This window comes from Sciurus vulgaris (genome assembly GCF_902686455.1).
Source record: "Sciurus vulgaris genome assembly, chromosome: 4".
Lineage (NCBI taxonomy): Eukaryota > Metazoa > Chordata > Mammalia > Rodentia > Sciuridae > Sciurus > Sciurus vulgaris.
In genome coordinates, this window is record NC_136464.1 from 32936569 (window position 1) to 33058464 (window position 121896).

A 121896-nucleotide genomic window follows, 5' to 3' on the forward strand; every position below is an offset into this window, starting at 1 on the left:
TGTTGCTTCTCTGTTTGTACATGGCGTAAAGGCATACCATTTGTGTAATCTTAAATTTACATAATGTTGTTTGATTCATTCTGTTATTTTTTCCCTTCCCCCCACCCCTCCCACCCCTCTTTTCCCACTATACAGTGCTTCCTTCCTCCATACTTGCCCCCCTCCCTAACCATAACTCAAACCCTAACACTAACCCTTCCCTCCCCCCCATTATGTGTCATCCTCCACTTATTAGCGATATCATTCGTCCTTTGGCTTTTAGAGATTGGCTTCTCTCACTTAGCATAATATTCTCCAATTTCATCCATTTGCCTGCAAATGCCATAATTTTATCATTCTTTATGGCTGAGTAATATTCCATTGTATATATATACCACAGTTTCTTTATCCACTCATCAATTGAAGGGCATCTAGGTTGGTTCCACAGTCTGGCTATTGTGAATTGAGCAGCAATAAACATTGATAGTGGCTGTATTTCTGTACTATGCTGATTTTAAGTCCTTTGGGTATAGGCCAAGGAGTGGGATAGCTGGGTCAAATGGAGGGTCCATTCCAAGTTTTCTAAGGAATCTCCACACTGCTTTCCAGAGTGGCTGCATTAATTTGCAGCCCCACCAGCAGTGTATGAGTGTACCTTTTTCCCCACATCCTCGCCAACACCTGTTGTTGCTCGTATTCTTGATAATCGCCATTCTAATTGGGGTGAGATGGAATCTTAGGGTGGTTTTGATTTGCATTTCTCTTATTACTAGAGATGTTGAACATTTTTCCATATGTTTGTTGATTGCTTGTAGATCTTCTTCTGTGAAGTGTATTTTCATTTCCTTGGCCCATTTGTCAACTGGATTATTTGAATTCTTGGAGTAGAGTTTTTTGAGTTCTTTATAGATTCTGGGGATTAGTGCTCTATCTGAAGTATGATTGGCAAAGATATTCTCCCACTCTATAGGCTCTTTCTTCGCATTGCTGATAGTTTCCTTTGCTGAGAGAAAGCTTTTTAGTTTGAATCTATCCCAGTGGTTGATTCTAGCTTTTATTTCTTGTGCTATGGGAGTCCTGTTAAGGCAGTCTGATCCTAGTCCAACAAGGTGAAGATTTGGACCTACTTTTTCTTCTATAAGATGCAGGGTCTCTGGTCTGATTCCGAGGTCCTTAATCCATTTTGAGTTGAGTTTCGTGCATGGTGAGAGATATGGGTTTAGTTTCGTTCTGTTGCATATGGATTTCCAATTCTCCCAGCACCATTTGTTGAAGAGGCTATCTTTTCTCCATTGCATATTTTTGGCACCTTTGTCTAGTATGAGAAAATTGTATTTATTTGGGTTTGTGTCCGTGTCCTCTATTCTGTATCATTGATCTACCTTTCTATTTTGGTACCAGTACCATGCCGTTTTTGTTACTATTGCTTTGTAGTAGAGTTGAAGATCTGGTATTGCAATACCCCCGTTTCACTCTTCCTGCTAAGGATTGCTTTAGCTATTCTGGGTTTCCTATTCTTCCAGATGAATTTCATAATTGCTTGCTCTATTTCTGTAAGGTACGTCATTGGGATTTTAATTGGAATTGCATTGAATCTCTATAGCACTTTAGGTAGTATGGCCATTTTGATAATATTAATTCTTCCTATCCAAGAACATGGGAGATCTTTCCATCTTCTAAGGTGTTCTTTAATTTCTTTCTTTAGTGTACTGTAGTTCTCATTGTAGAGTTCTTTCACCTCTTTTGGGAGATTGATTCCCAAGTATTTTATTTTTTTCAAGGCTACTGTGAATGGGGTAGTTCTTCCTATTTATTCTTTCCAAAGATTCATCACTTATGTATAAAAATGCATTGGATTTATAAGCATTGATCTTGTAACCTGCTACTTTACTAAATTCACTTAGGAGTTCTAAGAGTTTTCTGGTGGAATTTCCAGGTTCCTCTAAATATATAATCATGTCATCAGCGAACAGGGATAGTTTGAGTTCTTCTTTTCCAATTTGTATCCCTTTAATTTCTTTGGTTTGTCTAATTGCTCTGGCTAGAGTCTCAAGAACGATGCTAAATAGAAGAGGTGAAAGAGGGCATCCCTGCCTTGTTCCAGTTTTTAGGGGAAATGTTTTCAGTTTTTCACCATTTAGAATGATATTAGCCATGGGCTTAGCATAAATGGCCTTTACAATGTTAAGGAATGTTCCCACTATCCCTATTTTTTCTAGTGTTTTGAGCATGAAGGGGTGCTGTATTTTATCAAATGCTTTTTCTGCATCTATTGAAATAATCATGTGATTCTTGACTTTAAGTCTATTAATGTGGTGAATTACGTTTATTGATTTCCTGATGTTGAACCAACCTTGCATCCCTGGGATGAAACCCACTTGGTCATGGTGCACTATCTTTTTAATATGTTTTTGTATGCGATTTGCTAAAATTTTGTTGAGAATTTTTGCATCGATGTTCATTAAGGATATTGGTCTGAAATTTTCTTTCCTTGATGAGTCTCTGTCTGGTTTAGGTATCAGGGTGATATTGGCTTCATCGAATGAGTTTGGGAGGGTTCCCTCCTCTTCTATCTTATGGAATACTTTGAGAAGTATTGGAATGAGCTCTTCTTTAAAGGTTTTGTAGAACTCGGCTGAGAACCCATCTGGTCCCGGACTTTTCTTTGTTGGTAGGCTTTTGATGACTTCTTCTATTTCAGTACTTGAAATTGGTCTATTTAAATTGTGTATGTCCTCCTCGTTCAGTTTAGGCAATTCATATGTCTCTAGAAACCTGTTGATGCCTTCGAAATTTTCTATTTTGTTGGAGTACAGATTTTCAAAATAGCTTCTAATTATGTTTTGTATTTCAATCCTGTCTGTTGTGATATTTCCTTGTTCATTCCGAATTTTAGTGATTTGGGTTTTCTCTCGTCTTCTCTTTGTTAGTGTGGCTAAAGGTTTATCAATTTTGTTTATTTTTTCGAAGAACCAACTATTTATTTTGTCAATTTTTTGTATTGTTTCTTTTGTTTCAATTTCATTGATTTCAGCTCTGAGTTTAACTATTTCCTGTCTTCTACTACTTTTGGTGCTGGTCTGTTCTTCTTTTTCTAGGGCTTTGAGCTGTAGTGTTAGGTCGTTTATTTGTTGAGTTTTACTTCTTTTATTAAATGCGCTCCATGAAATAAATTTCCCTCTAAGTACTGCTTTCATCGTGTCCCAGAGATTTTGATATGTTTCTTTGTTCTCATTTACCTCTAAGAATTTTTTAATTTCCTTCCTAATATCTTCTGTTATCCATTCATCATATAATAGCATATTGTTTAATCTCCAGATGTTGGAATAGTTTCTGTGTTTTACTCTTTCGTTTATTTCTAACTTCAATCCATTATGATCTGATAGAATACATGCTAGTGTCTCTATCTTCTTGTATTTGCTAACATTAGCTTTATGGCATAATATATGGTCTATTTTAGAGAAGGTTCCATGTGCTGCTGAGAAGAAAGTGTATTCGCTCTTGGTTGGATGGTATATTCTATAAATGTCCGTTAAGTCTAAATTATTGATTGTGTTATTGAGATCTATGGTGTCTTTGTTCAATTTTTGTCTGGAAGATCTGTCCAGTGGTGAGAGAGGCGTGTTAAAATCACCTAGTATTATTGTGTTATGGTCTATTTGGTTTCTGAAATTGAGAAGGATTTGTTTGACATACATGGATGAGCCACTGTTTGGGGCATAGATGTTTACGATTGTTATATCTTGCTGATTTATGCTTCCCTTAAGCAGTATGAAATGACCTTCTTTATCCCTTCTGACTAACTTTGGCTTGAAGTCCACATTGTCTGAAATGAGGATGGATACTCCAGCTTTTTTGCTGAGTCCATGTGCATGGTATGTTTTTCCCCATCCTTTCACCTTTAGTCTATGGGTATCTTTTTCTATGAGGTGAGTCTCTTGTAGGCAACATATTGTTGGATCTTTCTTTTTAATCCAATCTGCCAGTCTATGTCTTTTGATTGATGAATTCAGGCCATTAACGTTCAGGGTTATTATTGAGATATGATTTGGTTTCCCGGTCATTTGGTTCATTTTTTAAATTTTATTTATTTATTTGTTTGACACAACTTGGTTCCTCCTTTATTTGACAATTCCTTTAGCATAATTCCTTTGCTGATTTGCTTCTTTGTTTTTCATCTCTTCCTCATGGAATATTTTGCTGAGAATGTTCTGTAATGCTGGCTTTCTTTTTGTAAATTCTTTTAGCTTTTGTTTATCATGGAAGGATTTTATTTCATCGTCAAATTTGAAGGTAAGTTTTGCTGGGTATAAGATTCTTGGTTGGCATCCATTTTCTTTCAGGGCTTGAAAAATGTTGTTCCAGGACCTTCTAGCTTTTAGGGTCTGGATTGAAAAATCTGCTGATAGCCGTATTGGTTTCCCCCTGTATGTAGTTTGGTTCTTTTCTCTCACAGCCTTTAAAATTCTGTCTTTATTTTGTATGTTAGGTATTTTCATTGTGGTTTAACTCTTGAGTATAAAGAATAGTATAAACAAAAATTTCAAAGAAATGATATAATTTTTAGATGAGTATTTAAAACATATTCCTTATAGATGTGCTACAAAAATATTCTAAATGTACACAACCCAGAAGTCCTCTTTTTATGTCATCTAATAATTTTTATGTATACCACTTAGGTGAAAGCATAAGGAAGGTAATGGCTCTAGCAATTGAAAAACAAGGCAAAGAGGGAAAAAAGTAAAACAAGATATCCTAAAGGAAAGAACGGATAAGGTAGAAAGTTTGTTAAAGAGATGAAAGTTAAAAGGGAAGCCAGGAAAATAAGACCAGGAAAATAAGCCAGGAAAATAAGAGGTTGAGGGAAATGAGGAGTTATATAAGGAGAAAGTCGTGATATGATTTCCTCCAATTTAGAAGATGTTTTCTCTAGTTATAAAACATCGTTCTACACATATCTGGTTAGAGGCAGATTCTTACCTGAACCTAGTAAGGCTTATCTTGTTTTTCTTTAGAAAATTGTTCTTCTCTCATAACTTCTACCAACACTTCATCTGTGTTCCTTACTTTTTTTACTTCACAGAAATTTTGGCACACGTAAGTGCAAAGGCAGAAGTCAGAGGTAAGTATTGATTTTACTCTGGGACCATTTTTTTCACCCCTCAAAGACCATTAATGAGATATGAACTTGTTAGAAAACAAATGTTTCATGAATTCACACACATTCAGGATTTATATACTTCTGCCATGACATTTTGAAACAACTATCACTTTTTCTTTCTCCCATGTGGCTTAGAGTTGCAAAGTTTATTATCAAACTATATCTAGGTTTCATTAATCATCTGTACCTAGATTTCCAGTGACCAGCATCTGGTACCAGCTAAGCCAGAAATTTAAATACCTTTTCCCTTAAGATAACTTATAACATGATAACTTTCATGATTTATAAATCTGTACCTAACCTCAGCCCATTATCTTCCATTGGAGTAGATTTAGATTTAGGACAAAATTGGAGAGTAAAATCCCTTATTTCCCTTAGGAAATATTCTCTATTACTAATATTGGGTTGAGTTAGTAGCAGTATAGTATTCAAAAAAGGGCATGTAAAAGAAAACTACTTCTCTTGGTTTCCTATTTTCCCCGCTCCTGTCACTCAGTACCAAATGTGGGATCAGGATAACAATCATACTATATGAAAGAGTATAAATTTCTGTTTGATCTTATAACCAAGTTTAATTCCATACAGAATTGAAGAACTTTAAAATCAATTTCAGTTTTTGTTATAAATTACCTTTTTTTCTTACTTCCCTCAATTCTTCAGCTACCACACACAGGAATAAAATTACTCAAAGGTATTCTAATCAAGTGGACAGACCTAAAATAAAAGTTAAGAGGACAACGGGCAGAAGGAGGATGGAGGAGAAAGAGGAGCAGGAAAAGGAAGAGGGGCAGGAGGAGGGGGAAAACAAAAACAAAAAATCGTGCTCTGAGAAAAATCGAGGCATCTGAGAGCCCGTCCTCTTATAAAAGGCTTGAATAGGCTTATGTAACATAGCATATTAGAAATTTGGGTAAGAAAGAAACATCATTTGAAAAAGTAGAGTTTCTATAAACACTAAGAAACCTTAATATTTAAAACCTTGAATCATCCCATAAATGTATATTTCAGTAGAGTTTTATAAGGAGAGCTCATGCAAAAAGCAAAAGTTGCAATTTTACGTGGGCAATTCATTATCCTTGTCCATCTTCAATATCAAAGAAATGGTCTTTGTCTTTATATAATATGACCCATTGATTTGCTGTTAACACCAAAATGATTCTGTTACTCTCTCTAACTGGATCATTTAAGGAGGCAAACAGACCTGCCATGGTCCTGGTTCTCCCTGCAAGATGAAGAGGGACCTACAAAATATCTCCTACTTCCATTCTCTTCGGTCAGTAAAGTACATCCACTGGACTACATTCCTGTACTCCCTGTCTAGTTCACCATGGTGCAGCATGGAATGAGTCTGCCCACCTTCCCCATTCGACTGTCAGTAAAAGAATATAGGTACTCATTTCTTCATTTAGAACAGTGATCTTCATGAAATTTTAATTTTGTTCCATTTGAGATGATGCATAGCACTGATTTTTACAGGATTGGCAAAATGAGAATAATTCATGAAGCTCCACAGTAGGTACATGGATAAGAACAATATTCTCCTTTGTTTAATATTTGAAAGTTCTGACAAAAAAAACTTAAAAAGCAACTTGTTTACATTTTATCAATAGAGTGGCTTTTCCAGAAGAAAGTCAGTGAATACACTCTTCAAATGGACTTAGCTGCAGGGCACAGAGCAGACTGATGCCATATTCTTCACCTGAAGTCCCATCTTCATTGTATCCCAAGATGTTTCAGTTGACTCTTATAGAGCTAAAAATTCAATGGATATGGAACAGCACAAAAGGTCTGATTTTTAAGCTTTTCTTTAAAATTATGGTATGTTCGTATATTGCAGGGCTGAAGGAAAGAGCATTATAGTTTTACTACCAAAACAAAGACAGAATTAGCATTGAGTAGATAATTTTTAAACACAGCTTGTAATATTATAAAAGTAGTAATCCATATTGTCTTTCCTTCGAAACTATATAGTATACCTAACGAAGTTGACAAGGTGAAATACAAAAAGTTGTTGCCTTTCCAAAACTGGAAATCTATATGATTTGGTGAGACTCAGTCCTTAATTACATCATGAATTGCATTTCTCTCTCTTTTTTTTTTTTTTCCTGTGGTGCTGAGGATTGAACCCAAGGCCTTATGCTTACAAGGCAAGCACTCTACCCACTGAGCTATAACCCCAGCCCCATGAACTGCATTTCTCCTTGCAAACTGTAAATACCAATTTGCTGCTAAAGGAATAGATTTTTTGTCCTCATCACAAAAGAAAATTGATGGTTGGTGAGGTACTATATGAATTAATTTGATGGAATTTTTCTTCAGTGTAGAAGCAGATCAGAACATCACGTTGTATCCCATAAGTATATATAATATTTGTCCATTAAAATTTAAAAATAAAATATTCCATAAAATTAAAAAATAATTTCCTTATGATTTTTTTACTCGTTTTACAAATAATTATCATGTATATATAGCTTCTAATCAGCTGATTAAGGAAAAAAATCATAGTTTGTTAAGACTGAGCAGAACTAAATTTCTGAGAGTGACTAGTTCTTTCATCTCTAGTAGAGTGACCTGAGAAGGAATAATCTACCACAGACAGACAGGAAGAAGAAGAAACCAGCTAAGCTTTTAAACAACTTTTAAAGGTTGCATGTGGACTGGCATAATGTATTCCTGCCAACTCTTTGTCACCAGCCTCCAAGGATGAGTGGCAGGGAGCAGGGTGTAGGACGCTAAAGGGATCAGCCCAAAAGAGCTGGGAGTAATCCCTTGAAGGACACCAGGTCATCACTGAGCCTAAGGCAGTGGGTTCCCCAGGACACAGGACAAAGCAGGGAAGAATCTCCTGGGGCACAGGAAACCTGAAACACTTGGACTGTTGGGGAAGAGGGGTGAGCTTTACAAGGAGCCCTTAAGCTGGCCCATTGTGGGAAAAGCTGCTTATGAAGGACAGTAGTGAGGTACAGATAACCACATGTCTGAGAGGCAGTGAAAGAAACTCCCTGGAATGGTAAAGTGGTCTCTGTCTTTGATACCCAATGTCTGGTCCACGGACAACAGTATGAGCATTGTTTGAAATGTGGGACCTTGGCTCTCACCCTCGACCCCAATCATTATTAATCAATTGAAATTAATTAATGATATCAGTTTTTATTTCAACAAAACCCCTGGGTGACTTGCATACACATTAAACTTTGGTTAGTATGGTCTTTTAAGGTTCATTCTTATTTTTAAAATTCTACCTTAATAAAAAGTACAATCAGGTGCTGCACATTCTAAGCAGGAGAATCTCCATGTTGCTAGAAAAATCAAAGAAAACTTCATTGAGGAATCCAAAGTTGAGTTGGTCCTTAAGGACTGGAGGGGAGAGATGGTCATGTCAAGAGATAACATAAATGAAGGCAGTGAGGCAGACACAGTGATACTGAGCAGCCTATCAGGAACAGATGGTTTGGAGTTGGCCTGGTAGTGGGTAGGGAGGTTTGCTAGGGCTATTATTGTAAGTCCTGACTCTTACTTTTCCAAAAGAAATAGGTGACACATGTTGCTCCAAGGAACATAATCAGATGCTGGACAGAATGGTCCGAGTTCTGTAACAGAGGCTCAAGGGCAGTGTTGTGGTAGCAAAAGGAAGCATTCTCACTTGGAGGTTTGGAGAAGGCTTTGTGAAAGGAGTGGAATTAGAGCTGAGCTTTGAAGGTATAGTGGGACAAGGGTATTCCAAGTTGAGATGACAACTTGAATAGCATTGGGGAAGAATGAGTGCAGCTTGCTGGAACACAAGGAAAATCAGAAGAGTGAAATGGATGTGCACTTCGGAGAGCTGACAGCTTGGTAGATGAGGCAGTGATGGCATTAATAAAATATAGGGGGAGGATCAGGATTGGGGGTAAAGGTAGAGTTCAGTTTAAAACATCCCAAATATACCCCCTCCCCTGCCTAGCTCCCAAGACTCCCCTCCCCTCCCTTCATAGAACTTCACTATAAGGGTGAGGTTTATTAGATGAATATATCTCACTTGCCATTGCCACATCCATGGTCTCTGGTGCTGTGCATGCTATTCAACATACATACAAAAGGGATATACAAACCAAAAGTCAACTCCGGTGCTGATGAGAGTGATGCCATTATCGTGGCATTTAAATTTGAAAATTAATTTCTCTACTTCGAGAAATGCAAAAGCTATGGCAATGCCTTCATCCCACAAACAATCTGGAATGACTTACCAGTTATGCCTGTGAACAAACCCTGTGTTCAGTTATGTTAGTCTCAAGTGCAAATAAAATTGGATAATTAGCCATATATTGTCATGTGAAGTAAGAAAAATAAATAGACACATGGTCTCTTAGGCAATCTACCAGCTGAGAAGATAAGTCTAATTCCAAAACTCCAAAGTTGTGAGAGCATCCTGATGAAGGCTGCAGAAAGAAGCTGCAGACTGAAGCGGACAGGGAAGTAGTGGTTTTTGCAGGAGCCTATTCCTACACAAGTCCAGTAGTTTCTAATTTACAGGAAACCACCTCTACATTTCAGTAAAGGAGACACTGGCATATTGAATCATCACACCCAATGCCTCACTCCTTTCCTGTGTAGAATTAATCGTCCAGTCCTTTGCTGCACCACTTTGCCATTCCTCCAAGCATTTCTCTGACTTGCTGACAATGAGCTTGGTCAAATGGCTTCATTTTGTCAATGGGATGTAGAGGAAGTGACAATGGGTCTGTCCTGGCTGAGGCCTTAAGAGACATCCTAGTTTCACTCTTTCACTCTCATGAGCCTCTACATTCATCATGGGAATGTGTCCCAAGAAGCCACTGGGCAAGGAAAATAAGAGATACACGTGACGGGCCTGATCCAGACTCACCAACGGGAGTAGAGCTTCTCAGCTGACTTGCAGACCCCTAAACATGAAAACTGTGAGGTTGTGATGAAAAATCAAAGCTAATGCCAACTGAAAGAATCATATGGTTAGTGAGTTTAGCAAATTATGAGCAACTAGCATGCTCTAGCAAGATAAAATATACCAAAATTTGAATCAGAGGGGCCAGACCAATCTGGGTGAAATTCAGCTTATTGAGAGCAAATGGGAATAAATTTTAATAGTAATTTAATAGTAATTAATAGTATAATGTGAAAGCTGTTCTGTGAGCTATTAAAAAACTGATTTTTATTTTGACATTCATATTGCATTTTGAGGAATGCAAGCATTGTGAATTATCTCGTGTTATCTTTAAATCCAGGTGAAATTTTCCCAAGATTACTCATCAGGCATGGTAGACCAAATAACATGCATCTCTGTGTTCATAGGATAGCAGAGAAACATTAGGAATAAAGTAAAATTCTCAGTTAAGATCTGAAAAGCTCATTTAATAATAATAAAACCTTTGCATATAATAAATATAATAGTAAGAACGGTATAGCACCTATAGCTGTGTAACCACAACTATAGAAAGACGAGGGTTTATTACCCGACTTTTAATTAATTAATTAATTTGGTGCCAAGGATTGAATCCAGGGGTACTTATCTACTGAGAAACCTCCCCAGCCCTTTTTTCATATTTTATTTAGAGTCAGGGTCTTGCTAAGTTGCTTAGGGCCTCACTAAGTTGCTAAGGCTGGCCTTGAACTCAAAATCCTCCTGCCTCAGCCTCCTGAGCCACACAGATGAGAGGCATGCAACATGAGGCCTGGCATTAACTGTCTTTTTATCTCTTAAGTGTATTGTTAGTCATACACTGGCCAACTTGGTAACCCCTGGTTATGTATATACTCAGCATATTTATTACCAATTTAAGAATTATAATAGTTGGAACATTTCGCATGGCCCCCTCCCCCTGACTCCTCTGAAATACACACACACACAACCTAATTAAGTAGCTTCATTGTTTTCTCTACATAGGAAACCGCTTGTGCTTATTTCATTCCACTGTGGGTTCATAGAAAAAAATTCTCACATTATAAAGCAGCAGGTTTAATAGAACCAAGTTTTGAATCCTGGGTGAAAGTCCAGAGAAAAATAGTAATCAATTATAACCAGTGGCCAATCCAATATTAAAATTAGTTGAAAGAAATCCATTTATTTGGTCAGAGCCACCCAGAATGGCCCACAGCAAATCTTGGATCTACCTCAAAAACAGCAATAACAACAAAAAAATAAACAAACCTTTCCTCGAATAGAATTAAGATTAGATTGTACCTGCTATAATTGTCAGATTATCTCCCTGATTTTACTTGTACAAGTGGAATTTGGCTACCAAATACCTAAGAGGTGTTTTGTTTCATTTTTGGCAACAAAATAGAAACGGAATAAGATTTGTGTTGTCTGAAGGAAACTTGTAAATTCTAATTCTAACTCGCTGAGGGTAAGTATTTAGAGAAGAAAAAGCAATAGACCTGGGCAGTAGATGTGAGTTTGAGCTTAAGCGCCACCGTGGGCATTAGGACAGGCAATACCTACCTTCTTTGGGTCGCTGTGAGAATGAAATGAGAAATGTGCCTTTGGGCACAGAACACAGTACACCAGAAATTCAGTCAATAGCAGCCATGATAATAGAGGCAACTGCCACTGGAAAGAGTTTGAACTTGTTCCATTTGGGTCCCTGATTCCTAATCAAGATTCAGTAACTTTAATTGTGAGTGACAGAAAAGAAAGGTTCCTGTCCACAGCTTTATTAAATTTATATTTGCTTGTTATAAAAACGTCCCAGTTATTCAAAAGATTTAGGGACAGTTGGCTTCTTGTTTCTGGGAGAGCCTTTCTTCCTGCATCAGCTCAACAGTCAGTCCCCAATCCAGAGATGGGCAGTTAGTTTGGTAATAGGTGAGAATAAGACATCACCACTCAGTCCCACTCAACAATCCTTAAAGGAAGGAGGCACGGGGTCTCTTCATGTCTCCACGATAAGGCCCATAGCTACTTCTTTCACGAAATATTCCATGGAATAAGTACATGAAGCCCAAATTTGGGAGACAGGTGGTAACAACACTTTCTGCTGGGTTCCTGGTACGTTTTGATATGTAAATACTTTGACAGGGCAAAAGCATGCCACTCCATTCTGATACCACCCTATCTCAAAATGAGACCTCTAGACAATAACATTTGGCCTACCTTTAACGTTCCAGCAGTCCTCTTTGTGGTGCAGTTGGTTAACACATTGAGCTGCTGGCTGAGGGGTGTGTGGTTTGAGTCCACCCAGGGATGGTCTTGCCTCTGCAACTTCTTGGTGATGAAATGTTATTTAACTAATAGTGGTGGTAATTGCACAACATTGTAAATGTTCTGAATGCCACCGAACTGCACTGAGCTGAGTGTTAAGATGGTGAACCTTATGCTATATGTATTTTAACATAGTGAGCACAAACTCCAAAGATGCATTGGAGGGTGCACTTTCCTGACCCTGAGTTGTAACTGCATTTTTCTTCCTAGCATGTGTACACTACCTCATAGTTTGCCTTGATACATGAATGCCTATATGTACATCTGCTTTTTAAAAATCTCTCATGTGAGCATTCCCCTTGATAGCATTTGACATCATCCAGGAATATGTGACAAATTCACATCTCTATGTCAAGTGGATTGGGGATTGAGAATTTTATTAACTGCATGGGCACACAGATTCCCTTGAAAAACTCTTTGGTCTCAGCACGTATTTGCTTACTTTAGAAAATTCACCTGGCCCAAGGGGCAGACTGAGAATGGGATAAATGTCTGCTCTCCCCAAAGGCACTGTATGGCTTTCTTAATGATTGGGAAGCAGCGGGGAGAGAGGGATCCTTAAAAACTAGGACTGAACCAGTTCCTGAGAGTCTTCTTTTAGCCACTCCACTGCCCAGCACAGGACTCAGGACTCTCAGTTCTTCCAGACAAAGTCAATATTGTTCTTTCATAAAGCACAAATCACGAAAGGTGGCAGGTCTTAAAGACCTGCACAAGCACAGAGTACAAAGGAGGAATGGGGTGGGTGGGAAAGACTCACAAAAGATGGCATCTGTCGGGAAGTTCTCAAGGCAGAGGGTGGTGATTAGCTGCCAAGGAAATACCTCAGCAAAAGCCAAGGAAGCATCATGCTGGTCAAGACTCACCCTGGCAAGCACTGAAGGAGGAGGATGTACATCGTACACGGCTGCTTGGAGGAAAGTTCTCCTGGGGGAAGTTTTTTTCTGAGTTCACCAAGCAGATTTCAGGTTCTGCTGCTATACCATTTCTTTCCAGAAATATGAAGGTTTCTTAAAGAAAAACAAGGCTGTGATGATCGAGGCAGCTAAGATGAGGGAGAAGAGGACCATAAGGAATACGTATGTGGAGTGGGAGAGAGGTGGAGAGAATGGCTGCTCAGCTGGGATCATGTTGGTCAGGTTCAGCATGTAGCCCAATGTCCACCCGGCGTTGGCGCCCCGGATCTGCAACAGTGGGGAAAATATGTTGTTTATGGTCCAAGGAGATACTTTATAAGTTTCTTCAAACCCCATCCAGGACACTGCAGCCAACATGTTGACAGCACCCCATGTAATTTTCTAAATGGATTGATTTTATATTCTATTGGGAATACGGTTGTGGGGAAAGTAGAAGTAAAGGATTTGGAGCCTCACTACTGTAGCCCCATAGTTCAGAAAGGACGTTGATACATGACTGTCCAATTCTCCTGACTGGAAGAACTTAATTCCAACAGACTTTTGGAACTCTGCATTCTTATTCTCCTGCTTAAGTGAATGTATGGGGTGGAGAAGAGGGACAAGGGGAGATGAGAGGAAGCAGGCAAAAGAGTGGGAAAATAATGAATGTCTCTGGTCTTTTACAACCTTTTACAAACCAGGAAACATCTGCTAATAACCAGGCCTTGTACATGATTCACTTAGGGAAAAACTGAACTAATCTCAGTAAATCAACCTCACCAAGCATGAGAAAGGATTCAATGATAAAACATGTTCTGATTCTCTTGTATGCCTAGGAATAATATCCAGTCACCTCAGAACTTATTGGAATATAGGGGATCTTTCAATATTAATTGTGGAAATGTTTTTATTACATCAGCTGTGCATGGCCACAGTACAAGTGCAGGAGATACAGGTAGAAGGAAAGAAGACAATTAAACCACCCACACTTCACCACTCAGAAATTGCTACACATTTTGTGGCATAGCATTCCAGTTCTATCTGAGAATTTTTTAATTACAAAGAAGTGGAGTTAAATTATATGTAGAATAATTCATTTAACGATACCTTGAGAATTGTTTCCACATCATCGTCCCTCGCACGACCTGCCTTACACAGTCTTACTCACCTCACCCAATCATTTCTAAATCCTAAAAATGGAGTAGTTAGACTCCATGATGTGCCCATTTTTAAGGCTCTTAGCACATATTGTCATAAGAGTATGGGTCCCTTCTCCCCAAAACCCTTACTAATATTGGGAATTAATAATTTGTAAAACATCCACTTCCCTGTGGGAAATGGAAACCCCATCTGACTGCATGTGTCAAGGAAGGCTCTAGAGTTAGAGGAGTTATCACCCAGGCTTTAGAAACACCAGATCATGCAGTGGAGTTCTAAGAATATAAATCAGGGCCGTCCTGTGTGTCACTCAAAAATGTGAACTAGTTTCCAGATAAACCAAATAGACTGTGATGGGATGGAAGGAAGTCTGGGATATGAAATTAAGGAAAAGTTCTGAGTTTGAATTAGCAAGGTTCATACTGAAAAGAGTATATTCATACTAGCGTCTTTGGAGCTGCTACAGCCTCTGCTTTGATGCTTTGATTTGCGTGAAATCACTGTATTTTAAAGAGGGGTGAAATGTGTTTTCCCTTAGTGGACAGGTGTTTAAAACCTCCAGCAACACTGCTCTTGGTATTTTAACCAAGCACTACACACAACTGAGGTCAGTGTTTCTCTACTCCTGATTACCTGCAGGTGGCGCTATGGCAAAGCACAGCAGTGAGGTTGCCTTAAGGCTAGGCTAAGCCTGGCTTCTAAGCAACAGCCCCATTCCCAGCCTCTCAGTCCCTTTCCTCACACAGAGCTCTCAGAATGGTCAGCACTGAAGCATCAACCAACAAGGCCTCCATTCCTACAAGAAACCATGATCATCCTTTCCAGGTTTGTGGAAAGGGAGGGATTTTGAAGTTAGCACACACAATCACTGTGACTCCTGAAATGCTGTCACATTATCCTCTCATTTTTTGTTTTAGGAGAATTAGTCACTGTTCTGTGGGCAGACAGGTACAACTGAGAAGTTGAGGTGGAGTTCCTTAGGGAGATGCCTATAGGTGGCTGATATTCCCAGCAGGACTTGACCCAGTATGGCAGCTTGAGTTAGAGGTGAAATGGCAGAACAGAACATCAGGGTCAAAACAAATCAAGTTGACTCCCTCCATTTTCAAGGCCAAAGCTTCTTTAGTAGCTAACACCCAACTTCCCCTGGATCCAACACATAGCCATAACCAACACATAGCCAAATTACCTTGCCCATGAAATGAATGTTTTCCCAGGAATTGCTCGTGAAATGATAACCATGCAGAAGGAGGGAGAGGATGTAGGTACCAGAAAAGCAGTATTCACTCAGATACTTCTCCTTTATTCCAGGAAAAGATGTCCTCACCTAGAAATGAAGCAAAATAGATATATTGTCCAATGTCACCTATCCATGTCTCTCTTCCTTATTACTAGACCTGATGGAGCAAGGAGAAAGTCCCCACCCATGTGAGCCTGAGGCCAGGATCTCCCAGTGGCTTTGGGATTGGTGCTGCTCTCCTTTAGTGGGTGCAGGAATGTTTAGTTTAGGCTTTTTAAGGAGGCTTTCTATTCCTCCATAGGGTTACGTATAATATTAATAGATGCTCCAGAAAAATAGCAGTTTCTGTGATCTAGGAGGATCAGAATGAGTTAATTTTAGTATCTTTTCCTTTTCCCATAATCTGGAGTTTTGCAGTCACATTAGCATATTAATATCTGTATAAAATATTGCATGTAAAAAATCCATTAACTTTTGTTTAATTGGAGTGTCCTATATGCTCCTGAGCAGAGGCTCTTGCTCAGTGCCCCTGTAAGCATCTTAAGAACATAACATACAGGTGGGTGCAATGGCACATGCCTTTAATCCTAACGGCTTAGGAGGCTGAGGCAGGAGGATTGGGAGTCAAAAGCCAGCCTCAGCAACTTATGGAGGCCCTAAGGAACTCAGTGAGACCCTGTCTCAAATAAAATACAGAAAGGGACTGGGAATGTGGCTCAGTGATTAAGTGTCCCTGTGTTTAAAAAAAAAAAAAAAGATAGAACAAGATAAGAATTCCAAAAATCTCTCACCACTCAGCTTAGACCCTGAATTGACAGTGTCAGCATCCTCTCGGAGCCTGTGCCAGCAACTTACCTTATTCTGTCCTTATTTAATCTTTTTAAACACATCTGATTCACATAGAGCTCTCACTCATCTTGTTGAGTCCTTGCTTTTTAATCCCACTCTCTATGAAGATATTAAGAGCTTCCTGCCACTCTTCGCCCTTATCCATCTAGCTGTTGTGACTATATAGTCAGACCCACAGTCTGCTCTGCTCTTTCCTGCCTTAATTAGAGGACACCAGGTTAGGACATCTCTTGGTCAGCATAAAATTCTGTTCGCAGTCCTATTTCTTGGCCCTTAAGATGGGCATTCCCTCCTGGAAACCACAGACAGAGAAAGAATGAACGTTTTAAACGTATATCATGTACTCAGAAACATGCCAAGTATTTTATATGTAGTACCTCTCTTTCCTGTCTTTTCCCAAATTTCTTGCACCTTCTAAAAAACATGTCATGTGTAAATCCTATCTTTTGATTGGTGCTTCCAAAGATGCGGGAAAAGCATTCTATAAAATTCAATTTCCCTTCATGATAAAAATTCTCAACAAATTAGGTACAGAAGGAATCCCAAAACAATAAATGTTATTTAAGACAAGCCCATGGCCAACATCATACTGCATGGGAAATGATTGAAAGCATTTCCTCCTAAGATCTGGAGAAAGACAAGGTAGTTCATTTTCAGCACTAATACTCTAAGTAGTACTGGAATCCTTAGCAAGAACAAGTAGGGAAGAGAGATAAATAATTAGCATACAAATTGCAAAGTAATAAATCAAATTATCTCTGTTTGCAGACATGATTTTCTGCACAGCAAAACTACTCCATTAAAAGTCTGTCAGAACTAATAAATGAAGTAACAGAACAAATTTAATTAAACAAATTTAATGTTACAGAACACAAAATCAGCATATAAATAACAGTAGCATTTTATATTCCAACATTGAATTTGGCGAAAAAGAAATAAAGAGAGAAATGTCATTCAGAAGAGCTTTCAAAAAATAATAAAATATATAGGAATAAATTTAACGAAGGAAGTTGGTTAAGATTAGAAAATATTAATGAAAGAAATGCAAGAAGACAATCAGAAATGTAAAACAGACTATGTGCATGGATGGGAAAAATTAATATTGTTAAAATATATATGTTAATATATAATATTACCTAAAATAACTACAGATTCAATGCCATCCCCATCCAAAAACTAAGGGTCATCATTACAGAAATATGAAAAAAAAAACCTTGAAATTCATATGGAATTCTCCCCACCCCCCATATACAGAACAGCCAAGCAATAATGAGAAAAACAAACTATCACTACCAACAACAACAAAAAGTTGAAGTCCTCACAATACCTGACTTCAAAATATAACTATACAAAGCTACAGTAGCCCAAACTGCATGGTGCCGGATAGGATTATCTCAAAGAATCTTCTGCATAGCAAAGGAAGCCACTAACATTAAAAAGGAAACAATGGTGGACTAGGGGACGGCTGCCTTCCTTGTCGCTCCATAACTAGGGATTCAAGTAGAGGAAATACTGTTTCTCTGTGAGTCCTAGCTGCTCACCGATTCCCTGCTGTTTACCCCATTTGTCCATTGTAATCACCGCTGTCTGCCAGCAAATGGTCTACTTTTTGAGTGCAGATTGCTCACTGACTGCCACCTATCATCTGCCATTTCCCCATCTGCCCATGTCTTGCCTGACCATCACCCGCGCCTTTCACCTACCTATTGACCACTGCCCAATGTCCACCACCCAATTGTCCGCCCGCAGACCACCAGCAGATCACCTGCTGCCTGCTGTTGCCTGGAAGTCTATTGTCACAGTACCCACAGGTTTGGTTACACATGGCTGCTGCCATTTTGGGGCAACAATCAGGGCCTGCAGGTTTGCCACCTTGGTCTGGGGACTCAGGCCAGGGCCTGGGAGTTACATTGGGGAACCTGCAGGTCTGGTTGCACCTGAGGTCTTTCTGCTTGGTGTGGTAGTGGCTGCCATCTGGCTGCCTCTTTGCAGGGTCACCCCTTTGTGTGAGCACATGCCTGGTGGTCTCTCTTCAAGTTGAAATGGCATTGAGGTATTGGGACTGCAGCAAGACAGGGTCTGGGGAAGCTGAAGCCCAGGTCCATCAGATTACAGCTAAGTTTGCATGGGCCAGTCTGGGTCTGGCAAGCCTGTGGAAAGCCAGAGACTAGGGAAAGTTCCCTGGGGGAGAGCACAAGTTGAAAGAACTGGAAAGAACTGGGCTCTCTCCAGCTCAGTGAGTCCTGAAGTACATAGGGATGAAACAGATGGGGCCAGCTACAACAGGTGGGAAGACTGTAAGAGGGTATGAGGGCATCCTGCTATCAGCTCACCCACCCAACTGGTTCAGCATCCACTGGACTGGAGCTAACATCAAACTTCAGAAGACCCCACCTATAGGTGGAGAAGAGAAGCTGCGAACATTACTGAAAGCCAAGGGAAGCAGTCGTTCAGTTTTCCATTGAGACTTTCCTCTTTTTTTTTTTTTTTCTTTTTTGCCTTCTATCTCATATCTCTACCATCCTTGAATCCAAATATTTTTCATACATTAATTGGTAGAGGTATGGGATGTCTGAATAGTATATGACAGTTTTGTTGTATATTCCTACATTTTTATTTATTTTTTTAAATCTGTACATATTTTTTTCTCACCTCCCTATCTCCCTAGATTATCTGTCTCACTTCTCTCATACTAACAGCCATCCTCTATTAAATCCTCCCTCACTCTTATTATAAAATTTTACCTTTATCTTCTCTCCCTCTCCCTCATAAACATCACATCTTACACTATTTCTGTTCCCTCACTGTCCATCATTTAAAACGGTAAACCCTTTTAGCAAACAATGTTTATGTTGTAGACAATAACTGAACACTTCATTTCAGTCTATTGTGACAAAACTGTAGAAGCCTTAAGAGGAGTCATTTGGTTTAAGGTGGTATATCATTTGCATTGGGTACTGTTAATATTGGTCTCCCCCTTAAAGGTGAGGAACTGGAAGCCTTCAGGGACACTAAAAGACTACAGGGTAGAATCTCTACTGCCTCAGCTCCATACTGGCATATGAGAAGACCCACAAACAACATAAAAAAAACAAGGGAATGAAGTGCCTGAAACAAACCAACATATTCCAACAATAGAATCGATAGAAAACACAGTAGAAGAAATGTCAGAGAAGGAGTTTGGAAAATATATAGTTAGATTTATCTTTGAAATAAAGGATGGTATTGGAGAGAAAATACAGGAAGTGAAAAATCACTTCAATATAGAGGCAGAGATCATAAAAAGGAATCAAGCAGAAATCCTCAAAATGAAGGAAACAATAAATCAAATTAAAAAGTTAATGGAAAGTATTACCAGCAGACTAGACCACTTGGAAGACAGAACCTCAGACAATGAAGACAAAATATATACTCTTGAAAATAAAGTTGACCACACAGAGAAGATGGTAAGAAACCATGAACAGAATTTCCAAGAAATATGGGACAACATGAGAAGACCAAATTTAAGATTTATTGGAATAGATGAAGGCATGCAGCTACAAACCAAAGGAATGCACAATCTTTTCGATTATATAGTATCAGAAAACTTCCCAAATCTAAAGAATGAAATGGAAAATCAAATACAAGAGGCACACAGGACCCCAAACGTACAAAATTACAGCAGATCCACACCAAGACACATTATAATGAGAATGACAGACATATAGTATAAGAATAGAATTTTAAAGGTTGTGAGAGAAAAAAATCAAATTACATATAGGGTGAAACCAATTTGGATCTCAGCTGATTTCTCAACTAGACCCTCAATGCCAGGAGATCCTGGAATAACATATATCAAGCTCTGAAAGAAAATGGATGCCAACCGAGAATTTTATATCCAGCAAAATTAAGCTTCAGATTTGAAGATGAGATAAAAAATCTTCCATGATAAACAAATGTTAAAAGAATTCACAATTAGAAAGCCTGCACTAAAGAACATTCTCAGCAAAATATTCCATGAGGAGGGAATTTAAAAACCAAGGAAAACCAGCAAAGGGAGGAACTACACTAAAAGAAAGGTCAAAGGAGAAACTAAGTCAAGTTTTAAACCAAAATGACCAGGAATACAAATCATATCTCAATAATAACCCTGAATTGTTAATGACCTAAACTCATCAATCAAAAGACATAGACTGACAGACTGGGATTTTTAAAAAAAGACCCAATAATATGCTGTCTTCAAGAGACTTACCTAGGAAAAGACATCCACAGACTGAAGGGGAAAGGTTGGGGAAAAAAAAAAAAAAAACATATCACTTACATGGACTGTGTAAACAAGCAGGGGTTTCCATTCTCATATCAGACAAAGTGGACTTAAAATCAAAGTTAGAAGGGATGAAGAAGGACATTTCATATTGCTTAAGGGAATCATACGCCAACAAGATATAACAATCGAAAATATATATGCCCCAAACAATGGAGCATCTACATACATCAGACAAACCCTTCTCAATTCCAAGATGCAAATAGACCACAACACAATAATATTGAGTGACTTTAACACACCTCTCTCACCACTGGAAGACAGATCTTCCAAACAAAAACTAAACAAACTATTGAATTAAATGAGATAATCAATGATTTAGACTTAACAGACATGTTACATCCATCATCAAGCAAATACACTTTCTTCTCAGCAGCACATGGATCCTTCTCTAAAATAGACCATATGTTATGCCACAAAGCAACTCTCAACAAATACAAAAAAATAGAAATCCTACCCTGCATTCTATTCATAATGAAATTAAATTAGAAATCAATGATAAAATAATAAATAGAAGCTATTCCAATACCTGGAGACTAAATAGCATGCTACTGAATGATGAATGGATAAAAGAAGAAGTCAAGGAGGAAATAAAAATATACTTAGAGGTAAATGAGAATACTGATACACCATATCTAAATCTCTAGGATGCAAGGAAGGCAGTGCTAAGAGGAAAGTTCATTGCATTGGGCTTATACATTAAAAGAATAAAAATTCAACAAATAAATGACCTAACATTACATCTCAAAGCCCTAGAAAAAGAAGAAAAAATCAACATCCAAAGCAACAGACGACAGGAAATAATTAAAATCCAGAGCTGAAATCAATGAAATTGAAAGAAAACAAAAAAAATTTCAAAAAATTGACAAAATGAAAAGTTGGTTCTTTGAAAAAATAAATAAAATCAATAAACCCTTAGCCACACTAACAAAGAGAAAGAGAGAAAACTCAAATTACTAAAATTCATAATGAAAAAGGAAATACCACATGGATACTACTGAAATACAGAAGATATTAGAAACTATTTTGAAAATTTATGCTCCAATAAAATAGAAAATATTGAAGACAATGACAAATTTATGGAGACATATGATCTACCCAAACTGATTCAGGAGGACATTCAAAATTTAAACAAATTAATTTCAAACAAAGAAATAGAAGATGCGATCAAAATACCAGCCAGGAAAAGCCCAGGACCAGACAGATTCTCAGCTTAGTTCTACAAGACCTTCAAAGAAAAATTAACACCAGTACCCCTCAAATTATTCCATGAACTAGAAAAGGAGGAATCCCTTCCAAATTCATTGTATGAGAGACTAGTATCACCCTTATACCAAAACCAGACAAAGACACATCAAGGAAAGAAAACTTCAGACCAATATCCCTCATGAACATAGATGCAAAAATTCTCAATAAAATTCTGGCAAATCGCATACAAAAATATATTAAAAAGAGAATGCACCATGATCAAGTGGATTTCATCCCTGGAATGCAATGTTGTTTCAACATATGGAAATCAATAAACATAATATCACATCATAGACTTAAAGACAAGAATCATATGATTAGCTCCATAGACACAGAGAAAGAATTTGACAAAATACAGTACCTCTTCATGTCCAAAACACTAGAAAAACTAGGGATAATAGGAACATACCTCAACATTGTAAAAGCTATCTTTGCTCAGCCCATGGCCAACCTCATCCTAAACAGAGAAAAATTTAAAGTACTCCCCCTAAAAACTGGAACAAGAAAGGGATGCCCTCTTTCACCACTTCTATTCAACATTGTCCTTGAAACTTTAGCCAGAGTAATTAGACCAAAGAAATTAAAGGAATACAAATAGGAAAAGAAGGACTCAAACTATCACTATTTGCCAACTACATGATTCTATATTTAGAAGATCTGAAAAATTCCACCAGAAAACTTCTAGAACTCATAAATGAATTTGGCAGAGTAGCAGAATATAAAATCAATACCCATAAATCATATGCATTTCTATACATAAGTGATGAATCCACACTCATTGAAAGATCTCTACAATGAAAACTACAGAACACTAAAGAAAGAAATTAAAGATGACCTTAGAAGATGTAAAAATCCCTCACATTCTTGGATTGGCAGAATTGATATTGTCAAAATGGCCATACTACCAAAAGTGTTATACAGATTCAATGCAATTCCTATTAAAATCCCAATGACATTCTTCATAGAAATAGAAAAAGCAATCATGAAATTCATTTGGAGAAATAAGAGACCCAGAATAGCGAAGGCAATCCTTAGCAAGAGTGAAGCAGGAGGCAACATAATACCAGACCTCAAATTATATTACAGAGCAATAGTAACAAAAACAGCATGATATTGGCACCAAAATAGACATGTAGACCAATGGTACAAAATAGAAGACACAGAGACAAACCCACATAAATACGATTATCTCATACTAGACGAAGGTGCCAGAAACATGTTGCAGAAAAGATAGCCTATTCAACAAATGGTGCTGGGAAAACAGGAAATTCACATGTAACAAAATAAAATTAAACTGCTATCTCTCACCCTGCACAAAAATTAACTCAAAGCAGATCAAAGACTTAGGCACTAAAACAGAGACCCTGTGCCTAATAGAAGAAAAAGTAGGCCCAAATCTTCATCATATCAGCTTAGGACCTGACTTCCTTAACAAGACGCCTAAAGCACAAGTAAAATTAAGAATCACTAAATGGGATGGATTCAGACTAAAGCTTCTTGTCCGCAAAGGAAACAATCAACAATTTGAAAAGAGAGCCTACAGAATGGGAAAAAATCTTTACCACACTCATCTCAGATAGAGCACCAATCTCCAAGATATATAAAGAACTCAAAAAACTTAACACCAAAAAAAAAAAAAAAAACCCCAATCAATAAATGGGCTAAGTAACTGAACAAACACTTCACAGAAGAAGAAATACAAACTATCAACAAACATGAAAAAATGTTCATCATTTCTTGCAATTAGAGAAATGCAAATCAAAACTGCTCTAAGACTTCATCTCACTCCAGTTGGAATGGCAATTACCAAAATTACAAGCAATAATAAGTGTTGGCGAGGATGGGGGGAAAAAGGTACACTCATTCATTGTTGGTGGGACTGCAGATTGGTGCAACCACTTTGGAAAGCAGAACGGAGATTCCTAAGAAAACTTAGAATGGAACCACCATTTGACCCAGCTATCCCACTCCTCAGGACTTAAAATCAGCATACTACAGTGACACAGCCACATCAATGTTTATAGCAGCTCAACTCACAATAGCTGAACCATGGAACCAACCCTTCAACAGAAGAATCCATAAACAAAATGTGGTACATATACACAATGGAATATTACTTAGCCTTAAAGAAGAATGAAATTATGTTATTTGCAGGTAAATGGATGGAACTGGAGAAGATCATACTAAGTAAAATAAGCCAATCCCAAATAACCAAAGGCCAAATGTTTCCTCTGATAAGTGGATGCTGATCCACAGTGGGGGGGTGGGTAGAGAAGAATGAAGGAACTTTGAATTGTATGGAGGGGAGTGAGGGAGAGGTGAGGCAAGTGGGGATGGGAAGGATGGTACCCTATATGCATGTATGAAAAATTAAATAAATAAAGTCAGTAAGGCCCAGTAAAAAGAAAACAATAGTATAAATTATTTATAAATTATTAATCTGACAAGGGGTTAATATGCAGAATATACAAGGATCTCAAACAGCAAAAAGTCCCAAAAAAATCAATCTAAAAAATTAGTAAATGACCTGAATCCTTAAAGGAAAACATCGAAGGGCCAACATGTGTATGAAAAAATGCTCAATTTTCTAACAAGGGAAATGCAAATCAATACCACAATGAGATATCATTTCACTCCAGTTTTAATGACTATTATCAAAAAGACAAAAAATAAATAATGGTGAAGATGCAAAAGAAGGGGAAGTTTTATGGACTATTAGTGGAAATATAAATTAGTTCAGTTATTATGGAAAACAGTATGGAGTGTGTTTAGAAAATTAAAATTTGAATTATCATATGGTGTAGCAATATCACACCTGAGAAAATATCCACAGGGAATGAAATCATTACATCCAAGAGATACCTATAGTACTCCTATTTTTAAAAAATATTTTTTAGATGCAGATAAATGCAATATCTTTATTTACTTTTATGTGATGCTGATGATTTAACCCAGAGCCTCACATGTGCTAGGCAAGCATTCTATAACTGATCTACAGTCCAGCCCTGTAGTACTCCTATTATGGTTAGATATGAGGTGTCCCCCAAAAGCTCATGTATAAGACAATGCAAGAAAGTTTAGAGTCAAATGATTGAGTTATGAGAGTTTCAGCTTAATCAGTGCATTAATCACTGATATGAATTAACTGGGTAGTAACTACAGGCAGGTGGAGAGTGGTTGAGGGACGTGGATCACTGGGGGCATGCCTTTGGAACTTATATGTTGTCCCTGGTGAGTAGAGCTCTCTCTGCTTCTTGGTGCCACGTCCAGACCTACTTTTCTCCCCCATGCCCTCTGCCATGATGTTCTGCTTTGCCTTAGGCCAAAAGATATTGAGTCAAATAGCCCTGAACTGAACCTCTAATACCATGTGCCCCAAAATAAAATTTTCCTCCTTTATGTTGTTCTTGTCAGGTCTTTTGGTCTCAGCAACAGAGATGCTAACTAAAACAGAAATTGGTACTGGGAAGTGGGGTCATTGCTTTGACTATCCTGATCATTTCGTGCAGGGGTTTTTGGAACTCTTTGAAAAGTTTAGAGATGGAAGCTGGAAATGTGTTAGCTGTAAGTAAACTTGATGGGTGATTCTGGTGGGAGTTCAGAAGACCAAAATGCAAATGGACAGTAAAGACTGAGCTCATGAGATTTTAGAGGAGAAGTAGAACTTCATTGGAAATTGGACTGGAGGCCATTCATGTTACATTGTGGCAAAGATGTTCTCTACATTCTGCCCATATCCTGAGACTTTCCGGTGTCACTGAATTTAAATGTGAAGAGCTAATGACTCTGGTAGAGGAAATTTCAAAGGAGCACAGCATTCAGGCAGTGGCATGGATATTGCTAGAGGCTTTTAGTCAATTTTAACATGATAATCAGGAGCAGAAAGCAGAGCAGGAAGATTTGAAGATCTGCAGTTTGGTGAGAAAAAGGTGACTCAAACTCTGGCTAAGGAAGGTGTGGTTGTTAAAGAGATTTCAGCCACAAAAGAAAAGGTGAATATTTTAACCAGTGACATAGAAAAGATGGCTCGAGAGCATCTCAGACAATGGCAAGACCACACCCATCTCAGGGTGTAAAATTAAAAATTCCTTTGTGAAGAGACTGAGGCACCTTGTTTGCACAGGGGCACCTAGGAAGATGTTTCACTATATTCAGCAATGCAGGTACTCAGAGGCTGCTGTGGCCATGGTCCCAGTGTGATGGGTTGACAGATCTGGCTCCATGAGAATGTTACAGGCCAGACTCTAAGGGAAATGACTAAACAGACTCCATTGTGCTCTGAGACTCCATGTTATGTAGGAAATAATAATATTCCCATGGGAATACCCCGCCTCTGTACCCATCATCAGTTAAACATCAGTGTGACATGTTTAACAATACAGAATGATAATTCCTATGTGAAGAAAAATTGCTCTCTTTTGATCCCTATTGCTCCTAAACAATGTACCATGTGAACAGTGATTGTGCAGATGTTAGCAACCATTCTTTAGTTTGTACCTAGGTAAGGGTCATTTTGACCCACACACCCCTCTGTTGATGATCTCATGTTGTTAATGTGTAATTTTGAATCATAGCAACAGACATTTATGATTAATGTAATTTTTGGTATAAGAACCCCTACAACCCTGTGGTCAGGGCTGTTCTCCCAATAGCCATTTTTTGGGGCATTGTGTGAGACAGTCAGCCAGCCGGCTTAATAAAGACTCTCAAATTTGGACTTCTCAGTGGTGATTGGTCTGTTATGAAGTTGCACCCCATAACACCAGGAGGCATGGCTACTGTTTGAGATTGTAACAGTGCATCAACCACATGGTGTGAGTTCTGCAGAAGTGTAGGATGCTGGAGTTAGGGGTCATGAAGGCTTCCACTAAGATGTCAATGGATAGTTTGGGAAACCAGACAAAGCACAGCAGGGTCAGATTCCCTGTGGGTAACCTCTGAAAGGGCAATGAAGATACAAGATGGAAGCCAAAGCTGCATTCCAGACCCCCAAGAACATGGGAAGTCTGCCTAGTAAAACTATAGGAATTGAACAACGAACCAAGAAAGAAGCCATGCGGGCTGCAACCAGCAGGGCCATAGAGGTAGAGCTACACAATCTCTTTAGAGAGAATATCATAATGCAATGTACCTCATGCTGGACATGAAGATAAAGGACCTGTTTGCCCAGCTGGATTTTAGTCTTGCTTTGGTCCCATTCCTTCATTCTATGTGCCAACTTCTCTCTTGTGGAATGGAAATGTTTACTCTGCCTTAATATACTGGATATATGTAACTTACTTTTGACTTTTACAAATATCTAAGAGTTTACTTTAGTCTCAGAGGAGACTTTGAATATGAATTTTTGGACAATGCTGGAAATATTAAGACTATGGAGACTCTTGGAAATGAACTAAATGTATTTCACATTGTGAAATGGCCTTGAGGTTTGGAGTCCAGGGGTAAAACACTGTAGTTTAGATATGAGGTGTCCCCCCAAAGATCAAAGCTTAGGTGCCAGTGCAAGAAAGTTTAGAGGTAAAATGATTGGATTGTGACAGCCTTAACATAATCAGTGCCCTAATCCAGAATGGATTAACTGGGTGGTAACTGTAGACAGATAGATGTAGCTAGAGGAGGTAGGTCAGTGGGGTGTGACCTTGGGGTATATATTTTTTCCTGGTGAGCAGAACTCACTCTCTCTGCTTCTTTGAGGTCATGCCATTAGTTGCTTTCCCCTAACACACACTTCTACCATAATGTTCTATTTTACCTTGGGCCCAAAGCAATGGAGCCAGCTGTCTTTGGACTTTGATCTCTGACACTGTGAGCCCTGAATAAACTTTTCTCCCTCCAAATTGTTCTTGTCATGTCTTTTGGTCACAGCAACAAATAACCTGACTAAAACAACTCCCAAGTTTCTTGCAGGACTACTCACGATAGCCAGGATATGGAATCAACCAAAGCATCTATAAACTGATAAAAGGATAAAGAATATGTGATGTGATGTGTGTGTGTGTGTGTGTGTGTGTATACAATTGGATATTACTCAGTCAAAAAAAAAAAAGAATGAAATCCTATCACAGCAATATGGATGAAAATTGAAGATATTATGTAAAGAGAAATAAGTCAGGTAAAGAAAAACAAATACCACATGTTCTTACCCATTTGTGGAAATTAAAAAAAAAAAAAACTATCACATAGAAAAAGAGAATGGAATAGTAGTCCCTGGAGGCTGGAAATAGTAGGTGTAGGGTGGACAGAGAGAGCTTAGATTTGGGGCTTCAAAACAGATAGGAGCAATTAGTTCTGGTGTTCCATAGCTAATAGGGTAACTAGTTTAAAATAATGTATGAGACATTTCAAAATAACAAGAAAAAAATATAAAGGTTTCTGGCACATAGAAATGATTAATGTTTGAGGAGATGGAAATGCTTGTTACCCTGATTTGATCATTACACATTGTATACATTTATCATATTATCATACTATAGCACATGAGGAAGGTACTCTTACATCAGTTAAATCAGAATATCTGAGAGTGGAACATGGCACCAGTTAAAACAAAACAAACACAGTGAGATACCACTTCACTCTTCTTGGAATGACTATCATCAAAAAGACAAAAGTAGGCTGGAGCGCCATAGAGGAGGCCGGTCGGCACAGCGCTGGGACTCGGAACAGCCACTGGGGCTCCGGCGGCTGCCCGGGGGAGGAGTGGCGGGGAGAACTGTGTGGACTCAGGACACCGGGGCCTGCCCTGAGGAGGAGGAGAGGAGCGTGGCCACTTGGATTCAGAGAGACTGCGCCAGAGCTGCAGGCGGTTGCCAGAGGAGAAGCCGCGCGGCGAGCTGTTTGGAATCAGAACAACGCTTCTGAACCCCGGGGCCTGCCCTGAGGACGAGGAGGAAGAGGAGCAGCCGCTTGGATTCGGGCGACTATACGGGAACTACAGGCGGTTGCCAGAGAAGGGGCTGCGTGGCGAGCTGTTTGGACCCTGACCACTTCTGAACCCCGGGGCCTGCCCGGAGGAGTAGGAGAAGGAGGAGAAGGAGCGCGGCGGGTCCTTTGGACTCGCAGTGACTGCATTAGCGCTCCAGGCGGCTGCTCAGAGGAGAAGGCGAGTGGTGAGTTATTTGGTCTTAAAGTGACAGCTCCTGAACACAGGGGGGCTGCCTGGAGGAGAAGCGTGGTGGGACGCTTGGTCTTGAAGGACCACACCAGAGCTCCGGGCGGTGGCCCAGAGGACCCGTGCAGCGGGTCACGTGGATTCAGAGCCACTCAGAGGGACTGCTCCTGAACACCCGGGGGGTTATCTGGAGAAGGAGGAGGAACGGGCAGGGTCACTTCGACTCGGAGTGATTGATTGCCCCGGGCTACGGGTGGTTGGTGGGAGGAGGAGGCACGAAGTGAGTTTCTTGGACTCCTAGTGACCGCACCGGCATACTGGGCAGCTGTCTGGAGGAAGAGGCCTGTGGCGGGTCTCTGGGACTCAGAGCGATTGTTCGGGGCCACAGGTGGCTGCTCAGAGGAGGGGCCACGCAGCCAGGCGATTAGGTGCAGAACAGGGTCCCAGGATCTAGGAGGCTTCTGGGTGGAAGAGCCGCACAGAGACAGGCTTAGGGCGGAGCGAAGGTTCCAGGCCTATGGGCAAATTCTCTGAGGAGGGGCAGCCTAAGGAGATTCATCTGCGAAGGGTGAGGCTCCCAGGCCCAGGAGGTAGGGCCGGGCCCCTGGAAACTTTGCAGAGGAAGGCAGCCCAGCCCAGGCAGTAGATGTAAATTGAGGGGAACCTCTAGGAGGAAACTGACCAGCGAGACCTCCCCACCGGGTGAGTCTTCCCTGCTGGGTGAGGTTTCCCACAAGGACAGTAAAACCAGAGGCTCAGGCCCAAACAGGCCTTGCCTCAGCCCACAGCCTAGGTCCCCTTTGGATGACCATTGGTCAACAAGTGGAGGCACCTCTGCCCACTAGCAGGGAATATACCCCACCTGAAGGCCACTACTCCTAGAGAGGCAGCTTCCTTGTGGAGCACCGCATTATCAACCTCCTCCAAGACTTCAGCCTACTGAAGGCTAAGAGGGGATATATATAGAAATCTTTAGGGTCATTGTAAATCAACAGAGGAAATCTGCAATATCTCAGCGGTCCACTGATATCTGAACAACATGAGAAAACAAGGAAAGAAAATGCTGCAAACAAATCTAGATGTTACATCAATAAAACCCAATGACAGCATGGCAGAAGAAATGACAGAAAAAGAGTTCAGAATGTACATAATTAAAATGATCAGAGAAGCAAACGAGGAGATGAAAGAGCAAATGCAAGCATTGAATGATGAGATGAAAGAGCAAATGCAAGCATTGATTGATCGCACCAATCGACAGTTAAAAGAGCAAATACAGGAAGCAAAAGATCATTTCAATAAAGAGTTAGAGATATTGAAAAAAAACCAAACAGAAATCCTTGACATGAAGGAAACAATAAACCAAATTAAGAACTCCATAGAAAGCATATCCAATAGGATAGAACACCTGGAAGACAGAACCTCAGACATTGAAGACAAAATATTTAACCTTGAAAACAAAGCTGAACAAACAGAGAAGATGGTAAGAAATCATGAACAGAATCTACAAGAACTATGGGATATCATGAAAAGGCCAAATTTAAGAATTATTGGGATTGAGGAAGGCCTAGAGAAACAAGCCAAAGGAATGAACAACCTATTCAATGAAATAATATCAGAAAATTTCCCAAATCTGAAGAATGAAATGGAAAATCAAGTTCAAGAGGCTTACAGGACTCCAAATACACAAAATTACAACAGACCCACACCAAGGCACATTATAATGAAAATACCTAACATACAAAATAAAGACAGAATTTTAAAGGCTGTGAGAGAAAAGAACCAAATTACATTCAGGGGGAAACCAATACGCATATCAGCAGATTTTTCAATCCAGACCCTAAAAGCTAGAAGGTCCTGGAACAACATTTTTCAAGCCCTGAAAGAAAATGGATGCCAACCAAGAATCTTATACCCAGCAAAACTTACCTTCAAATTTGACGATGAAATAAAATCCTTCCATGATAAACAAAAGCTAAAAGAATTTACAAAAAGAAAGCCAGCATTACAGAACATTCTCAACAAAATATTCCATGAGGAAGAGATGAAAAACAAAGAAGCAAATCAGCAAAGGGAGGAATTATCCTAAAGGAATTGTCAAATAAAGGAGGAAACAAGTTGTGTCAAACAAATAAATAAACAAAAATTTTAAAAATGAACCAAATGACCGGGAAACCAAATCATTTCTCTATAATAACCCTGAACGTTAATGGCCTGAATTCATCAATCAAAAGACATAGACTGGCAGACTGGATTAAAAAGAAAGATCCAACAATATGTTGCCTGCAAGAGACTCACCTCATAGAAAAAGATACCCATAGATTAAAGGTGAAAGGATGGGGAAAAACATACCATGCACATGGACTCAGCAAAAAAGCTGGAGTATCCATCCTCATTTCCGATAATGTGGACTTCAAGCCAAAGTTAGTCAGAAGGGATAAAGAAGGTTATTTCATACTGCTTAAGGGAAGCATAAATCAGCAAGATATAACAATCATAAACATCTATGCCCCAAACAGTGGCTCATCTATGTATGTCAAACAAATCCTTCTCAATTTCAGAAACCAAATAGACCACAACACAATAATACTAGGTGATTTTAACACGCCGCTCTCACCACTGGACAGATCTTCCAGACAAAAATTGAGCAAAGAAACCATAGATCTCAACAACACAATCAATAATTTAGACTTAACGGACATTTATAGAATATTCCATCCAACCAAGAGTGAATACACTTTCTTCTCAGCAGCACATGGATCCTTCTCTAAAATAGACCATATATTATGCCACAAAGCTAATGTTAGCAAATACAAGAAGATAGAGACACTAGCATGTATTCTATCAGATCATAATGGATTGAAGTTAGAAATAAATGAAAGAGTAAAACACAGAAACTATTCCAACATCTGGAGGTTAAAACAATATGCTATTATATGATGAATGGATAACAGAAGATATTAAGAAGGAAATTAAAAAATTCTTAGAGGTAAATGAGAACAAAGAAACATCATATCAAAACCTCTGGGACACTATGAAAGCAGTACTTAGAGGGAAATTTATTTCATGGAGCGCATTTAATAAAAGAAGTAAAACTCAACAAATAAACAACCTAACACTACAGCTCAAAGCCTTAGAAAAAGAAGAACAGAACAGCACCAAAAGTAGTAGAAGACAGGAAATTGTTAAACTCAGAGCTGAAATCAATGAAATTGAAACAAAAGAAACAATACAAAAAATTGACAAAATAAATAGTTGGTTCTTCGAAAAAATAAACAAAATTGATAAACCTTTAGCCACACTAACAAAGAGAAGACGAGAGAAAACCCAAATCACTAAAATTCGGAATGAACAAGGAAATATCACTACAGACAGGATGGAAATACAAAACATAATTAGAAGCTATTTTGAAAATCTATACTCCAACAAAATAGAAAATTTCGAAGACATCAACAGGTTTCTAGAGACATATGAATTGCCTAAACTGAATGAGGAGGACATAAACAATTTAAATAGACCAATTTCAAGTACTGAAATAGAAGAAGTCATCAAAAGCCTACCAACAAAGAAAAGTCCGGGACCAGATGGGTTCTCAGCCGAGTTCTACAAAACCTTTAAGGAAGAGCTCATTCCAATACTTCTCAAAGTATTCCATAAAATAGAAGAGGAGGGAACCCTCCCAAACTCATTCTATGAAGCCAATATCACACTGATACCTAAACCAGACAGAGACTCATCAAGGAAAGAAAATTTCAGACCAATATCCTTAATGAACATCGACGCAAAAATTCTCAACAAAATGTTAGCAAATCGCATACAAAAACATATTAAAAAGATAGTGCACCATGATCAAGTGGGTTTCATCCAGGGATGCAAGGTTGGTTCAACATCAGGAAATCAATAAACGTAATTCACCATATTAATAGACTTAAAGTCAAGAATCACATGATTATTTCAATAGACGCAGAAAAAGCATTTGATAAAATTCAGCACCCCTTCATGCTCAAAACACTAGAACAAATAGGGATAGTGGGAACATTCCTTAATATTGTAAAGGCCATTTATGCTAAGCCCATGGCTAATATCATTCTAAATGGTGAAAAGCTGAAAGCATTCCCCCTAAAAACTGGAACAAGGCAGGGATGCCCTCTTTCACCACTTCTATTCAACATCGTTCTTGAGACTCTGGCCAGAGCAATTAGACAAACCAAAGAAATTAAAGGGATACGAATTGGAAAAGAAGAACTCAAACTATCCCTGTTCGCTGATGACATGATTATATATTTAGAGGAACCAGGAAATTCCACCAGAAAACTCTTAGAACTCATAAGTGATTTCAGTAAAGTAGCAGGTTACAAGATCAATGCCCATAAATCCAACGCATTTTTATACATAAGTGATGAATCTTCAGAAAGAGAAATTAGGAAAACTACCCCATTCACAATAGCCTCGAAAAAAATAAAATACTTGGGAATCAATCTCACAAAAGAGGTGAAAGACCTCTACAATGAGAACTATACAACACTAAAGAAAGAAATTAAAGAACACCTTAGAAGATGGAAAGATCTTCCATGTTCTTGGATAGGAAGAATTAATATTGTCAAAATGGCCATACTACCTAAAGTGCTATACAAATTCAATGCAATTCCAATTAAAATCCCAATGACGTACCTTACAGAAATAGAGCAGGCAATTATGAAATTCATCTGGAAGAATAAGAAACCCAGAATAGCTAAAGCAATCCTTAGCAGGAAGAGTGAAACAGGGGGTATTGCAATACCAGATCTTCAACTCTACTACAAAGCAATAGTAACAAAAACGGCATGGTATTGGTACCAAAATAGAAAGGTAGATCAATGGTACAGAATAGAGGACACGGACACAAACCCAAATAAATACAATTTTCTCATACTAGACAAAGGGGCCAAAAATATGCAATGGAGAAAAGATAGCCTCTTCAACAAATGGTGCTGGGAGAATTGGAAATCCATATGCAACAGAATGAAACTAAACCCATATCTCTCACCATGCACGAAACTAAACTCAAAATGGATTAAGGACCTCGGAATCAGACCAGAGACCCTGCAGATTATAGAAGAAAAAGTAGGTCCAAATCTTCATCTTGTTGGTCTAGGACCAGACTTCCTTAACAGGACTCCCATAGCACAAGAAATAAAAGCTAGAATCAACCACTGGGATAGATTCAAACTAAAAAGCTTTCTCTCAGCAAAGGAAACTATCAGCAATGCGAAGAAAAGAGCCTACAGAGTGGGAGAATATCTTTGCCAATCATACTTCAGATAGAGCACTAATCTCCAGAATCTATAAAGAACTCAAAAAACTCTACTCCAAGAATTCAAACAGTCCAGTCAACAAATGGGCTAAGGAAATGAATAGACACTTCACAGAAGAAGATCTACAAGCAATCAACAAACATATGGAAAAATGTTCAACATCTCTAGTAATAAGAGAAATGCAAATCAAAACCACCCTAAGGTTCCATCTCACCCCAATTAGAATGGCGATTATCAAGAATACGAGCAACAACAGGTGTTGGCGAGGATGTGGGGAGAAAGGTACACTCATACACTGCTGGTGGGGCTGCAAATTAGTGCAGCCGCTATGGAAAGCAGTGTGGAGATTCCTTAGAAAACTTGGAATGGAACCACCATTTGACCCAGCTATCCCACTCCTTGGCCTATACCCAAAGGACTTAAAATCTGCATACTACAGAAATACAGCCACATCAATGTTCATAGCTGCTCAATTCACAATAGCCAGACTGTGGAACCAACCTAGATGCCCTTCAATTGATGAGTGGATAAAGAAACTGTGGTATATATATACTATGGAATATTACTCAGCCATAAAGAATGATAAAATTATGGCATTTGCAGGCAAATGGATGAAATTGGAGAATATCATGCTAAGTGAGATAAGCCAATCTCAAAAAGCCAAAGGACGAATGATATCGCTAATAAGTGGAGGTTGACACATAATGGGGGGGAGGGAGGGGTTAGAGTTAGGGTTAGGGAGGGGGGCAAGTATAGAGGAAGGAACTACTGTATAGAGGGTAAAGAGGGGTGGGAGGGGTGGGGGGAAGGGAAAAAAATTAACAGAATGAATCAAACAACATTGCTCTATGTAAATTTATGATTACACAAATGGTATGCCTTTACGCCATGTACAAACAGAGAAACAACATGTATCCCATTTGTTTACAATAAAAAAAAAAAAAAAAAAAAAAAAAAAAAAAAAAAAAAAAAGACAAAAGTAAACTGGGTTGTAGTTCAAAAATAGAGTGCTTGCCTGGCATGCACAAGGCCCTGGGTGAGTCCCAGCACTGCCCACCCCCCCAAAAAAAAGATAACTAATATTGGCAAAGATGTGGATAAAAGTAACTCATACAAACTGTTGGTAATATAAATTTGTCACAGCAATTATGAAAAACAGAGATTCCTCAAAATATTAAAAACAGAAGTACTATCTGATACAGCAATTCTACTACTGAGTGTATATTCAAAGAAAATGAAATCAGTACATCAAAAAGATACCTTCACTCCCAGTGCTTATTGCAGTATTATTCACCACATCCAAGATAGGGAATCAACTTAAGTATTCATTAATGGATGAATGTATAAAGCAATGTGAGATATTTATATGAAATTGAGATATAAGCATGAAATTCTGTCATTGTGGACAATGTGGATGAATCTGGAGTATAGTATGTCAAGTTAAATAAATAAGACACAAAAAGAAAAATACTGCATAATCTCAATCCTATGTGAAATATAAAAAAATCAATCACACTGAGTTCAGGCAAAGAACAGTGGTTATCAGAGCCTGAGGGATGTAGTGGGCAGGGAGGGACAGGGAGAAGTTTGTAAATGGGTACCTTATTGCAGTTAGAAGGAATAAGTTCTGATGTGTTGTTGCTGTACACAGGTTACTACAGTTAAGAATAATGTAGTGTGTATTTCAAAAAAACCAGAAAAGAGTATTTTGAAAGTTCTCACCCCAGCAAGTGATAAAGTTTAAGGGGAAAGATACTCATTTTCCTGATCAGTGTACAATGTATATATGTTGCATACATATTGAAGTATCATATTGTACCTCATAAAGTGTATAGTTACAATCAATGAAAAATAAAACAATAATAGAAAAAATTTTAAAAATAAGGGAAAGACGGCTGAAGGCCTTCTGCAATAGCCTTTCTTTTACTGTGAAAAGGAACAGCTGCATCTGGTTCTACCTTCTTCTGAGCTTGAACAGAGATGCCATAGCAGCCACCCTGTGTCCATGAGGACATAGACATGACAACAGAACTGCAGGTGCAATGGTTGAGACATAGATAAACTGCTAACCCCATGCCTACAGCTGCTTGCTGCCAGACCTCACAGTAGGTGAGAAACATAAGACCTGACATAAGACATTGTATATCAAGTTATCAAGGAATGTTGGCAAATTTACTCCTGAGCCTACCATCTGGGCTCATCTGACACATTTTCTGGATCCTGGTCAAGCTGGCACAAGGCCAGGAGCAGACTCACATCCTCCAAGCTGCCGAGGGCACAGTGCAACCATGATGGCTACTGTCTCTAGTTACTTACCACTTTCCAAGACTGAGAGCAGAAGCTTTCTATTCTCCTGATCGCCTCTTCCTGAGAGACTTTTTCTGATGTCAAGTTTAAAAAGTCCATCACAAAGTAGAAAGCTGAAAATGCCTATAAGAGAAAATTGCAGTTTTAGGCTGTGCCGAACACATAGGAACACTCACTTAATCCCTTTGGGGCTCATTTTTGGTTCAGAGAAAAGCAAAGATACCCTCTACCAGGCAAATTCCTGCTGCAAACAAGCCATAAGCTTCAATTCCAGCTAAAATAAACCCAATAAACCCAACGGCAGTTTCCTAAGATGAATATTTTTAAAAATTCATACACATGTATAATATTCATCTAATTTAACCAAAATAACTGAGGGCATATTAACCCTTTTTAAGAATTCTCCTTTTCTTTTCCTTCTTTCTTTTTTTTAGTTTGATTTTGCTTCCCTTTCTAGTCTAAACAGTAGTCTACTAATGTAATAACATTCCACTGTTATCAGGTTTCCAGGGAAACAAAATGAGAACGTTAACACAAAGCCAAATTTGTCCATGAAAAAATAAAAAAAGGTTTTGTTAAATCATTTTCCAAGGATCAAATGAAAACATATTGAAAGTATTTTAAATATAAATTACATGATGCATTTTTAGTCAAAGAAAAACCAGAAACAGGCCTTACAATTTTATATCAAACCCTGTCCCAAACTATTTGCCATGTTCCCACTCCCTTCCTCATTCTAACTTGATTACTCACTCTTCACTTGCCTTCTCTAACAAATCAGAAAGTTAACAGAAAGCCAAATTTATCCACAAAGGAATAAAAGGGGTTTTGTTAAATCATTTTCCAAAGGTCAAATCAAAACATATTGACAGTATAACATATATGCTTGTATTACTGAGTAGGAGGTTGGCTCTGCCCTGGCAGGAATAATTTTAGAGGTAGGGGCAATATCAATTTCAGGTTATCTGACTCTCATATATGTGTATGAACCTGTCTTGCATACTTCTACACAGATTTGGCTCCTCGTATGGGTGAGAGCATTCACTCCCAGCCACAGTCTTCCTAAGACTCATAATTTTATTTTTTTAAAAGTTCTTTAAGTTGTCGATGGACCATTATTTTATTTATTTATTTATATGTGGTGCTGAGAATTGAACCCAGTGCCTCATACATGCTAGGCAAGTAAATACTCTACCAGTGAGCCACAACCCCAGCCCACAGTTTGATTTTAATATATATTTTCTATGTGGTTTTTTTAAAAATTTATTTCTATGTGGTTTTTGATGTATGTTAAGGGGTTATAAACAGGAAACCACCTGTTTTGAGATCTACCTCAAAAGATTAAGATGTATTTATTATTATTTTTATTTTTAATCTTTTCATACCAGGGTTTGAACCCAGGGGCACTTAACCACTGAGCCACATCCCCAACCAGGGTCTCACCAAGTTGCTTAGGGCCTTGCTAAGTTGCTGAAGATGGCTTTGAACTTATGTTCCTCCTGCCTTCGCCTCCCAGGCCACTATGATTACAAGTGTGAATCATCACACCCAGATTTTTTTATCTTTAAAGATGTATTTTAAATTATATTCAAAATTATTGGTCTACCTTTACATGTCTATTTTTCTGCTTAAAAGAGACAGCTTTCATCAGACAATTCTCAAAACAGTCCTGTGATCCCTTGAAGGGTTAAGAATGACTGGTATCTTGAAGACATTATGCTAAGTGAAAAAAGTCACAAATGTACAGATATTGCATGATTCCACTTACATGGTGGCACTTGGCATAGTGAAATTCATTCCAAAAGTAGAATGGTGGCAACAGCAGAGGCTGAGTGTAATGATGAAGGGGGAGTTAATGCTTTATTTAATGGGTGTAGAGCTTCAGTTTGAGAAGATGAAAAAGTTCTGGTGCTAGGTAGTGGAGATGATTGTACAATAATATGTAAGTGCTTAATGCCACAGAATTATACACTTAAAATAGTTAAAATGGTAAATGTTATGTCATGGATATTTCACCACACACACACACACACACACACACACACGCACATACACACACACACACACACACACACACACACACACACACACACAATGTAAAGGGGAAAAATGACTGTCCAGAGAGTCTCATTATTTTGCTTCTAGGTCCTGCCTTGGTTGTGCAGATTATAGAATCAAATGTGCAATATATAATCATATAATAATGCCATTATAAGGCAATAGAAAATACAATAAACATAGTCTCGTGACTACAAATACCTGAATCAAATTTAAACCAATGTTTAAATTGCTTCTTTCTATATATTTTTAAATGTTCTGTGATAATTATGTTACTTTTGTATTTCCCCCCCACAACCAATAAGGTATGGAACTAGACCATTTCTTGTAGTCACAGTAGAAATTCAGTCTTAGAATCAAGAGCAAATCCTATTGGTAAACTGGGATGTGTTCATTTAGGTAGTTGTGCAGCAGAACTTATTCTCTTCCTTTGCTCTGGGTGGGACCAATTTGTTTACATTCATGTTCATTTACTTTTTCATTCCATCTACCTGACAACCTTCACTGAAAAGTCTTCATGTGATGGGACCTAAATGGTATTTTTCTTTTTTGTATATGTTCTTCAGAAATACACTAGATCCTGCATTAATATCTAAGTCTTATCAATTCCTGGGAAAAGTATCTTCAATAATCAATTATTGCATATAAAAACATAAGTTGGCACTAATGCCTGCCCCCCCCCCCCCCCGAATAATGTGCTGATGGGATAGGATTGCAGGGTTTAGGGTACTTTTTCCTTCTTAAATGTATCTTGTATAATGAAAAATCAACCCGATCCTACTCTTAGGCTAAGACTTTGGGAACTCAAGCTAACATCTTTTGCCGGAATGGACTTAAAGCTAATTCTTGAAGGAACTGCTGCCTTATTTTTCTCATTTACTTCTAAGAGGCTTAACTATATACACACACAACATGTATACAGTTGACCCTTGAACAACATAAGTTTAAACTGCATCAATCCAATCATAAGTAAAATTTTTTGAGACAATTTGAAAACACCCATAAACTGCATCATCTAGATAAATTGAAAAATGTAAGGAAAAGTTAAGTATGTTATACATGAATAAAATTTATATAGATAATAGTGTGTTTTATAATTTACTACCATAAAATATATATAAATATACTATAAAAATGAAAATTTAACAAAACTTACACATACAAGCATAAGGCCCTGGGTTCAATCCCCAGAATAAAAAAAAAAGTTACACAGGGAAACTTGACTGCAAGGGGGAGACAGTGCCCCTAATCCCTGTACTGTTCAATGGTGAACTCTGCTGGTGTGTAGTGTGTGTGTGTGTGTGTGTGTGTGTGTGTGTGTGTGTGCACAGACATTTTAAATATTTTTTTTATTTCCAGTTCCCCACTGAATTTGATTTTATCTTTTCCTGTTTATACAAATGGCACCATATGATCTCAAAAGCATTTCCCCAATTACCTCAAAAGTAATTCCCAGAGATGTTCCCTCTTATTGATGTTTCTACTTTGCCTATCACATTGGATTCAAACTCGTGACAAGGCCACAGTGTAGGCAGACAGACCACTAACGGTTTTTAATACTGTATTTACAGACTAAGGTTAGATCATCAGGGCCTCATGCAATTGTAGCACAAACTCTCTCCCCCACAAATGCTGTGTGGCTTGAGAACACATAGGGTAACTGGTTTTGGGAATAATGGGAATGCAACTGGATTTTGTGTTTCAAAAAGTTATGCTTCAAGTTCCTGGTCTTGGGAATGGGAACTTTTTTTTTTTCCTTTTCATTATATATTAATTGGTTCATAATGGTTGTACATAAAATTAGGATACATTGACACTTTATAAATGCATGGAATATTTGTTCCAATTCAGTCCTCAGAGCTTCTAAAGAACTGACAGTGTGGAAAGAGGACCAGTAGGAGAAAGAAGTAAACTTTGTAAACGCCTACATGGTGCTAGGGCCTATTTGATGCTTGCTGCAGTAGTATGCTGGAGCTGACTGACACACTATGCGAGCTAAACATTAATATTTCAGGATTTTTGTGATGTAGTTGATGTCAACTGAATAGCTAAAATAGACTGTGGTGGGAATATATATACTCTGGAAATTGGGAAACACTAGAGATCAACTCCCCATCCCCAAAGAACTGGTTGATAGATATTTTCCAGTTCAATATAGCCACTTGTCCAGTATGTTCATTGATCATAATCAATTGCCAGTGAAATAGGTACTATAGTCCCTAATTTATAGGGAAAAAACAAGCAAAAAAATTATTTTCAGGTTTTGGGAAGAAATTACAAAGAACACCAAAAAAAAAAAAATCCTAAGTGGAAAAAATTTTAGAAAGCACGGGTGGTACCAGACAGTGACACTGAGGGATGTATCCAGAGAAGAAAGGTGCTATTCAGAGGGAGATGATGAGCTAATCTAAGGGGACTACCAAATTGAGGTTTAGAAGACTGAGAACAGTCTCAACAAGACTAAGAAAACAAACAGAAAAGTCGCTAGGGGGAGCTCAAGGCCCCACCACCTTTTCCAGCCATTACCTCTCCCTAACTTGGGTGCATGAATCACATTCAAAGGCAAGAAATTCACAAAGACAAGAAATCCCTCAAGGAGGAAGGGTTTGCTCTGTCTTGAAGGCAGGAATTAGGCCACGTTTCCCAGGAGGCAAAGCGTTCAGACAAATTAAAACGTCAACTCTTTAACAAGGGTATGTTCATTTTCATTCACATTTACTTCCTAGCAGTGACTGGAGTTACAAAGGTCCTCGGCTGTCTCCAGCTGCTGTGGCCACTTGCCTTCCTTTTGAGATGCCCTCCTTCCTCCTTTAGAAGTTTGATTCAGGGCAAGAAAGGACCCTGGCCCAAAAAAGCCCACAGTGGGAAATCAATGCAGCTCAGCTATGGAGTGTCCAAGTGAGGTTCTAGTTTGCTGGAATTTGGGGTTGGAGCCAAATAATGACCAAAGCTGTTACTCTGCCAGTGCTTGTCCTGTGATGTACTTTTCTCAGGAACCTTGAGGGGCACTACCTCCTGCTGCTTTCCCAGAGGCCAAAAGAATGAAGAGCTCATAAGATTCACAAGAAGCCAGAGTTAAGTCAGGTCTGAGTACTCTTGATCCTGTGCTGTCTACAGGAGCTCTTTCTGTGACACTTGCAAAAAAGTCCCTTGTTGGGTCCTTATGGGGAATTGAACCTCCCTTCTCACATGGTGATCTGTTTTCTGAAAGGGAGAAGGAGTAGTAAAGGCAGATAAAAGCCCTTGTTTCTTTGGATGGTACCTCAAATGAATAATGTGTACATAGTGCTTGGTCCATAACTGCCACTAAATAAATGATAGCTAATTTTGCAGTATACTTCTAAACTGTGATTGCAACAATACTTGGTCTCCAGGAACATGACATATAATCTCTTCTGCTTCTGCTCATTTTCTTCATGTTCTTCTGGAATAATTCAGAAAAGAAGGAATTTGGGATTTAAATGATCTCCCAACTCTTCAAAATGTAATCAAAATGATGGTACCTTCAACGCTTCCTTGGGATTTCCTGAGTTTCTACTTGTAAAATGTCTATATAAGAAAATCTTTCAGCCAACTCATCCAGCTGCTGCTTCTCCTTCTATAGACACTTGGGAGCCACTTGTAGCAGACTCTAGTGGGTTCCAGCCCCTTCTTCTTTGGTTATAGAATCCTAATATTATCCAGATAAAGGCATCAATATCCTCAGGAACGAGTCCCCAGGGAGTGAAGGATAATTAGTCTAAACCAGTCATGTTATTGATACATTTCTCTTTATTGCAGAGTGTTTTCATATATGCATTTCACCAAGTTCTGGCCAACACGATCTGAAAAGATGTCTGTAGGCACATATGCATAATGGGAGAGGGATATATACCAGAGGAACCTCTTAACTTCGATCCTGCTTTGGCTTTGATGTCATGCTTGGAGCACTAGCTGCTATCTTTGCACCACAAGAAGGTCAAGAAGATGGAGGAGAAATGGAACCCAAGTTCCTATGTGGTTGAGCCAAAAAACTAACCTTGATTTATCTCAAGACATTATTATGTGAAATAAAAAGAAATCCCATTATTTAAAATCTCTATAGACACATATTCTATAATCTTCAACCCAAATCATCCCAACCAATATATCTCATCATTTCACAAACTTACCCCAAAACTTCCTTGGAGTGGTGGCAAGAAAATGCCATTGAAGGCACACTGGGAGTAAGGGCAGTAACTGGTATTGAAGAGCTCAAGAATGCTTTGCTGGCATTGTTCATAGTTTCCAGTACCCTGGATTTTAAACTGATCAAATGGCAGAGTCCTCTCAAATCTCTTGGTGCACGGGGTCTTATAAAGGTCACTTACATTCACTATCTTCTCATACCCACTATGAAAGCATGGGTCACTGAGGATTCCATCACTTGACACCTGAATGGAAAAAAGCCCTTTAAGGAAAACTTGTGAATGTTCAAGTACCAAAGCCACAGTCTGACTTCATCATTGTGTAGACATAGTACAAAATGACAGCATGTAGCACTGGCATCATTATGTCCCTCCCTGACTTTTTCATCATTGGAAATAGGTCTACAAAACAGTTTCTACAACAGGCAGCAGAAGTGGTACCAGATATGAATGTACCGGGCTATTTACAGGATGCTGATATAGTTAAAGCTGGGCCTAAAAATGTCATTAGTTGGGAACATCCTCGTGTTCCTAAGCTTAAATCACACAGATTCACAAGGAAAAATCTCAAAGACTTTCAACAATTGGAGCCTGAGGCTCCCCACCTCCCCAAGCAGAGAATCAGAAACTCCAAGAGCTGGAACATGTATTAGGTCTTTTAAACCAGTAGAGCCCAGTGATTTTTAACCCTCAACCTCACAGAGAAGGAATGGAGTAGATGGGTATGCGAAATTTAGCAGAACTCTGAGGCTCAGTGGGCCACTCCAGCGGCACTTAACTCCATGATGGTCTTCTTATTGATAGTGGTTTTGAGAATCAAAGAGGGTGACTTGGGGGAGAACAGAGAACTGGTTGTCCTTTAAGCAGAGACAGAGAACAGCTGACTGTGACAACCTTGCTCTGTGTTTATTTGTCAGGGTGTGCCTGGTACTCTCATGATGTGGAATGTTAACTTTTCTTGCCTTCAAAATGCAAAAAGCATAGGGGGATAAAATTTGAAGTGTTGACTGATAAAAATTCTGTGTTTCCCCTGTTGTGTTTTTTCCTCCTCCTCTCCAGGGCATTCCAAACAACACTGTTTTCTATACTTTGTAGGAAAGGGAAATTTAAAATGGCATAGAAGACCATTTGCTTATAAATTGCAACAACCTATCCCTGAATGAAACACTAGCATGCAACTTTTATTACCAACACTTCAGGGAAGAAATTAATTGCTAAGAAAAAATATGAGTGGTTTCCTTGGAGATAGTGTAGTAAACAAACACAGGAGGGGATGTCTGGAGGGAAGAATTCATAGGGGTCGACCAGATGTAGCTTGGTATCCTGCCTGAAAGGGTTTGGAAAGTACAATAACCAACTTCAGACCAATTACAGAGTTAGAAAGGGAAAATAACAGGATGTGAGGGCTGGAGGACCAGATGTGGGAAGGGCAGGTCTGAATTCAGTTACACTTGCCTGAATGTCCTTGGCCAGTTTCTGCCAGAGTGCTTGATCCTTCCCATAGCACAAGAAGCTGTGTGTGTATACATCGTAGTCCTTGCCATACAGGCGAAATTGCAGAGAGTTGTCTGGGGACTCCACAGTGTGGTTTTCATTCACAAAAGTGATTTGTGTAGAGGCTCCCCCAAGGTCCAAAGCGCCAAATGTTTTCTCATCATTGATTCCTTCTGAGATCAGGCTGAGCCAATTTGATTTCTGAAAGAGAGGACAATCACCAGTGCTAAAGGTGTTTGGACATCCAACTTTTCACCATGTTTCTTAGAGTCAGGGACTTCCTAAAGCAGAGAAGCAGGGCAGAAAGGTGAGGCAAAGGTCAATGAGGTTCCTGAGTCTGCATCAGATCAACAGCAAGAAAAGAGGGCTTTGAGGACATAGCTCACACTGCTGTGACAGAAGCAATGTACCAAGTGCTACAAACAAGTGGCCTGGGACCAGGCAGACTCAAGTTCAACTCCCCGCTCAGTCAGTCATTACTGCGACCTTGAGCAGAATCATTACTCTCATCAGGCCTCACTACACACCCCTAAAATGGGGATGATAGTAGCTAGCACCTCACACTGTTGTTCTGAGGATGAATTCTCTGAGCACAGGTAAGTGTTAGCACAGCAAGTATTAGCTCCTCTTACTTTTAATGATAGACTTCTTTTCCTCTATATCTCCCTAAGATGAAGACTTCCCTAAGGAAGTTCTTGACAGATATCTGTTCCTCCAGGGATCCTTACAAATGTGGGAGTAAATCCATGGCACTCATTCATCCATCATTCGCTCTGGCCAGTGACCCGAATATTGCCTGACAGGGCAATGGCATTGACCCCCAGGGAGCCTCTTCCATGGGTGGTGTGAAGTGATCACCTGAATGAAATTGCCAAGCAGATAGTTGATAGTAATCCAGCCATAGGCACCTTCCTCTTGGCCAGAGATGATCGTGGCACCCTGGAAGTTAAAGGGGTAGTCGCTGAGGCTCCTTATCACTGCAGCCATGACCCTGTCTGCCAGTTGTTCACTTTCCATCCTACACCAAAGAAGAGGTGAGGTTACCATCTTGGTCTTAATAACTACACCTACCCATTTTGGCTATAGTTTCCACACAATTCTGCAAAGAAACAAACCAAAACATGCTGGAATAAATGGAGATACAGGGAACCCCCATACATGGTTTGCAGAGGAGCCCTCCTTTGGAATGAGGCAAATCTAACACTTTCATTCCTTCCTACCCAATTCAAATCTTTCCAGTCCTTGAGTAGGTTAGTCTTCCTAAAATTACAGTTTTGCTCTGCTGTTCCCTGGCTCAAAAAAATCAAATGCTCTAAAACTATTGTGGTGGTGGTACCTGGATATTTTGTCATCCCCATACCTAGAGCTGATGTTTGTGATATTAGCAATTATGGTGACTCCTAGTGGGTTGCACAAGTTAGTCTGTGCTTGAGCTTTTCAATTAGGGCTGTGACAGAAAGTAGGTGGCAAGCCACCCCAGGACACAGCCAACCTCTCCTGCTTCCAGACTGGAAAATACCTTCTTCATACTATCAGTTTTTCTTGGGCTTATTTGAGACTTTGAGACCTGAAGAAGGAGTTTTCCAGGGTTGTCATAATGAATTTGGGATGCAGCAGTTTTCGAAATCTGGACTGAGGAACTCTGAGAGCCTCTGGGTGAGAGGATGCACCTTCCAACTCTAACCTCTCAGCAGAATGACTTCCATAGCCACCACCCGCCTTCCTTTACCTTGCTTTCCTCCACTGCAATCCATCTCCTCTGCCAGCAGCACCAGTTGTGTAACTTCTTTAAGTGACTTCCCACTGTCTTCAAGATAAACTCTAAACTTGGTGTGGTCCACAAGACCTTCTCAGAATCCCACTCTCAACCCTGGCTCTGTCCCTTACCAGGTGGACTTGTGACCTTGGGTGAATTACTTAACATTTGTAAGCCACAGTTTCCTTATCTGGTTAATAATAGTTAATCATTTCCTCTACTTCATACAGTTGTTTCGACAATTAAATTAAACAAGGTGTGTTTTGAATTTACTACAATTCTAAGAATACAGCAAGTGCTCAATAAATAAAAGCTTTTACTATTACTATCATTTTACAACATGCCCTGTCTCCTGTCTTTGCAGAGCTGCTAACAGACCTCTGAACATGCCCTTATTACCCTGCCTTTGCACATCCTTAGAATAAAAGCTCCACGCCAACTCCATCAAGTCAGGGACTTTGTCCTGCCTCTTCACTGCTTATCACAGCTCTTAGAATGTGCCTGACACACAGTAGGTGCTGAATAACAGTGCGTTCCTGAGCATGTGCTGTCTGCTTTGCCTGTAACACCTTCCCTCACCTCCAACTCCTCCTCTGTGACAGCTCACATGTCCCTTCTTGCACAAGTCTTTCTGAGGGCCTCTCATCCTAGGCAGGACAAGTGCTCCCATAGGAGCTCTGAGCATTCTTCTTCAAAAGAGCTCATCGTGCGGCATGGAACTAATTTCCTTGGGGCTGAGTCACCTTCATGCATGTTCTGGACAAAGGAGGCACTCATGAACAACGAAGGAACACGTAAACAAATAATGCAAATAGGTAACAAGTGGTGACCAATAAAGATGAGCTCGTTATGACTGTCTTGGGACATCTGTGGGTCTCCTCTAGTCTTCCTGCTCCCAGATACTGGTTGACTAATTCTAAGTCCTCAAATCTCAGAGCAGACAGGCTCAATCTTTCTCTCTCTGTGTTTCTTCCCACTTGGGTTTACCATGGGCAGATGGAAAAGGCTTTTTTTTTTTTTTTTTGAGAAGTGGTGTCTCTAATTTCCCCAGGCTGATCTCACACATTCTCCATCAGCATCCTTAGTAGCTTGGATTTCAGGCACATATCACATGGCTGATGCAAAGCTTTTTTACATTCTCAAAAATCTTAATATTAAATATAGAGTAAGTTGGGGAGCTTTACTCATTTATTGAAATTTTCTTTTTTAGGTGTGGACTTTGAGGTGTGTAGCATTTGGGGTGCTAGGAAAGTATGGCTTTTTCTTATAATTTCAGGGGCTCTAGTGCTGCCTCTCTGAACTCTACATGTTGCTATACCTGAGTAACCGCATCCCTGCTGTGGCTCCCAGGTAAACAGGTGTCTCTTGGTGCTGGGACACTGGAATCACTTCACTGGACCTTTCCATGCATTCAGTCAGGTATGCACCTATTTCATTTGTTTTTTGAGCATATTTTGAGATTCCAGGACCTAGGGAAAGATACAGAAGATGATAATCATTTTTTTTATAAAGGTAAAGGACATACCTTGACAATATCAGAGCAAAATATAATATTGCTGGTAAAATGTAACTCAATTTCCTGATGTTATATATATTAGGTTGCTATACACAGATGGTAACTCACTGGACCTAGCATTGTTATGATTTAATTTTCATAGCTGGCAGTGAGTCTGTCTGGTGTTTGGTAATTTTACCACTGGATGGCACAATTTCATGTAATTGCATAACATTGTCTCAGAATTTGATGTGGACAAATACTTTTGGGCAAATACTTATGCATCATGTGATGAGCCTCAGAAGACAGATATCTATTAGATTTATTTTAAAAAAACCTTTGTAAGAATGGAAGGCAGTGAATTAAAAGCCAGCAAAATGAGGAATCTGGACTTTAAGAAATGCAAGGAAGGGGCTGGGGTTGTGGTTCAGTGGTACAGTACTTGCCCACCATATATGAGACCCTGGGTTCAATACTCAATACCACATATACGTAAATAAAATAAAGATCCATTGACAACTAAAATTTTTTTTTAAAAAATGCAAGGAAGTACTGACCCCAGAATTGATGGGGCTAATGTCTTAGGACATTTAGCCACTGGGTATATATAATGATTTCCTTTCCTGGAAACATCTCCTATTACTTTCTTGAAAAATTATAAAAATTAGTGGACATCACAAGTGATCAGACTAAACTCAAGTATCTTCTGGGATCCAGGATATCTGTCTGACTGAATATTAACAGTACGTTCCTGTCTTGAAAGGCCTAAGAGATAAAAGTCATAGAGATTCTGGCGTGATGTGCTAATGTCTGGTGCATGGTGGGGTACTAGGTGGAGGGAATGCGAAGAGTCAGTCAACAACCCTCCTTGGATTGGAATGTAAGAGAAACTGACTAGAAAAAAAAAATCAATATGTAATGTAGTGGTTCAGAGCAGCAAAAAGCCTAGAGCACAGTTAGGCCTGGATTCCCGTCCTGGTTCTGTTGCTAATTGTAAGGAACTAATCTTCTGGGGTTTTGTTTCCTTCTCTATAAAAAAAAGATTTTAAAGATCCATGAGCCATAAAAGTCTATGATCTTGTCTTTCCTGCCCTGAAGGCTTTTGAATATTTCCCTCAAGCTGTAGATTAGAGTACAAAGATTAACAGAACAGTAATTCTTTGGAACAGCACCACTGTTAATCCATTGAAAGCATCACCTGGTAACTTGTTAGAAATGCAAATTCTCGGGCTTTCTCCCAGATCTGCTGACACTGAAACTCTGGGGATGGGACCATGCATCTCTCTTTTAAAAGCCTTCAGAATGTACTGATACACTTTCAAATCTGAGAACCACTAAGATGTTGGTTTGCAGTCAGGCAGTCCTTAGTTTGAATCCCAGCTTCTTACTAATTCAAGAAACCTTAAACAAGTAGTATGTGACCTCTCTTAATCTCTGTGCCCTCATTTTTAAAAAATGGGAAATAATACCTACCTTTGTGGGAGGCAACAGGATGAACGTGTTTAGTTCTTCGTGAGTGCAAGAAACACAGAAATGTCCTATTGGTGGGGAACTGCCTTTACTCAAATATTTCTATTGGGTGTGTGTGGGGCGGGGGGTTGCCAGAGCCTTGTGCATACTAAACATGATACTCTAGCACTGAGCTACACCATCAGCCCCTCAGTTATTTATAGATTTGCTGATTCTTCAAGGGCTTGATCATTAGGGACTGACTTCCATGTTATTTTTATAATGATAAAGAGTAACAATAGCAGCTCTGCTGCGTTCTTCATCTGGTGTCCTGTATTTGGACTCCTTTTCCTCTTCTGCTCTGCTTGCATAGCCTCTCATGTTCTCATGACCCACCATCTCCCCTTCCCGTTTCTTCACCTTACCGGCCACTTTGCATTCTTCTATCTGTTGTACAATCCCTGTGTCATTCTCCTTTTCAGCTGGCCAGCTATAGATGTACAAACTTGTGTGAGAAGAGCCTGCATCCAGCACAATCCCATACTGAAGGCAAAACCAGACAAAAATTTATCAGAATCACATCATTTTCTCCACGTTCAGCTTTCAACAAGAAAGGGACAAGGACAGGGTTTTCAAAACCACAAGGAGAAAGCATTTTGATTTGAGAGAACCCTGGACCAGGTTGGAGGGCTGGAGTTGCCTGGATCACTAGAGTTACCAGGACACCTGTCTTTCTGTAGAAAAGCTCTTTATTCTGGCTGCACATTAGAAATGTCATGCCTCACCCAGGTCAGAACCTGAGTGGAAATATTAGTTAGAAACTTCCTAGGTCATTCCAAGGTGCAGCCAAAATTCAGATCCATGTCCTGAAGTACCTGAGACACTGTGAAATGAACAGAAAGCAAGTAGTGCAGTAGTTCTCAAACGTGTTTGCACACTAAAACCACCTGAAGAGCTGCACAGACCATGATGCCTTTGTTCCACCACCAGATATTGTGATCTAATGGGTCTGGGATGTGGTCTGGGCTTGGAAATTTTTATGCAATCCCTTGTGATTCTAATGTGCAGAAAATTTTTGGAACCATTGTTAATCCATTGAAGGCTTCAAAGCCAATAATCAACACCTTCTTCTAATTTTAGTTCAGTGAATGTGAACTTCATTTAAAAGAGAGGCATAGAAAATACTAAATATACTTGCTTTTTAATTATGTCATGAACTATGAAATTATATTCAGAAGATTCATGCTCAATCTTCATGAAGAGTAGGTGAGAGTAAAGAAGAAAGAAAATGGGGAGAAGAGGAAAGGAGACAGCTTGAAGAAGAACCTGATGGTCAGAGAAGAGAGGGAGAAGAACAAAACTACCACACTGCATTTCAGGAGTACTTTAAATGTGAAGCAGAACAGTCCTAATAAGTAGGTGCTATTTTTATTTCTTCTGCATAGGTAAGAAGTTAAAGTACAAAAAGTTAAGTCATTTGCTCAATATACAAAGCCAATAGGTGACAGAGCCCTCCCTGCTGCACACACACACCTCCTCACATTGTTTTCATGGAGTAAGACTTAAGAACCTCCAGGGAGAGACTGAGACAAGATGAGGCCTCCCTAGTGGTCCAGGGAAAACAAGTAAGCTGGACAGACTCCCTTGCAGCTAGGGTGTAGTCAAAAGAATCCCAGAAATGGCTTTAGCAGGCTCCATGGCAGAGAGGGACACTCACTGGGACCAGAGCCTCTAGAACTGTGGGAAACTTCCCAGGGTGGAGGAGGAGGCGCCAGGGGTCACACAGGAGGAGATTCTGTGGTTTCCTAGCAGAGTTCCCGAATTCTTCCTGCCAAAAGTTTTTCCAACCACAGTGGCCTATGATGGAAGGTGGCGAGGCAGCAACAGCGAGCCACTTTTATCTGGAATCAGGACATTCTATTCCAACCGTAGACAGGATAGTCACCCTTCCAGTAGAGCCAAGGGCCTGTCCTTGTTTCTCTCAGTCTGCTTCTCTAAGGTCCTACACAATGAGGTAGTTGAGAAAAGAAAGCGCTTACTACATTCTGTTTGCAAGCATTTGAGAAGGGGGAAGAGCGCATTTTTTCGTAGGAATCAAGGATATTTCACCTAGTGTTTATAGCATACAGGAATGCTAACCTGTTGAGCTACACCAGACTGCTTTCCTTCCTTCTGAAATGGTTTACAGAATTTAAAAATTGCATTTTCTTGAGATAGCTAAAGCTTGCTTTTCTGGAAGTTCTCAGTTTGAGCATTTGGGTAGTATGCCTTTCATGGTTACAGTGTCCACCTACTGCCCAGGTAGCCACCACCTTTTGTTCTCTTTCCATCACCACGACATTTTTCAGTGCACATTCCAGCAAGCAGGAAGCCTGCAAGGATCTCAGCACAGAAAGCTTCCCAGAAGCTTAGGAAATGTTCCTGCTCTCTCTCCCTCCTAGACTAACAAGCCCATTCTCTAGTGGATGTCTAGAGAAGCCTGGCAGTGGAGGAACCCAGCGTTTCTCTATGGCTCATACTTAAAACATTTCTAAAATCCCCTGTGAGTATGTCCTCATAAAACAAAAAAGTCAAAGATTCAGGTGTGACATTCCCTTATTATTCTTTCAATATTATTTTCTATTTTAAGAGTACTGAAAGTTAATCACCTAGAAAATGAACAGAAAAACAATATTTAAGATTCCATCTAAGGCTGGGGTTGTGACTTGAGTGGTAGAGTGCTTGCCTAGCATGAGGCACTGGGTTTGATTCTCAGCACCACATAAAAATAGGTGAATAATAATAGAGGTCTATCAACATCTAAGAAAATTTTTTAAAGATTCCATCTAGATATTTTTATTATTCAAAAAAAGAAAGTGTTAATTTTTCCCTGTAGTATTGTTTCAATGCATATTTTAATATAGTTGCAATCTTCCTGTGCATACAATTTTGTCTGAAGCTAATTTGATCACGCACATGATTTTAGTGAGCATAACTGATCTTCATGAGCTATGCCTCATGAACAGAAGTGATGACTTAAGAAGCAGAACTGTAGAAATTACCTTTCCTGGTAGACAGGGCCACCAGTGGCCTCAAGGCCTTGTGAAGACAAGTAAATGTGGGTAGCAACAGACTCTGAGCTTACTGAGACTGGAGGCCACGTGGGGGTAGAACAGACCACTCCCTGGGATGGAAAAAATTCTACCTGAACGAATATCCTGGTTTTAGGCTTCTGGGTAATCTCTTTAGGTGGGAAGAAAGAGCAAACTGCTCTGTTTGTTGGCTCTACAGAAGTGGGACATTTAACGTTCTTGTCTAAGTGTCCTCATTTACCACCCACAGTTGCACTGGCCTGTACAGATGTCCACAGGCTGCACTGTTTCTGCTCCAGTGCCGTTACCCAGAAAGCCCCTCACCTGAGATCACAGCCTTCTCTGATCTCCTCTGATTAGGTTCTCCCATGTTAATTAGAATGCTTGCCTTTTTCTTCTAAAGACAGCACTGAGCACAATTTGTAATTATGTGGCTATTTGATTAATGTCTGTTTTTCCCATTAGATTTCAATCCTACTTTACTTTCCATGGTATAGCCAGCATCCTCCATGGTATATGCTACTACACATTTGACAGAAAGAAGGAATTCAACAGATAATTGCCAAATCATATGAATGAATGAGGTGGGGATAGAACTATACATTCCCTAAATTCCTTACAATCCTAAAAGAGGTTAACACTTATAATCTAATATAAAGAAGTGGTATTGGAATGGTTCTATACAACCCTCCAAACACCTTATAAGCCAGGGGAATGTTTCCCTCCAATATTCATGTTTGGAAACATAATCAGCCATGCAACAGTGTTGGGAGGCAGGGCCTACTGTGAGTATTTAGGATCTGAAAGCTCGGCTCCCATGACTGGATTAATGGCATTAATGACTTAGTGGAAGTGCATCTGCCTTCTGCTTCTTCACTTTTATAGAAGGAACAGTGTTTCTCCTTTCCTGTGGATATAGTATTTAAACTGCTATCTTGGAAAGAGACTCGGACCTTACAAGATACCAAACATGCTGGGGGCTTGATCTTGGACCTCTCACTCTCCAGATTAGTGAGAAAATTAATTTCTGTACTTTATAAATTACCTTGTCTGCAGCATTCTGTTAGAGCAACTCAAAATGAACTATAACAGCAGGCAACACAGGCAACAGTGTGATCACTAATTTTACACCTTCCTTTAGACATATTGTTTCTTTAAATATTTTCTTCAAAGTTCCTGAGCTGTAACAATAACTTCATCCACCTCATCAGTCTGGCTTAGTGAGACTGGTTTATAAACAAATCTTATCCTTTGAATGTGACTTTAGTATTCTATAAACAAATTAGAGATGCAAGCAGGGCCTATAAACGTTTACAGATCATTTTCTTCCTTTCTCTTTTCTCTTTGTATTTAAATGAGTTGCTAGCTCTTTAATATAAACTACTCCTTTGCTTTGTCATTTGTTTTATAAACAGTGGTAAAATACATGTAAACAAAAAATTCAGCATTTTAACCATTTTTAAATATACAGTTCTATGATATTAAGTACATTCACATTGTTCTAAAACTGTCACCATAATCCATTACCAGGTGTTATTTTTTAATGCAGATGTTAAAGCCTAGTAGAATAAAATTAATATATGTATTTTCAAAGACCATTTGAAAAGCAAAAGAAATACTTCCAAATTCTTAATAAAAACATAAAATCAGAAATGCTAATCAAAGAGTAGCACTTTAGTTCATTTTGGAAAAAAAAAAAAAAAGGCATGAGGAAGAGCAATTGCCTTTTAGCAGCAGTCAGAACACCTGTGGAGTACTAGCTCAGTAACCCTACCACGCTAACAGCTTGAGTTCTTTCATAGATTACATTTGCAGTAAAGCAATGTTGACATTTGGTTTCAACTGAGGGCTTGATGTGCTGAGCACTCTGAAAAGCCATTCACATGTTTTATCCCACTTAATGTCCACAACCATCCTCCAAGTAGGTACTGTTATTATCTCTACATTGGGGAAAACTGAGGCTGAGAGGGAGGAATTTAATTACCCAAAATCTCAACTACAAAGTAGTAGAGCTGGAAATGAAAACAGTCCAGTCATTGAGGCTCTATTCCATGAAAGTGGCAACTTTTAATGAAGGTATGTGATTCCATATTGGCCAGCCTGTGTGACAAAATGTGGAATGTTCGTGCTGATGTGACAGTGCACTAACTGTAACTGCCAGTATGCAGTGTGGAGCAGGCAATTAAGTAGGTGCCCAGGCCCTGAGAAGGCGCTGGGGGTGGAGTGGGTGGCCAGGATCTCTAGAGGATCCAGAAACAGGGGTCTGCTTCCCACACTGATGCCCCCTGCAGTAAGACAGGCCCTGTGCTCCACACATCCAAGAAGGGAGCAGTTTCATCTATTCAAGATGTTCACTTTACCCACCGAGTCAACAAATTTCTTCGGAGAAACCACCCAACTCATATGTGTTGTTCTTTGTAACTGAACATTTATTTTGTGATTGTTTGATTAATGATTATTTCCCTCACTAGACTAGAAAGTATGGACTTTGCCAATCTTGTTCATTACTATAGCTCTCAAACCGAAAATATAGCAGATATTCAAAGACTTTTTGTTAAATCAACGAACAAAAAAATGTGAAGACAAATGAGACCTAGGCCTGTCTTCAATACCTTCACACCCTAGCAGTAGCTGGGCAAATAAAAACATCAGTACAACGAGGAGTTGTGGCAGTGCTGTGCCAGATGTGTCCCAGGCATGAGGCCACCACTTCCCCTGCAAGGCTGAAGCCAGACAGGGTCAGCAGATATAACAACACTGGATCATCAGCACAAAACAAATAGTCCAGATCCAAATGTACAAATAAGTGTTATTTTTTTAAGTGGTAATTTGTAGAAGCAAAAACAGCCTTCTTATCTCTGGATTCCACATCCATGGATCCAATCAACTGAGGAACAAAAATATTCAGAAAGGCCAGATTATAATTCCAGCAGCTCAGGAGGCTGAGGTAGGAGGACCACCAGTTGAAAGCCAGCCTCAGCAACCTAGTGAAGCCCAAAGCAGCTCAGTGAGACCCTGTTTCTAAATTACATATGAAAAAGTACTACGAATGTGGCACAGTGGTTGAGATCCCCTGAGTTCAATTTCCATACCAAAACAAATTTTTTTTTCAGAAAAAAATTCCATCTATACTGAACATGTACAGACTACTTTTCCTGTCTTTATTCGCTGAACAACACAGTATAACCACTGCTTATACAATTTACATTGTATAAGACATATAAGAAATCTAGAGATGATTTAAAGTATGTTGGAGGATGTACAGCCATTTTATGCAAATAATACCCCATTTTATATAAAGGACTTGAGCATCCACAGATTTAGGAATCTGTGGGGCAGTCCTGGAACCAGTCCCTCAGAGATACTGAGAGACAACTGTACATTATTCCAACCAGCTACATAAAATACTTCAGTAGCCATGATATCTGGGATGATCCTTGGTACTAGTTTACAAATCACACAATAAAAAATATTTTGTTTTTTCCCTTATTTTAGATTTTATACAACATTTTATCACATACCTTATTCAACTTAATGGTTTCACAGATATTTCAAAGAGTTTACTCTAAATTGCAATGTCCAATAGAACTTTCTGCAGTGACGTACTACAGTCTGCATTGTCCAGTTTTTTTCCCCTCGTATGTGGCAGAAATCACTAAAATTACTATACGACTTCAACAGTTGGCTAGTCTTCATACATCAAATTATCTTTGTGTGAAATCAGTGGTATTACATGAAGATTCATTTCAATGCCAGTGCCCGCTCTTCAAATACCCATACCTTGGACTGAAAGTATGCCAAAGCCCTTGTTCCATTTGCCAGGCCAACATACCAACAGAAGCACAATGGCCTTGAAGACCAGAGTGAATGAAGGAAAGTCATCCATGACCACAAGTATTCACTGGGAGCACAGAGCCCCAGTCTGTCATGGATTTTGCCTTCTAGGCAGTCTTTCTCTCCAGTGATGCATTACTGAACATGCTAAAAGGTCAAATTGAGAAGGCAACCATGCTTTTTTGGAGCTGGTAAACAAATAGCAGAACCAAGATGTCATGAGGCTTCAACTGTGAGTGAGGTTTTGCCAAGAAACCCAGTATCACTCAATATTAAAAGGCAAGAGACCATGGGCTGTGAGATAGCCTCAGCCTTCTGTCCAGACAAAGCAGCTGCTGTACACAACCCATTGGGGCGAACTTGTGTGACAAAAGGACACCAGTGTAACACCCACTGCTCTTCTACACCACAAGAGCTTTGGGTGGGACGCCTAAGTTTCAGAAGGCTGGCATGTGCATCCAGCCAGCCAGCCTCACAGGTCATCACCTTAAGTACCAGAGAAAGTACTTCAACACATACATTCAAGGACCTGGGCAGTCAAATGAACCTCTGGATCTGTCACTGCCATGTGCACATGTGTGCGTTGTTTGTTAGTATGTTTGTATCAAGCTGGGCCTTTATAGATTTGTTTACTGTCATTTCAGTGCAAATTTGAAGTGGTGTATTTGCAATACAGATATAAATTTACTACATGATTTTAATGAACAGATTAAATAGTGAACATATTAAAACATATTTGGGAAATATTCACATCCAAAACTTTAATGATCTGAAAAGGAAGCAGAAATACAACACAGAATGTTATTGACCTAATGATTTTAATGACATTAACTAACTCTTTAAATGTAGAAATTTCACAAGAAAATTTCCCAAGAATTCATTTTTATTTTTTATTTTTACAGACTGCATTTTGATTCATTTTTAAAGACGGTTTGACACATGCATACATCCTCTCACCTTTTTGTATTAATTTTCCTGTTTTCTATAATATTTTTGAAGATAATAAACACACCCTCTCTATAATCCTTGGCTTCTGATGTGCTTTATATGGAGTTAATAAATTTTATTGTTATAGTGATAATATTGTTATCACTATAGTGATAATATATTGTTATAGTGATAATAACAGTGTAAAAAGAACAGAGTGCAGTGTTGTGATTGACCTATGATGAAAAATGAGTAAGAAGTAGAGATAGTACTACACCATAGAATATGAGCATGGTACAACAAACGCATGGATGAGGTTAATGAAGTATTCATCTGTGTACTAGCATTGACCAACTGAGTTGGTGATCAATCATAAAGGCAATTATCTTCCCACTGCTAATTTAGTCAAGGAATTTTTTCTTAAAGAATGAGCATCTGTTTCCATTTTACTTCCCTAATCCAATGGATTTTGACTTGTTCCTGGGTTTCCAGATCCTAAATTCCTCCTGTATGTTCTAATTTATCCTCACATCCCCTTCCACACCCCACTCAGGGCCCTACTGTCTTCTCTTTCTCCGTCTGTTTCTCTCTCTCCCCACCCCACTACCCCCACACACAAACACACATGGATTTGACTTGCCTTAACATTTTGTGGCAATGGTTTGTTCTGGGAAATCCCCACAGCGATCAAAGCTATCACGGCTATGACACAGGAGAAGCCAAGGATGACTAGAATGTTTCTGGTGCAAAATCTCTTTGCATTAGAATCTAAAACCAAAATCAGAAGAGAAAATATCAATATTAAATCAATAAACAATGATTTTATTCACTTTTCTGTCTGGTCTTTTGATGGTTATCAGAAGACACCAGAGACATTAAAAAAGGAGAAAAAGCCTATTTTTAGCCATGAGGTACTTGAAAACTAACTGAGAAATAATCCATGCACACATATACGTGTCTGTATTGTGACAAGGGCCAAGACCGAGGTAGTTGTTATGAAACAGAGAATGGAGAAAACTAGGTCAATGATCAGATATGGTACAAGGAGAGGGAAGAGTCTCAAATTGGCAGTTTAATAGTCCCTATGTGTCTATCAAAATACAAGTGACAACAAAAAACAAGGATAGACCTCATTTAAAAAGTTTATCACAAAATGTTTAATATCTTCAAAATATTAACTATATATCACCATCAAATTCCACCTCTCCATGACATTTCCCAGCTTGACATGCCCTTTGCATTTCAACCACCCTTTGACGGCAAGCAATCAGTAATGACCTAGAGGCTGAGGAGTTCTGAACATTTTGGACCACCATTCACCTTATTTACTGTGTTCTTAATCTTATCCTATCAAGAGACAAAAAATAAAAAGTTCCAAGAGAAGAATAATATAAAAGTTAATGGGATATAAACAGATCAGTTAGAGAAAGTGAATAGAAAATGGTATGGTTGTACCATTCCTTCCATTATGGCAATTTAACTTCCTCCCTCAACTCCCCAAACTATACTTCAATTTTGTTCTTAGGCTTTGGGGAAGGATGTGATAAAAAAATAAATAAATAAAGAAGCATATGCAAATGAGATGGGTTCTCCAGAACAGTCTGCACTTCTCTAAGGACAGGGTGGGATCCAGACAGCTGAATAAGGAGCCCAAGTTTCTTTCTACCCTTTCTCTCTTGGTGAGCAGCAGCTGTCTGGACACTGAAATGGGAATTCTCCCTCATACTCTTGAGAAGAAACTTGGACTTAATCCAAAGATCTGTAACTGTATGGGTCTCTGGTCTGCATTAATCCCCAGAATCCTTAACAAGTCTTTACCCACCAGTTCCAACACTACAAAACATAGGATAAAAAGTTTTACAAACATCATTATCTACTGCTTCCAAACAAGGCACAGCACTTCTCCCTTACCCCAGTTCCCAAAAGAACTTCCCTTTTGTTCACATACCTGCCTCTCCCCCAAGGTCAGGCATGGACCTGATCAGTCTGAGTAATCTCATTCCCTCACCAGTGATTGGTTCCACAATGGGTATGTTACTAATTATGACCATGAGAACCTGGAAGGACTCTGCTGGGGCAAGTGGGGGTGGGTGGGGGTGGAGAGGAAGTGTTTCTCTTCTTTCCATTGTCCTGGCTGGGTGGAATACTATGTAATGACAGCAGTGGAGGAAAATGAAAGAACCTGAGCCCGCATGGCATGTAAGGCTGAAAATCAACAACCTTGAACCCATCCTCCCATAAGACAGAATCTGAATTACTAGAAGCCAAAACACCCTGTTAGAACTGGTGTGGCAGAAATGTCCTCTTCGATGTCAAGGTTCTGGGATCTGGAAAAAGTACCCTAAATATTCCCCAACTTAATTCCTTAAGCTGCGATATAGTGATATAGACAAAGAGAGCTCTAACAAACATGTGCTTTAGGTGAACAATGTGCAGCAGGTTTTAGCATTGTTTCTCCTATAACAGAATTTTGAATGCTTCATTCCCTCTCAAGCATTCAAAAAGTTCTACCTAGTAAGTTTTTATTTTTGTAAAAGACAGTTGTGTTATCTCATTTGCCTTCCAAGTCTACTCAGGCATTATTCTTATCATCCAAATTACTACAGTGAAAAAGACTGACAAGGTCTCTGCTCTTGGGAGTTTATACTCCAGTTAGGGAGACAGATAAACCTGAAAAGGAACACCTAAGTAAGTGACTACAGGTCATGATAGACCCTAAGAAGAGATTAAAACCAAGGAATGTGATAAAGTGAATGCAGCCGAGTTGGGTGGGAGGGAAGGTATTAGGTTGAGAGTCAAGGAAACTTCTCTGTGATGGTGACATTTGAGCTGAAGACTGGATGAGCAGGAATAAGGAACAGGGAACAACAACTGCAAAAGCCCTGAGGCAGGGGCCAGTTTGATGTAGCTTTAATTGTTTCTTATTAGCAAATTGATTATTTGCTAACTTCTTATTTTCACTGACCAGTTGCATATACATGTTTCCACATTTGCTCAGATTTTGTAAGGTTGTCCACACTATTAGGATATATTAAACTTTTCATCACATACTTATTTCATATTCAAGATCTAAGAAATTAAATCAGAGAGAAAGTTTAGGAATTTTCCATCCATGATTTTCAAAAGTTGTAGTACCAAAGAAAAAACCCAATGACTAAGTTTGTTTTCCACATAACCAGCCAGATTACCCAGAGAGGAGTAACCGAAATGCTGTCTTTCATGGGTCGCGTGGCAGCAGTTTTCACAGGCAAGAAGCCAGACCCTTTTCAGAAAAGTGGTGCTAGACATCAAGATCCAATTGACAAGGTGGGATGTGCTCCTAGAAGGAACCACTGGGCTGGGGAGTGGCTGAGTGGTAGAGTGCTTGCCTAGCATGTGCAAGGCCTCAGGTTCAGTCCCCAGCCACACACACACATACACACACACACACACACACACACACGCGCACACACACTACTCTGGTCACTGTGCCCTTTTCTTAGGCCCCTAGAAATTCTTCAGATCTGCCAACTGATACAGTTAAGTTCTACTACAGAAAATTCACATTAACTGTCTTGCCCCTGAAAAGCCCTCCATTTGTGTTTTGGATAATCAAAATACGATTTCTATCAGACAATGAAAAATGGTATTTCAGAAAATACCTTCAAGAAACAATTTCACCAAAAATATCCAAAACCCATAGTGCTACAGGTTTTTCCTTTGAATTGGCTCACTATACTAGATAATTCAGTTTCCCTCCCCTTCCCGTTTTCCTCTCATGGGACAAGTGAGAGGATTTTTCTGTTCAAAGCGAGAGAGTCAGGCAATAACTTCAACTCCTCTTTGACAGACAAAACTTAAAGAAACCCAAACAGGTTTCTCTCACAGACCTGGACTAAATTCAAGACAACTGGCTGTGACAGGAAAAAGAAAAACTGGTTCTTTTGATTCTTATAGAAAAATCCATCATGAAGTCCAGGTAGATTCCCATTACAGCGAAACTCAAAATTATTTCATTGCATCCTTAGTCAAAATCTTGCTGTACAGAGAAATCTAGCATGACTTCTTCAAGATATCAAAAACATAATATCTTAAAACTTGTCTTCATTAATAAACATCTTTGTAATGCTGACAGATGGCGAGTTTCAGACAAAAGCAACAAAAATTCAGTTCCGCAGATCCAATGCAACTGACTAGATCCAAATGGTTTCCAACTTCCGATGGGCCACATGCAGACCATAGAGAACAAAGCAGTAAGTGTACATGAGCACTGGCAAGTAAACACCAGAGAAGACTGTGGTCCTTCCTGTGGTCACACAGCCCAGTGACAGCTCCATGGCCAAAGCTCAGGGGAACTGGTCCTAATATGGCCTTGCCTTCCTCCTCCTGGGCAGGAGGCCAGTGTGGCCAGAAGGGTAAAGAGAGGGAGAGTAGTAAACAATGGTCAGAGAGGTAGTAGGCCTTGCTCATAGGGCTTTGAAGGTCCCAGTGAAGATGTGAACTTATTTTGATTGATAATACTTATTCTAGAGAATTTGTATAATCTATGTTCAGCAACTTTGAATAAGAAACCACATCATGGGCTACTGAAATCACTGGAAAGTAACCAAGTAGATTTGTAGGACATCATACCCCTGCTTCTTTTGGTAATGAGGTACTAAGGTTAGTCCCCATGAGGTCAGGTCATAGAATGATCACACAGCCAATAGTCAAGAGTCAGAGAGAGTTTGCTAAGAACAAGGCCAGGGAGACACATCCAGGAGGGTTAAACACCATAATGTGGGACAATCATGGCAATACCTTCTCAACTTTCTAGTGGTTCACCACTGGGAGTATATCCTGAAGGAACATTATCAGGAAAGGTCACTAAGCCAATAGTCACCAGGATCCATCAGCAGAAAGCCCAACTACAAAGACTTCTGGTGCATGGTTAAGGCTGCAGCAGAGTCCAGACAAGCTTACTGTCATGGTTTAGATCAGGTGTCTCCAAAAAGCTCATGTATTAGACAATGCGAGAAAGTTTAGAGGTAAAATGATTGGGTTAAGAGAATTTTGGTCTAATCAGTGTGTTAATCCATTGGTATGGATTAATTGCATAGTAATTGTATGCAAAGAGGAAGTGGCTGGAGGAGGTGAAAGCATGTCTTTGGGGTTTATATTTTGTCCCTGGTGAGCAGAGCTGTCTCTGCTTCCTAGAGGCCACGTCATACACTACTTTCTCTGTCATGCCCTTCCACCATGATGTTCTACCTCACCTCAGTCCCAGAGCTTTAGAGTCTGCTATCTATGGACTGAGGCCTCTGAAACCCTGAGCCCCAAATAAACTTCCTCCTCTCTTGTTCTTATAGGTCTTCTGGTAATGGCGACAAAAAAGCTGACCTTTTTGTCAGCTGAAACACTCACCTTTTTGGTAAGTCTCTAATTTCTCATGTGCAAAATGAGAGTCATGATAGTATTCCCTGCATATGGTCGCTATGTAAGATTCAGTGAGCTAACAATACTTAAAGAGCTCTTTACTGTAGTACTGATTCTACTCTTAGCACTTTAAATAATAGTGTATCTACCTCAAAAGATGATGATGAGGGTTAAGTGAATTTAACCCTAGCCATAATCCTCAGGGACTACAGCTAATTTAACTCACTTCAAGTCTATGAAGTAGAGGTATGATTACCAGCTGTGAACATCTGCATCAGTTTTCTAGGCCTGCCTCAATGAATCACCACAAACAGGTGGCTTAAACACCAGAGATATATTCTCACAATTTTGGTAGCCAGAGCGCAAAACCAAGGTGTTGGCAGGACAATGCTCCCTTTGAAAGCTCTGGAGGATTCTTTTCTTGCAGTTTTGAGCTTGTGGGGACTCTCGGCACTCCTTGACTTTTGGCTGCCTCACTGCAGTCTCTGCCTCTTTCTTCATGGCCTTTCCCCTTATGTCTCTTTGTGTCAAATTTCCTTCTCTTTTCAACAAACATCAATCATTGGCCCACTTTAAATCCAGGATGATCTCATCTTAAGATTTTTAACTTAAATATATCTACAAAGACCCTATTTCCAAATGAGATCATCATTATCATCACTTTATAGATGAGAGAAAACTGTGTCGCAGAGAAGTTGAATAACTTCTCCAAAGTTACACTTATATAAATGTTGGGCTAGGAATTAAACAGGCATCCTGGCTCCAGAGTCCAGGCTTTAACCACCATACTACCCTACACTGACTCTGAGTCTTATACAGTACTTGGGGCATAGTACCATATGTAGTAGCCAGTTCCATCTTCCACAAATGAAAAGTGACTGGCATTGAGGATCTGGCTGAGGGGTGGTCTAGAATGTTCTCACCAGTGATACCATCAATGTTATACCTTATATCATGGAGTGTTTGATTTCTGATAGTCAGAAGCTTAGAGTCAAATAGAAGAAGGCTGGGATTGTGAGTCTTGGGAAAATTAAGGGACTTACATCTTATAAGTGGCAGAGGAGAGATCTGTTTCAACTCTTTCAACACACTCCATTGCCTTCATGTATGTCCTGCACTAGAGACATGTAGAAGTTACTCAGCTTCATTTCTTCTCAGCTGAGGAAAGATCTCATTCTATTTCACACCCCTTGTATTCCTTTAATTAATCTATCCAGAGTCAAGGTTAAGGATAAAACAGTTTAACTTAGTGGTGTTTTCCCTGCTTTTTTTTTTTAAGGAAAGTAGTGCAAATGTCAACAAAAACAAAAGCTGAAAATGAATGTCAGGGTCTCAATTATGACCAGTAAATTAAAGGACAAGAGTAAAAGATAGGAAAGGTGGACATAAGGTTAGGAGACACAGGCAAGAAAACAAAGAAAACACAGCCAGGGATTACAGGTGAAGGGGAGTGTCGGGTGAGAACAGGGAGAGAGGTAGAAATGCAATTGAATAAATAATCCACATTCTGTTCCACAGAGCTCTTGAACCAGAAAGCTCAGAGGAGTTAATGGCTTTCATTTATGATCATTTATTTCTAGACTTTGAAATTTCAATTACCTGGTTATTCTCTATTCACAGTTCTTTAGTTAGAAAAGGAGCACATTTATCTTAACATAGCCTAACTGATACTAAATGGACGCCTCAGAAATTCAGCTTTGGCTGGGAAGAGTTAGCTAGGGAACAACCAGAGGAGATGGGGCTTAGGTACAGAAAAAGCTCTTCCTGCAAATCAGATTCTACCAACCCCAGGATGCCTACCCTACAGTTCTTGTTTGGTATGCTCTTCTCAGATTATCAGCCAATTGGTTGTGTGTCACTATAAAAATGTTGATTATTGCAACATCCAAATACCAATAGAGGCTCTGTATATGAGAAATAAGGAAACAAAAGAGTTCTCCTCCCTCACTCTTCTCACTTCCTCCCATCACATCACCCACTCCTTTCACCCAGATCCCGTTGGCTTCCCCTGAATTCTTCTGCCCATAGATTGCACTGCACATAAAAGGCCTTTGTGGTCAGCAAGGAATCCCGTGTTTAAGCATAGGGCTGGCAGGGAGGAGGATCGTTTCCGGCAAAGTGATGTCACTGAGTCTGCAGACAGGAATTCCCTATGTTCCTGCCAAAAGGCATAACAATCTGGTGTATTGATGGTCTCTGAAATAAACACATTGCTTCTACTAAATGAATTTTCTTCCACATCTGAAATCGAAAAATTGTGCCCTGGGGACTCTACCCTTTCTTAGAGCAGTTGCATTTGTCAACGAGCTGTGTATATTTGCAGATAGTCAGAAAATCTGTAGTGTCTTGCATCACTAGTGTGGGGTGATAATGGAAACAGCATGAACTGACTCACTCAGATTGCCTAGCCTTATAGTCCCTTGTCTTCTACATCTTGCCTGCATAAATTCCTTCATTTCTATTTCCTAATTTTTATTTCCATGAGGTACAAAATTCAGAAACTACATGAAAAGATTCATGCAGAAAAAATACTATAAACAAAATAAAAGTGATAGAGAAAATGTTTTCAACAACTATAAAATATTTGGTTTCCTTAATATATGTCATTTAAAGTCATTAAGAAAATCATCAACCAACCAATAGAAAAACGAGCAAAGAATATGAATAGATAATTCAAAGAAAACAAATATTCTCAACACTTTAAATACATTGTAATTGCCCTTAGTTAAATAAATGTAAATGAAAAAAATAATGAGATACTTTTTATAAGAATAGCATTTTTAAAAGTTTTGATAAACATTTATTACACACTTATGAAAATGGCCAAATTTTACAAAACGTGGATAATATTGATTTTTGGTCAGGATGAAACTGAACTCTCACATATTGTATGGGGATTCAAAATGGTACAGCCGCTCTGGAAAACTGGCAGCTTGTTATGAAGTTAAAAATAGTTGGTCCTCCATATGTGGGTTCTGCGTCTGCAGTTTCAACCAACTGCAGATCAAAAGTATTTGGAATACTGAAATAGAAAAAGAAAAACAATGGGGAAAAAATTGCATCTATTCTAAATATATACAAACTTTTTTCCTTGTCATTATTCCCTAAAAGCACAGTATTACAACTAATTACATAACACTTACATTGGATTAAGTATGATAAGTAATCTAGAGATGATGCGAAGTATATGGGAGGATGTGCACAGGTTATATGCAAATACTATGCCATTTTATACTATCCATGGATTTTGGTATCTGCAGGGTGTGCTGAAATCAATTCCTGAAGGATACTGAAGGATAGCTACATATAAATATCAAATAACCAGGCAATTCCACACTTCAGTGTTTACATACATCCACATAAAAACCTGTACTTAAATATTTCTAACAGTGAAACAGAACCCCTTTGAAATTAAAGCAACTTCCTGATTTTCTGCATCTCTCCTTCTTCCTGCTGAGGACAGACATCAAGGAAGATGAGACTAACATGTTCTAAATCTGTGTGTGTGTGTGTGTGTGTGTGTGTGTGTGTGTGTGTGTGTCTACGTACGGATGCACTCTACTGACTGAGCTATCTCCCCAGCCCCCGGATGGATGGATGGATAAGAATTAGTTTTTGAAGAATGGGTCTGGGGTTCTGCTGTGGGAATATGTGTCAGAAGTTTCCAAAAACACTGCAGATTTCATGATCTGCTAGAACTTACAGGAATCAATATATCACCATACTAATGGCTATGATTTGCTACAATGAAAAGATATGAAGCAAAATCAGTAGCGAATAGACACATTGGACCAAGACTAGGGAAACCAGGCACAAGCTTCCAAGGGTCTTTTCCCCATGGAGTAACACACAGGACATGTTTAATTTCTCCAGAAATGTTGTGACATGTGTGAAAAGTCTATCAGGGAAGCTTACCAAGGATCCAATGTCTAGGACTTTCACTGAGGCCAGTACACACCAATATGTCAGACTCCCAGAAGGAAAGCAGATTCTCAGCACAAATCATACTGCTTGAAAATCAAGCACAACAAGCCAGCTCCATCAGTTCTGAGAATGTTAGGAACTCTCTAAAATCTAAGGTCCCAGACACCAGCTAAGAACCAACTGTGGGGCTGGGGAGATAGCTCAGTCGGTAGAGTGCTTGCCTCTCAAGCACAAGGCCCTGAGTTTGATTCCCAGCACCACAAAAACAAACACACAAACAAACAAACCAAAAAACAAACAAACAAAAAAAGAACCAACTGTGTTAGCAGGTCCCCTCCAAGGACAGCAGTCTCAGGCCTGCATGTCAACTCCCTTCTACAAAGAACAATACTTATGACCTTCCTTACCTTCCTCTCTCTGTTCTTTTTCCCTCTTATCTTTCCTTCCTCTTCCCTCCCTTCCTTCCTTAATTCCCCAAGCAATTTGAAATTCTTTTTTCCTTGTCCTTTTTTATTTTTATTTTTATTTTTTTGTACTTGGGAATAAACCCAGGGGCACTTTACCACTGGCCTACACCCCCGTCTTTTTTATTTTTACTTTTAAATTTTGGGACAGGATTTCAGTAAGTTGCTTAGGGCCTCAATAAATTGCTGAGGCAGCTTTGAACTTGCTATCCTTGAGCCACTGGAATTACAGGTATGCACCATTGCACCAGGCCCCAAGCAATTAAAAATTCTTAAGAGAAATTTGTGAAAATTCAAAGGCTTTGACTTGAAGAGGAAAATTTCACAGGGGGTTTTCAACTGTGCAATGGTGGTTTGCTGACTGCCCATTCTAGCACCCTGTCAGCCACGTTCCAATCTGATTAACTCAAGCAACCACCTCTGCGTCCTATTTAGTCATTCTATTCAGATCAATGTCATCCCATCTGTACTATTTGGGCAGAATTCAAAGCTTTATTTTGAGAGACACTTGGTACCTCCCCTCTGGCACCTCTGGTGTCATGTATCAGTATAAGAGGAAATGGTCTTCTAGATAAAGTCAAGCTTCCAAATGTCTAAGGTAACTTCATCACAGATCACCTAATATCTAAGCAGCTGGCTCTCAAACTTTCAACCCAGAGTATCTGCGCTTTATATAAATGAAACTCAATCTTAAATGGATTTGTATCTATTTCCTGTCAAGAATGTAACAGATTTGACTGATAATTCAGAGGAACAATATAAAAGTTACCTGAATTTTTTTCTGTACTCATTTGATGAGGAGGAAGGCAAAAGGGTGAGAGAAAATTCCCTTGACATCAGAGATAGGAGTGTCCTCCAAAAGCAAAACTAGAAAGACTAATGCATAACATATGAAAGTAGCTCCTACAAAAATGAGCCACTAGCCGGGCACAGTGGTACATGCCTGTAATCCCAGCAGCTCTGGAGGCTGAGACAGGAGGATCGTAAGTTCAATGCCAGCCTCAGCAACTTAGCAAGGCCCTAAGCAACTTCACAAGACCCTGTCTCAAAATAAAAAATAAAAAGGGCTGGGGATGTTGCTCAGTGGTTAAGCACCCCTGGGTTCAATCCCTGGTAAAATAAATAAATAAACCAACCAACAAACAAATAATTGCCCACACTTTAAAAAATCATGTTCAATCTTCTGGTTGAGTATTCCATCAAATCCATAATGTAATTAAGAAAGTAGTGTCCTTTTCAATATTATATCCTGAATGAAGAAAGGATATAGAAATATGGTTGGGGTGGGATCAGATGCATGGAATAAAAGGAATCTGTCAGTGGATCTCTAACAAGGTCTAAAGGAGAAGTTGCCTTGGACGATGGGCTTAAGTAACCCAATTCCCTGAAAGTTCTTTCTCCACAGTGATGAAGAACACCCCCTCTAAAATAATCAAATGAACTCCTCACCCTCTGATTTCATATCCACCAAGCTGTCTTGCCATATCAATTTTTCTATAAGCTAAACAACGAGCTGGTATTGTTAATAAATAAATGAGTATTGTGCCCTACACAGCCATCTTTTACACTTTGGGTTTCATGGGATTCTCATACTTTTATCACTGAAGTGTGATAGATGGTCCCTATAAAACCTAAGCTACCTACAGACTGTAGAGGCAATGGGAGCCCACAGGAATGGCATGGACGGCACAATCTGTTCCTGTTGCTCACACCCCCACTGCCTGCTTTCCCATTCACTCAGGCCTACTGAGGCAAGAGGGTGCAGCCAGACAAGGAAGCCAATTTGGGAGGGCCAGCACTGAATGATTCCCTATGCTTTCCTTCCTTTGGAATTCAGTAATGTTCTGAGGGCAGGGAAAAGTGACTCCACCTTGGTAAAAGCTCAAGATAACACACCAAGGGAAGCAAATATTATGGTATTAGGAAATGACTGCCAAAACAGTTGGGATTCTTTATGAAAATTCCTGAAAAAGACTGAGGAACATATGAATTGGAGAGGAAAATTTTACTCCACCTTTTCGGAAAGTCTTTGTTGCCACAGATTGACTTTTGGGAATGATGCCAGTGGAGCCATCCTTAGGGATGGAATAGCTAGCAAGGGCAATACTTGGATATCAAAAACAATACTGGATCCACACTGTATCTATTCTTTCAAGATGGGTGGGGCAAAGCCACATCCTCTTAGAGCTTTATACTCCACGTCTCTCACCATCACCTCTCCCCTTCTGGCGTCTCCAGGGTGCTTATCCCTGCCACATCACTTCTTATAACTTGACTTCCCATAACTTGATTTTTTTTTGGTTCTCCTCACACTGCGTACATTCCAAAACTCCACCTCCCTAGAGCCCACTCAATCCTAGACCCACTGTTCCCCTAAAGTTGCTCACCAATTATCTTCTAGTGCTAAATCCAATGGACACATTTCAGTGTTCACATCCCCTGTGGACTTCCTACTACTTAAAATCTCTCTTTTCTAGGCTCCATGACACTAGGCTCTTTTAATAACCTCCTAATTATCTGACCCCTACTTTGCTAACTCCTTTTTTAATTCCATACCCTTTAAATGTGGATGTTCCACAGCGTTCCATCTTGGGACCTTGCTTCATCTAATTCTCTCTATATGTATACATGTATGTTCCCAACTGAACAGTGACAACTCCCTTCTTTCTGTGAGAAAAACTCTCTAACCTTTATTTTCTTTGTTGGGAGGCACTGGGAATTGAATTCAGAGGCTCTACCACTGGGTTAGTTGCAGCCCCAATCCTTTGTTGTTGGCTTACTTTGGTTTTGTTTTTATTTGAGACAGGGTCTCACTAAGTTGCCAAAGCTAGACTTGAACTTGCAATCCTCCTGCCTCAGCCTCCCTGGTCACAGGGATTACAGATGTGTGCCACCATGCCCCACTAACTCTCATATTTATGGACATGATTCCCTGATCTGTATTTCTAGCCCAAGCCTTTCTCTTAAGCTCCAGATTCATAATGCCAGTCACCTATAGGATATATCTGCTTTGATATTCTATAGTCAAACTTACCATATTGAAAATTTAACTCCTTCCCCCACTAATCTTTCTGTTTAATCTGTTCAGTAAAGGCTACCCCCCCCCCCCCCCCGCATTTCCCTAGATTCCCTCTTCTACCTCCAAGTTTCCAAGTTCTGTTTTCTTCTATCCACTAAATATCTCTCAATTCCGTTCACCTTTCTCTATTTCTTACTTAGATTCCTACATGCTTTTTGGGTGCCCTCCCACCTCTATGCTCTTCCTCTTCAACCCATCCTTACTTTGAAGCTAGAGTGATCATCCTCCAAATGCAAACCTCATTATGTAGCCCTGCCACTGTGAAGTTCTCCAATGCTGCCCATGTCCCTGAAAATAAAAGTCAAACTCTAACAATAATTTTAAGGCCATGCTACTAGCCAGTCACAGAATCCAGGTGCATTTATTGTAATAATTTCTAAACTGGTGCTTCTTTGTCATATCCTTATGCTTTGCAAAATGTTCCTGCTTCTATCTTCTGCCTAAAACACTTCTTTCCTATCTTCTTTAGCTAAATCTCTTTAATGACAAAATTGAGGCTCAAGATAATCACACTGTATGTCATTGTTTCCAGGAAGTCTTCCTGAAGGCACTCTGACCCCTTCTCTAATGATGGATTCAATACCCTCCTTTACATCCCTCTCAGAGTACCCCTCCCACAGTGCTACAATAGTTCTTGACCTGGGTCAGTCTCCTTCATGAGATGGAACACTTTGAGAATTTTTCATCTATGCAGTACCCAGCAGAATGTCTAGCCTATAGCAGTGTTCCACATGTCTGTTGAATAAATAAATGATGAGATTGATTTGGATTTTTAGTACACAATGTTTTCCACCAAGGGTGGGGGATTTATTTGGCAATTTCAAATAGGTTTTACTTCTCAATTCCATGGTTCTATTTTTAGTGAGCTGCCAGGCAACCTTAACTTTAGTTTGCGTGTTTTGTCGGAAGCAAGGGGACAGATGTTTGGGCAGTAAATACCAAAACTGGATCCCAGAGTTTAGTCATAAACTCCATGGGATTTTTTTTTTCCACCGAATTAGCAAGAATAATAGACTCAAATGGCTTGCTTATAATTGAAGGAACACGCTTGGCTGCTCATTCCTTAGCTAAGATTGTTAATTCTCCATTGTATCTGTGAATCAGTCATTCTGATTAAGGAGAAGCAATATGATTAGGTAATAATGCCTCACCTAATTTAGCTACGTAATGATGTGAGGTGGAATATCACCTTGCTTCTTACTACCTATGTGACTTGAATAAGTTACTCAATCTTCCTAAATCTTCATTTTTATACTGAAATTTTAAAAACATAATTTAAATTGATGTGAAGATAATGAAATTTTATGAAAAAAGTGCTTATAGTTATCCTGCCCAGTCCAGCCCCATGGCCTGTTACTGACCATATGTGGGAAAGTCCTTTTATCAATCCAAGGATAGATATTAGTGACCTTTCAGCTGCCTCCTCGCCCTTTCAGCTTGGTGTCTCAGACACCTCAAACTTATTCTGCCCAAAGAGAATTCATGCTTCTCCCCTCCCAGACAAACCCGTTCCTCTCCAGCTTCCCACAGTTCAACATTCCTTTTGAACATCTCCACCCTTCACCCAGTTATCAAAGCCAAGAATGACAGTAGGTCCTCTATTCCTTCTTCGTCTTTGCCCTTCACATCCAAGCAACTCTGTCATTCAGCAAATGTTCCTGGGACCTTGTGCTAAGTTCTGGGATTCTATGTTCCAAAGACTCACGACACCCATGTATCCTTTTCCATCACTCTGCTGCCTTTAGTCCAACCACCACCTCCTTCCATTAGCAGATTCTTAGCTGGTTCTCTGTATCCACTCTTGACTCTTGACAATCTACTACCCCTGGACATGTTTTCATACCATGTCACAACTTCAATGTGAAACAAAATACAACATATTTAAAAATCCAACTCACACTATATAATTCCTTTTTATTTTGGTCTATATTAGTAGTTATAGACATTTTTATAGTGATATTCTTATTTTTCAATGACATTAATTAAGTGGACTGGGAAGTGCTTTGTTATTCTGATTCTATTTGATTTCACTATTTTCTGTTAGTTTTTCTCTCCTGTCACATGAACTATATCTTACCAAGTAAATGTCAACCCCACTCCCACCCCAAGCTCAGTGGTCCCAACTGAAGTTTCTTTACTTGCAGTTTTCTGTTCAGCCCCGTGTCAGAGGGCAGGCCCTGGAAAACACCTTCTTCAGACAGTTTCTCCAATCTAGTTCTCAACCATAAGCCTGCATCAGAATCATCTGGGAGGAGTGTTAAAACAGAAATTGCTGGACCCCTCAGAGTTTCTGATTTCATAAGTCTGAGGTAAAGCCAGACAACTTGCATTTTTCCCCTAAACATCTTTTTAGTTGTTGATGGACTTTTATTTTATTTATTTATATGCAGTGCTGAAAATCGAACCCAGTGCCTCACACATGCTGGGCAAGCACTCTACCACTGAGCTACAATCCCAGGCCAATAACTCACTTTTCTAATAAGGGACCAGGTGATATACTGCTGCTTTTGCAAGGCCTTTTTAAGGGTATGGTGAATGAAAACTTCCCAACTTATTCTTTATATTTTAAAGCACAACCATGAACTTTTCCCCTCATGTTTTCAAAGGGGTTTTTTTCTGTACTACTTTTGTAAACAACCAACATATCCCACCCATGCTTCTTCTTTTAGAAGAAGCAGTGTGAAGGTATGTAAGGGCCACATGCCTCTAGTCAATTCCTTTTTAGGCAACTCCCTCAGTCATTGCTAGCCTACTTTTTAAAAGTAGCCCTTGCTCACCATCCCTGAAGCCAGCTGGCTTAGTGAAATCATTTTGGGATTTCAGACAATGGTGGGAGACAGACTGAAATAGCAGGAAAGGAGTTGCCAGAAGCTCTTCAAAGAAACCAACTTCAAAATCACTTTAGGATGTTTCAACTGGGGTTAAGAGGGAGAAAGATGGAGTTAGGAATTCCAAGGCATCCCAAACAAAGTCCAAGACAAGCATCCTGGAAGGTCATTGGGCAAGCAAGCCAAGCCAACCACTGTGATCGGAATAAACAGCTAGAGTTAACATGACATTTTAGCCTGTGCAGTTTCCCTTTACAACCAAGTGATGCAGTCAGATGTATATAAACCTATCTTTACCTCTGCAAAGGAAGTCACTAGGAGAGAGAAAAAGCTTCCTGTGCTGCCCTTATATCAGAGCCTATGGAGCAATCTTAGGATGACCAACCATCTCACTTTACCCAGGACTGACCTAAATGTAACATTGCTAGTCTTGCATCCCAACAAACCTCTCAGTCCCAGAAAAAACAGAATAGAAACACTAGCTGTCAAGCAGACAAGTCCATCTTCCTCAATCACACGCTCTCTCCCCCTCATACCATTCCCAGTCAGTCTTACTTCTACACTCTACTATACTGGTACTTCTCTAAGCTGGGTTTGCTCCCAGTAAGCGCTGTCACTTTAAGTCTTTCTCTTAATTTTCTTTTCTCCAGAGCTCAGTTTTATGCCTGATTTCTCTGACATCATCAGCTTTCCACATTCTGACCTTGTAAATAGCCCATGAATGGTATTTTCTTTTTTCAAAATTGATAGGATCCTTAGAGAGTGCTCACTAGAGCAGTTTCCAGCACCAATTTCACAGGAGATTCAACTGTGGACTTTTCCCAATCCTACTCAGAGCAAATGCATCAGAATTTGTGAGAGTGGGGCCCAGGTATTGGTCATTTTCCACATCTCCAGGTGATTCTAGCGTATGGCAAGGCTGTGAACCTCACTTAGTTCAGTTCCTTCCAAGGGTCAAATCTGCTTCTACGGAACTCTCAGAAGATGGGTTTTAACCTCTGCAGTAAAAGTCTCCATAATGGAACACCATACATTTCACAGTAGTCCATCTTAGCCATTGATCAGACATCTGTCATTGTTTGGAAGCTCTTATCTCCACCCAAATTTAGTTTCATTCTAAGTTCCACCCACTGATCCTGCTCTAGGTTATGAAGTATTTTACTCTGTTCACTTCTTCTTCATTAAAATTTTTTTCTTAACCTCAAAGGTAGCCAGTATACAATCCTCACCCTCAAATCTCTTGTCACCCAGGCCAAACAATCCCAGTTTCATTAACCATTCCTCACATATCAGGATTTCAGATTTTATGAAACCCTAATTACCCTCCCACTACATGCCTTTCAGTTTGTTAATGTGCCTCTCAAAATACACTGCTCAAAACTGAAGATAATCCTGCATATATAGTGGAATTATGACATACCATCATCTGGAAACAAAACTTTAACATTTTTCTAATATGGCTAGTCATTTTAAATACTCAGATGAGAATTGTGATTCATAAAAACTTACAGATCTTTCCCCCATGAATTATTTCCAAATCAGGATTCTCACCCTGTTTATCACTTAAATGTCAACCTTATGGTTTCAGGACATCTTTCCAGCCTGTTGGTAATTAATACCTTTATATAATACTTTGTGGTCTCACTAAAGGCAATGTATTATTGGCAAATTTACTAAGAATACTTTCTAGGTTTTCATCTAAATCACTGATAAAACGGTCCACAGAAGACAGTGAAAATGATTTGATCATCGTTTGTGCTAGAACCAATACTCTCAGTTCATTCTACACAATCCATATTTCTCCAACTCCTCGCTAAGCATAGCATGAAAGATTTTGCTATTCATATTTCTCATATTGAAATATTTTAAATACAAGTTTAATATATTTGTGATTTCCTTAAAATATTCCAAAACTAATAATAACTATGCATGGTGGGAGAAGGACTGACAGAAGAAATAAAAAAAAATCTCAGGATACTGACAATCATTGAAAGATGGGTAATGGGTACACAGAAGTTTATCATACTATTCTCTCTTGTTCTTAATTGAAAATTTTTTCTTTCTTTTTTAGTTTTGTTTTGTTCTGGTACCTGCACTGAACCCAGGAGTACTTTACCACTGAGCTACATCTGCAGCCATTTTTTTTTTTTTAATTTTGAGACAGGGTCTTACTAAGCTGCTTAGGATCTTGCTAAATTGTTAAGGCTGGCCTCAAACCTGTGATCCTCCTGCCTTAGCCTCCCAGGTCACTGGGATTACAAACATGTACCAACCACTATGCCTGGTTTCTTGTTTGAAAAAAATTTATAACCAAAAAAAATTTAAATCTCTTGCTGAAGTAAAATATACTATTTCCATGAATTTGAAAGACTACTGAATTTCTTAAGCCTACTCCTTCATATCTTCCAAACTGTGGTTACTAGTTGATTTAGTAAATCCCTGACAGTTTCTAGTGATTGGGGTTTTATTGTCTAGTTGGTAACAAATCTTCCACATTTATTTTAATGTGTTGCCAAGTATAAACCTCACAAGGAGTTTTCTGAGTCTATACCCTTTCATCTTTAAGATTCAAATTATCAATTCTGAGAATTTAATCTATGTAAAGTTCCTTAAACTCCCTTAGAAAAGTCAAGAGCTCTCTTAATTACTTCTCAAAGTTTCAATGATTTCTTAATTATGCATGCTTACTTTGTACTCACTGAAATACATTTTCCTAAGTGAAAGAAAATTAATTCCAACTTCTTTGCATCTTTTATTATCATAGTACATCCCTCTTCCTGTTCATGCAATGAACCATAACCAAAACAACTTGTTATCTTTAGCATTTTTTCTTGCATACCTCATCTCCAAAGGATAATTTAGCCTGAGTGATACCTTTGAAAGAATTCTTCTGGCTTTTAAACATTTTTCTCAGTTGTTTGCCATCACCTTTCACTATTGTACAAATCTTGGGGGAAAACAGTTTACTAAAATTCATGGTGACTGCTACAGTTTGATTTGATTTATTCTCAAGGATCCACGCATGGGGAGCTTGGCCTGTAGTATGGTGATGTGGGAACTATTGGAATCTTTGACAGCTGGGGCCTGTGGGAGGTCCTTAGCTTACTGGGGTTCCTATTCTTGGAGAGTATTAAGGTAGTTTTCATGGGAGAGTTGTTATAAAAGCCTGGTCCTGATCCATCCAATTCTTTGATTTGTATATGGAAATGTTATCATTTGCTTCCACATGTCTTCCCACCATTGTATTCCAACATGAAGTGACACAGCTGAGAAGGACCTCAGCTGAACTGAGCTAATACAGTTGCCATGCCCTTGAACCTACAAAACATAAACATACCTTTTTCTGAATAAAGTTTGCCACATCAGGCATTTCAGTATACCAATGAAAAGCTGACTAATACAGTCACAATAGAAATTCTAGAAAATAAAACCATATATAAAAATTAAACTTATTTCTGGGCACCTCATCAAAGTCCCTCTAATCAAATAAGTGTTTTAAATGCTTTTAACATATACCTTAAGATTATCAATGAGTATACAATCCAGTTTCTAATCTAGTTATTTCTTTTTAGACTCTTATCTTTTTCTAAGTCATAATCTTTTTAGCAAATCTGAACATGAGAGTTTACCTATCTTTTCTTTTTTTTTTTTTAGTTCCTAAATCTGCTTTCTTCAAAATTCAGGCCACGTGTTTGGTTACACTATGTTTATTTCCTTTAGGATTAGGAATGTCTAAATGAACTAGTAACTTCTACATTTCAAACCATATCTTTCTTTTGAATTAATATTAAATCAAGAAAGAAGGGCAATAATATCTTCCTCTAACTCTGCAGAGAGTCAAGGATTTTTTTTTCCATTTTCTACCTTTAGAAAATTAAATTTACAATCAATATCCAGATAAAGTTACTAAGATTCACAATATTCATAACTGAAAGTAGTCTCAGAGTAATGGAAGAAAGTGCTATCAACATCTATTGTGAGCTTTTGTGTGCCAGGTTCTGTACCATGCACTTCACATAATTTTCTTCATTTAATAATCCCAGGGTCCTCTACACAAATCATGTAGGTTAAATACTATCCACAAGACCAAAATGGGAAAATAACTTTGAAATAATAATAATCTTCGTAATCAGCGTGCAAAATTTCCTTTAGTTAAAATACACCTTGGAAGTCTATTTTGTTTCTCTCTCAGCTTTGAAATTTGCAAAAGAAACACTGCATCTAGAGCATTCACTTGACTGGGTGCTTTACCTTATACAATAATCCTTTTCACTTTGTATTTTCGCCCAAAGCCCTCAACAGAGCTGCCAAATTCCTGCTTCTGTATTTTCATGCAAACAATGTTTTTAAATACAAACAATGTCTCCTAAAACATCTGTATCTTTGAATAAAAAACAGGTTTCACTGTCTTCTACCAATTAGGAGGCCCATCCTTCTACATCCTTTATGAAGCACAGAGCTTCATGTTTACATAGGCTACAAGAAACATGTCTATTTTAATAGATCAAAGCTTGGTTTGAGAAACATGAAGATGATCAAAGGTTGGAACACCACAGTGATCAAATTTCTCTACAAGTTGTATCAATGAACCAAAGATATATTTTCCCTTTTTCTCTCTCTGCTTTGTTTCCTGGAATTTAATACATCTTTTTATGTTTCACTGGAAGATACCAAAATCTACAAAGTCCATAGTCTATCACATTTCTATGTATCACCTAAATGCCAGTACTTTACTATCTAAATTGAAAAAGGAGGAGGAGGAGGAGGAGGAAGAGGAGGAAGAGGAGAACAGGAGGAAGAAAATCCCAACCTAGAAGTTACTAACTCTGGAATGAATCTTTAATCACTTTATCCATCTTTGTGTCTTCAGTTGTAAAATGAGGATTAATGATAATACCTACTTGACAGAGTTGTTAATGGGATTAAACTAAATCAAATAATGTATAAGAAACTGCCATATGAACCATAAATTCAATGATCATGATAAACATGATGATGACATTTATGGTTCACAAAGCCAAACTGCAGTTTTAATCAATAGGGAATACCGAATATGAACTGTGCAATATCCAAGAGGCTTTTATAATTTTAAATGGTCTTAGAAATTTTTTAAGATTCCAGAATTTCCAGGTTTCATCTTTTTCCTTTGAAGTCTAGATTGGATGAAGTTTTTCCTGTTACTTCAACATTTGCTGATGAAGTGAGTAGGAGGCAGGATGGGGAAGGAGAGAGGTGACTCCTGTGCATATCCCCAACTCCCAGCTGCATCTTCCTCCTTGGCCTGAGTAAATGAACCTCGTTTTAGAACCAGAGGCTAATGTAGCTCTCCAAAGAGGATATAGATGTTTTTGGAGAGAGAGGAAATGTTAAAGATATTGTTTGTTGGTTGGTATGAAAATATAGAGGAATTTGACTTGGGTGAGAATGCCAAATGAAAAGGATTGTTGTAGAGATAAAGCACTCAGTCAAGTGAATGCTCTGGAGTGTTTTAGGAACCAGCTTTTCATCCTGACAGTAAGAATTGGAAGCCAGCATAGAGGACTGACTTTAGCTTGGTAAGTACCAGTCCTGAGTCACCATCTTCTTTGGAGTACTGCATTAGCCTCTGATTCTAAAATCAGCTTCACTTTCTCAGACAAAGGAGGAAGATGGAGCTGGGGGTATGAGGATATGCACAACCTCCCCAGCCTTGATCATTCTGCCTCCTCCTCCATGCTTGTCTTCGGGCTTCTTTTCAAGGAAATATGGAAATCCTTGGGTCCCAATTATCCTCAATCCTCCACTGTTTCTTGCTACTCTAATTACCAATTTGGTGAAATTTAAAAGAAATACTACTGTTGGCTTTAAGGTAGAGGGGAACTGTAGGGTCGGTCCTCTCACCAAAACTGAACCAAGAACAAAACAGGACTTTGGAGTCATTATGGAAAGGGAAGGGCAAACCATTCCTACAGAGTTGGGAACAAAGGGTTCTAGGCAACACTCAGGCATTCCCCCCAGCAGGATGACATTAGGGATCAGGAAGTAGAAGAGAGGCTCAAAATGAGACCCTCAGATAAGCACTTACTTCACCAATATCCAGTAGTAGCAAGTCCCACCCTGCCTCCTTCCTACCTCCTTAGATAAGAGGAGCAGCACCACAGAACTCCAGACCAAGAAAACCTCCCATTACCCTCACCATCTTCCTCCTCATCATGTGTTGTGTGCTTGCTGGGTACAGGCACCTGCTAAGATCTTCACGTGTAATGTTCATGAAATCCTCACCACAGTGTAGATAGTGTCAGTCTACATTGCACTTGAGGAAATGGGGGTCAAAAAGATTAGTAGGGCGTCCATGGTGACATAGATGGTAAACACAGAGCAGGAATTTGAATGAAAGATTGTCTGATTCTGGAAATTCTATACTTTTAGTCACTAGGAAAAAATGACACCCATTCCTCTCATTGGCTCACCTGCCAACTTACTTCTGCAAAGGGAAGCAGATGATAGAGCAACATTCTGAGAAAAGTGGTCATAGGTGGTTCCTGCCTCATAAGCTTCTAGTTTGATTTTGTGGTCAACCCTGCGTTCTGTGACCTCATGATCTTGGCCAAAATAGATAATTCCACCAACTGCTGCTTTAATTCAAACTATAGACTGGGTTTGCATTACTTGTATTACTTGGCTTAAAACTTTACGCTAAAAATTAACATCAGCTGGGGAGATAGCTCAGCTGGTAGAGCGCCTGCCTCACAAGCACAAGGCCCTGAGTTCGATCCCCAGTACCACAAAAAAAAAAAAAAAAAAAAAAAAAGAATTAACATCAACACCATTTTATACATAGGAAAACAAAAACTCAAAGAAGTTAAATTGCCTGCCCAGAAGAAGCAAAACTAGAGTTGGATGCACTACCTGCTGGTTTTTCAAGTCATCAGAAGTTAGTCTGGATGAAGGGACCTTCTTGAATGTGAGTCAAAACTGATTGAAGTTTTAGCAGAGAAACAGAGTAATAGACTAGAGAAGAACTGAATTTTTAGAATGAAAGACTGATGAAAGGGAATGAATGCCAAAGTGGCTTTCTGGTCATTTGGTTGGTTGCTACACCCTCATCAAAGAGGGCCCAGCTCTATGAGTCTCTGATAAGCAGCCTAGAGCCTGCTACCTGAATTTCCTGACTCAGGTGGGTTTGTCACCCCCATAACTTCAGGGGACCTTGTCCCATTCTTGTCATCTGGTGCCTCTCACACATGTCCCCAGGGACCTGTGCTCTCTGCAATATCCCCATCACAGTCATGCCTGCTGGAGTCCAGTAGGAAAAACTGGGAGCTCTGCAGACCCTAGTGCTCACATTCTGACACTACCCCAGCTCCAGCTTTGCTTCCTCAACAACAGGAAACTCACTCCTCTTCTTCATTGTCTGTCAACTCCAGGGGAAAGAGAACTGAGGCCTGGAGATGCTTTCTAATAGGCCTGGGTGCTCTGGGTGTACGTCAAATGTTTCCTGAAAGAAAAGCAGGACAGAGACAGTGTGCAACCTAGAAAGCCATATAGCTATTGGCCTCCAGAACTGCCACTTCCCAGGTCCATCAAGGAACTCAGCAGGGGGGGGGGGCGCAGAAAACAGTTTCCCCCAGTCCTTCCCAACCTACAGAGAGCCCCATTCTCTATACATGATAGCAGCACTCATGGGAGTCCCAGGACTCTGAGGTTGGCTGGGACAAAGAGCTGATGGGGAGAGTCAGAGATGGAAATGCTGGAAGCGAGCCACATAAGATATTTTTAGTGTCTCCATAAAGTCTGTTTATGCTGAGGAACTTGTACTTGGAAGTAGCTGGTGCTGTCTCATTTGATGTCACATGTGACAGGCTGTTCCAAGAAAGATCCAGGAATACAAGAAGCTGGATTTCCTGGCCTTGGTTTCTTGCACTTGTAATACTTACATTGCCTTATGGACAAATTTGGCAAATGGTGATTTATGTCCCTGATTTTTCCTACAACTAATAACAATAAATAAGAAAAGCATGTACATGTTTTACAAAGCATCCAGCTACATTCCTCCCTCAGGAAGGCAGGACATAGTTATCATAAATGGAACAAAAAATGAGTAGGAATCTGTATTTTTCATAGGTCAGCGAAGAGTCCTTCCAACCCTCTTCTTAGGCCTTCTGCTATTCTATTAGTTGCTCATCAACTTGCTCCATCTTGACTCTGTTCCTTCTTTCCAAAATCAGTAATATCTAGAAGCTGAGTTCCCAAGGCAACCACAAATATTTGCTATTCTTTCTGCCATGTGACTTGCCCTAAAAATGAGTTCAAATACTTTTCCTACCATCAAAATGCCAGCAAGCCTACAAGTGGATATTATTTTTTTCTGCATACCTGTGAAATAGAAAAGTCCTAATGCTATTTAGTCAATATTTCTAGGAATACTGTCAAACTCCTAAAATAGAAGATAACATGAAAACCCAGGGGTTAGATTATTCTGTCTTCATATATGACAAGCAAAGGAGGATTTGGTATATGACTATTAGAACAAGCCAATATACACACATGCACACAACCCCAAACAAGCAGATGATCTTAACCTTTTAAAAAAGGGTATAGTAAAGAGAAGAGCGTATGTTTGCTCTGAGGTCTAGTTAAGACTTAGCACCCTTCCTTTGAAACGCCCCCTGGATGTGTCAGTCAAGGACACCGTCCCCACCCCGCCCCCACACATGAGACCTCCATGTGAAGCTGACAGTACTTGAAACCACTTAACAAACAGGATTCCTTTACTGGTTTCATGTGACTCTGTGGCAGATGACTTTGGGAAATCATGGACAAGGTCTTCACTTGAGCCTCTGACACAGTGATGACCACACTTAACAAATCATTGTGAATTGGGGAACTTCCCCATTAAACTAGGTTCAGTAAATGGAAGTCTGGTAAAGGCAACAGTGAAACTCACAAAACTTTGCATTTTGATAGTCTCAACAATGATTTAAAAATGCATTTTTGTATATTCTTTTTCCATCCTCAAAGAAACTCCCTAGGTCAGAGGATACACACACACACACACACACACACACACACACACACACACACAATACCCATATACTCTCATTTCACAGGTGTGCAAAAGCTGAGGCTAAAGGGGACTTGTCTAACTGACATGTGGCTGAGCATCAGATTCAAAGTTCTACTACCAGCTCTGTGCCACCATCCCCACAATCACCAAAGAATCCTAAAACCAATAAGATATATGGTCTAGAGGATCAGTGGTTGAAAAGCAGCCTTATAGCTTTTGGAGAATCAACTCAGAAATAGAAAAAAAGAATGGAAAGACTATGGTAGAAAAACCAGCAAAAAAAAAAAAAAACAAGAAGAGCTGAACTGAACTAATGCAGAACGGATGGAATCACTAAGGCAAGAGGGAGATTTTTTTCTTCCTCCCTCACAACTTCCCTGTTCATGACCACCTCTCCTAAACATAAAACTCTCCAAATGGCCCTTTCCCCCAGTATTGAATTGCTTTGCCAGGTTCACGTAACAGTCTCCTTAAATAATTTGGCTAAACCTCCTAACTAACCAGGAACAAGTTTACACTTTTTTCTTAGAACTACCATATTAATGTTAACCAGTCACTATCTCTTTTGATACATGTTTCTTATATGATAAGGTATGATAAGGTCTCTGGATCTTTCCTCATTCTAGGCAGACCAACTCCAGTTTGTCAATATTTTTTTAGTAACCACCATTGCCACAATCCAGATAAAAATATTGCCATTACCCTCAAAGTGCCATTTTCTGTGTTTCATCACTAGAGCTCTGATTATTTTTCATAATTTCATACAGATGGAATTATTCTATATGTAGTCTTTTTTTGTTAGGTCTCTTTCATTGGGAATGATATTTTTGAGGTTCATTTTTGCTGCTGTATCTATCATTTATATATTTTAATTGCTGGATAATATTCCATGTACACCACAATTTGCATATTCCTTTACTTGCTATTGGACATTCAGCTTGTTTCCCGTTTGGGGCTAAGATGAATAGAGCTTCCTTGGTCATATGTGAACAAGTCTTTTGTAAAACTGCACATTTTCCTTTCACTTGGTTCAATACCTTGGCATAGAAGTTCTGGGTTATATGCTGAGTGTATTAGTTTGCTAAGGCTACCAGAACAAAATACCACAACTGAATGGCTAAATATATTGTCATACAGTTGTGAAAACTAGAAGTCCAAAATCAAGGTGTTACAGGGCTCTACTTCCTCCAAAGTTTCTAGGGGAGAATTCTTCCTTGCTTTATTCAGCTTCTGGCAGCCCTCGTCCCAGTCCTTGACTTGTGGTAACACAGCGATGTTTGCCTATGTCCTTACATGCCATTTTCTCTGTATTTTCACATGACATTCTTCTGTGTGTGTCTATGTCTGAATTTCTCTCTTATTTTTAAAAATTATTATTGGTGCATAATATCCATACATAATGGTGGGTTTCACTGTGACATATTTACACATGAGCCTTACATAATTACATAATTTGATCAATTTCACTCCCCAGCGCCTTCCTTTTTATCCCTTCCTCTATTCCTTCCTCTATTCCCTGGTTCCCTTCCTCTACCTACTAGTCTTCTTTCTATTTTCATGAGAGTACTTTTTCTCATGTGAAAAAACACATGATTTCAAAACACATGACCCTTGACTTTCTGATTCTAAATTATTTCACTTAGCATGATGCTCTTAAGTTCCATCCATTTTCCTGCAAGTGTTATGATTTCATTTATTTTTATGGCTGAGTAAAATCTGATTATACCACATTCTTTTCATCCAACAATCTGCTGATAAACACCTAGGATGGTTCCATAGCCTAGCTATTGTGAGTTGTATTGCTATAAACATGGTGTACATGTTCACTACAGCACGCTGACTTTAATTCTTTTGGCTAAAAATGGAGGAATGCTATAGCCAGGATACATCAGGTGGTTCCATTCCCAATTTTTTGAGGAAACTCCATGCTGATTTCCATAGTGGTTGTACTAATATACAATACCACCAACAGTGTATAAGAGTTTATTCTTCCCCACATCCTTACCAGAATTTATTATTATTTGTATTCTTGATGACTGTATTCTAACTGGAGTAAAGTGAAATTTGTGTAACTTTGTTTTGCATTTCCCTGATGGCTAAAGATAGTGAACATTTTTTTCTCACATATTTGTACTTCTTTTGAGAAACCCCTGTATAGTTCATTTACAAAAATCCTTAATGAAATATTAATAAATCAAATTCAATAACATTACAAAGATTATATACCATGATTAAGTTGGTTTCATGCCAGGGACACAGGAATAATTCAAAATCTGCCAATCAATAAACATAATATATCACATAAATAGAACCAAGGACAAAAAAAAATCACATGATCATTTCAGCAGATGCAGATAAAACTTTGGACAAAATTTAGCACCCATTCATGTTAAAAATCTGTAAGAAACTAGGGATACAAAGAACTTGCAACAACATTATGAAGAGTATGTATGACAAACTCAAAGCCAATATCATACTGAATGGGGAAAAACTGAAAGCATTTCCTCTACAATCTGGAACAAGACAAGATGTCCAATTTCATCTCTCCTATTCAATATAATACTTGAATGTTCGGCCACAGCAATTAGGGAAGAGAAGGAAAAGGGACAACAATAGGAAAGGAATAAGTCAAGTTAAGACTCTTGCAAATGATACAATCCTAAGCTTAGGTTCCCAAAGCTCCACCAGAACACTTACAGAGTTAATAAATATAATCAACATACAAAAATCAATAGCTTTTCTATACACTAATAATGAATCTGCTGTATAGTCTATCAAAATGTATAAATGCATTCTATTGTGATGTACAACTAATTAGAACAAATAAAAAATTAATAAATAAAAAAGAAATCAGGGGAAATCCAAGATGGCGGACTAGAGGGTGACTGCATTTCTAGTTGCTCCAGAACCCAGGATTCAAGTAGGGGAGGCATTGAGAGACTCGGACTAAAATAGAGCCAAGGGGTGAGTCTCTCCCACCCGGTGAAGCTCGGCCTGGGCAGCAGGCCCGGATACGGGCGGCTTATTAGAGTAGGGCAGGGCAGCTAGAGTCTTCCCCAGGCAGCCCTCCACACTCCGGCGGTGGGCTCCTCCCACAGGGCCAGATTCTCCAGCTTCTCGGAGCAGGACCCCAGTGAGAGCCTTTCCACACAGAGCCAGCTCCAAGCCCTGAAACCAGTAGCGGGCTAGGGGCAGCTTTCCTCGGAAGGACTGCATTATCAAGTTACTCCAAGACTTCAGGCTACTGAAGGCTGGGAGGTGATACACTGGAAATCTACAGGGACACTATAAGCCAACAGAGAAATTGTGCAATATCACAGAGTCCCACTGACAACTGACCAATATGAGAAAACAAGGGAAGCAAATGTCCCAAACAAACCTAGTTACTATATCAATAAAACCCAATGACAGCACAGCAGAAGAAATGTCCGAAAGGGAGTTCAGAATGTACATAATTAAAACAATCAGAGAAGCAAATGAGGAGATGAAAGAGCAAATGCAGGCATTGAAGGAGGAGATGAAAGAGCAAATGCAGGCATTAAATGATCGCGCCAATCAATAGTTAAAAGAACAAATACAGGAAGCAAGAGATCATTTGAATAAAGAGTTAGAGATACTGAAAAACAAACAAACAGAAATCCTTGAAATGAAGGAAACAATAAACCAAGTTAAAAACTCCATAGAAAGCATAACCAATAGGATAGAACACCTGGAAGACAGAACCTCAGATATTGAAGACAAAATATTTAATCTTGAAAACAAAGTTGACCAAACAGAGAAGATGGTAAGAAATCATGAATAGAATCTACAAGAATTATGGGATATCATGAAAAGGCCAAATTTAAGAATTATTGGGATTGAGGAAGACTTAGAGAAACAAACCAAAGGAATGAACAATCTATTCAATGAAATAATATCAGAAAATTTCCTAAATCTGAAGAATGAAATGGAAAACCAAGTACAAGAGGCTTATAGGACTCCAAATATACAAAATTACAACAGACCCACACCAAGGCACATTATTATAAAAATACCTAACATACTAAATAAAGACAGAATTTTAAAGGCCGTGAGAGAAAAGAATCAAATTACATTCAGGGGGAAACCAATAAGAATTTTTCAATCTAGACCCTAAAAGCTAGAGGGGCCTGGAACAACATTTTTCAAGCCCTGAAAGAAAATGGATGCCAACCAAGAATCTTATACCCAGCAAAACTTACTTTCAGATTTGATGATGAAATAAGATCCTTCCATGATAAACAAAAGCTAAAGGAATTTACAAAAAGAAAGCTGGCATTACGGAACATTCTCAGCAAAATATTCCATGAGGAAGAGATGAAAAACAACGATGTGAATCAGCAACAGGAGGAACTAGCCTAAAGGAATAGCCAAATAAAGGAGAAACCAAATCATGTCAAAAAACAAAAATGAGTCAAATGACTGGGAATACAAATCATATCACAATAATAACCTTGAATGTTAACGGCCTGAACTCATCAATCAAAAGACATAGACTGGCAGATTGGATTAAAAAGAAAAATCCAACAATATGCTGCCTACAAGAGACTCATCTCATAGAAAGAGATACCCATAGACTAAAGGTGAAAGGATGGGAAAAAACATACCATGCACACTGACACAGCAAAAAAGCTGGAGTACCCATCCTAATTTCAGATAATGTGGACTTCAAGCCAAAACTAGTCAGAAGGGATAAAGAAGGACATTACATACTGCTTATGGGAAGCATAAATCAGCAAGACATAACAATCATAAATATCTATACCCCGAACATTGACACATCCATGTACGTCAAACAAATCCTTCTCAATTCCAGAAATCAAATAGACCACAACACAATAATACTAGGCGATTTTAACACACCTCTCTCACCGCTGGATAGATCGTCCAAACAAAACTTGAATAAAGAAACCATAGATCTCAATAACACAATCAACAATTTAGACTTAACCGACTTATATAGAATATACCATCCAACGAAGAACGAATACACTTTCTTCTCAGCAGCACATGGATCCTTCTCTAAAACAGACCATGTTTTATGCCACAAAGCTACTGTTAGCAAATACAAGAAGATAGAGATACTACCTTGTATTCTATCAGATCATAATGGATTGAAATTAGAAATAAATGACAGAATAAAAAACAGAAACTTCTCCAATACCTGGAGATTAAATAATACACTATTATATGATGAATGGATAACAGAAGACATCAGGAGGGAAATAAAAAAAATTCTTAGAAGTAAACGAGAACAAAGACACATCATATCAAAATCTCTGGGACATTATGAAAGCAGTACTTAGAGGAAGATTTATTTCACGGGGCGCATTCAACAAAAGTAGAAATCAACAAATAAACGACTTAACATTACAGCTCAAAGCCCTAGAAAAAGAAGAGCAGAACAACACCAAAAGTAGTAGAAGACAGGAAATAGTTAAAATCAGAGCCGAAATCAACGAAATTGAAACAAAAGAAACAATCGGAAAAATTAACAAAATAAATAGTTGGTTCTTCGAAAAAATAAACAAAATTGATAAACCCTTAGCCACACTAACAAAGAGAAAGAGGGAGAAAACTCAAATTACTAAAATTTGGAATGAACAAGGAAATATCACAACAGACACGAGTGAAATACAAAACATAATTAGAAGCTATTTTGAAAATCTATACTCCAACAAAACAGAAAACCTTGCAGGCATCAACAAGTTTCTAGAGACATATGAATTACCTAAACTGAACGAGGAGGACATACACAACTTAAATAAATCAATTTCAAGCAATGAAATAGAAGAGGTCATCAAAAGCTTACCAACAAAGAAAAGTCCGGGACTAGATGGGCTCTCAGCCAAGTTCTACAAAACCTTTAAAGAAGAGCTCACTCCAATACTCCTCAAAGTATTCCATGAAATAGAAGAGGAGGGAGCCCTCCCAAACTCATTCTATAAAGCCAATATCACCCTGATACCTAAACCAGAAAGAGACACTTCGAGGAAAGAAAATTTCAGACCAATATCCTTCATGAACATCGATGCAAAAATTCTCAACAAAATTTTAGCAAGTTGCATACAAAAATATATTAAAAGATAGTGCACCACGATCAAGTGGGTTTTATCCCAGGGATGCAAGGTTGATTCAACATCCGGAAATCAATAAATGTCATTCACCATATCAACAGACTAAAAGCCAAGAATCACATGATTATTTCAATAGATGCAGAAAAAGCATTCGATAAAATACAGCATCCCTTCATGCTCAAAACACTAGAAAAAATTGGGTTAGTGGGAACAACATTCCTTAACATTGTAAAGGCCATCTACACTAAGCCCATGGCCAATATCATTCTAAATGGTGAAAAACTGAAAGCATTCCCCCTAAAAACTGGAACAAGGCAGGGATGCCCTCTTTCACCACTTCTATTCAACATCATTCTTGAGACTCTAGCCAGAGCAATTAGACAAACCAAAGAAATTAAAGGGATACGAATTGGAAAAGAAGAACTCAAACTATCCCTGTTCACTGGTGACATGATTATATATTTAGAGGAACCTGGAAATTCCACCAGAAAACTCTTAGAACTCATAAGTGAATTCAGTAAAGTAACAGGTTACAAGATCAATGCTCATAATTCCAATGCATTTTTATACATAAGTGATGAATCTTCAGAAAGAGAAATTAGGAAAACTACCCCATTCACAAGAGCATCAAAAAAAAATAAAATACTTGGGAATCAATCTCACAAAAGAGGTGAAAGATCTCTACAATGAGAACTACAGAACACTAAAGAAAGAAATTAAAGAACACCTTAGAAGATGGAAAGATCTCCCATGTTCTTGGATAGGCAGAATTAATATTGTCAAAATGGCCATACTACCAAAAGTGCTATACAGATTCAATGCAATTCCAATTAAAATCCCAGTGATGTACCTTACAGAAATAGAACAAGCAATTATGAAATTTATCTAGAAGAATAAGAAACCCAGAATAGCTAAAGCAATCCTCAGTAGAAAGAGCAAAGCAGGGCGTATCGCAATACCAGATATTCAACTCTATTACAAAGCAATAGTAATAAAAACGGCATGGTATTGGTACCAAAATAGACAGGTAGATCAATGGTACAGAATAGAGGACATGGACACAAACCCAAATAAATACAATTTTCTCCTACTAGACAAAGGGGCCAAAAATATGCAATGGAGAAAAGATAGCCTCTTCAACAAATGGTGCTGGGAAAACTGGAAATCCATATGCAACAGAATGAAATTAAACCCCTATCTCTCACCCTGCACAAAACTCAACTCAAAATGGATCAAGGACCTTGGAATCAGACCAGAGACCCTGCATCTTACAGAAGAAAAAGTAGGTCCAAACCTTCAACTTGTTGGCTTAGAATCAGACTTCCTTAACAGGACTCCCATAGCACAAGAAATAAAAGCAAGAATCAACAACTGGGATAGATTCAAACTAAAAAGCTTTCTCTCAAGGAAACTATCAGTAATGTGAAGAGAGAGCCTACAGAGTAGAAGAATATCTTTGCCACTCATACTTCAGATAGAGCGCTAATTTCCAGAATATATAAAGAACTCAAAAAATTCTACACCAAGAATACTAATAACCCAATCAACAAATGGGCTAAGGAAATGAACAGACACGTCACAGAAGAAGATGTACAAGCAATCAACAGATATATGAAAAAATGTTCAACATCTCTAGTAATAAGAGAAATGCAAATCAAAACTACCCTAAGATTTCATCTCACCCCAATTAGAATGGCGATTATCAAGAACATAAGCAACAATAGGTGTTGGCGAGGATGTGGGGAAAAAGGTACACTCATACATTGCTGGTGGGGTTGCAAACTAGTGCAGCCACTCTGGAAAGCAGTATGGAGATTCCTCAGAAAGCTTGGAATGGAACCACCATTTGACCCAGCTATCCCACTCCTTGGCCTATACCCAAAGGACTTAAAATCAGCATACTACAGAGATGCAGCCACATCAATGTTCATAGCTGCTCAATTCACTATAGCCAGATTGTGGAACCAACCCAGATGCCCTTCAGTTGATGAATGAATAAAGAAACTGTGGCATATATATACAATGGAATATTACTCCGCCATGAGGAATGACAAAATTATGGCATTTGCAGGCAAATGGATGAAACTGGAGAATATCATGCTAAGTGAGATAAGCCAATCTCAAAAAACTAAAGGACAAATGATCTCGCTGATAAGCGGATGAGGACATATAATGGGGGGTAGGAGGGGTTAGTGTTAGGGTTAGGGTTAGGTTTAGGGTTAGGGATAAGGAGGGTGGTAAGAATGGAGGAAGAAAGGAATGTATAGAGGGAAAAGAGGGGTGGGAGGGGAGGGGGAAGGGAAAAAATAACAGAATGAATCAAACAACATTGCCCTATGTAAATTTATGATTTTTAATTACAATAAAAGAAAAGAAAACTAGAAAGAGAAAAAAAAAAAAGAACACAAGCAACAATAGGTGTTGGTGAGGATGTGGGGAAAAAGGTACACTCATACATTGCTGGTGGGGTTGCAAATTAGTGCAGCCACTCTGGAAAGCAGTATGGAGATTCCTCAGAAAGCTTGGAATGGAACCACCATTTGACCCAGCTATCCCACTCCTTGGCCTATACCCAAAGGACTTAAAATCAGCTTACTACAGAGATACAGCCACATCAATGTTCATAGCTGCTCAATTCACTATAGCCAGATTGTGGAACCAACCTAGATGCCCTTCAGTTGATGAATGGATAAAGAAACTGTGGCATATATATACAATGGAATTACTCCGCCATGAAGAATGACAGAATTATGGCATTTGCAGGCAAATGGATGAAATTGGAGAATATCATGCTAAGTGAGATAAGCCAATCTCAAAAAACTAAAGGACGAATGATCTCACTGATAAGCGGATGAGGACATATAATGGGGGGTAGGAGGGGTTAGCATTAGGGTTAGGGTTAGGTTTAGGGTTAGGGATAAGGAGGGTGGTAAAAATGGAGGAAGGAAGGACTGTATAGAGGGAAAAGGGGTGGGAGGGGTGGGGGGAAGGGAAAAAAATAACAGAATGAATCAAACAACATTGCCCTATGTAAATTTATGATTTTTAATTAAAAAAAAGAAAAGAAATCAGGAAAATAGTTTTCACAATAGGCACCCAACCCCCCCCCCCCCCAAAAAAAACTAGGAATAAATTTAATCAAAGATGTAAAAGACCTCTACAATGAAAATTACAGCTGGAAAAAGAAATAGAAGAAGACACTAGAAGACGGAAAGAGCTCCCATGCTCTTAAATAGGCAAAATTAATATTGTTAAAATGGCAATATTACCAAAAGCAATCTACAGATTCAGTGCAATTCCCATCAAAATGCCAGTGATGTTCTTCACAGATCTAGAAAAAGTAGTCCTAAAATTCTAAAATTCATATGGAAGAACAGAAGACCCAGAAAAGGGAAAGCAATTCTAAGAAACAACAGCAACACTGCAATGCATTATGCTACTTGATTTCAAGTTATACCTCAGAGTTACAGTAACTAGAACAGCATGGTACTGCCATAAAAATAGACATATAGACCAATGGAATAGAAGACATAAGACAAACCAACACAGACACAGTCATCTGGTCCTTGACAAAGGCACCAAAAACATAAATCAGAGATAAGACAGCCTTTTAAACAAATGATGCTGGGAAAACTGGATATCCAAATGTAGAAGAATAAAACTAGTTTACTCTCACCCTATACAAGAGTCAACTCAAAATGGATGAAAAACTTAGGAATTAGTAAAGAAATTCTAGAACTACTAGAAGGAAACTTGGGAAACACAAGAACAGGCAATGACTTCCTCCACAGCTTGTCAATATCTCACTAGTAATATGAAACAAAAGGGAAAAGTACTACCCAGTGACTTCCAGTTCTCCGCTCAATAAATCACCCAAACTAAATAAACACGTATCAACTTACAACAGAACATCTGGGATGATGGAACTCTTCCATATGTAACAAAAAATGGTTGTTGTAGGGGTAAACAAAGTGGGGAAATTCACCCCCTTAGCATAGGACCTGGCACAATATTAATCCTTTATAGATGACTGTAAACACATTTCTCACTAGGTCTGCAGTATCTTCAGTTCAGAGAAGTGTATTTTGAGAGTGACATTAACAAACAGGAGCACAGAAGGTATAAATAAGAGAAGGGAGCCCCTACTTTAAAACTTCTATCAGTGACTAGTCCTATTTACCCCTACCCAGCTCTGCCTTGCCTTAGTGAAGACACAATACGTTTGTCTCCTAAGGCTCAGTCCCACCCAATTTCTGGAGTGTTAATTGTGACTTAGGCACTCTACTGGGAAAACTAAAAATCCACTATTTCTCCATGCCTGGAGTCAAGTGCCCTGGAATTTCATCTCCCCTTGGCAGAATCTGGGCAAACTTCCTTGCTTAAATTCATTCCAGTTTGTAATAATCTGTTTAACTGACATGCTGGTGCTTCTATTTCTAGCCTAGAACTAGGAACTGAACTTGAATGTGGACCAAATTGATAGGCAGCTGACTCCTTGTACTGGTCAGTCTTTTCACAAGGGTCTGTATTCAGTGTTTGGCATCTCTCTGGTGCTCACAGAGAAAGACTTTACTGCTCAAAGACATGGACGTAGACCAGGAATGTATTCCTCAGATGCCTTACAGCTGGATCCCACACCTTAGATCAAAGTCTTTGAATACAGTCATGACCTGAATCAAACTTGAGTTTGTTTCATTAAATAAGAATGATATGAATTGACCAGATCAACTTTTTATCCATTCCCATTTTCAAAGAACTTTGTCACATCTCATGTGGATAAATATTCCATTCAGAATACTGATAGGAAGAAAACAATTACAAAGAGAAGACACATGAACCTGTAAAGTATAACAATCTGTGGAAGATTTACTCTAGGGACAAACAGCTCCAAACACTTTAATAGACCGTGAGGTCATTGCTGTTTTATAACTTCATTAATGACTATATCATTACATTCATTTATTCATGTATTCATTCATAATATGCACACTTGTAATGATTTGAATGACACTGGATTGTTTGAAATGTGCTTGGTGCTGGATATACCTGCTAGGTATTACTCATATTTATAGAGCTACATATTTATTAATATTGAAAAGATCATACAAATTAAAGCTCAGAATGTCAATGTCATGTCAACCTATGAAATAAAAAATTTTACCTTTTGTATGCTCTATTAAATAAAGTGACTATGCAGAACACTCCATAGATTATATAAAATCATTCCCTCCAACAACATAAGCTATATTTAGCATAAAATGTAAGTGAGTGCATTTCTCTAGCTTACAACAGTAATCCCTTGGGTCTGGCATTTCTAGGCCATCATCATACTTTTTGCCCTCCTAGGCCCATGACATTAGCCTCCATTCTTCATCTCTAAAATGGAAATAACAATAGCTGTCATCCCATAAGTTTGTTGTAAAGGTCAAAAGAAATAATGAGTACAAAGTGCTTAAGATGGGGTTCAGAAGTTCAGAAAACCTCCATATATGTTGTATTTTCCTTCTCAAAAATACAAATGATAGTTTTTGTTTATGTACCTCAAATTCGCAGTTTATTTCCATTTTTCAAATTACCTTATCACGGGCTGGGAATGTAGCTCAGTCTGTAGAGTGCTTGCCTCGGAAGCCTAAGGCCCTGGGTTCAAATCCCCAGCACCGCAAAAGGGAAAAAAAAAAAATCTTGTATCTCTCAAATTACTTTCATTTGGGGTTAATACAGGTCAAGTGCCACTGGCCTTGACAAGGCAAAAAAAAAAAGCAAAAAGTAAGAAGCAAAAGCTTTAACCAACAGAAGTACAACACATATATACTCCTAATTTAAATTTAAAAAGCAAGTAAGTAGAAGTGAGCAGTCCTAGAAATAATAATTTGTGAGAAATGTATCAAAATAAGGAAAGAAGATATAATGTAAGAAACTTCTGGCTGAAACATGAATAAAATAACAGTATTCCTAAGTTGTCTTTCAAAACATACTCTGCATTAAGGTATAGACACACACTAAAAGTGAGACCTGTACAGTCAGGTGATTGTCCAAAGCTTTCCAAAAGTGTTAGCCAACCAGACCTTGACATAAGAGTAAGAGATCTAGGCTTCTTCCAGCTGGGGAATGCAGTGTGGAAGAGTCATGACAATGTCAGTCAAATATCTGAGGGATAGATCCTACAAAAGAGGATTTGTATATAGGAAAGAATCTCTATGGTGCAGAGGAAAGAACTAGTACTAATGATAGAAGAAAGATGAAGGATGGGAGAAATATTTTAATTCAACCTGAAAAAGATAAGAGTTGTCTAGTATAGTAAGACAACTATGGGGGGAAAAGGGTTAAAATGTTGAAAGATGAAGAGAGATTTTAAGGAGTCAATAGAGAATCTAACTAGATCAAGAAGTTGACTACGGAGTAACTGGTACATGACAAATTGTTTAGACATACATGTTAAGAAAAATAAAACAATGGTACACTCTCTAAGATCAACTATGAAACAATGATAATAATATCAACCTGATAGAATTGGGTGAAGTTTTATAATATTTGGAAAAGTCTTCACCGTCAAGACAGAAGAACTATGGAAACAAAACAAAACAAATAATGACAGAAAGGAAAAAAGTCAATGACTATCTTCAAAGATGAGAAAATATTATATCTATGATACCAAAAGAGTGTATTTTTGTTAAAGAAACATCAGAAAGAAGAAGAAAGCCTAGGAATATGGAGGAGTTAAAGGAAAGCTATATCCCAAGCAGTGTTGTGGCATGGAACAAAAGCAGTGGATGTACAGCTTCCCAGCAAGTTGAATGAATGAAGGATTTCACTAAATTTTAATATCAGACACTCAAAGTGGCTTAGGGACTTAGAAATTTGGGTACAATAGACAAAGAAGAAAGAATATATCAATATATATAACCCAGAATATATCAATATATATATCAATATATATAACCCAGCAGCTCCACCGCCAGTGAGGATTCACCACAGACCGAGAGAGGAGGAAATTAGTCTTGGTACAGAGAAAACTGAGATTAAAAATGCTGCCTAATCTTAAGTGATCCAGTCACTGTATGCATGCTAGTGCTTGAAAAGTGTGCTCTATATCTCAACTGGTCACGAGAGCTGACATGCAACTTATCTCAGGGCAAGTGCATCAGCACAGTGACTGCAGGACCTGGGAGATCAGAAACACACACACACACACTGCCACAATACCCTGGCAGGTGCCTATCAAGGGACCTAAGCTAGGCCTTATAGAACTCAAGAGAAACAGGTGCAAAGTACATTGTACCCAAGAAGATTCAAATGGGAGGGAGCCAGACTCACTTCTTTGTGTCAGCAGCTCATGAGACCAGCTGAAGTGGACTAGGAGTCTGAGCAGGAAGGGGTGAATACCCTCAGGGACTAATCCTGGGAAGACTGTGATCCTGAGCAGCAGCAAGTAGAGGACTGTCCCTTTTGCCCCACAACTGGATTTCTTGGAAGGCTTCTCAGAACTACACCTGCAGAAGAGATCAGCTACTATCTAGCCTTAGAGGTGGGTCAATCTAGTTTTTTCCAAGAAGCCCCACCCAACAAAACTCCTGATGTCTGATTAGATCTTAGCATCACCTGCTGGAACTCCCCTCACAGAAAAATTCAAAGTATACATGAGGTGTGCACCAAATGGTTCTGAATGAACAAGACACCAACTGACAGTACATCCTAACCCATCCCACCTCATATTGGTGAGAAGGGAAGCTAAGATTTATACCAAAAATTTCAATCTTAGGCTGCTCAGAGAGCAACACAAAAATAGGAAGGGGTTAACAACCCCCATCCCTTGCTCTATCAGTACGTAACTCAAGCAGAATTGGAAAGAAAGAGTGTTGGACACTGTGGTTACTGTCCATCCAATTTGGTTATCTGTTTTGACCACCTCAATGGAGAAGTCTCCTTTATTCTTCACGAGAATTTTGAATTTTTAAATTGCTTTTAAATTGTTAAATTAAATTTAATTTTTTATTCTTTCCGTGTGTGTGTGTGTGTGTGTGTGTGTGTGTGAGAGAGAGAGAGAGAGAGAGAGAGAGAGAGAGAGAGAGAGAGAGAGAGAGAGAGAGAGAGAGAGAGAGAAAATTTATGTGAATTCTGGCTGGGCTGATTCATTCAGAAAAATGTATATTACAGTTTTTTCTTTTTCTCTCATTTGTAGCATTTTTAATGTAATTATTTTTTCCTACCATTGTTTTTTAAGGAATCCGGTTTTGAGGGTTATGTATTCTGGTTTTGTTTTGCATTATTTTCCTTTGTTTACTTCTCTAGTTTCTCTTTCTTATCTTCTACTAAAAGTCAAAATCTATTGTTCTCTCTACCTCTTTCTCAATATCTTGCTTCTTCTATTTTTCCCCTCCTTCCATATAAGCATCACTTGATACATCTTTTCTACATTCTCTGTTCAGTTTTTGAAATGGTGAAGTTTTTTTCTAGCTTCCTAACACATTTCCTTTTCCCCCTAAATAATTGCATTTTTACTATCTTTCAAAACTAATTAGTCTATATAACTCCTGCCTCACCATTTATGCTAATGCAGTCATTACTATTGTGGATGATATAGTTGACACCAGTTGCTCATTTTAACACCAGATCTAGTTCATGCTTATAGTCCTTACTGTTGACAAATGCTGAACCCACCATTCCTCCTTATTGGTGGCAATTTAACGTGGTATTTGTTGTTTGCAATGGTTGTTACTATGGTTTATTTTGCCCCATTCTTTGAGGTGCTGGGAACCTACAGGAACACTAAAGTTCATGGATTAGAGACTGCTGCTAAACTAAATATTCCCTAACATTACTCCAACTCAAAGAAGTTAAGACAAAGAAGCCCCAAGTGAACAAGGATCCATACAGGAACAACCAGAGAGAGAACTCAGGTGCCATGCATTGCATCTAAGCATACATCAACAACAGAGAGAAGCCCCAGAACAAATAAGATTACACACAAAAGGACACGAGCAAAAATTATATGAGAATTCACCTCAATCAATGTGCAAGTCCAAGACCTCTGAAAACATGAGAAAACAGGCAAACAAATCTCCCCGCAAAATCCACAATCCCTCTGCTAAGGATCCCACTGACAGCAAGGTAGACAAAAGCCCAGAGAAAGATTATAAAAAACCGAATTATTAAAATATTCAATGAACGAAAAGAAGATCAAAGGAAGAAATTAAGAGAGCAATTACAGGGGATGAAAGACCACTTTAATGAAGAAATAGAAATAATGAAAAGAAACCAAGCAGAACTTTGAAATGAAAGAATCAATCAAATTATAAAATCACTTGAAGATATCACTAACAGATTATGTTGGGTAGAAAATAGAACCTTAGCCCATGAAGCACTGAAAACAGGCTAAATGATCTTGATTATACAGAAGGCGATAAGGGAAAAAAATTATAGAATATGATCAGAATATATAAGAACTCTGAGACAACTTTGAAAGATCAAATTTGAGAATCACTGGGATAGAAGAGAATATAGAAACACACACTAAAAGTGTAAAGAACATTTTTAATGAGATTGTTACAGAAAACTTTTCCCATATCAGAAATGAGACAGACATCCACATACAGGAGGCTTCCAGGACCCTAAATGGACCTAGCCAAATAAGAAGTTCACCAAGACATATTATAATCAAAATGCCTAACATAGAAAATAAGGAAAGAATATTAAAAGTTTCAAGAGAGAAATATCAGCTCACATTTAGAGGCAAACAAATAAGGTTCACTTCTGATTTCTCAGATCAGACACTAAAATCAAGGAGGGCCTGGAATGAGATATTCCAAGCCCTAAAAGAAAACAACTGCCAGCCAAGTTTGCTGAGCCCAGCAAAGCTTGGTTTCAAATTTAAGGAGGAAATAAAAACTTTCCACAACAAGAATAAGCTAAAAGAATTCATGAGCACCAAGCCAGCACTACAAAGAATACTCAAAGATAAGCTTCACATAGAGAACTAAATGATTAAGAGCATGAAAAGCAGCCTACAGAATGGGAGAAAATCTTGGCCAGCTACCCCTCCAATAGGGGATTAATATGCAGAATATACAAAGAACTCAAAAAACATACCACCAAAAACACAAATAACACAATCAATAAATGAACAAAAGAACTAAACAGAAACTTCTCAAAAGAAAATTACAAGTTGGGCACGGTGGCGCATGCCTATAATCCCAGTGGCTCAGGAGTCTGAGATAGAAGTGTCGTGAATTCAAAGCCAGCCTCAGCAACAGTAAGGCACTAAGTAACTCAGTGAGGCCCTGTGTCTAAATGAAAGGCAATATAGGGCTGCGGGATGTGGCTCAGTGGTTGAGTGCCTCTAAGTTCAATTCCGGGTACCCCCTCCCAAAAAAAGAAGAAACACAAATGGCCAACAAACATGAAAAAATGTTCAACAACTCTAGAAATCAGGAAAAAGCAAATCAAAACTCTACTAAGATTTAATCTCACTTCAGTCAGAATAGCAATGATCAAGAATATGAACAAGCCCAGTGGGTGTCTCATGCCTGTCATTTTGATGTCTCAGGAGGCTGAGACAGGAGGATCACAAGTTCAAAGTCAGCTTCTGTAACTTAGTAAGGACCTAAGCAACTTAGACCCTGTCTCAAAATAAAAATGTAAAAAGGGCTAGGGATGTCGCTCAGTAGTTAAGCCCTCCTGAGTTCAATCCTCAGTACCAAATATATATATATATGAACAACAGTAAATAATGGTGAGGTTGTGGGGGAAAAGGTACACTTGTACATTGTTGGTGGGACTGCAGACTAGTACCACTCTGGAAATCAGTATGGAGATTCCTCAAAAAATCAGGATGGAACCACCATATGACCCAGCTAACCCATTGTTTGATCTTTTCCCAAAAAATCTAAAATAAGCATACTACAATAATACAGCCACCTCAATGTTTATAGAAGCACAATTTACAATAAATTATGGAATCTACCCATATGCCTATTAATAGATGAATGGATTTAAAAATCATGATACACTCACATAGACACACACACAAATGAAATCACAGCATTTGCCAGTAAATGGATGGAAATGAAGAATACCATGCTAAGTGAAATAAGTCAAACTCAGAAACTCAAAGGTCAATGTTTTCTCTCATATGCGGAAGCTACAGTAAAATAAAGGAAAGGTGGAGGGAAGGATAGGATAATATAAAGAACTAGTAAAATATAAATTAACATGGTTCAGATGTGAAGTGTTCCCCAAAAGCTCACGTGAGACAATACAAAAAGGTTTGGGCGAGAAATGATTAGGTTGTGAGAGTCTTAAACTAATCTGTGAATTAATCCCTAATGGGATTAACTGGCAACTGGAGGAAGGTGAGGTGTGACTGGAGAAGGTGGGGCATTGGTGGCGTAGTTTTGGGGTATATATTTGTATCTGGAGAATGGAGTCTCTCTCGGCTTCCTGATCACCATGTGAGCTGCTTCCCTCTGCCACACTCTTCCACCATGATGCCCTGAGGAATGGAGCCTGCTGTCTATGGATTGAGACCTCTGAAACCGTGAGCCCCCAAATAAACTTGTTTTCCTCCACAGTTGTTCTGGTTGAGTCTTTCAGTCATAGCAGTGAAAAAGCTGACTAAAACAATGAGCAAAAGGAAGTCAAATGGAGTAGAGGAAGGAGAATTGGCGGGGGGGGGGGGGGGGGGGGGGGGGCGGATCATAAACTAAAATCAATTTCCATGCATGAGTTTGCCAGAAAGAACCCATCTATTATGTGGAAGTACAAAGCTCTAATAAGAAAAATAAAAGAAATAAAAATAAGTTTTTAGAAACTTAAGCTGTAATAATCAAAATAAGAAATTTTAACAAAAAGTTTGAAAGATAATACTGAGGAAATATTGTAGAAAGTGGAATCAAATGTCAAAGAGTATGGTAATAAAAAATCAGAAATTACTAATACAGGAGAAACAACATTGAATGAATGGGCTTACAGAAAGAGAGAGCAGAGAAACCCATGGGAAGAAATTATCAAAGAAATCATATGAGAAATTTTTCCAGAACTGAAAGTTCAGTTGCTGGATGGGAGTGGCCAAAGGCCCACACAAGGTATAAAACAAATGGATCACAATGGACAAAAATAAACACATGCCAGAACATGTTACCGTAACGTTTTAGTATGTAAGGGAAAAAGAAAAGATTGAAAATTCTCTTTTTTTTTTTTTTTTTTTTTCTGTTTTTTTTTTTTTTTTGTGCTGCTGAGGATAGAACCCAGGGCCTCACGCATGCTAGGCAAACACTCTACCACTAAGCCACATCTCCAGCCCCAAAAATATTTCCTGAAGAAAAAATAAAGAGATAAATTGAGGTGAGAGCAACTGATTAAAAATACTTAGGAATAAGAGGCATCAATTTCTTTTAGAAATTTCTTAATTTCTAAAAGACACAAAGGCCTCAATCGTTTTCCTCCTTTGCACCTTTTATCAGGAACTTACTGAAGGATGTGCTCCACTTAGATGAGGTTGTGAACCTAAAAGAGGAATAGATGCAGTAAAATTTGAGAATCAACACAGGGGAAAGGTCAAGAGAAGCCCAGGATGATAAGTGGGCAACCCACAGAGACTAGAACAGGGCAAAAGATTCATAGGCAGGTTTAAAAAAGGAAGAGACAAGAAACGAAGATGATGAAGTAAAAGAGAAGAGAAACATTTGTTAGATTGTTGACTGTGGAAATTAAATTGATATTGAATTCAATCAGGTTTGGAAGGAAGAATGACAGGAACGCAGAAAACTAAGATGATGAAGAAATGAGCCCTTAAAATGCCAGTAAAAGCAAAAGGCTGAATAGGAAAGAAAATCTAAAGTGCAACTTACAGAGAAATATTAATGTAAACAGTGAATTCTGATTTAACCCAAAATTGTGTTATCACCATATAGGGAAGGTTTGTGGAGAGAGAAACTATGGGGGAATACAAGGGAGCAAATAATTCAGCTGCCACATCAGGGAAGCACTAGATATCTGAATTAGCAGTATAAACACAAATATCAGAAGGAATTCTCAGGAGGTTAAAAGCAGCTACCCTGGACAAACAGAACTGGGGATGGAGAGGGAAGGGAACATAGGGCAGGTGACTGCACTTTTTTTTTTATGACTCATTAAACTTCATTTCAAATTACATACATGTATTGCTTAATAAAAATTAATAGTGCTTTTCAAAACAAATCTCACCAGTCCATAAAAATTTTTAAATCCAGGAGCCACCGAACCGGGTAATCATCAAGGTCTGCTCTGGCTAGAGCTTTTCTTTGGTTTCTTCCTCCCCTAGTGGAGCTGTTGTTCTGGACTGGGAAACTTCCATTTAGAAAGCAAAGGAGATGTGTTGCCAGTCTTACGATGCTGATATTCTAAGAGTTTAATAGTGTTCAGTTTTTCAAACACAAGCTCCCTTTTTAATCCAAACTAATTCTTTCATTTTGGTTTCATTTTTGCTTTCACCTGCTTTTCTTAATTCAAATTCAGATATATTTCTTTTTTAAAATTTGTTTTTCTGAGATATTTGTGTCTCATTTCCTTTTTTTTTTTGTCTATCTTATTTATTTTTAAATTTTTTACAGACTGCATTTTGATTCATTGTATACAAATGGGGTACATCATTTTGCCTCCATGGTTATACACAATGTAGACTCATACCATTTGTGCAATCATACATGTACATAGGGCAATGATGTCTTTCTCATTCCAGCATCTTTCATACCCCCCTCCCTCTCATTTCTTAATCTTTTATTACAGTACTGGCTTTCAGAAAGCCAGAAAACTTCTTCTTTTTTTAAAATATATTTGTGGATGATTAACACAAAATTCTATTGGAAAATAAGTTTTGCATTTTTTTTCTAAAACTGCTTCATTTTTTTACTAGTCAATTAGTTACTTTCCATTTTACTTTAAATGATAGATTTGTCTAAATGGCATTAATTATCGTTATGCCCACAAAAAATACACATTTGTTAAAAAATTGGAAACATTAGAAAAATATTAAAAAGGCAAATAAAATTAGTCTCTTCGCTCATAAGCAATCCCTTTTAATATTCCAATATAAATCTTCCCAGTCTTTCATCTGTACATAATATCTAAAGTAATTAAATTTTAATAAAACGGATCTTGACTGTTCAACTTTATAGTTTGAGGTTTGGAGGAGGTTTCTCTTACCTTTTCCAGTTCATTACAAATCCTTTCACGTCATTTTATTATTGTTTTGCATATGACTATACACAACTTTAGGTTATTTCACATTGTTCACTATTACAAACAATGTAAATATCCTCGTAGATAAATTTGTGCACATATTCAGAATGGTTTACTTAGGATAATTTTTTGTATTAGTTGAATGGGTCATGATGCTCACATTTTTTTTCAAACTTTAAATATTTATAGCCACACTACCATTCAGAAAAGTTAATCCACTGCACTCTGGCCAACAGTTTAGGAACATTCATTTCCCCATGTATTTAACAACATTTGCCATTAAAAAGTTTTTTGGCTTTGGGTTTGTGGAAAATAGTACATCATTATTTTAGTTTGCTTTGTTTGTTTGCCAATGAGGTTGAACATTTTCTCATGTTTTTTAACTACGGACACTTCCTCACCTACAAACTCCTGCTGAGCCCTAACAAGAGTTGAGTCTGCCCACATGTGAGCAGGTAGTTTGCTTACTGGAATATAGAGTCTGGGTTCTAATCTATTTTAACCAATAGATGATAGAGATAATGTACCATAACACAGTTTCCTTTGATCTGGTTTGAAATGAGTTTCTTCTCTCTTTGTATTAGTGTTACGTCTAATTATTGTTGGTTTCATTTTCCTTGTTAGTCATTAGAAATATCTTGGAATAATGCAGATACAATACATGATGATGGGTTTGGGAACAAGTATGAGGTAGAAATATATAAAGGTTCCCAAACATACTTAACTTTTTATATACCTCTGGAACATTGTCATATGAAAATCCAGCAATTGGATGGAAAAAGGCCTATTTATACCACTGAGCAGTTAGGAAGCATCTGAGTAATTTAATTTGATTTAGCACTTTTATTATTATTATTATTGCTTTGGGATGTAATAAGAATGGGTTTTCAGGGTTGCAAGGAATATCTGTGTAGGGTATATACTGCACAACTCCCAGTGGGTGCTACTTACACCAGGACCATTCAGGTACCCCTTGATTGCAACATGGACAACATATCAGTTGTATGTAGTAACCCTGGTTAGATACTTGGGAGTCATGAAAAGTACTTCCAGAATTTCTCTCAGCTATAAATTGAGATTTTTCTATATCATGTTCTTGACAATAAGAAAAATTTTACATAATAGAATGAGTCATAAGAACTTGAGAATACTTGAGAGTTTGGACCCACAAAACCACTAGTTTTAAATGGTTCAAGCCAATAAATATATTTTTACAATAGAGTAAGGTAGTATAGGTTAAGAATTGGCCAAATTGTCATTGCCTTTTAAAATTTCTCAGTTACAGAAGAGCCATTAGTATAAGCTGCTCTAATGTGTAGACCTTTGTGTGTATTGGCCAACCTGGCTGAATGGGTTAGGGTGAGTCAAAGTAAATCAGGACTGGGGTAACATAGGTATGAAGGTGTGTATTAATCACTGGAGGCTATTGAAAGACAGTCTTCCTGTAAAGAAGCACAATAGTGTAGCAAGATTTTGGACAGAAAATACATAACCAGTCCAATAAGATTAAAAAGAAGTCAGGGAAAACCCAGAAACTTGGCAGATATATACAGGAATGTCAGTGGTAGTGGCTCTTGACTAAGGAGGGAACATTTGTGGTCCTAAAGAAGAAATGCATCCCTCTCCATTAACCATTTATGCATTATTAATAAAATTACAAGAATAAAATTTAAAAAAAGAAGAAATATATCTAAGAAGCATCATCTTCTCTCATGAGAAAGGGCATTGGTAATTGTTTACAGAATTCATGCCCACAGATGAACTGGAGGACTAGCCGGTTTTTCTTTCACAAAAAATGTTTATAATCCGGGTGGTCTGTCAGCATCGGAAAGTTACACACCTCTCCATAAATGTTTCCATTTCTAAAAGATTTCAAATGTAATTGATGGTAGAGGCATAAATAGGATTCGCATGACAGAAACAGGATATTTCTGAACATTTGTTGTTACTGTCTGCCAAGGGTTCATTTCCCCTTCTTCTGGCACCAGAGCTCTTGATTTCCTTTAAGAAACCATGCCTCCTTCCCTCTCAACCACATTTGTTCTTTAGATATCACTGATTCTTCCTTAAGATGGAGGCAGGGAATGGAAAAGAAAAGAAGGGAGAGCACTAGGAACAACTTCAGGGAGAATTTTTCTCTCAACACTATACCAAAATATCTTATCGAGGTCACTATTAACCTCCACTGTGATTAATGCCATAATCAATTCACCTTATTTGACCCATTAGCAGCATCAGACCCAGCTGACCACTTCCTCCTCTTGAAAAACTTTTCTTACCCTCGGGACTACATACTCTTCTAGTTTATCCCCTCTCCAATCCCAACACCTATAACCACCCCCCACACACACATACACACAGTATCTTCTTGGATGGTTTTCCCTCCTGTCTTTGAAGTTAGAATATCCCAAAGCTCACTCCTTCAAACTTCTATCTATATTCATTCCTTTGGTGACAGACTTCATCTAGTCTGACTGCCTTGAAATCAAGTATCACTGAGTTTAAAAATAACCTGATAACTCACATTTACACCTTCAGTTCAGTGTTCTCCCCTGCATTCCAGACTTGTGCATATATATCCATATATGTCCCATCTCCACACACACATCCCACCCCACTTTGAATCCAAAGCTTAAATGCGTAGATAAAACTCTATGAAGAAAACTTAGGTAAAATGATTTCATGACTTTGAATTAGGCAATGGTTTCTTACCTATGACATTAAAAACATAATCAGCCAAAGGGGGGGCATCATTAAAATGTTAAAAATGTAAAAAATATAAAAAATGTAAGACTTCTGTGCTGAAAAAAAGAACTTTTTGTAAACAAGAAAATGAAAAATCTCATGAAATGTGAATTTTTTAAAAATCATATATCTGAAAAAAGGAACATGGAAAATCATTACTACTCAATAATAAAAAAAACTGATTAAAAATGGACAAAGGATCTGTTATGGTTTGGATGTGAGGTGTTCCCCAAAAGCTCCTGTGTGAGATAGTGCAAGAATGTTTGGAGGAGAAATGATTGGATTACAGTCTTGATATAATCAGTGAATTAATCCCTAGTGGGATTAACTGAGTGATAACTGGAGGCAGGTAGGGTGTGGCTGGAAGAAGTAGTTCATTGGGGGACCTGGCTATGGGGTATATATTTTGTATTTCTAGAGTGGAGATTCTCTTTCTCTGCTTCCTGACCACTGTGTGAGCTACTTCCCTCTGCCACTCTTCCACCATGATGGTCTGCCCCACCTGGAGCGGTGTGGAATGGAACTGGCCTTCCATGGACTAAGACCTCTGAAACTGTGAGCCCTCGAATAAACTTTTCCTCCTCTACAGTTGTTCTGGTTGGGTCCTTTTAGTCCCAGCAGCAAAAACACTGACTAACACAGGATCCAAATAGACATTTCTTCAAAGAAGATACACAAATGCTCCATAAGTATATGTGCCAATGGGAAAGGCTTAGTAATTTTTGCTCACATCTATTCTATTCTAATATTTCACTGACTTAATACTACCTTATGTTACATAGCCACTCAAGGCTCAGATCTCTAAGATGTCATTTGAGACATCTTCCCTTATATTTCTCAAAACACTAATTACTTTACTTTCCTTACATATTCCCAAGTCTCTATTGTCCAACCTTCTCTTTTAATAAGCCACAATAAAGAATGTTCACATCTTGCCAGCACGGTGGCACACACCTGTAATCCCAGTGGCTCAGGAGGTTGAAGCAGGAGGATCACCAGTTCAAAGTCAGCCTCAGCAAAAGCAAGGAGGTAGGCAACTCAGTGATACCCTGAATCTAAATAAAATACAAAATAAGGCTGGATATGTGGCTCAGTGGTTGAGGGCCACTGATATCAATCCCTGCTACTCCCCCAAAAGATGTTCACATCTTTTTCCCCCCTTGAACCAAAATTCTCACAGGTATCATCAATAAAGTATATAAAAGTGAATGCATATATACTATAATTTCACATAGGACAAAATAATATTTGGGAATGGATTATAACACAATTGAAAAGATTGAATTAATAGTCAATTTTATATCTTAAAAACATATCTACTCACAAGTATTCACAATAGTTTTATAAAAATTCACCATATGCTTAGTTACAAGGAAACTTTAGAAATTACAAATTCAAATTATCTATTACAAAATAAAATGAAAAATAAATAATAATGGTTTAAACCAAAATAAAAATCATTTAGAACTTAAATCATGGATCAGAGACAATAGAATGCAATATCAATACTTAGAAAACTACACAACTGCATATAAAAATATATTGCATCTATTCATAGTTGCAATGAATATTCTCTTTAGAAAAACACTAAGAACATATTTAGAAAAACTATTGCACATATGGCATAAAATGTTGAATATTTTATGTGATGAAGCATTCATATAAATTGATTTAAAAACATAAAATACAAATAAGTAATAAACAGGCAAAGGATGCAAAAGATGAAGCATATTATGTAAAAACTATCAAATGTAGACTAATCCAAGAAATACACGCTAAAATATGAGTGAATAAGATTAATTTTTTAAAACATCACCAAAGTTATGAGGGATGCAGCAAAACAGAAACTGCCTGTGGGAGCTTGAAGGGTCCATCCACCCCTTAGGAATGTAATTTGGCAGCACTGATCAAGAACTTTAGAACATATTTATAAGTTTTAAACCAGCAATTCTACTAATGGGATTCTATCTTCAGAGCACACCCCTACATAAGGAAAAAGTTCCTGCCCAAAGACATTTATTAGAAATGAAAAAAAAATGAATGGTTCAATAACAGGGGAATTGTTAAACAAATTGCAACTATAAAAATTATACTAACAAAGACTGTGCTATAAAACGGAAAATACTGCTGATTCACTACTACTCTAAAAGCCAGGCTTTAAAATTGTATATACAGCCTAATGATCATGGTGCCATCTCATAATTTTTCAAGGTCCTACTCTAGTAAATGTTACACAAAAGAAACAACCCAGGCATAGTAAAAAGAGACTTCAAAGAAATACACCAAAATATCATGGGGTATTATTTTTCTTCTCTTCCCTATTCTATATTATCATGTTTTCTTTAATGGGCATGTATTATATTACTTATATTCTTCTGGACACAAAGGAATTGCTCTTATCCTTCCTATGACTCAAAAGGAAACACCTCTAGACTCTTAAATGAAATTATTATTTGAATATGGACTACAAAAAATAATTTCTTAAATTCTTTCACATTTCTTTATACTTTCTTGTATCATATTTCAAATGCATTTCTCATTGATTTGGTTTTGAAATGTTATTATCATTTATTAGTTACTAGATCTTATTTCGAGAATTGTGTTTTATAGTCTTCTTTCAACAAAGCATTTGTCTACATCAAAAGTTTTACTTGAAAAGAATGAAATTAAATTTTAGAAAAGAAAATACCTCTTTACGGAGGGTACGTCCTCCCATTGTTCCTGATTCTCTAAAGTCACTTTGATATTCAAGCACAAACTGCAATTTGCATGCCCCTAAGACAACATCTCCCCTGGTTTCTTTTCTCCAACAACTTCTTTTCTTCTCACAATACCCTCAATTTTGCAAACCTGAAGAACATCCCAGCAGTCCTTTCTGCACTCACTTTCCTACCTTAAAACCTAGGATCATTCCCACCTTGATTCTGCAGGAGCAGAATATGCCCCAACTCACTACTCCAACTTCAGAATCCTGAGACCCCAGTTCCTTGGGACTCCAACACCCACAACAGGGTTCTGGAGGCAACCACACATTCTACTTCAGCATTTCTCAAGTGGGAGGCAGAGAAAAAGAGAAGCTTAGGGGATCTTGAGACCATGGGGAGAAGGTGGAAATATTTAGGAAATCCAACAAGTTCTTTTGGTTAACAATAGTTTGCACACTGAAGATTCAGACTTGTTTCTAGGATATGGCAAAATGGGGGCCTTGATTTCTTGTCCTAGTGCATATATTAGCTGAGGGAACCCACGAACTATGCTTCCCATCATCCTCCAAATGCATAGCTGATCAGTTACTCAAAGAAGTATCTCAGATAGGGGATGAGGGTTGGGGAGGGCTTGATCAGTTGCTACCAAAATAAACCCTGAAACTAAGGTACATAATGATGCCATAACATTGCTAGTTGAAGTGTGGCCTTTGGAGGTCAGCATTATCGTCACCTGGGAGTTTGCCAGAAATGCAGAACCTCTGAACTCATCCCAAATTCTTTTGGATCAAATTTTGCATTTTAAGATCTCCAATGAGATACATGCATATTAAGTTTCAAAAACACACAAACACAACCACCAAAACAAAGCTAGTTCCTCCACTCTTCTGCACTTCCATCAAACCATCAAAATGTTTAATGAAGGGACGGGGCTGTAGCTCACTGGCAGAGCACTTGCCTAGCATCTGTGAGGCACTGGGTTTGATCCTTAGCACTGCATAAAAAATACAGATATATAGACAGATAAAAGGCATGCTGTCCATCTATAACTACAAAAAAAAAATTTTTTTTAAATGTTTGATGTTTCTTTAACATGGGGCCTGCCTTTGATTTTGGTCTCCCTCCAAAATGTTTCAAAGAATAAACTCTATGTGATTCTCCCCAGGCCTCACCTTTAGTCTACATAAGCTGAGTCCAACACATCTAAACAATAGCACATGGGATTAAACACTACTGTCCTTAGACATAGTTCCTGGTTAAAGAGGGTAGAAAAGCAAACAGAAAGATGACACAAGGGAAAAAATACTGAAAATGCAGTTTGGCCAAGTAAAGGCAACACCAATCATAATCATTTGTAAATACAGTTTGACAGATGTCCCTCATTAACATGCAAGAAAATCATGATTAAGGAAATCATTTAATGTGCAGCCAATTACTTTGTAAAGGTGTATTTGATTACATGACTAATAATCCAAAATTCATGTTCAAGGCTAACCATCTGAACTTCTGCCTTTAAATCTCCAGATGCCTGCTCAGAACTTGGAAAGGAGATTTTACTCTTCAGTCTAGGTTGCAGTTTTGGTAAGATAATTCTTTAAGCATTGCTGTGAGTGGGGGTTAATGTTGAGGGCACCAGACCCTACTCATGGATCTAGGTCCAATTGAAGAGTCCCATTCTTGAGAGGTTCTTCTTCAAATTCTGTTTCTCATGGCGTACTCTTTAGGCTTCTATTATGGCTTCGAGGAAGGTGAAACTTAGGAACCCAGGCTTTGCAGCCTAACCACTTGGATCAAAATTCCCACTCTACCTACTACTAGCTGTGTGACCTTGGCCATATAACCCCCTTCTACAACTGTAAAATGCAGAAACCTGTACCACAGACTTGCTGTAAAGATTACATGGAACAAAACATACAATATTATACTGTTGGGCACATAATAAATAATCAATGTTAGTTTACTATTAGTACTTCAGAGTTTGGCTATGATTAGAGCTGGATGTATAAGTATCCCCCTCCCCTACTAAATCATGAGCAAATTGTTTATATACTAAGCAGCTGGCATAGAAACTTACAAATGGTGAACATACAATCATATCTGTAGATTGATTTGAAGTTATTCCAGGAAAAGGAAAGGGAGGATACTGGAAACAAACTTACTGTACTTTATGATTTTACTCAGAGCCAATTCTGTAGTGTTTGTTTTTCTTTCATTACCAGAGTTCATTATCTCAGACAGCAAGGTTGTTATAAAGTGGGGTTGGGGAGCCACCATTTACGGAACTAGATGTTCTTTCAGAGATAACAGAGTTGTGCTATGGGACATCTGAAATCCCCAGTTTAGCTGCTGGCTGAGTGGGGAGTGGGGATTTAAGTTCAGCCAGAGCTGCACTGGCCAACTGGATATTCTGGCATGGGGTACATCCACAAATAATATCATCCACCTCAAAGGGTCACATTTTGTTTTTCAAAATATTCACCTAGAGGATGTCCACTGATCATGTAGAATAGTTGTATGCAACAGCAGGGAAGAAGCCCTATTACAAACTTGAAATCCCATTTTAAACTGGCCTCCTAACTCTTGAGTGAATATCAGCTAAAATAATAATATAGTTTATTAGCTCCTTATTGAGTGCCCATTAAAGAGCTTAAGGTGCTAGTGGCTGGCAATGACTTTCTATACTTGTATAAGAGCTTGGTGTGCATGACTCTGGAAAAAACTTAGCATTTTTTTTTTTTTCTGAGATGGATATCAACTTCTACAATCTGTTCTGAGGGCTGGTGAATGTGACCACCATGTTGACACAATAAGAATGTCAAAGGTCGGCTGTGGACCTCATACAGAAGTTTGGGGAACTGCCATTCCAACCACTGGCCATTAAACTTTGTGTACCAATATGACACATGTAGGTATTCAGCATCTATCCACTTCCTAGATGGCTTCTGACACAAAGCTCTTTAGGACAACTACATGGGCACCCCCTATAGCTGCCTCCTGTGTCTCTGTCATAACAGGCCTCTCTCCCACAACCCTGCCCACAATAACAACAATCCTGCCATGAGTTTGGAGACTGAAAAAAAAAATTACTAGACACTGTGTATTCAGAGATTAACAATAAAATTATAAACTGGGGAGGGAGGAATGTGATACAGAGGGCAATAACATAAATAATATGATGAGGGCTGCCTTAGACATGAAGAGTAAGGGATTAGCTGGGGGCAGTGGCATATGTCTGTAATCGCAGAGGCTCAGGAGGCTGAGATAGGAGGATCGTGAATTCAAAGCCAGCCTCAGCAAAATTGAGGCTCTAAGCAACTCAGTGAGACCCTGTATCTAAATAAAATACAAAATAGGGCTGGGGATGTGGCTCAGTGACTGAGTGTCCCTGAGTTCAATCCCTGGTACTGAAAAGAAAAAAAAAAAAAAAAAAAAGTGATGTATTATAGAAATATCCAAAGCGGGTAATAATCTAGGCTCAAAGAGTTGGAGAAGGCTTAAAGGGGAGAGTAATGCTTAACATGAGACTTGAAGGAGTAATAGCAACAGCTAATATTTATTAAGCATATACTATACATCAGGTAAATTCTAAAAACCTTGCATGGCCTCATTCAATCCTTACAACAACCCTCTGAAGGCAGACATTATTATTCTCATTTTACAGATGAGTAAACTGAGGCACACAGTAAATGGTGGAGCAAGGATTCGAATGCACGCAAGATGGCTACAAAATAAGGAAAGAGGTTCAGATAGGCCTTCACAGTAGAAGAAAGTACCTTGCAACAGTATGAGAAGGAGGAAAGGAGCAGTTTCCTTGGGGAACTGAAAGTAGCTCAGTGAGGACTAGCTGGGGGTGGAGACACAAGTTCAGAGATGACTGGACTCACTGTGCAGGTTAGAAAAGAAACCAGAAGCTGGGGATTTCTGGCCTGATCTGGACTTTTGACAGCTAGCTTCATGATTCATGTCACCTAACTCCTCAAAGCCTCAGTTTCTCCCTTTTATAAAAGACCACAATAACAATACCTGCTTTTCTACCATAAAGAATGGCCGTAAACACCAAATGAGAAAAATGTATGTGAGTTGGATTGCAAAGTACAAGTTCCTTCACAGACTTGAGATTTCATCAGTATCATTTCCCCAATAGCTCCAGGGATTTGCAAACCCAGAATCCAAAGCGTCAAGCACCAGAGAAAGTCTTCGGAGCAGAACAGTACAGGGGGAGGTGTGGGGGGTGGGGGGGTGGACAAACCCTCAGGCCCTGCCTCTGTCTATCTGAGTCCACATTCATCACTTCCTAATTATATTATACCAAGGCAAGTTACCCTCTCAGCCCCTCAACTTTGTCATCTGGAAAATGGGGATGACAATGATAGTACTTACCTTATATGGTTGATGTGAAGAATAAATAGCATACATAATAAGCTTAGAACAGTTCCCAGCACAGCATAAAGATTTAACAAACCTTAATAGCTATCTTATAATTATTAAGAAATCCATTGCCTACTTATCCTACTCCTCTGTGTTCTTTGTGATCAAAGCAAATGGGGATATTAGAAGTTAAAGATGATGAAGAAGGTTTGCGACCCTACATTCCCTCGGTGTTGCAGAAATTCTTCCTGACTCCCAAGGGCTGGCAAGCAGCTGGCTCTCTGTCCTGGCAGAAAATGCCCAAAAGAGGAAAAAGACAGAGACTGCACACCATTCGTGCAAACCAGGCTGCTCTTGTAGTTTCAGACAACATCTAAATGTAGTCAGTCAGATATGATCTGCTACTTTAAGACAGAACTCTTATCGCTCCCTCCGCACCGCTCCCCCCCCCCCCCCCCGGGGCCCCTCACCACCCACATGCACACTCTCCCACACATCTCAAGACACTTTCAGCCTTTTGCAAGACATACTCCGGGGTCCTGTTGTGACAGCCTCTTGCCACATTAACTTGTCTAACTTCCAGCAGAGAAGCCTTTGCTAGTTTCACAACGGGAAAGTACACAGGAAATTCGAGAACAAAACAAATTTACACACAAAGCCCAGCATCTTCAAGCACAGACGGTGAGGTACAGACTGAGGCTAGATGACTCCCGACTGCAGATGAAGCAGCTGTCTCTTAAACAGCAAGGGGGCTGAAAAATGTCATTTGCCTCTAAAAAACCAGATCTGCATACAAATTGATAATTAATATTCATGAGCTCCTCCAGCTTGCTCAAGAGCCACCCTTGACGACAACACTGAGCTCTGCTTCCTAAAAAAGTTTCCCAAAGTTCTTTCTCTGCCTCCTCTCAGAAGGAAGAGGGTGGGAAAGTTCATTTGGGGCTTTTTGCTTTTTGCTCTTTCAAGTATTTGCTTTTCGTAGGGGCTTTTGTTTTTTCCTAAGGATTCAGATCAAATCAGTTCGGGTCTTACCCTTTATATCTTCCATAAGTAGCAGCTTTTGTTTTCTTCCTCTTTCCTCGTTTTGTTTTTTTGTGTGTGTGTTTGTTTTTTGTTTTCCCAGTCTCTGCTTGCTGTGGTCCGTCTCAGTGAGAGAGGTACTCAAGGATCAGAGATATAACAGACCCTTGGGCTTGTGGGAGGGGCTAAGTTAGCCAGCCCCATTTCGGAAGGAACCTCAACCTCAAACTATGTCTTTTTCGTAGACTAGAGAGGACAGATTTGCTGAGGAGTCCAGCAGCTCATTTACCTACAGTTACTCGAAGGCTTCCCTGGATTGTAACTTATTCTATTCTTGAAGCAATGTATGTTCAAAATTCTCTACGTCCCTCTCTCCCTCCTTCCTTCTTTCCCTCCTTCCACGTTCTCTCCCTCTCTGTTACAAAAGTCTATTTTTCTTCCTTGAAAAGTCATATTGGCTGCAAGCAAAAAAGCGAGTTATGTATTTCAATTATGAAGTCAGATAACAAGAAACTTGTTACCTTAATATCAACTGGAAAACCTGTGAGAGGTAAGAACAGTCCTTCCTGCTTCATAAAGCTGATCGTGTCTGGTCTTGTGATCAACAGTCCTTTTCAAGGCTCACTAAAGCAAAAGAGCAATGGGTCACCCAAGCAATGGGTGCCACTGCAGAAGCTGTGTTATTGGCTGAAAGGCCAGATAGGACTGCAGAGGAAGCTGCTCACTGGGAACCTCTGTCAAGCTATGACTAAGTCATTCACCTTTTCCCAATTTTGACTTCTGACCTCCAAAGTCCTATAAATAAGCATGGGTTGCTACACCCCAACTTGCCAAATAACCCAAATGCAAATAAAAGACTGACCAAATTATGTTTGAACTGTGTATATGAAATTAATCTAAAATCAAGAGAAGAGCTAACCCTCTGAGAGGAAGGTAAGTCCTCAAGCGCCAAGGCTACTTGCAGCTTGTTCCTCCAGGACGCTATTGCAAACCTTACTTTTGCATTTGAGGTTTGAAACAGACCTCAGACATCTAGCCTAACCCAAGGTTAGAGAAGGGAAGCCACCTGCTCCTATTCATCCGGCCAGCAGGCAGCTGGCCTTCGTTATTTGCCACCATGCTCCCGACCACCAGTACAGCTTCTCCCCAGTGTGGGCATTCAGTAAATATTTGATGAATGGTTGAATTAGTGAATGACTAGCACTGAAGCAGGACTGTAGATATGGTTTCCTGATTCCTCAGTCATGCTTTCTCTACATTGTCTTTTCAGTACAAGAATTTGTGTTTAAAGTTAATTATACCATAAGGCATTTTTTTTTTTTTTGCATATAAGCCATTAAGTTTCTAACCACTAAGGATTGCTTTTGAATCTACAAAGAAAATAATTCTCCATTACACTTTTGTTCATTGTTCATTCTTTAAGGACAAGAATTTTTTTTTTTTTTTTTTTTTTTTTTTTAGTATAGCGTATCTGTTACCTTGCACAGTGCCTGGCACATCATATGGGCTCAGTAAATTTTGGATGCTTAATAAATCTGGGGCTTTCTTTACCTCACTAAATGGCACATAGTTACAGGATTTTGCATTTACAATAACTAATTATACTAAATGAAAATCCAATGAATGTCTTCTCCAAAGCAAGTTAAGACTGTATCTAATGATGACTGCTTTTGTACTACCGTTTGGGGGAAAATTAGAAAAAGAGCATGCCCACAAAATAGTCTGTGCAAAACAGAATGGAAACCAAACTATCAGAGCTAGAAAGAGAAAAGACTGTTCTAAGGGACGATCCGGAATGAATGAGGGGTCAGGCACTTACCTGAACCTGTCAATGACTGCCCCACTTTGGGCACTATGGCAACAGTTCTGTATTTCAAACAAAAATTAAAGTTTTTAAAAAATTAAAATCCAAAACCCCTCCTATTCTATTCTACTTGGAAACTGTCAACTAAAGCTTACTTCAGTAATTGGTTCTCTTTCAGTCTCCTTTGATTTTATCAGAAGAAAGAGAGAGAATCAAAAGTAAAGTGTTCTAGGGCTGGGGCTGGGGCTCAGTGGCAGAGCACTTGCCTAGCATGTGTGAGGCACTGGGTTCAATCCTTATCACTGTATACAAAAATAAGCAAATAAAATAAAGGCATGCTGTTCTCTACAACTACGAAAAAAAAATTTTTTTTAAAGTAAAGCGTTTAAGTACCTGACTTCTGTTTCAACCAGTAAGGGTAAAATATGATTATAATAACTAGTACTTCATAGAGAAATTAAAGTTATCTGAACTGAATATACAGTAATAGAAATATAGTTTTAGTGCCAACTTTTATTACATGAACCTTCTGACATAATTTAATGCCTTTTATGGTAATGTGCTCTATGCTACAATTTAATCATATTGTCTAGTGTATACCATCATGAAACTATTACTGTTAAGTATCTATTATCTCCCATTCATATGAGAGTAATTACAAAAGAGATGTTGGTTTGTGTGAGTCTGTTTAAAAAGCTGAGAATTTGTCTTAAAAAATATAAATCTTGTTTCTGAACAAATGATTATTATCATCATCAATTTTATTATAGAAAATAAAAATTGCACTCAAGGAGGGTAGAAGGAGTTGTTAGGGTTACAAAAGGATATTTATCTTTTTTTTCATGATGAAGTGGTCTTTTGTAAATTCTTAGGATGATAGAAATTTCATTTTTCTTATACCTTCAACCTCTCTCACTGTACTGATTCTTCCCCCTAGCATATAAAATACTTAAATAATTATCATTCTTAAAAACAAATTCTGGTGTTTAATGAGTATAGTGTTTCAGTTTTGCAAGATGAAAATGTTCTGGAGATTGATTGCACAAACTATATAGTCAAAAATAATTCATAGGGTAAATTTTATGTTATGTATATTTCTACCACAATTTTTTAAAATTTAAAAGAATTTTAAAAATCAACAAATGCATTCCATCAGTGTGTGCCTCTCTTTCCTTCACAACCTACTTAAACCATGGAATACACTTTGCCTTCCCTTCACTTCCTCCTTTCACTCCTCATTCCATTGCATTCCAGTTTCTCAGCTAGCACTCCAGGGAAACTACTTTCCCAGATCACCACTGATGTCTAACCAAAGATTAATTTTTGTGTCTTAGCATCTTTTTTTTAATATGTATAGCAAGAACCACTGTTGTTTTGCCTTCTTTCTTGACATTTTCTCTATCTTTATTTTCCAGAAACTATCACATGTCTGTTTTTCTTCCTCCAATTGTATATGATTGCTCCTTCTCAGTCAACTGGTATACTTTATAAATTTTTGATATTCCTACAACTTCCCTTAGTTTATTTATTTCACTTATTCTACCTAGTTCATAACTCCTATTAATGCCTTTACATTCCTGTTCAGTCCACTCACAAAAGCTCCATCCAGACCATGTCATTTTGGGGTATTACCATCACCAGAATATCCCACAAGGAGCTCAAACTCAGTATTCAAACTGAACTTTTTATCTTTACTTCTGAATCTGCTCCCCTACATGAGTTAATGACACCACCAACCTCTTAGTCACACAACCCAGTCACCTCAGGGCTCTCTTAGACCCCTTCCCTACCTCCCACATCATAATGTTTATCAAATCTTGTTGCTTCTGTACCTTAAGATCTTTCAAATCCATCTCCTCCTCTCCATTTCCATGACTTCTGCCATAGTACATTCTCTCCTCATCTTTGCCTGGTTTATAGCAATGATCTCCCTTAATTAATAAGTCCCATTATCCCCAAGTGGGAAACAAGGTTTTAAGTCTTTTAATCTATAAATTAATATGACTCAGACAACCCATTCACCCTACTGCAGAGATGTCTTTTCTAGCTGGGTGCCTTTCCAAAAATGAGCTCAAGAACCCTATGATCTGATTTAATTCAAATGAGTTAGCCACAATCTCAAGCAGCTATTATTGCTTCAGGGCACAGGATCAGGAGAGTTTCAGAAATCTGCCTCTCACTGTTCTCAGAATTTATCTTCTTCTACAGATTTACCCCAAGTGAGTATAACTTTGCCCCTTAAATCTCCAAAATCTAACTACAGGCTGAGTTCAGTCAACAAAGCAATCATGATAGTTTTTGTGCTGGACAACTTTGGTTTGCCCCTCCAGATCTACTCTCTTCCCTTCTACCTGCTCTCTACACCAGAAGGCTTCTCTCTGGATCATACATAGGTTTTCCAGCAACTCTGACTTCTGGTGTTCAGGAGTGGGGAGTTTGGCAGGAGATGGGGAGTAGAGGACAAGAAGGCTAGGTTCTTTACTCTTCTTAGATCACCTTGAGTTGGCTAAGTCCCTCCATGGAAGACATCTGCTACTCTCAAAGCCCCTGACTTTAATTTATCCTTCCCCTCAAGATCTGGTGATTTTCGTCTTCTTGTCCCTTTAAGCCGAGAGGTAAAAATATCTAAGCTGCTACTAGCAATCTCCCCACTACATTTCTACATTGTTTCATGGTTCCCCTATACCCACATCATTTTTTTTTTTATTGTAAACAAATGGGATACATGTTGTTTCTCTGTTTGTACATGGCGTAAAGGCATACCATTTGTGTAATCATAAATTTACATAGAGCAATGTTGTTTGATTCATTCTGTTATTTTTTCCCTTCCCCCCACCCCTCCCACCCCTCTTTACCCTCTATACAGTAGTTCCTTCCTCTATACTTGCCCCCCTCCTTAACCCTAACTCTAACCCTTCCCTCCCCCCCATTATGTGTCATCCTCCACTTATCAGCGATATCATTCGTCCCTTGGCTTTTTGAGATTGGCCTATCTCACTTAGCATGATATTCTCCAATTTCATCCATTTGCCTGCAAATGTCATAATTTTATCATTCTTTATGGCTGAGTAATATTCCATTGTATATATATATACCACAGTTTCTTTATCCACTCATCAATTGAAGGGCATCTAGGTTGGTTCCACAGTCTGGCTATTGTGAATTGAGCAGCTATGAACATTGATGTGGCTGTATTTCTGTAGTATGCAGATTTTAAGTCCTTTGGGTATAGGCCAAGGAGTGGGATAGCTGGGTCAAATGGTGGTTCCATTCCAAGTTTTCTAAGGAATCTCCACACTGCTTTCCATAGTGGCTGCACTAATTTGCAGCCCCACCAGCAGTGTATGAGTGTACCTTTCTCCCCACATCCTCGCCAACACCTGTTGTTGCTTGTATTCTTCATAATCGCCATTCTAATTGGGGTGAGATGGAATCTTAGGGTGGTTTTGATTTGCATTTCTCTTATTACTAGAGATGTTGAACATTTTTCCATATGTTTGTTGATTGCTTGTAGATCTTCTTCTGTGAAGTGTCTATTCATTTCCTTAGCCCATTTGTTGACTGGACTATTTGAATTCTTGGAGTAGAGTTTTTTGAGTTCTTTATAGATTCTGGAGATTAGTGCTCTATCTGAAGTATGATTGGCAAAGATATTCTCCCACTCTGTAGGCTCTTTCTTCGCATTGCTGATAGTTTCCTTTGCTGAGAGAAAGCTTTTTAGTTTGAATCTATCCCAGTGGTTGATTCTAGCTTTTATTTCTTGTGCTATGGGAGTCCTGTTAAGGAAGTCTGGTCCTAGACCAACAAGGTGAAGATTTGGACCTACTTTTTCTTCTATAAGATGCAGGGTCTCTGGTCTGATTCCGAGGTCCTTAATCCATTTTGAGTTGAGTTTCGTGCATGGTGAGAGATATGGGTTTAGTTTCATTCTGTTGCATATGGATTTCCAATTCTCCCAGCACCATTTGTTGAAGAGGCTATCTTTTCTCCATTGCATATTTTTGGCCCCTTTGTCTAGTATGAGAAAATTGTATTTATTTGGGTTTGTGTCCGTGTCCTCTATTCTGTACCATTGATCTACCTTTCTATTTTGGTACCAATACCATGCCGTTTTTGTTACTATTGCTTTGTAGTAGAGTTGAAGATCTGGTATTGCAATACCCCCTGTTTCACTCTTCCTGCTAAGGATTGCTTTTAGCTATTCTGGTTTTCTTATTCTTCCAGATGAATTTCATAATTGCTTGCTCTATTTCTGTAAGGTACACAACTGGGATTTTAATTGGAATTGCATTGAATTTGTATAGCACTTTAGGTAGTATGGCCATTTTGACAATATTAATTCTTCCTATCCAAGAACATGGAAGATCTTTCCATCTTCTAAGGTGTTCTTTAATTTCTTTCTTTAGTGTTGTATAGTTCTCATTGTAGAGGTCTTTCACCTCTTTTGTGAGATTGATTCCCAAGTATTTTATTTTTTTCGAGGCTATAGTGAATGGGGTAGTTTTCCTAATTTCTCTTTCTGAAGATTCATCACTTATGTATAAAAATGCGTTGGATTTATGAGCATTGATCTTGTAACCTGCTACTTTACTGAAATCACTTATGAGTTCTAAGAGTTTTCTGGTGGAATTTCCAGGTTCCTCTAAATATATAATCATGTCATCAGCGAACAGGGATAGTTTGAGTTCTTCTTTTCCAATTCGTATCCCTTTAATTTCTCTGGTTTGTCTAATTGTTCTGGCCAGAGTCTCAAGAACGATGTTGAATAGAAGTGGTGAAAGAGGGCATCCCTGCCTTGTTCCAGTTTTTAGGGGGAATGCTTTCAGTTTTTCACCATTTAGAATGATATTAGCCATGGGCTTAGCATAAATGGCCTTTACAATGTTAAGGAATGTTCCCACTATCCCTATTTTTTCTAGTGTTTTGAGCATGAAGGGGTGCTGTATTTTATCAAATGCTTTTTCTGCATCTATTGAAATAATCATGTGATTCTTGACTTTAAGTCTATTAATATGGTGAATTACGTTTATTGATTTCCTGATGTTGAACCAACCTTGCATCCCTGGGATGAAACCCACTTGATCATGGTGTACTATCTTTTTAATATGTTTTTGTATGCGATTTGCTAAAATTTTGTTGAGAATTTTTGCGTCGATGTTCATTAAGGATATTGGTCTGAAATTTTCTTTCCTTGATGAGTCTCTGTCTGGTTTAGGTATCAGTGTGATATTGGCTTCATAGAATGAGTTTGGGAGGGTTCCCTCCTCTTCTATTTTATGGAATACTTTGAGAAGTATTGGAATGAGCTCTTCCTTAAAGGTTTTGTAGAACTCGGCTGAGAACCCATCTGGTCCCGGACTTTTCTTTGTTGGTAGGCTTTTGATGACTTCTTCTATTTCAGTACTTGAAATTGGTCTATTTAAATTGTTTATGTCCTCCTCGTTCAGTTTAGGCAATTCATATGTCTCTAGAAACCTGTTGATGTCTTCGAAATTTTCTATTTTGTTGGAGTATAGATTTTCAAAATAGCTTCTAATTATGTTTTGTATTACAATCCTGTCTGTTGTGATATTTCCTTGTTCATTCCGAATTTTAGTGATTTGGGTTTTCTCTCGTCTTCTCTTTGTTAGTGTGGCTAAAGGTTTATCAATTTTGTTTATTTTTTCGAAGAACCAACTATTTATTTTGTCAATTTTTTGTATTGTTTCTTTTGTTTCAATTTCATTGATTTCAGCTCTGAGTTTAACTATTTCCTGTCTTCTACTACTTTTGGTGCTGGTCTGTTCTTCTTTTTCTAAGGCTTTGAGCTGTAGTGTTAGGTTGTTTATTTGTTGAGTTTTACTTCTTTTATTAAATGCGCTCCATGAAATAAATTTCCCTCTAAGTACTGCTTTCATAGTGTCCCAGAGATTTTGATATGATGTTTCTTTGTTCTCATTTACCTCTAAGAATTTTTTAATTTCCTTCCTAATATCTTCTGTTATCCATTCATCATATAATAGCATACTGTTTAATCTCCAGATGTTGGAATAGTTTCTGTGTTTTACTCTTTCATTTATTTCTAACTTCAATCCATTATGATCTGATAGAATACATGCTAGTGTCTCTATCTTCTTGTATTTGCTAACATTAGCTTTGTGGCATAATATATGGTCTATTGTAGAGAAGGATCCATGTGCTGCTGAGAAGAAAGTGTATTCACTCTTGGTTGGATGGTATATTCTATAAATGTCCGTTAAGTCTAAATTATTGATTGTGTTGTTGAGATCTATGGTTTCTTTGTTCAATTTTTGTCTGGAAGATCTGTCCAGTGGTGAGAGCGGCGTGTTAAAATCATTATTGTGTTGTGGTCTATTTGGTTTCTGAAATTGAGAAGGATTTGTTTGACATACATAGATGAGCCACTGTTTGGGGCATAGATGTTTATGATTGTTATATCTTGCTGATTTATGCTTCCCTTAAGCAGTATGAAATGACCTTCTTTATCCCTTCTGACTAACTTTGGCTTGAAGTCCACATTATCGGAAATGAGGATGGATACTCCAGCTTTTTTGCTGAGTCCATGTGCATGGTATGTTTTTCCCCATCCTTTCACCTTTAATCTATGGGTATCTTTTTCTATGAGGTGAGTCTCTTGCAGGCAACATATTGTTGGATCTTTCTTTTTAATCCAGTCTGCCAGTCTATGTCTTTTGATTGATGAATTCAGGCCATTAACATTCAGGGTTATTATAGAGAAATGATTTGGTTTCCCGGTCATTTGGTTCATTTTTTAAATTTTATTTATTTGTTTGACACAACTTGTTTCCTCCTTTATTTGACAATTCCTTTAGGATAATTCCTCCCTTTGTTGATTTGCTTCTTTGTTTTTCATCTCTTCCTCATGGAATATTTTGTTGAGAATGTTCTGTAATGCTGGCTTTCTTTTTGTAAATTCTTTTAGCTTTTGTTTATCATGGAAGGATTTTATTTCATCGTCAAATTTGAAGGTAAGTTTTGCTGGGTATAAGATTCTTGGTTGGCATCCATTTTCTTTCAGGGCTTGAAAAATGTTGTTCCAGGACCTTCTAGCTTTTAGGGTCTGGATTGAAAAATCTGCTGATATGCGTATTGGTTTCCCCCTGAATGTAATTTGGTTCTTTTCTCTCACAGCCTTTAAAATTCTGTCTTTATTTTGTATGTTAGGTATTTTCATTATAATGTG

At 38.6% G+C, this 121896-nt stretch overlaps 1 protein-coding gene across 2 annotated transcripts; it reads right to left on the bottom strand.

Annotated features, from left to right (window-relative positions):
* Positions 1 to 10606: 10606 nt before the first annotated feature.
* On the bottom strand, positions 10607 to 113059 carry LOC306658770 (ectonucleoside triphosphate diphosphohydrolase 1-like). Of its 2 annotated transcripts, XM_079136051.1 has the most exons (10): positions 112901 to 113059; positions 57647 to 57774; positions 49600 to 49717; positions 47549 to 47699; positions 45333 to 45492; positions 44436 to 44675; positions 42966 to 43226; positions 36766 to 36879; positions 15600 to 15737; positions 10607 to 13540 (listed from the first exon to the last, which is right to left on the bottom strand). In XM_079136051.1, exons 1-10 carry the CDS (start codon positions 112914 to 112916, stop codon positions 13334 to 13336), a joined length of 1533 nt encoding a protein of 510 aa, XP_078992177.1. In that variant the 5' UTR covers positions 112917 to 113059; the 3' UTR covers positions 10607 to 13333. The 2 variants fall into 2 exon arrangements, with proteins under 2 accessions (XP_078992177.1, XP_078992178.1); XM_079136052.1 differs by lacking the exon at positions 57647 to 57774 and having other exon boundaries at positions 112901 to 113045.
* Positions 113060 to 121896: the final 8837 nt, after the last annotated feature.

Bases quoted from the DNA above. Each gene is read 5' to 3' on its own strand.
- LOC306658770 (XM_079136051.1), bottom strand. The intron at 49,718-57,646 runs GCAAGTCAAATC...TTTTGCCTTCAG, and splicing joins CATTGCCACAAAATGTTAAG to TATGGGATTGTGCTGGATGC. The intron at 47,700-49,599 runs GTAAGGTGAAGA...ATCTTTCCCTAG, and splicing joins AGAAGAATGCAAAGTGGCCG to GTCCTGGAATCTCAAAATAT.